This window comes from Nelumbo nucifera, chromosome 4, assembly GCF_055504915.1.
Source record: "Nelumbo nucifera cultivar China Antique chromosome 4, China Antique-T2T, whole genome shotgun sequence".
Taxonomy (NCBI): domain Eukaryota; kingdom Viridiplantae; phylum Streptophyta; class Magnoliopsida; order Proteales; family Nelumbonaceae; genus Nelumbo; species Nelumbo nucifera.
The window spans coordinates 26,089,390-26,212,848 of NC_142652.1; the positions used below are offsets into that span (position 1 = coordinate 26,089,390).

The window sequence follows — 123,459 nt, forward strand, 5'->3', positions numbered from 1 at the left end:
GAATTTGATTCGTTTACATCGGATATCGTATTCGAAATCGGATACTTGAATACCGTTTACACCCCTAGGCAGAAACACTCCCAAACAAAATTAAAGATTTTTTTTTTGTGAAAAATGGATCTTGGAAGCATGGACGTTTTTTCTTAAAAATCGGTTCCAATAAATGCCCACGCTTCAAAACACCATCTTAGTTTGAGGGCTAAATTGGCCCCTCAAATTTTAAAAGCCAAATATCCATTTTATTTTTATTTTTTATTTTTTTCTTTGTAATACATTAAGGATATGTTTGGTTTGAAGGAAAAAAGTAGGGAAAGGAAGGGAAATGTAGGAAAATCTTTACAAACCTTGTATAAATTTCCCTACATTTTCCTTCATTTCCCTACTTTTTCCTTCAAACCAAGCACAGTCTGAAATTAAGAAAGAAAATGACCGAGCCTGTTAAATAGCAATTTTTTATTTTTATTCTTTTTCCTTCAAGACATTCACGGAAATTGAGAAAATGACCGGCAAATCAACTTTCCCCTCCCCGGAGCCTGTTAAAAAACCAAATCACATGTAATTATTATTGTTTCTTCTCCTTTCGCCATCTCCCGCCCTTTCAATGTATGCCAACTGGATCTCTTCATTAGTCTCTCGATCGCAAAGTAGAATTATCGAAGGAGAACAGTAGAGGAAAAAAAAAAAAATCGGGTTGGGGCAGATCTCACAACATTGGATGGAAGGTACAGGTAGAGATTGAGGAGAGCAGCAGATCAGAGGTAGCTGCTTTATTAGTTAATTGCTGGTAGAGGAGGCAAGCGATGACTCGGATCTTCGAGTACTTTGTTGTTTGCGGGATCGGTCCAGAGATCTCAACGCTCGATGGTAACAAAGGATACCATGGAACAGGGGTCATGTACTTACCTTCCGTGCTCGATCAATACCCTCCTTCCAATAACGCGCTCTACCCTCCCCCGCCCCCTCAGCTTTCCACTGTAAGTGAAGGGCAAGTGCTTTCATAATTTCAATAGCTTTCGTTTTTTCACTTGTAACATGATTCTTAATGCGAATTTCCTTGTAATGGCGCGCTTTTGCCAATATCTTGTTTGACACAATGTGTGTTTTGCCTGCAATCTATACAAACATCATTCTCCCTCCAAGCATCGTTCTTCAACCCTGAAGTTATTGAAAATAAGGTTCTTAAAAGGGATAGTTTTGAAGTGGTGTTTATAGTCCTGCCCATAAGCCCATTGGATGTCTTGGAGATTATTGGACCCCAGTTAACATTTGAGAATATCCCCATGTTTTTTTTTTTTTTTTTTCCAAATATCTACGTCGTGTTACTGTCTTTTGACTTCTTTTTGAAATTGCACCTAATCATTTTAAAGAATTTAAATCTCTTACCCTCCTGAAGTTCTTGAATTGGAAGCTACTGCAACGCTATTTCTTAGTATACCAACTTATCGGCCATAACCTACACTAGAAGAACTCACTGCAAACCTTCTGATTGTCCAATGGGGAGCAAAGGGGAAAACCTCCCTCAGCAGTCCAGGCATACCAAGCTCTGCTCAATTTCAAATAAGCTGAACATGTTTCTTGAAGGAGGCTGCTAAAAGCATAGCATTGACAAAATGAGTTACACCCAAATCTCACTAAATGCTGCGTGACAAGGAACAGGTGTTTGTCACCACATTCTTTATTCAAGAGCACCCTGGAGCTTTCTGGCAACTATAAAACTTGAAGAAAATTTATGCAATCATATTGTTCAACAGTTGAGAAGTAAAAAATGTCCAAATTCCCTAGTTCTTGATCTCTTTCATTACTGGAGATCAATGAAACAATGGATCTGGGTACAATATTTAAGAAACTTGATGATCTTAAAATTCTAGAAGGTATTGTATAGTTCTCTAAAAAGTTTTAGTTGATTTTGAGAGTTTGATCAACATTATTAATCTGTTTGTCCAGTCCAATGCACTTTGTCTTGTATTGATTTTTGAAATAGTGAAACCCATTGCATGATATGGGACTGGTTCTATTAGTCACCCTTTTGGAGTATAGAACAGTGCAGAGGTTAATGTGGAGAGCATTAATCCATGTTATTTTTTTGGGAAAACCAGGGAGGTTAGAACATTTTGTTACAATAAGAAGACTCTGCAAAGCTTGTAGAAAGGAGACTATCACCATTCTAGTTATTTATTGGGTGCAGACCCTGGAGATGGCATTGCAATTGATGCTACATGACTTTCTTTGGGCAATCTGGGAGGGAACTAATTTAGAACATTTTATTACAATAAAATGACTCCTCAAAGCATTCTAGCTATTCATTAGGTACAGACCATGGAGGTGGCATTACAGTTGATGTGATGCTTAGATATGGGGTGCTGTGATAACATCTGATCCTCATAGATTGGTGAAACAGCAGGGGTAGGTACACTACACTGGGAACATCATCAAGCTGAATTTGATGGGTGTTATTTACTGGTCTATTAGATATTGGAGTAGTGATCATGTTCACATATTTTAGATCCATTTCATGATTTAATGTTTACGTAAGATTGGAATTGCTCTCTGCTAGTCAAGTCAGCGTTACTTATCGAAAAAGAAATTGCTCTCTACCAGACCTACTCTATTGTTTTCAAGGGAGCTATAGTGGCTGAAATTGTCTTAAAATGCTATTGTTTGGACAGGGGAACTAGGAGATTCAATATTGGATGCTTAATTACAGCAGAACTCTGAAGATGTAAAAATTGTAAGAAAAGGAAGAGAAGGAAGGAGAAGATTTGTGAGAGAGAAAGAAGAGAAAGAAGAGAAAGAGGGGAGAAAGAGAAGAGGAGCCAATCATATTGGCCGTCCCTCTCATTAGCTTTTATACTTAAAGAAACAACATGTACAATGTCCAATATACCCTTGATGAGGTGTCTACTACTAACAACTTACAAATAAAAACAAGCTACTACTTAAAAGTGCTCCTAACTAAAGGGCTGTGGTCCCAACATGCTAACTAAACAAAAATAAACAATTAAGTGATTAACAAGAAATCCTCAACACTCCCTCTCAAGTTGGGAGTAAATGTCACACATTCCTAACTTGTGTAGGTCATGTTCAAGCTTGCTCCTTGTAATTCCCTTGATAAAGACATCATCCAATTGTGAGTCAAAAGAGACATACGGTAGGCAGACTTCTCCAGTTGTTACCCTATCCTTTATGAAATGTCTATCAACCTCGATATGATTTGTCCTATCATGTTGAACTGGATTATGGGCAATGTTGATTGTGACTTGATTATCACAATACAACATCATAGGTTCCTCAGCAACAATCCTAAGTTCATTTAACGACCTAATCCAAAGAAGTTCTAGGACACCATGTGCCATAGATTTGTGCTTTGCTTTTGCACTTGATCTAGCCATAACTGAATGCTTTTTACTTTTCCATGAGACCATATTGCCTCCTATAAAGGTGTAAACTCCTGATGAAGATCTCCTATAAGGGTGTTCACGGGTCGGGTTGGGTCGGTTTGAGTCATTTTTTTCAACCGACCTGACCTAGTCGGTTTACTCATTGACTAAACCGAAACCGACTGACCTTGAAGAAAAACCGACCCAAACATGAAGGGTCGGTTTATCAGTTTAGTCGGTTTTTATATATATTTTAAACTAAAATATCTATATCTAAATATCTATTTATATTTAAGTTTATTTCTTTTTAGTTTTTATGCAAAACCAAAATATATATATATATATTTAAATCAATTAATTTTTTATGCAAAACTGATTTTTTGTCAATATATATTTAAATTTATACAAAACTGAATTAAATATTGTACCATTGTATTATATTTGTATTGGTTTTGCGTTTTTCGTTTTTATCATAAAAATAACCATTTTTTTTTAAAGTTCAAACAAAACACAAATAAAATATATCAACATTTAACATATAGGGTAGGGACTAATTAATAATTACTTAAAAATATAGGATCGGTTTGGTTTGGTTTGGCTTTGGTTTTCATACATGAAAACCAAAACTGAACCGAGTTGTCGGTTTATTTTTTCATACAAACCGAAACGACCAGCGATTTTGAAAAACCGACCGACTCAGGTTGGGTCGGGCTGGTTTGGTCGATTTGACATTTAATGTGAACACCCCTAATCTCCTGTCATCTAGGCACCCTACCCTATCTGCATCTGTATATGGATAGGCCTCCAATATCAAGTGTCTATGATCAATAAACAAAATTCCCCTATTGGGATGTTGTTTTAGGTATGCAAGAATCCTATCAATAGCCACTCGGTGCTAAACTCGAGGAGCATGCATATATTGACTCACAACACTAACAACATAGGAGATATCTTGATGGATCATGCACAAATATAGTAGGCGGCCCACCAACCTTTGATACCTCCCTACATCCTTTACTAACTCACCATCTGAGGCATTAATTTTGTGGTTATGATCAATAGCAGTATTGGCTGGTTTGACTCCAAGCTTCCTAGTTTACTGTAGTAAATCCAATACATACTTCCTCTGAGAGATAAATATCCAACGTTTGGATCTTGCGTCCTCAATGCCCAGAAAATACTTTAGCTCACCTAGATCCTTGATTTCAAATTCCTACTGTAATGACTTCTTTAATGCATCAATCTTACTTGAGGCTTAGTTTGGAAGGAGTACAAATACAAATATGTACAGTACAAATCTATACAAAATAATACAAAATATAAGGCTTTGTGCTTTACATATTTGTATTTGTACTCCTTCCAAATGGAGCCTAAATAATTTCCTATAACCATAGGATCATCAACATATACAATCAGTACTGATACAAGTGATCCTCTCCTTTTCACAAAAGGTATAAGATGTGGATCAGTTCAATAAAAATAACAATATGATATGAAATTAGAAAGAAAAATAAAAAAGAAATAAGAGACATCAGAAGAGGAAGAAGAAGAAGATGAGAGAAGAAGGGAGAAGGAGAAGAGAGTTTGATCAATCCTCTCTCCTTTTGGAACTCCCTTTGTCAAGAACAACTCTGAAACGCCATGGGCCGTTTCCATGTACTCTGTCTCATCAGAAGATCTAGCCACCATAGAGTGATTCTTACTCCTCCATGAAACAATGTTCCTTTCCACCATAGCACAGCAACCCGAGGTAGATTTTTTTTTTTGATAAGATATGATTTTATTGAAATTAAAGAATAACAAGATAAAGGTACAAGGTGGAAACTTCAACCACAGAGGTGCGAGCTGCAATCTCAATGAGTAAAAAGCATATTACAACTGTACCCAAAATAACTGATTCTTGTGTACCCCTTGCTTAGCTAAACAATCTGCCACACCATTGGCCGATCTTCTTTCCCAATGAAGCCTTACTTCAATGCTTGTGGTTAGCCATTTAACTCTTCGCAAAGCCCCCCTAAATGACTAAGGCGCTTTCTCTGGTTCCCTTAGCCACCCAATTACCAGTTTAGAGTCACCTTCAACTAGTAATCTGCCAAAGCCCAAATCTCTAGCAAGCTCCACTCCTTGTAAGACTACAAGGATTTCCACATTCACAACATTCCGTACTCCAATGGGACCTGAGAATAAGCTAAAATGTGACCATATACATTTCTGATCACCCCCAATACCAGACGGACCCGGATTGTCTAAGCTGCATCCGTCAAAGTTCAACTTGATAAATCCTTCTTTAGGGGCCCCCCACTCTTTCATAGGCTTCTTCTTGACAGTTGAGCCTTTTGCAATCAGTCCCCAATTCTGCCATAAGTCATCAAAGGAGTAATGTGAAAAGAAGTCAGAGGCTTTAATCTAATTTATAGCCCTGTTGAGTAGACATTTCCAAACCGCAACCTCATCTCTCTCCTTACCATTGAATGTTCCAGCATTTCTTTCCTCCCAAAGTGTCCACACTAGAGCTGCCCTAACACATTGCTACATAATCTTTCCTCTCCTCTTAGGCCATCCGAAAGTTGTAATGTCAAATAGGCTACTAATCTGTGAAGGCTCAGTCCATGTGCAACCAAAAATACCAAAAATCTTTTCCCGGATGCCTATAACAAAAGGGCAGGAGATTAGTAAGTGGTAACAACTTTCTCCATTAGTTTTGCAGAGAACACACTAGTTCGGGGAAATGCTAACTCCAGGTCTTCTCTTTTGCAAGTTGTCCAAGGTGTTTAACTTTTCTTTTTTTTTTTTTTGATAAATGAGTAAGATTTTATTATACCAGCAAATAAGAGTTACATGCAACCCATGGAAAGGCATGAGGTGCGACCTTTCCTTTATGACTAAAGGAATCAGCCATTTAGTTTGCTGATCTGCCTACCCACTAAACTCTGATTGTCATATTCCTTGTTAGCCATTTAACCTTTTTGAGAAGATCTCTAAAACCCCAGATCATAGAGTCCGGATCCTTTAACCAACCTACTATCACCTAGGAGTCCCGTTCAATAATCAGATGCTCTATGCCTAGCTGATTTGCGAGCTGGATTCCTTGTACAACAGCAAGTAATTCGGCCCTTAAAGAGTCTCCCACACTCGCAGGACCTGAGTACAAAGATATAATGCTACTGTCTTTGTTTTTTAGAACTCCTATGCCTGAAGGTCCTGGATTACCTCGACTACTTTCATCAAAGTTCAGCTTAATAAACTCCTCCCCTGGTGGCATCCATTCAACCACATGTCTGTCCTTCCTGGTAGAAGTATTAGCCACTGCTAACCAGCTTCTCCATAGGTCATCAAATGAGTATGCATCAAAGAGACTTAGAGTTTTCAGCATTGAATTGCCCTTGTCAGAATACATTCTTTAACTTCCGAAAAACTCCTTTCTTTTACACAAAAAATTCTGGTGTTCCTTTCTTCCCAAACTGTTCACAACAAAGTTGCTCTTATGCACTTCCACATGATTCTCCCTCTCTTTGTGTGCCATTCAAAGATAGATGGACTAAACAGCAAGATAATATTAGATGGCAGGTTCCACCTACACTCAAACAACATAAAACTCCAATTCCATAAAGCTGTAGCAAAGGAGCAATCCAAGGTGTTTAACTTTCCAAGAGACACTTCCCAACAAAAAAGCCCTCACTTTGGGAGGAATTGGTCTAGACCAAATTTCCTTACAAAAAGACAACTGGGGGTTAGAAATAGAACACAAGGAAGAGAAGAAGGAGGCACAAGAGAAAGAACCCAAAGAGTTGGGGGTCCAAACATGCGTATAAGGTTTAGAAGGGTCCAAGCAAATAGGTTCAAGAGTCTTGAGAAGCAAGGCCACAATCAATCTCTGAATCCCTCAAGTCTCTCCTAAAACCCAAGTTCCAATTAAAACCCAAAGAATGAGAAAGGGACACTAAGCTTTGAATGGGTTCATTTTTAAAGAGAGAAATAGAGTACAATGAAGGAAATTGGTCCTTTAGGGCAGAGTTACCAATCCAGATGTCTTCCCAGAAAAGAACCTTATCACCAGAGCAGATGCCATACCTGATGAGGCTCAAAAAATGGGGGAGAACCTCAATTATAGCCTTCCATGGAGAGTTCAAGGTGGCCCGTTGAGATACACCAGCATCCCAACCATTATCTACACGACCATGGATACATCCTATAACCTTATGCCAGAGCATCTTCCTCTCAAGAGGCCACCTCTACAACCACTTACCTAGCAAAGCCATATTTTTCTTCCTTAGATCTCCTAAGAGCATGCCTAGGTACTTAGTAGAAGATCAAGACTGTAATCAGTCTTGAATCCTAATAGGTTTTAGGTTTACAAAATAGAGAAAAAGTGAGAGAAAGAAGAGAGAATAGAAGATGAACAGGAGAACACAAGTGGTTGAAAGGAGGAACAGATTCTAACAGATCTGCCGCCGCCACTTTCTTATTATTTATAGGTCATGTTTAGTACACAATGGAAAGGACACATCTGCCCTTAGTACTTACATAATAATAAAGTAAATAAAAGCTGAGATAAATAACAACTGAATTAACAAACTGACTCAAACTAACACTACTATAACTGAAACAAATAACTACACATGCTGTCCTACGAACACAGTGGGGACCATTGCAGTGGGGCCCACATCAGTGTTCTCTACACTCCCCCTCAAGTTGGGAGTAGATATCTATCATTCCCAACTTGGATAGGTCTGTCTCTAACTTCTTCCTTGGTACAGCCTTGGTGAGGATATCCGCGAGCTGCATATTAGATGTGATGTACGGAAGAAACACTTCTTGTGATGTGACCCTTTCTCGCACAAAATGTAGATCAACTTCGATGTGTTTAGTTTTGTCATGCTGCACTGGGTTGTGGGCTATATTAATAGCTGCCTGATTATCACAATACAACATTAAGGGCTTTTCATAGTCAATACCCAACTCTTCAAGTAGTGACCTCAGCCATAGATTTCAGCCACTCCATTAGCCATTGACCTGTATTCCGCTTCAGCACTGGAGCGGGAAACAACACTCTGCTTCTTATTCCTCCAAGAGACAAGGTTACCTCCCACAAGGGCACAATATCCAGAGGTAGACCTTCTGTCATCAACACTCCCAGCCCAATCGGCATCTGTATAGACTTCCACCCTCATGTGATTATTGTTCTTGAGCAGTATACCTCTACCTGGGCATCTCTTCAAGTATGTTAATATTCTCTCTGCCGCAAGAAGATGAGAAGTTCTAGGGGAGTGCATGTACTGGCTAACAACACTAACTGCATAGCTGATATCCGGCCGAGTGAGGCAGAGATATAGGAGCTTTCCAACCAACCGTTGGAACATAACTTTGTCTTCAAGAGGCTCCCCGCCCTCTGCACTAATCTTGTGATTTTGTTCGATGGGTGTATCAGCTGGCTTAACCCCCAACTTTCCAGTTTCTGCCAACAGATCTAGAACATATTTTCTCTGAGAGATAAAAATTCCCTGCTTGGATCTAGCAACCTCAATACCCAAAAAGTACCGTAGTGCACCAAGATCTTTCACCTCAAACTCTTGATGAAGTGAGGGACTCAATCTCATGATTGTCATTTCCTGTCACCACAATATCATCAACATATACTGCAAGTAGTGTCAGAGAGGACTCCACCCTCTTGATGAATAGTGTATGATCTGACTGAGCCTGTACATAACCAAACTTTCCAAGGGCTAATCTGAACCTATCAAACCAGGCTCTAGGTGACTGCTTCAAACCATACAATGCCTTGTTTAGTCGGCAAACCTTCTTACCTGTCTCAGTATCATAGAATCCAGGAGGCAACTGCATGTAAACCTCTTCCTGTAAGTCTCCATTCAGAAAGGCATTTTTAACATCCATCTGAAACAGGGGCCAAGAATGATTTGCTGCAAGGGATAACAGAACTCGGATGGTGGTAATCTTGGCTATTGGGGCAAAGGTCTCCAAGTAGTCTATTACCATAAGTTTGAGTGAACCCCTTTGCAACCAGCCGGGCTTTGTACCTTTCAATAGAGCCATCAGCATTATGCTTCACAGTGAACACCCATCTGCATCCCACCGGTTTCTTTCCTTTTGGTGGGTCAACCAGTGCCCAAGTATTATTCTTCAACAGGGCATCCATTTCAACTTGCATTGCATCTTTCCATTCTGGAACTGATAAGGCTTTTTGCACGGTTCTTGGAATAGGGACATCGGCAATGGAAGTAAGATAGGACCGGTAAGATGGAGACAGACGATCATAGGATAAGAACTGTGAGATGCTGTGAGTTGTAGAAGTGGTGCAATGCCGTTTCCCTTTGCGAATGGCAATAGGGAGATCAAAGTCATCCACAAGAGAGGAAGTGGCAACAGTGAGGGGTATCTCAGTAGGCTCTGGATCTGGAGTCGCAGAAGGAACTGGAGCTGGCTGGGACTGCCGATGACTGGGATCAACCTGCCTGCATCGCTTGTGATAGACTCTCAACTCCGGCTCCCTCTGACCACCCTCACCACTACAGCCTTCATCATCCAGTGGAATAGGTAAAGGAACAGCCCCACTTCTACCAGCCCCACTTCCACTCTCACTGCTCTCTCCCTGAGGAAAGAAACTCAAAACAGCCCCACTTCCACTCTCACTGCTCTCCCCCTGAGGAGAAACCCTAGGATAATAGGATGTCTCCTCAAAGAAGGTGACATCCATGGAGACAAACCGTTTCCCTGAAACCGGATCATAGCAGCAATAACCCTTTTGAGTTTGTGCATAACCAAGGAAAATGCATTTGGAGGCCTTAGGTTCAAACTTGGAATGATGAGGCTCGAGAAGCTGAACGAAACAGGTACAACCAAAGGTTTTAAGGGGAACAATGAACAACTCCTCGTCTGGGTATAGAAGGGAAAAGGGGGTTCTCATATCAAGAACCCGGGAAGGAACTCGATTAATGAGATAAACTGCCGTGAGGATAGCATCACCCCAGAAGCGAATAGGTACATTGGAGGTAAACATAATACTTCTAGCCACCTCCAAGATATGCCTATTCTTCCTTTCAGCAACGCTGTTCTGCTGTGGTGTATAAGGGCAAGTGCTCTGGTGAATAACTCCATGGTTAAGAAGGTAGGAGGTCAATGGCTGAGCAAAGTATTCTTCTGCATTATCAGATCTAAGAACTTTGATTTTGGTCCCAAATTGAGTGAGAACCATCTGATGGAAGTTTTGGGTCAGAGCAGGAACCTCATCCCGAGAGCGCATAAGATAGACCCAAGAAAACCGGGTATGGTCATCAACAAACAGTAGAAAATATCTGTACCCACCCATCGAAGAGATATGATACGGCCCCCAAACATCAGTATGCACAATATCAAAAGAGGAATTACTCCTTTTATTACTTAAAGAATAAGAGGTTCTACAATGTTTGGCAAACTCACAACTCTCACACCTCAACTTTGATAACTCAACAGACTCAAATAAAGCAGGAAACAGACTTTTCAAAGACTTAAAAGACAAATGACCTAATCGGTTATGCTTGGCATAACCGAACTCACAGACTGGGAAACAAAAGACTTCTTATCCACTAACTCCTCCCGACGAGAACTCTCTCCAAGCAGATAGATCCCGTTCGTCTCACGGCCAGTCCCAATCACCTTCCTCGTCTCCAAATCCTGAAAAATACATCGGTCAGGGAAAAAGGTTACTGAACAGTTCATGTGTTTGGTAATACTACTAACTGAAAGCAGGTTAGTATCAAGTTTAGGAACATGCAAGACAGAAGATAAAGAGATAGTATCCGATAGCTTGATGTCCCCCTTGCCCGAAATGGGAACAAGAGAGCCATCAGCAATGGACACTCTATCTCGGCCAAAGGACAAGTGATAAGAAGTGAACAAAGATGGCAAGCTAGTCATATGGTCAAATGCACCTGAATCTATTACCCAACAGTGGTCAGTATTACCTGGAGCTGAAGCATGGTAAGCTGAGGCTCGAGTACCTGAATGTGCAAATGCAGATGTGGCAGGAGCTGATGGTGACTGAGATGGCTGAGCTGAACTCCCAACTTCCTTTTCCAACTGTATGAGGGCAGCCCGAACAGCAGCTAAGGTCTCTAGGGATGTGCCTGATGAGGATGCTGAATTAGTGTTCACGGCCACATGAGCATTACCCTTCTTATTTCTTAGTTTTGCTGGGACCAAGTGAGGATGTAGCTTCCAACAAGTATCTTTTGTGTGCTTGGGTTTCTTGCAATGTTCACATACCAGATCCCGTTTATCTTCCTTCTTCCGGTCCCTTTCTGAGTCACCCCCTGGCTTAGGTTTAATAGCTGTCAAGGCTGGGAAAGAGGGCTGAGGCTGCATCATGACTTTCCTCCTGGTCTCTTCACTATGCACCAGGGAGTATGCTTGAGAAAGGGTCACACTATCTCTTGTCAATATCTGTTGTCGCACAATGTCATAATCTGAATTCAAACCAGCCAGAAACTCAAATACCCTATTCGTCTCGACTTGTTTTCTGTGAGTCTGTGCATCTTTGGGACTCTCCCACTCAAGGGTCTCTAGATGGTCAATCTCATGCCACAAGGATTTCAAGGTAGAGAAGTAGACAGAAATTGACTTCTCTCCTTGTTTAAGGCTGTTCACCTCACACTTCAGTTCATAGGCTCTGGCAACATTAAGGGGTTGGGAATAGGTTTCTTTCACAACATCCCATATCTCTTTGGTTGTCTTTGCCCACAAGAAATTTCGGCTGATATGTGGCTGCATAGAATTACACAGCCATGCCATAACCAAATAGTTCTCTTGAACCCACTTGGTGTATGTTGGGTCCTCCTTGGAAGGTTCTTTCACATCTCCCAAGAGGTAACCCAGTTTTCCCCTTCCTCCAATATCCATCATGGCTGATTGAGCCCACTCCAAGTAATTTGACCCATCAAATCTCATAGTTGTAATCTGAAATCCGGTTTCAGATACACCACCAAAACTGTTGTGTCCAAAACTACTTTCTCCCTGACCCTTAAACTCCATCTTTGATCGAGAATCAGTGGCTACAAACTGTTAGAGCCACTACTGCTATACCAGAAAACAGAGTAAAACAAGCAGGTCTGAAATCTGATCTGAAACCAACACAAAACTGATCTGATCTGATCCGAAATCTGATCTGAAAACAATCACCTATCACAGTATATGCAAGAAATCAACTCAAATCTGATCTGAAATCAATCGGCATGCACAGTACCAAGCAGCCTGTCAATCTGAGATGCTATTTTCTGAAATCACTACTGTGGGGCCCACTGCTGCGAGAGCAAAATTAGGGTTTCAACTGTAGATCTGAAATAAGTGCGCAGCTGCACTCTCCAAACAGTCCGCACAAGTGGGACTTATTGGAGGGCAATATGAAACCCTAAAACTAATCACCTCTGAGAGGGGGGGTTCGGCCCAACAGTCAAACCCTAGAGACAAACTTAAACATAGTTCGGCAAATCAAACCCTAGAAACAAACTGGAACACAGTTCGGCCCTTCCTTCTAGACAGGTTCAACCTATCTCGACTGATTGCAGTCTCTGAAAACTCAATAAAAAAAAACTTATGTACTTTCGGTTTACTGTCTTCTAGGGTTACCTGAACCCTAACCTTTGCTGCTTCTTCCTGATTACCAACTCTCTGCAAGCCACAGCAAGTCTTCAACTGCTGCGAACCTCTCCTGGTAATCTCCAAGATTCAGCTACCGAATACTTCTTCAAAGCTTCCAGCCCTAGCTAGTCCTCATGTTGTCGGCTGGACTAGACACACATGAGAAGCCCTAGATAGGCTCTGATACCAAGTAGAATATCAAGACTGTAATCAGTCTTGAATCCTAATAGGTTTTAGGTTTACAAAATAGAGAAAAAGTGAGAGAAAGAAGAGAGAATAGAAGAGGAACAGGAGAACACAAGTGGTTGAAAGGAGGAACAGATTCTAACAGATCTGCCGCCGCCACTTTCTTATTATTTATAGGTTATGTTTAGTACACAATGGAAAGGACGCATTTGCCCTTAGTACTTACATAATAAATAAAGTAAATAAAAGCTGAGATAAATAACAACTGAATTAACAAACTGACTCAAACTGACACTACTATAACTAAAACAAATAACTACACATGTTGTCCTACGAACACAGTGGGGACCACTACAGTGGGGCCCACATCAGTGTTCTCTACATACTTCAAAGGCCAATTAGATATGGGACACCCTAGAGAATCCGCTACTTCCAACTACTCCTCCAAATTTAAACCCGCCATGCAACTTATCAAAATTGACTTTCATCTTAGAGATAACCTCAAACAATTTTATCACCCTTCTCAGTTCCAAGCCTTATGTGGCTTCCCACTCACAAAATATTATTGTATCATTTGCAAACTATAGGCGAGTGACCACAATATTCTCTTTACCCACCCTCCACCCTCTAAAAAGATCCAACTTATCAGCTCTCAAGATAAGCATGTTGAACACCTTGGCTGTCAAGGTAAATAAGAAAGGAGAAAGTGGATCCCCTTGTCTCAACCCTCTGGTGGCCGAAAAAAAAATCTCCCATTAACTAGCATTGAATAATGGCAAGTCTTCAAGCAACCTTTAATCCATCTACACCATCTCTCTCCAAACCCACAACACCTCAGAATTTCTATGAGTAACGACCAATCAACCATATCATAGGCTTTCTCCAAGTCCAGTTTACATACAAAGCCTTTTTCCCCCATTCTCTTAATATCCTCCACACATTTATTAGCTACTAGGAATTGGTTAGTAATTTGTCTTCCTTGAATAAAAGCTCCTTGGGATTGACTTATCAGGTTGGGTAGTAAGACTAATTTTAACCTTAGTGACAATACTTTAGCCATTATCATATAGATGCTTGTCACTAGGTTGATGGGTTTGAAGTCCCTTGGTTGGATGGCATCTCTCTTTTTAGGTATCAAGACTAAGAAAGTGGAGTTAATACCCGTACTAAAGTGTTCCTCAACAAACTCCATATAAATTGCCCATAAATCCGCTTCAATTATCTCCCAACAATCCTGAAAGAATGCCATTGTGAAACCATTTGGACTTGGAGCTTTAGATCTATCCAATGATAAGGCAACTCCCTTTATTTCTTCCAAACCAACGTTTCTGTCCAAAATTATTGCCATTTCAATGTCCAATCTTGGCCATTCTAGTCCTTCCACCCTAAACCCAACATTGTTCGACCTTTTATATATTGCTTTGAAGTGATCCACAAAACCATGGGTGATCTCTTCTTGGTTGACCAAAATTTCACCATTCACTTCTAATTTCTCCACAAGGTCCTTTCTTCTTCTCTCATTGGCTAATGATGAAAAAACTTAGTGTTGCCATCCCCCTCCTTAATCCATTGATGCCTCAATTTCTGCCTCCAACAAAATTTCCTCCCTAAGCAAAATCTCTTCTAACTCCTTTAAAGCCTGATGCAAGATCCTATCCTCCTCTCTTAACATTCATTGGCCTTCCTTATCATCTAGTTGCTCAATTTGGGATACCACTCTTAGTTTTCTCTCCTCTATTCTTCCAAAATGATCTTTATTCCACTCTTTTAATTTGCATTTAAGCCTTCGTATTTTCCTGTGGAATTAACTCCTTTCCAACTGACATCCCCAATTTCCTCATTCCACCATTCAGCCACCTTGTGCACAAAGTCTGGGTGAGTAAGCCACATATATTCAAATCTGAACGGTTTGGGGCCATTGAGAAAATCCTTGGTTCCAATACTAATTGGGCAATGATCTGAAGTGACTCTTGACAAGGCCCTAGCAATCGACCCTATCCAATGTTCTTCCCACTCAGGATTGAAGATAAATCTATCCAATTTAGAACAAATGGGGGGTACTTGTGAATTTGACCATGTAAATAGAGTTTGTTGGAGAGGAATCTCTTTTAGCGCATAGTCTTCAATAAACTCATTGAACTTCCTCATACTGGTAGAGGCCATCTGATTGGGATTATTTGTCTCATTTGTAAATCTAACTACATTAAAGTCTCCCACTAGATACCAAGGTCCATCCTACAGACCTCTAACATCATATAACTCTCCCCACATTTCACCTCTCTCTCTATATCTGTTAGGACCATATACATTCGACAAAACTCATACGAATCCATCTTCCATATTCCTAAACTTTAGAGAAACTGAGAATTGACCAATTAATTATTCCAAAGACTCCACCACCTCATTCTTCCACATAGACATAGTTACTAGACCCCTAGATGCTCCCCACGAAGGCAAGAAGGACCATCCTATTCCTCTAGAGCACCAAACACTTCTCAACTATCTTTTGTCCATATCTACCACTTTTGTTTATTGTAACAACACAATGTCTGGACTTTCCTTTCTTAGCAAGTCTTTTATTACTCACCTTTTCTTGGCACTCCCCAATCCTCTAACATTCCAACCTATTATCTTCATGACAATTTTTGCAAAATTACCCCAAATTACCCACCCTTTATTTTGATCCCTTCCTTTTCTCCCCCCTTGCACTAAACTCTTAAGTCCCCCACTACTAGGAGTGTGCATTCGGTTTGTTTGGTTAAAAACCGAACCGAACAAACTGAATTTCTTAAAATCGATATACTATATTGGAAAACCGAACCGAAACCGAACTTTGCCTAAATTGACCAAATCAAATCGATTTTTTTCCCGGTTATTTCAGTTGATTTGGTTAAAACCGAAAGTCCATTTAGATGGATTTAATAATCCACCATGTCCTGCTAGTTGCTTCAAACTCACCGGTGTCGGGCGATTCATTGAATAGCTAGCTCACTAGTCACCGTTGCAACTGAGGTAGGTAACAAAGGGGAAAAAGAAAAAAATGAGAACTAAACTGAACCAGATTGGAATCGGCAATCTGGTTAGTGAAGAATAAAAGGGGACTGGTTAATGAAGAATAAAAGGGGAAAAAGAACAGAAAAGAAAAAAATATTGTACTTGAGTTGTAGAGTCGCTGTCGCTGGAGCTTGCTAATAATCCATTGGATTATCAACGCTCGATGGTCGGAATATTAGTATATTATTGTGTTCCAGTGTCAGTCTTTCATGGAAGAGGAAGACGGTGAAGACCGAAGAGAAGATGAAGCAAAAACAAAAAGTGAGAGGGAGACACGTCAAGGGTTTTGGCCTAATGGCTTGCATAATTACTCATTTACCCCCCTAGATGTTTGGTTATTTTAGTTAATCGAACCTTTAAATATCACAACCAAAACTGAAACCCGATATTAACAAAACCGTAATTAAAAACTGAACTGAACCATTTACTCGAACTAACTGAAGTGACCAAACTGAAACCGGAATTTTAGTTCTGTTATTCGGTTTCAACCGAACTATGCTCACCCCTACCTGCTACATCAGACTTTAATTTCTCTACTTCTGTCATTTTTTTTTTCTTTCTATGCCCTTCTTTTCCCCCTTCTTATTGGAATAAGCTATCGTATTATTAATTTCTTTTGCGTAAATAGTTAGAGGATTATGTACTCCAGGAGGAAATAAGTTGGAGGCAGAAGTCAAGTTGTAAGTGGCTGAAAGAGGGGGACAGGAATACTAAGTTTTTTCATGCTTTGGCAAGTGGCAAAAGGAGAAAAAACACTATCTCTAATCTAGAGATTGAAGGGGTGATAGTCACCAGTCAAAGAGAAATTGCAGGAGTGTTTGTAGATCACTTTAGATCTATCTTTAGAAGGCCCCTAAATAACAGGGTGTGGCTTGAAGGTTTGGAATGGCCAACACTTAAGAGGGAAGATAGGGAATGGTTGGAAAAGAAAGGCGGCATGCACTCTTCAGCTGGCCCTACAATCTTATATAGATGATTATAAAATAATTTTACATGAATGGACTAGAATGCCCCTGATTAGTGATGGGACACCTAGACAAATAAAACAAATAAAACATTAAACAAGTTTAGGCCCAATAACTAAGGCCCAATAACTAAGAACTTAAGATACAAATATGACTAACATAAACACTAAAAAACAGCCGAACCAACACTCCCCCTCGAGCTAAGCATGGATGTTAGTCATGTTTAGCTTGCCAAGTAAGTCTGAGAAGTTCATTGAAGCTAGTCCTTTAGTTAATACATCTGCAATCTGCATCTCGGAAGGAGTATAAGGAATGCAGAGTTCTCCTGAGACAATTCTTTCTCTAACGAAGTGTCGGTCAATCTCAATGTGCTTCGTCCTATCATGTTGCACTGGGTTATTTGCAATGTTGATGGCAGCCTTGTTGTCACAGTACAACCTGAGAGGACACTTGGCCTTTATCCCGAGCTCACCAAGAAGGGTCCTAAGCCATAGCAGTTCAGCAACACCATCAACCATAGCTCGATATTCAGCCTCTGCACTTGATCTAGCAACCACATTCTGCTTTTTACTTTGCCATGTAACCAGATTTCCTCCAACAAACGTGCAATACCCAGAAGTAGACTTCCTGTCTCCAACAGAGCCAACCCAATCTGCATCAGTATACGCTTCAATTTCAATTTTATTGTGTTTTTTTGAACAAAATTCCTTTTCCTGGGCAAGTCTTCAAGTACCTAAGAATTCTTTCCACTGCTCTCATATGAGGAATCTTTGGAGAGTGCATGAACTGGCTGACAACATGTACAACATAAGCAATATCTGGTCGAGTGAGAGATAGATATATCAACTTCCCTACCAGTTTTTGGTATCTTTCTCTATCAAGGTAGTCCTCTCCAACTGATTCCTGTAGACTATGGTTCTGTTCTATTGGAGTATCTGCTGGTCTACACCCCATTATACCTGTCTTCCCTAGAAGGTCAAGGACATACTTCCGCTGACATATATAGATGCCCTCTTGTGACCTAGCAACTTTAATTCCAAGGAAGTATCTCAGATGGCCCAAGTCTTTGATCTCAAACTCAGAAGCCAAGAACTCCTTTAATCTTTTTATCTCTTCCAGATCATCCCCTGTAATCACCATATCATCCACATAGACGATTAGTACCATAAGTCGGCTATTCTGTTTCTTTATGAACAAAGTATGATCTGCACTACTTTGAGTGTATCCCACTCTCTTCATGGCCCCACAAAGTCTCTCAAACCAAGCCCGAGGAGACTGTTTAAGGCCATATAATGCTTTCCTCAGTTTACATACTTTCCCATCAAAGCCATAACCTGGTGGAGGATCCATGAATACCTCTTCACGTAGATCACCATTTAGAAAAGCGTTTTTCACATCCAACTAATGCAGCTCCCATGAGAAATTGCAGCTAACGACAATAAGACCCGAATTGTGTTGAGCTTCGCGACTGGAGCAAAGGTCTCTTTGTAGTCAATCCCTTCCTTTTGAGTAAACCCCTTTGCCACAAGTCTGACCTTGTATCTTTCAATGGACCCGTCCTCCCTATGCTTTACAGTGAACACCCACTTGCATTCCACAGTGCTCTTTCCTTTTGGTAGATCCACTAATTCCCAAGTCCTTGCTTTCATTAAGGCTTTCATTTCTTCATTCATAGCCTCTTTCCATCTTGGATCAGACACTGCCTCTGAGTACCTAGTAGGAACATGCACAGAGGAGAGAGCAGACACAAAGGAATAATAATGAGGAGATAAACGTGAGTAAGAAACAAATTCAGCAATGGGGTGTCGGATAGTACAAGAACGGGTAGACTTACGAAGAGCAATGGGGAGATCCAAATCAGAAGTATGAGTGATAGGATTACCTGGAGTTGCTGAGGCAGATTGATCCGAGTCCGATTGATTGCTGCCATGAGTTAGAGGGTCTTTTTTCCTTCTGTTGTAGGTGATTCTTATATCTTTCTGTTGCTTACTGGTGTCCTCAGTAACATCTGCAGCATCAAGAGTGGTAATAGGTGCAATGGGAGCCTCACTAGGTTCACTCGGGATGCTACAACTAGGAGGATCAGGAGAAGATGGAAGGCCCGAGGCAGAAAGAGGCACAAAAAAGGAGGGGGAAGAAGAATCCTCTTCCATCCCACTAGTCTCCCCTTAAGAGGATTCTGTGAAGAATGAAAATAGGAGTGAGACTAAAAAAATACCACATCTTTTGTGACATATTTCTTCTTGGTGACGGGATCATAACACTTGTAACCTTTCTGTGTAGGAGAGTACCCTAGAAAGATTCCTTTCGTAGCCCTAGGATCCAAATTGGTCTTCTTTGGATCTTTTACATGTATAAAACACACACAACCAAAGACTCTAGGTGGAAGAGGAAAATCTAGAAGATTAGGGCAGAGGACAGAGAAAGGAGTTTTCACACCCAACACCTTGGATGGCATCCGATTTATCAGATATGATGCGGTAAGGACGAATTGAGACCAGTAGTGCTTGGGAACCTTGTGCTGAAATAATAAAGCTCGAGCGGTCTCCAATAAGTGTCTATTTTTGCGCTCAACAGCCCCATTCTGTTGAGGGGTACTAGCACAAGATGACTGATGTATCATGCCAGCATCCTCCATGAACAGGTTCAAGGATCTTTCAAAATATTCCGCAGCATTGTCTGAACGGAATTGCTTAATCTTCTTGTCAAATTGAGTTTCAATCATTTTACAAAATGCCATGGTTATTCGTGGCACTTCATTACGTCCTTTTAACAAGTAGATCCATGTGCATCGTGAGTAGTGATCAATAAAACTGATAAAGTAACGAAAACCATCCACAGAAACAAGGGGTGAAGGGCCCCAAACATCAGAATGGACCAAATCAAAAGGAGTTTGAATTTCATTACTAGAAATTGGATAAAGAGTTCTACATTGTTTTGACAACTGACACACTTCACAAACTAAACTTTGACTTGAAATACCCTTGAGTAATTCAGGAAACAACCCTTGCAATGATGAAAAAGGTAAATGACCTAGTCTAGCATGCCACAAGTGTAACCTAGCTATTGACTCCTCATTATTCTGACTATTGGTAGCAGATGATTGTAAGGCCGAACTTATGTTTGCATCAAAATAGTAGAGACCTCCACACTCATGACCGCTCCCAATCGTTCTCTTCGTCAATTTGTCCTAAAAGACACAATGAGTAGGAAAGAAAGTTACGCTATAGTTTAAATTCTTGGTAAGATTCGAAACAGATAAGAGATTGGAAGTAAGATTGGGAACATGTAGAACATATTTAAGAGAGAGGTTCTTGCTTAGGTCAACTCCCCCTTTCCCAGAGATGGTGGAGAGGGAACTGTCAGCAACTCTCATCTTATCTTGGCCAGACATCAATTGGTAAGAAGAAAATAAAGAGGACATGCGTGTCATGTGGTCAGTTGCACCGGAATCAATAATCCAAGAAGTAGAGTCTATAGAACTAGTTGTACTATAAGCAGAGACAATACCTGATCTGGCAAGAGAGGTGGAAGCAAGGGAATTAGTCCTTAGATGGGTTAAGGCCCGGCTAAGGACCTCTACCTCATCAGCAGTGAAACCCAAGGATCCGGATATGGAGGAATTAGCAGTCTGTCCCATGGGAGAAGATGCAACTATAGATGTGTTCTTCGAGCTATCACCACTGTGACTAGTAACATGATTCCCACTTGCTGTTTGATTCTTCTGGGGCTTCTTGTCTTTCCTTAACGCAGCTGGTTTCAGATGAGGATAAAGAACCCAACAAGTCTCTTTTACATGCCTTTCACCACCACAATGAGAGCACTTAAGATGACTCTTGTCTGAATGCATGCTCCCCTTTTGGTTTGAAGAAATTGGGGCTGAATGTTCAACAGGCTGTTCGGCTGGCTGTGTTTGAGTGTCAACTTGCATCTCTTTCCTCATAACCTCTTCATTCCTTACTAGATAATAGACATGATGTAAATCTGGCATTTCATCCCTTCCCAAAATTTGAGACCTTATGCTCTCAAACATTGGGTCTAAGCCAGCCAAGAACTTAAAGGCTCTACCCTCTTCAATTTGTTTATCATGCCTCTCCTTGTCTTTTGCATTCTCCCAATCAAGAATAAGATGATGATCAAGTTCTTCCCATAGTCCTTCTAGGGTTGCAAATACGTGGCAACTGTCATATCTCCTTGTCTCAATGCAGCAATGTCTTGGTTCAGCCTATAAATTCTGGCATTGTTCTTTCTTTGTCCATAAGTTTTAGAGACTTTCTCCCAAATCTTATCAGCAGTAGGAAAGTGTTGAACAGTCCTGGCCACTCTTGAAGTCATCGAATGCATACTCCACACTACCCACTACAAGTTCCTTCTTCTGTCCATCTAGGTAACCCATAAGTTCTCGGGAAGTAATGAAGAGCATGGTTGAAACAGACCATTCTCTAAAATTGTATTCATCCAACAATACACTGGTGATCTGCAAGCTGTGCAGATTTGGATTTTCCAGATTAGGAGACCTCCCACCAGTTCTATGATCCCTAGAAGACACTTCTCCCGATATTGAAGACATCTCCTTCCTCTTACAGTGATCACAATTGAAAACTCAGTACAAAGAACACTATTTCAGACTTACCGAAGCTGTTGCAGGTCTGAGAACTCCTTGTAACAGGTCTGAAACCAAGGACAATCCACCTCTGTACTGTGCTGAACTCTTCTGGACTAGACTGGGCTTTGACTTCTGCTGTTGTAGACTGTGATCACCCGTACGATCTGTACTAGGACTGTCGAAGTCAGTCCTTCCACCTAGATCTGTTCCACACAGATCTCTCTTAGCAGCTGAATGGCTACTACCTGCTGCAAGGTGTCTTGTAGGGCATCGATTGCTGGAATAAACTCCCCTTGGGCCCTACAACCAAGGGAAACCCTAGATACAGACCTTGCTGTGTTCTACAGTCAGCCCTAGGGTTTCTTCACAGCGACCAAGATAGGAGAGAGAGAGAGAGGAAAAAGAATGGAATAGGGAAGAGCAGAAAAAGTGGCGGCTGTAATCAGACAGACGAATTAGTGCTCTGATACCACGTTTGCTGGAATACAACAGCCGAAGAAGAAGAAGAAGAAGAAGAAGAAGAAGAAGAAGAAGATTTGAGAAAGGCGGCATGCACTCTTCAGCCGGCCCTACAATCTTATATAGATGATTATAAAATAATATTACATGAATGGACTAGAATGCCCCTGATTAGTGATGGGACACCTAGACAAATAAAACAAATAAAACATTAAACAAGTTTAGGCCCAATAACTAAGAACTTAAGACACAAATATGACTAACATAAATACTAAAAAACAGCCGAACCAACATTAACTATTCCATCTCAAATTTCCTTTGCAATATCAGCCCACAAGAAATTCTTACTAATATGAGGTAACATAGAATTACACAACCAAGTCATTACCATGTAATTCTCTTACATCCACTGAGAAGAATTTGTATTAGGTTTCTTCTCCTCTAGAAATATACCCTAGTTACCACGTGCACCAATAGCCATCTTGGCTGATTGTGCCCATTCTAGATAGTGTGTACCATCTAATTTAACTGTAGTGATAATCCTAGATCCCAAAGGATCACTAGTACCTCCTACACCCAAACCAAGGTCATTGGTTGATTTCAGTTCAACATGACAACCCTCCATAATATCTCAAACAGCTTACAACAGTAGTAAGAGGCAAAGAAAAAGCTCTTGTTTTAGATCGATTTCACTTGTATAATGAAAAATCGTTCTGGAGACAAAAAACACTTACCTGGAGAGAATTCTCCTTATTTGGGAACTGATAGAAACAGGAGAAGAGGATGTTAATCTCTCCAGAAGGCCTAGAATCAGCTAGAAACAAGATCATCCACTATAGGAAGCCTCAAGAAATCCAGAAAACCTTGAGCACCCAATTCTAGGTCAAAAACAAAGAATCCACTCTGACTTGGACTCTTTCTCTTACTCCAGTTCTTCCTGATTTTGATGCCTAATTACAGATCGCCCTCTTGGTGACTGAATCTCATAAAAAATCCAAGAGCTGGACCTTCCTTGATCAAGCGATCAACCTCTTTACTTCTTCATGTAGTTGGCTGATCTAGGGCTGCATGAATACAGTTTCAAAAACACCTAAAACTGCTCTGATACCAAGTAGAAATCAGTAGAAGTAAAAATTGTAAGAAAAAAAAGGAAGAAGATGATTTGTGGGAGAGAAAGAAGAGAAACATGGGAGAAAGAGAAGAGGAATGAATCATAATGGCCGGCTCTCTCTCATTAGCTTTTATACTTAAAAGAAAAAAACATGTACAATGTCCAATATACCCTTGATGGGGCAACTACTGCTAACAACTTAAAAATAAAAACAAGCTATTGCTTAGAAGAGCTCCTAACTAAAGGGCTTTGGTCCAAATATGCTAACTAAACAAAAATAAACAACTAACAGGAAATCCTCAACAATTACGAAATCAGATAGGATTAATTTCTGATTGCAAGGCTGAATCCCTTATTAAGGTAGTTCGAGATCTGTTGGCTTGGCTGAAAGCCTCTCTGGGGTACTGGGGTATAGGAAGTGAATAGAGATGTTTTGCATTTCTTATATGCCAACTTGATAAATTTTTTTTTTGTATCTTTTATGCATGATGTAAAGGGGATCTCTAGGGGCTGCCATTAACACTCGTTTGATACCAAGGAGATGGTGTCATATCTATTTTTTTCTATGTTAAGACACACCTTAATTGTTTACAGTGAAAAATGAAAAAGAATAATCATTACATGATGCAATTCTAGTTCCAGGATCAAAGGGACTAGTAGCTGTCTCTCTGTCTCATTTTGGGTGATGGGAACACCTTTATGCATTTTACCTCTAAGTGGCGTATCTCATGTATCCATGATGCACTAGAACCTAGGGTTTATGTTACTAATGCTACGATGTGATGTCACTGTAACTTTTCAATTCATTGAAAAATCTTTTATTTTCCTCTTCTAATTTTTATTCTTAATTTGTTTATTTTTTTTGTTTTGTTTTGTTTTTGTGGGGATGATCCATTCCATAAAGAAAAATTAGGATGATCCCTTACCATATGTGTTCTCAGATTCACCATAATGATCTGAAATGTATTTTCCAATGATTTACCTGGATGCTTAAATGAGAATATTGCTGGGTGATATCCATTAAATGGAAATGAAAGTTTTTTTTTCCCTTTTTTTGCTGGATATTAGATGTATTTCATTTGTTTATTATGTGATTAAAATCATAGACATGTGTCCTATGGTTGTAGTGTGTTCTTCCAGCTGGTGTGGAGTTCTATTCATCAGGGCTCAATCCTAATGATGCCTCAACATTCCCGAAGAGCTATCCAATAGTTTTAACAGGTACAATCTATAACCTTTAAATATTCTGGTAAGTCTTCTGGATATTTAAGAGTTTGTTGAAAACTTTGGTCCTTAACTAGTGTTTTTTTTTCTGGGTTGGTCCTTAACTAGAGTTGATTGTATTGGTATGTACTATGAGACTATCAGTTGTTTGCTTTGCTTATAGGTGGAAAAATTGTTGGTTATGTTTGAATGATGGTCATTTGAACAACATATAAAAAGTAGTATCGGGCAACAACCAACCATTCATTAGCCAGCCCATGCTTACAAAATGGAGGAGCCAATAAGAGTATGTGGTCCAGAAAATATCATAAAATGCCATTATGAAGCAACCAACAATGGAGGAAGGAGAAAGGAATTTCTCACTGATAGAACATGGGGGAATGGAGGAAGGAGGAACAAAGGAATTTCTTGCTGGTGGAAGTGGAACAAATCACAAGAAGGCCCATGACTCAAAGTTTAGTTTAAAAGGTTTTAAGGAGAGAGTAAATAAGTTGGAGAGAAAAATTCATAAGCAATGGATCAAAGAAGGGGCTATGAATTCCTGATTTTCTGATCTCACAGTATTGCAAATGGGAGGAGACAAAAAACCTTATCATCAAATTGGCTATGGATTGGGAGGAATTCATGGCCGACATTTGTCTCCCATTTCCAAACTTTTATGTCTGTCACCCATTTTAGACGGTCTGTTGAGGGTGGGAAGAGGCAGCAAGGAAAGCAACCTTTACAATGGACAAGGATAAATCCCTTGGTCTAGATTGTTTCACCATGAGCTTTTACCAGAATTGTTTGGTTAGTTAAAAGAAGACCATATGGAAGTGTTTGGGGTATTTCATATTTTCATTTCTGAAGGCATCATCAAGGAGAGTGTGAGTTTTACTTTCACATCTCTTTTTTCTTATGAAGAGGGTTTTGAACCTAACTTTACGCCAGTTTATCTAGTTGGGAATCTGTGTGGGACAATCTTGAAAGTGATTCATTGAGAATGAAAGTTCTCCAACCTTTGGTTTATTCATTTTAAGGAGTGTTTTAGATGGAAGGCAAAATTTCTAATTTCTAATGAAAAGATTGGATGTTTTGAAATGGTCAGGGACAAAGTGGTTGTATGCAAACTTGGAGAAAGTCTACAATCATGTGAAGTGAGATTTCTGGATAGGGATGTAAATGGCATCAATTTATCCAAATTCGAATTCGATCTGGTTATTTTGATCCATTAATTATTTTATTGTTATTAAAGCATAATCTTTCTCTTTATTCATATTGTTTTTTAGCTGTTCTGCATTTATGGTTTTCTTGATTTTTTTGAGCTTTATTTGTTTCCTGTCAATGTTTCTAATAGTTTATCTTGTTTTCCTGGAGTCTTACTTATTGCTCTTAATTTGGAAAATTTACTACAGAGGGTGATGGATCTAAAATATATGTTAGCTGCATTGCTTTTCGGGATCCAGTCTGTGATGATATAGCTGAAGCTTACCGCATTCCCGCAAATTCTTTTGCTGACAAGTGCATTTGTCTTGTTTCACGCTCACCCAGTTTTCGTGTTCTTCGGGATGCACTGGAGGAATTATTTGCTCTTTGCTTTTCTCCTGATGGCAGTAGGTATTATTTTTAGATGATAGAAGTTTGATCGTCTCTATCTATTGTATGCTAATGGATCTATTTCATATATGGTCGGTTGTACATCAAAGTAGCCTTACATTCATCAAATATTGCTTTCTTACATGTTAGTTTTGCATGTTTTGATGACTAATATTCTTTTACATTCTTTTAGACATTATTAAATGATGATGAAATAATGTGCTTCCCAGTCGTACTTACTGGGAGACACTTGGAGTAAATAAAAAATTGTTGGACTGGGGTTTGCTTGGTCCCGGGAGGGATGTGTATCAAAATCATACTTAAATGTTTACAACCTAATTTGTAGTTTGTATATGTACTTGTCCTATATTCTATTTCTGGAACGTATGGTCTTTTTGTAATAATATTACACAACTTCAATGGTAAAAAGTGTGTTTCCCAATCACACATTTCTAATTCATCTGCCTTCACACTTTCCAATCTTAGCACCGTAAAAAGTATTTGTTGGAAGTTGAAGGGCTTGGGTATGATGATGTGCCTTCAAAGATTTCATTTTTTGTATGGACGGCTTACCTCAACAGAATACTTACAAGGGATAACCTCTCTCGGAAAGGTGCTCTTCTGGACTCGAATAGCTGTCTCCTATGCGAAGAACATCTGGAAACAGTGAATCATCTATTACTACTGTAAATTTTCTTCAGAGATCTGGAACATAATCTCACAATTATTTGAAGTGAAAAGTTGCTGCCCAGGTTCGGTACAGGATTTTGTAAAAGGTTGGAGGGTGGAAGGCTTGAGTAGAAAAGGAAGATTAGTTTGGAATTTAACCCCAACAGTGGTTTTTTGGTGTCTGTGGCAAGAAAGAAACAGTTGGGTTTTCAAAAATAAGACAAATTCTGCTAACTCCTTTTTCAGAAAATTGTGGGAATGATGTTCTAGTCACAGGCTGGTTAGGAGTATAGGTTGAGTCCTTTTTTGTACATGATAATCTTTTTGTAAAGCAGGGTGGGGAGATCAAGTTTAGAGGGAACAGTTTTTTTCTGGTTCCTTTAGCACATCATCTTTCTGTACATTTTGTTCATAGTTAATACAATGATACTTTACTTTCTCTCTCTCTCAAAAAAAAAAAGATGTGTTTACTTACTTTCAAACTTTATCAATTAGAGCTTTGGTTTTTGAATGCTTTATTTTAAGTATTCTGATATAATTGTGTCAGAGGAATTTTCTATGTTGTAGACTTGTATGTAACTTCTTAGCTGTGCATCACTTTCAGCAAGCCTCTGTGGGATATTATAGCATATATTGTATCAGGCGTTCCTTTGCCTACTCCTGGAAAGGATCGAGTCCTTTTTGCTATTGAGAACTGCCTGCTTTCTGTGGAGGCTCCAACAAAGGACGGACTCCCATATGCTGATGTATGGTTCCTTTAAATCTGTTCTCATGTTGGCAATTAGCTTCTACAATATAATATTGATGAACTATATGTATCTTGTTAAAATCAGTCAATGCTTTTCACAACTGTTATTTGTGTTTTACTTGGTGCAGATATCTTTTCAGCCACTAGTACAGTGCTTGGATGTTGATAACTTGATTACGCTTTTCACTGCAGTGTTGCTTGAGAGAAGGATTTTGCTCCGCTCAAACAAGTACTTCCCTGATTTTGAACATTTAAAATTCAGTTCCTCCTCTAAAGTCCATTGTAACTTAGTAATGCATTATAATTCTTTATCTGAAATTTCTAGTTTAAATGCTGGACAAAATAATTACTTAACCACCATCTTAATAGCCAGTAATTTAGATTTAGTTTTATGGACATTGCTATAATTGTTGAAAACTGGTTAATACAATAGATTGGCTCTAGCCACCCATAAAGACATTATCCAACCCCCAACAGAGTTACAATAGTGCCCAAAACAACTGCTATCTATAGACCCCTTGTTTTGCTAAAGTATCGACCACTCCATTTGCAGTCCCAATTGAAAGTAATGTTCTGCTCCTGTGAGAGGCTCTCTATTTTCCTAAAAGCGTGCCTACAGATCCATGGCACACGATGCTTACTCCTGGCCCAAGAAACAACCAGTTTTGAGTCTCCCTCTACTTCCAAGTGTTGAAAGTTTGATTGCTTAGCCAGTTTTAAGCCTTGCAACAATGCCATCAGTTCAGCCTTTAGTGAATCTCCCAATCCCAACAGTCTAAAAACATAGTCATCACTTTACCTGCACAATCTCTAAAAACTCCTCCAATACCTGCCACTCCCGAGCTTCCCATGGAGCTCCCATAAAAAATTTAATCTAATTTTATTAATTGTTGGGGGTATCCACTCCATAAACCCCTTTTCCTTTTCTTTAGAAGAAAGTACCATTAGCCCATGCCCTTAAAATTCACTAAAAATCCTTGGAAAAGATCAAGTGTCTTTATCCAATGCGCAACTTTGATTTTTATAACCCCAACAGTTTCCTCTTTTGATCTACTTTTCTCATTGAAGATCCTCCCATTCCTTTCCTACCAAACAATCGACAACATTGCTGCCCTAATTGCTTTCCACATGGTTCTCCCTCTCTTTTTTTGGCTATCTTAGGAAACTTGGATTGAAGAGGCTCACTACATCCTGTGGAGAATTCCCATCTGCAACCAAAAAGAGAACAAAAGAAGTCCCAAACACAAAGTACAAGAGGACAGGATGGCAATAAATGAGGTAAGGATTCACCACTTGCAAAGCAAAGGAAGCACATGTGAGGCGATAGGCATTTGTTTGGCTTTCTCTTCTAAAGCATATCACAAGTGTTTACCTTTCCAAGAAAAACTTTCCAACACAAAGCCTGAAGTTGGGGTAGGATAGGTTTGCTCCAAATCTCTTTCACTGGGAAATTCTCCCCCAAAGTATTAGACTACATAAGGGCATTGAAAAAGGAAGCACAAGAAAAAAACACCATCAGGAGCAGAAGACCAAACTCTAGTGTCCTCCACTGACTGATCTAGAAAAGTTAAATGAAATTTATCCAGTAGTTGAATGAGGGCTTCACACTCGCTATCCCTTAAACCCTTTCTAAAACCAAAGTCCCAGTTTAGCCTGGAAGGAGAAAAGGTAACAAATCTTGAGATAGGTTGTAATTTATAGTTAGACAAGGAGTAAAGGCTAGGGAAAGCAAATTGAAGGGGAGTTTTAGCCAACCAAAGATCTTCCCAAAACAATACTTGGGTCCCACAGCTCACATCAAATCTAGTGAAGCTAATAAAAGTTGGATATACCTCTTGTATTGATTTCCAAGGAGAAAGTGACGTTGAAGAAGGGGCTACCTTTGCACCCCAACCATTATTCAACATCCCATGAATCTTGCAATCATGCTAAAGCCTGTCACTTTCCAGTGGAAACCTCCATAACTATTTACCTAAAAGCGCTCTATTCCTACAAATTAGGTTCCCTATTCCAAGCCCTCCCTACTCCTTAGGTTTACTAACTTGCTCCCACCTCACTAAATGATCCCTCTTCTTGTCCCCTGGATCCCATAGGAATTCCCTTATGATCTTCTCTAACTAACCCGCTACTCTAGTTGGAATCCGAAAGGTGGAAAGGAAGTGTATAAGTAGGTTGGCCAAAGTTTCCCTAATACAAGTTGTTCTCCCACCCACTAAAATGTAATTCCTTTTCCAAAGTGCTAGTCTTTTAGTGAACCGTTTGACTACCTATTTTCAAAATTCTTTTGATCATTGGTTTCCCCCAGCGGAAGACCAAAATATTCCAAAGGCCAGTTCCTTACTGTGGAAAAATAAAGAGGAAGAGAAGAAGAAATGAAGAGGGAGAGAAAAGAAATACTTCTGTGTTGATAATGTGTTAATAAAACATGTTGAGCATACAACTTAAATAAAAAAAGATAGGAGAGACAAACTCCTAGGATCTCTCTCAATTACTCCTAGAATCTCTCTCAATTAGGGATTGATTAAATATTTCCCTTAATCCTAGGATATGACTTTCCTAATTTTATTCAAATCTAATCTTTCGTAAATTTATTAAAATCTGTAATCAATCAAATCTGTAATCAATCAAATCAAATCTTTCTAAATTTGCAGCAAATCATATCTTTCTTAATTTGCCGCAAATCATATCTTGTCGACACTTACCTCACACCCTAGAATCTTTGGCAACACACTTAGTTCTTCCTCCACATTAATCCCTGCTATGCAACTCTTTCCCAAGTTTACCCTCAAATTGGAGGCAGACTCAAAAGCGGCAATGAGTTCCTTTAAATTCCTTAGGTCATCTTGATTGTGTCCTTCATAGAACAAAAATATATCATCTGCAAACTGTAGATGGGTACTATCACCTTGTTTCTTCCTACCCTTAACCTCTAAGCAACCTTTCCTGATCAGTACTTTTTTTTATTTCTTTTGAAGGGCTACACAACAGGGGGTAGCCCATCCCCCAACCTAGGTGCAGGCAGGATTTGATCCCAAGTCTCCGCTACGACCAGCAGGAGACCTTACCAACCAGCTGGTTGGCACCTTGCTTCCTGATCAGTCTTAACAATCATCATGCTTAAGACATCTGCTATTAAAGTGAAGTGGAATGGGGATAAGGGATCTCCTTGTATCAACCCTTGTTGAGCTAGAAAAAAGTCTCTGGCCACTCCATTTATTAAAATTGAACAGTGTACTGAACTTTGCATCCTTTAATTCACATTCTCTATCTATCGTCCAACCCAATCTTATCTAGGATTTCAAGGAGGAAAGACCAATCCCCTAGATCATAGTTCTTCCCTAAATCCAGTTTACAAACTAAACTCCCCCCCCCCTTTAATCTCTTCTCTGCTACACACTCATTAGCCACCAAGATTTGATTAAGGGGAGTGGGAGAAGGTTTGTAGAGCAAAGGAGGGGGTAGACTTAGGGTAAAGTTATTTAATAAAATTCTGCTAGGGAAATGGCTGTGGAGGTTTGGGCAAGAGGGAGAAAGGGAGGCATTATGGAGAAGGGTGGTGGTAGGGAAATATGGAGTGGTGTGGTTTGGGTGGGAATCCAGGAGGTAAGAAGTTCCTATGGGGTGAGTGTATGGAAGGGAATCATGAGCTTCAATCAAAATTTCAGAAGTTTATTTAAGTTTAAAGTGGGGGAAGGCCTTAGGGTAAGGTTTTGGGAAGATGAGTGGTTGGAGGTGGGAAGATTATGTGAGGTATGTCCTAGACTTTATAAATTGACAGATCAGCAAGTGCCTATTGAGCAGTGTTACGAGTGGAGGGGGGAGCAAGTGGTCTGGAATCCTAAGTTTAGAAGACCTTTATTGGACCAAGAAGTGGAAGAATGCATTCAGATATTGGAGAAATTGGAAGAGGCTAACATTTCCAGAGATACAACAGATGGTTTATGGTGGAAAGATTGCAAAGAAGGACGATTTTCAGTTAAATCCTTTTACAAGGCTCTTCTGAGAGATGGTAGGGATTCAAATCAGATAAAAGGTGTGTGGGGCAATCCTGTTCCCCCAAGGGTAGAGGCTTTTGCCTGGCTGGTGGCACATGATAGTATCTTAACTTGTGATAATCTGAAATCCAGAGGCTTGCAGTATTCCATTTGCAGTGTGTTGGGCCATTTGGAAAGAGAGGAACAGAAGGGTATTTGAAGACAAGTCAAAAAACATCAAAAAACATCGAATATCTGATAGCAGGAGTGGGCAATATGACTTCAGCCTGGGCCCTAAGTCTTCCAGAGTTTGACCAAGTGCACAAGGCAGATCTGTTAGAAAACTTCTGGAGAATTGAATCCATGTAATTTTGATCCTTTTCAGCGTAATTCTGTTAAGCAGATGGTTTGTCATCTAGATAACCAGCATTTTGAGATGTACTGCATTTTTTCAATTTAATGAATTTCCTTTTTATTCTTCAAAAGAAAAAAAAAGATTTGATCAATGATCTGCCTTCATTTAATGCAAGTACTTTGGAACTGTGAGGTCACCAGAGAAAAAACCTTTTTAAATCTTTTTTTTAATCAGTAAAAAAGATTTCATTATAAATTTAGAAAGATTACAGAAATGAGAAGCCTTGGCTAACCCACTAGAACTTAGAGTTTGCCAACTATCGACTTTTAATTATCCAACCTTACAACTGAGCCCAGAAACAATGTTCCCTGTTAACCCCCTGTTTTGCTAGCTGATCTGCAAAGCCATTTGCCGCTCTTGGAGTCCACTGTATTAACAACCACATGTCCATGGAAAAGCAATTAAACTTCAATTTCATTTCTATAGAGCCAGGGAGTCTTTTCATTTTGCTTTAATTGGAATTGGCTTCCACAACCAGTTTTCTCACTTCCAACTTCATAGCCTTTTGTATCCCAAAAACCGCTGCCTTTAGTTCAGCTGTAGTGGAGTCTCCCCTTCCAATAGGGCCTGAGAACATCCCCACCACAGCTCCTTTGTCATTTTTTATCACCCCTCCAATTCCAGATATTCCTGGGTTGCCAAAACTACTTCCATCAAAGTTTAATTTGAGGAATCCATAGTCAGGGGGATCCCACTCTCTTAAAACCTTCTTTTTAGTTGATGAAGAGGAAGCTACTGTCCTCCAATTTCTGAAGATATCATCCACAGTAAAATCTGAGAACAATCCCATAGATTTTACCCACGAAATCACCTTTATCATGATCCCTTCTATCAGCACTTCCTTGCATCTTTGCTTTTCTTCAAAGATTCTCAGATTTCTTTCCTCTCATATCACCCAAAGAAATGCTGCCCAAGTGCATCTCCATAGCATTCTACCTCTTCTTTTTGGCCATCTAAAAGTGGAGTCAAATAGCCTTTCCAAACTCATCGGGGTGTCCTGTCTGCATCCAAAGAGAGAAAAACCAGTCCCAAATACAGCTGGCAACAGGACAGGAGACAAAAATATGAAAAGCAGTTTTGCCACTTGACTCGCACAAACAACACCAATTAGGAGAAAGGCACCAGCCAGGCCTCTTCCTCTGCATCAGATCACAGGTGTTAATTGCACCATGGTAGACCTCCCAACAAAAAGCACTCACTTTTGGGGGAATGGAGCGACACCGAACTTCTTGGACTGGAAACAGTACCCCAAGTTGAGCAGAAGTAGACATGGTTTTGAAGAAGGAAGCACAACTGAAGGCTCCGGAGGGGTGAGGGGTCCAAAGCAAGAAACACCCCATCTAGCAGCTGAAGGAGAGAGGACACCAAGCCCATCTCAGAATCTCTCACATTTCTACAAAGCTCCAAATTCCAATCAAAACCAGACTGGGAGAGAGAAGGGGTTAATAAATCAGCAACTGGTCTGTTCTTAAGAGAGGAAAGGACATAAATTGAGGGGAACAGTGTCTTCAAAGGAGAGTTATCCTCCCACACATCTTCCCAAAAGTTAATCTTGTTACCTGAATTGAGATCAACAAGAAGTCCCTCATTATTCTCTCCAACTTCTTTCCAATAGCCTAAGGCATGCAATACACCGAGAGGTAATACACCGGAAGATTTGCTAGGGTTGACTTAATGGGAGTAATCCTATCCCCCAAAGAAATGTAGTTCCTCTTCCACACTGCCAACTTCCTTTCAAACCTTTCCACTATTGGGTTCCAAAACTCTAGATTTCTAGGATTTGCCCCAAGGGGAAGACCTAGATACCTCAGCGGCCAGCCACTCCGTAAACAACCTAGCTCCCCAGCTCACAAGTTAATCTCCTCTTGAGCTAAGTTGATCCCTGCCACCACACTTTTATTTAGGTTCACCTTTAGATTTGTCACTTTTTCAAATGGATTCACCAACATCTTTAGGTTTCTTGCATTTAACTTGCCTCCACTCTCACAAAAGATAATGATGTCATCCGCAAATTATAGGTGTGTTACCACCATTCTCTCCCGTCCTATTCTCCACCCCTTTAAAAGACCCCTCTCATCCGCCCTCGAAAGCAGTCTACCAAGCACCTTTGCTAGAATTGTGAAAAGGAAGGGAGAAAGTGGGTCCCCTTGTCTCACTCCTCTTTGGGCTCTAAAGAAATCCTTGACTGCACCATTTACTAGAACTGAGAAGTGGCGGGATTTTAGACAACCTTTAATCCATTTGCACCATCTTACTCCAAACCCGCCTGTCTCAATGCTTCAATCAGGAGCTCCCAATCCACAAAATCGTAGGCTTTCTCAGGTCCTGGTTGCACACAATGCCCTTCTTACCCGATTTCTTGAAATCCTCCACACATTCATTGGCAATGAGTATTTGGTCCGAAATTTGTCTATCTTGGATAAATCTTTGGGATTGAGAGATTATTAACAGGAGGGCCTTTTTTAACCGAAGTGAGAGAACCTTGGCTAGGATTTTGTATTGACTTGTTACCAAGCTGATTGGCCTGAAATCCTTGGGATGGCAAGCACCAGACTTCTTTGGGATCAATGCGATAAAAGTAGCATTTACCTCCCTGCTAACAACCTCTCTGTGATAAAATTCCTCAAAGACTCGCATAAGATCGCCCTTAATCCACTCCCAACAGTCCTGGTAAAAAGCCATAGAGAATCCATTGGGCCCTAGTGCTTTAGAGCAGTCCATAGAAAAGATTGCTTGCTACCTCATCCACCTCAAATTCTTTTTCCAAGTTCCTACTTATAGTACCTTCTAAAACTGGTCAGTCTAATCCTTCTAACTTCCACCTTCCTGATAGAGGCCTTCTGAAAATCAATTTAAAATTATCCACCAAGGCCTTTGCAATTTCATACTGATTAGTTAACGTGCCACCCTCCAATTCTAATAGAGAGATCAGATTCTTCCTTTGCCTTCTGTTCGCAAATCATGTGAAAGTATTTTATGTTCCCATCCCCTTCTTTGATCCAACACACTCTTGATTTCTGCTTCCACTTCATTTCCTCTCTTAGGAGTGTAATTTCCAACTCTCTTCTCAAATTAAATCTCTCTTCCTTATCCCCTGCTTCCACCAACCCTGACTCCTCCTTTTTATTTATTTCTTCATTTTTACTTACCAAATTTATCTTCCTCTCTTCTTATCTCCCAAACTTATTAAGATTCCACTCCTTGATTTTCTCTTTTAGGTTCTGAAGATTCGTATGGAATCTAAGCCCTTCCCACTCTACCAGAGGATTATATTCCTCCCATTGCTCCTTGAATTTTTGCACAAACTCTAGGACCGTAAGCCACATGTTCTCGAATCTAAAGGGCTTTTGACCTTCTCCTTCTGTTTCTTGTCTGAGACATATCAGCGAATGGTCTGAAGTGATTCTGGGTAACATTTTGCCTACCAAATTATTCCAATGCTCCTCCCAATCCTGAGAAACAAGAAATCTATCCAATTTTGAGCATAACGGATTCTCTTGGCAATTAGTCCAAGTGTACCTATTTTGTCCAATTTCAATTTCCTTCAACTCAAAAGTTTCTATGAAACTATTGAATCTCCTCGTACTGGTGGTCACCCTTTGCCTTGGTTTATTCGATTCAGCAACATGTCTTATCACATTAAAATCACCCCCAAGCACCACGGGCCTTGCCATAGTCCTCTTGTTAGACAGTGTATGCCCTTAGCTCCAATCAGAATGATGTACATTATGACCGAGAATTCATCTGAGTGGGTGATCATAGTGACAGGATCAACCCCTTTGTCGGACAAAGCGAATGATCGGGGATGCACTTTCTCTGATGGAAACCTAAACTGCCGGCAGTTGATTTCAACCGTTGAAATTTGTTTTGCAAAATATATTTATATAGAGATACACACACACACACACACACACACACACACACACACACACACACACACATATATATATATATATTATGGTTTCAAAATGTTTGCAAAAAGTTTTAATTCTCGGGATCCATGTGAGTAGAGAGTGCAACACTATACCTTGCAGCCGAGGGAGAGGTCCTCTCTTGTCGGGTAGTGTTTGATCATTATGGGCTGAGAGGTTAAGTGTACGACCATTGAGGGTAATACCTGATGGGCTAATCTTGCATATGCCCACAATTCTTGGGTTTTTATAAGGTGGCTTGACCCAAGGACCATTTAGTGTAAATGTTGGGCCCATTAAGAGTCCATAGTGATGGACTCAGGGGTTCACTGTCTCCTATAGTGAATTCGGCCAGGCCTTGTAACAGAGGCTGGGCTGAACCCATGTGGCTGATGTGTAGATCAATGTTTGGGTCCCACGCTATATAAGGATAACCAACTGGGCCTCAGATTGAGGGGTTGGTGAGCAGATAGACTTAATGGACCTAAAGCCCAATTTGAACTGGCTTAATGAGATTAATTAAAAGAGGGCGGTTCTGGGATTTGGATCAGCAGATAGGACAAGGGATTATCCCTATCCACTCAAAGAGTCCAGATCCAAATAAAGATTTGGATAAGGAAACTCCTAATTAGATTAGGTAGGCTGATCTTTATCTGTAGATAAGATAAGGGATTATCCTTATCTCTTAAAGAGAGTCCAGATCCAAATAAAAGATTTGGATTAGGAAACTCCTAATGGGATTAGGAGAACCTCTATTTAAGGCTATAAATAGAAGAGCAGGGCGAACTTCCAGATGATCTAACAGACTGCTAGTTTCTTGAGAGAGACAACACAGTTTGACTGCACTGTCTTTTTCTCTCTTGCTCTTGCCGCCATAACAGTTCGATCTCCACCTGTGGGAGCGATCAAGAAAGGTTCTTGATATTACCTTTTGGTAGAAAAGGTAATTTGAAGTTGTGCTCACTAGCCCTCCATCACATTCTTGCTGAAGAATTCGATTCTTGCTGAAGAGTCGTCCTGCTGATTCTGCTTCATCCTGCACCGTGTCATCTTCGGCGGAAACAGTCTTTGGATTTTTCCTTGGGTGTGAACACCTTCATTGGAGGTTATTATTACTTCGTATCAGGTATATCCCTCCACTCCCTTTTGGTTTCAGATCTGGTCCGGTTTGGTTTCAAAATTGATCATTGAAAATGCAGTTTTCTAAAATAGGGAATGTGAGTCCCACATGGGAGAGAAATTTTTGAAATTTCGCCCAACTTTCCTGCAGGGTTCGGCCATCCATATGATGGATCTCTCACCCCTTCAGTGGTATCAGAGCCAGGTTCAAATCTTGAACCAAAATTAACCAGATCTGGATCTGCGCAAATGGGCAGAGGGCGTTCTACCCGATTTGCACAGATTAGCGTTTTCTGAGAAATTTGTTCACAGCTTTTGGGTGATTGATCTGAAATTAAATATTTATAAATCTGATTTATATTTAGATTTGTTCTATATATTTTTCTTGATTTTTGGGCTGTTCATACGGTGGAGATCGAATTCTTTAATGGCGCAAGAAATCTGTGCACCTGCTGTTCTTTTCATTCTTGGTCTATAATTAATTTTTAGACGGAATGTATAGGAATTCAATTTTGATGTAATATTAATAGAAAATAGGTTTTTCTATTTTATTCCATTCGAAGTTGAAGCAGAAAGCACAAGGAGGAGAATTTCGCAGATTAGGGTTCGGCCATCTGCGATTTGCAGTTTTGGAAACTGCATGTTGCGATCTAACTTTTGTTTTGCAGGGTATCAGTCCTATGAACAGCTCTCCTACTGATTCTTGATTGTCTTGTATCAGTAATTTAATTTCAGATCATGTTCTTGAATTAAAAATCAAACCCTAGACCCATTTGAACCAGATTGGACCAAATTGGTTGGACCGAATCTGTGGCTCGATTGGGGCTGTTCTCAGCCCTAATTTTTCACTCATGGGTCCAGGAGTTGATAATTAATTGCAAGATGCAATTCAACCCACATCTGTAAAACCCAGTTTTAATCTGTTAAAACTGCTTTAGCCCATTTCAGCATAAAAGCTATATGGGCCGAACTGCTCTTTGCAATTCAGCCCATATACCTAGATAGTATTAATCAGTAATATTATGAATTTTTTATTGGCTTTAATTATGGGTTTTACAGTTATTTAATTGATTGGATCAATTATGATTTTCCTGCATGTGATGTATGGATGTGTGATGTGCAACGTTCATGGACCATAAGTACTTGGCCCATGCTGATTCGATAGTGGCTCTTGCGCACACCATGGCTAAATGCACATCATTGCCATGGTGTTCTTAAGATCATTGGATGATCTCCCTTCGTGGTGGGCCCCACTCCAGCTTCCTCCTCAAGAGGAACCGTGTGGAACCCTAACCGTCTAGGGCCCATCTAAATCTGGCTTTATGAAAGCCAGTGGGAGCCACTTTGGTTTGACCTAAATTAAACTAGGGCGTAATATTTCGTTCCCTCCACTGAAATATGAGTGCATGTGATAGGGAGATTCATATGATGAACTCTCTAAAGGCCTTCCATCATTAACATGAAGATGGGTCCTTCAGTAATGAGGAAACACCATAAAATTGGGCTATCCATTTACTGCTGGATCTGTTGGATTGTTTCATAAGATGATAGGGGCGTCATGGACTGATGTGGGAGGGGCCTATCCTAAAATGGAAGACTCTCTCACGGTACCTTTGCGTTCACGAATATGATGGGTGAGCAGTCACTGGACAGAAAGGTTTAACCTAAAATGGCAATGAACCTTGTCTGACAGAGGCCAAAGGGAAAGCTCATAAGATGAGTGGATGTGATTCTTCACAAAAGGTGGTAGGGTTATGCAGTTGAAACAATTGGCTCCATGCACCCTATGTGATTTCCCACATTTCCAAAGACATAATTCGTAGTCTCCATTATCGAGATAGGAGGGAAATCTCAGAGATGAACAAATGGAAATGGAACATAGATTAAAAGCCATATCTATGTAGATAAAATGAATCAAATAAGTTTGTGGACTAATATTTACTTTTCCCTTTATCAGAAATGGCAAACGGACAATTCGCTAAATTGTTGGACGACAACAAGCTTAAGGGCCCAAATTACGTTGATTGGTATCATAACCTTATGCTGGTCCTGACATCCGAGAAATTGGACAAGGTAGCTAAAAACCCTGCTTCGGAACATCCGGGCGATAGGGATTCTGAGGCCCGTAGGAGGGACTATCAAGAATATGCAGAGAAATTCTCTTGCCCGATGCTACATCATAGCCTCCTTAGATAATCCGATACAGCGACAACTCAATCAGATCGAATTGTATGAGGAGCTGAATTGTTCTACTCGTCACAAAGTCTTAAAACAGTTCATGACTGCACAAATGTCCAAGAACCAGCAAGTTCATGACCATTGTCTTAAGATGATGGGATACATCAATGAACTGGAGGCTCTTGGATCTGGGCTAGATCATGTCACCAAGGTTGATGCCATCCTCAACTCTTTGCCTCCTTCCTTCAATCAGTTCGTCATGAACTATAACATGAACAAGCTAAATGTTAGCATCCAGGAACTCAACAATATGTTGCAAAGGGCCAAAGAACTGATAAAGAAGGATGAGCCCATTGCCATGCTTGTTGAAGGTGGCAAATCAGACAAGAAGAAGAAAAAGGCAAAGAAGAAGCCTCAGAAGAAAATTAGCAAGCCCAAAAGGTAGATGAAGGACAAAGCATCATATGCTTGTCACTTTTGCAAACAAGCCGACCACTAGAAGAGGAACTGTCCTCACTACCTGGAGACCAAGAAACAAGGTAATTTCGAATCCTTTGTCATAATATGTTGGTAACTTTTGCTTTCTGGTGTATCGACTCCGGGGCTTCCACTCATGCATGTAATACATTGTAGGGGTTTAGGACAAGCAGAAAACTGAGTGACGGAGAGGTGATTCTTTACTTGGGGACTTATACAAGTGTTGCAGCTACAGCCATAGGGACTGTAGAATTGTATTTCAGAGAATGATCAATTACATTAAAAGATTGTCTTTATGTACCCAATTTGAGAAGAAATTTGATTTCTGTTTCAAAACTGTGTGCGGATGGATATTCTGTTATCTTTAGTAATATGATTACTATCAAAAGAAATAACAAATTTCTCGCATACGGAGAACTTGAGAATGGTCTCTATGTTCTCCATCATTCTTTGGAAACAAACATAACCGAAACTACGTCGGATAATAACCCCAAGAAAAGAACCCGTGGTACAGATCCCACGTGCCTGTGGCATTACCGACTTGGCCACATTAACATATATCGTATCACAAGGTTGGTAAATGATGGTCATTTGGATTTTCTAACTATAGAAAATCTTCTAACCTGTGAACCTTGCCTTTAGGGTAAGATGACGAAACGACCATTTAACGGTAAGCCTGAAAGATGTACAGGCACACTTGACCTTATACATATTGATGTATATGGTCCCCTGAATGTTAGGACATGTAACCAACACGTTTACTTCATAACATTTACCGATGATTACTCACGGTATGGTTACGTGTACCTAATGAGATATAAGTCTGAATCTTTTGAAAAGTTCAAAGAATTCAAACAAGAGGTCGAGAATTAGTTAGGGAGAGAAATTAAGACCCTTCGATCAGATCGAGGTGGCGAGTATCTCTCTGACGAATTCAGGGACTACTTAAAGGACAATGTGATAGTATCACAACTAGCTCCTCCTGCTACACCACAACTAAACGGTATGTCAAAAAGGAGAAACCAGACTTTATTGGATATGGTCCGATCAGTTCTCGTACACTCAGAGTTACCCACATCCTTTTGGGGTTACGCATTAGAGACTGCGATATATGTGCTGAACCGGGTTCCAACCAAATCAGTTCCGAAGACTCCCTATGAGCTTTGGACCGGTAAGAAACCAAGTGTAAGACACTTGAAGATTTGGGGTTGTCCGGCACATGTTAAATGAACAGGTGCTGACAAATTGCTATCCAAAACCAGCCGTTGCCTATTTATAGGCTTCCCCAAGGGCTCTGTGGGTTACTTATTCTATGACCCAGGAGAACAAAAGGTGTTCTGTAGTCGAAATGCCCATTTCTTGGAAGATGATTACTCTTGAACAATCATCGTCAAGAAGTTGTTCTTGATGAGGAGAGCTCAGGGGTAGTGGGAGATGTCCCACAAGCTCTAGTTAATAACCCACCTAGGAGATTTACCCGGGTTTCTTGGCCTCCAGTTCGTTTCGGCTATGACCAAGAAAGTTACTTGGTGGAAGTTACGACTAGTGAGGAGGATCCTGTGACTTATACGGAAGCTATGTTGGACATAGGTTCTTTGAAGTGGGTAGATGCCATGAGAGCTGAGATGGACTCAATGGAGACCAATGGAGTCTGGACTCTGGTAGATCCGCCCCCTAGGGTAAAAGCGATTGGTTGCAAATGGATCTATAAGAGGAAGAAGGGCCCCGATGGTAAGGTTGAGACCTACAAGGCTCGTCTTGTGGCGAAAGGGTACATTCAAAAAGAAGGAATCGATTATGAGGAAACCTTTTCGCCCGTGTTCACGCTTAAATCCATTAGGATCCTGCTTGCTGTAGCAGCATACCATGATTACGAGATTTGGCAAATGAATGTCAAAATTGCGTTCCTGAATGGAGATCTTAGTGAAGATATCTATGTGCAGCAACCGCAAGGTTTCATAGTTGCGGGTCAGGAACACATGGTATGTAAACTAAACCGGTCCATATATGGACTTAAGCAAGCTTCTAGGAGTTGGAACATCTGGTTTGACTCTACCGTTAAACAGTTTGACTTTGAGCAAAATCCGGATGAGCCCTGTGTCTACAGGAAAACCAATGGTGATAAGGTTGTGTTCTTGGTTCTGTATGTAAATGACATTCTACTTATTGGGAATGATGTAGGAATGTTGACTATGGTGAAAGTGTGACTTTCACAGCAATTCTCCATGAAAGATTTTGGAGAAGCCTCCTACATACTGGGTCTTTGACTCTATAGAGACAGATCGAAGAGGATAATAGGATTATCTCAGTCTGCTTACATTGACAAAATAGTCAAGAGATACAACATGGAGAACTCCAAAAAGGAAATGTTTCTTTCAGGCATGGAGTCACTCTCTTCAGGGGCATGTCTCCCAAGACTCCCGAAGAGATTGAGGGCATGAAAGAGGTTCCCTATGCCTCAGCCGTAGGGAGCATCATGTATGCCATGCTGTACACTCGTTCTGACATTTCTCAGGCAGTGAGTGTGGTAAGCAGATACCAGTCTAACCCAGGGCAGGAGCATTGGACCGCTATGAAAAACATACTAAAATACCTTCGAAGGACAAAAGAGTATTGTCTGGTATTCGATGGTAGTTCACTGCAGAGCCAGGGGTATACTGATGCCGATTTCCAGTCAGATCCAGATGATAGAAAGTCTACATCTGGTTATATCTTCACGATAGGATCGTGTGCTGTTAGCTGGAAGAGCAGCAAACATGGGTCATAAGTAGTAAGAATAACAGTCCACAACCCAAGCCAAACACATTGCCATAAGTGAGGCTGTCTAATGAATGAAGGTGTTCATTTTGGAATTTGGAATTCAGCACATCACCCATTCCACTGTTGTGTGACAACACTGGATCTACGGGAGATTGATGTTAAAAGGTAGCATCGGCGGAGAATGTGGCAGACCCATTGACTAAGCCAACTGACACAGAAAGTGTTTTAGAAACACGCGGAAAGTCTGGGACTCCGGCTTGTACCCGATTGGACCTAAGTGCAAGTGGGAGCTGTTAGACAGTGTATGCCCTTAGCTCCAATCAGAATGATGTACATTATGACATTTAATGTAAATGAATAAAGTACATATTTGATTCATGCTATCAAGGTGTGTTTCTGTGTAATACCCTTAAACTTGACACATATGAGACTCGTGTTAATTTAGAATCTTCACAGTCGTTGGGTAGATCTGGGGAGATTTATCTTGCCAAGGCTGACACTGATGTGCCGCCAAGTTGGTTGGGGTGGTCTGTCTTAGCTACCAGGGTGAAACCTGAGGTACATGCAGTGTGGGTTTTTTTGAAACCCTGAATCGGACCAGAATTCCGATATTGCCCTGGACCTTGGAGATAGATGGGCAAAATTGGAATGTTACACTTGACCCCTAGACTCGATTATGATACTGCACTAGGTGCCGGATTGGGCTGGTTTTGATATGCCAATCAATGAGATCCTAAGAGGGGGTCAAAACCTGGGTATGTTGGGACAGTCCGAGAATTCATCTGAGTGGGTGATCATAGTGACACGATCAACCCCTTTGTCGGACAAAGCGAATGATCGGGGATGCACTCTCTCTGATGGAAACCTAAACTATCGGTAGTTGATTTCAACCGTTGAAATTTGTTTTGCAAAATATATTTATATAGAGATGTACATATATATATTATGGTTTCAAAATGTTTGCAAAAGGTTTTAATTCTCGGGATCCATGTGAATAGAGAGTGCAACACTGTACCTTGCAGCCGAGGGAGAGGTCCTCTCTTGTCGGGCAGTGTTTGATCATTATGGGCTGAGAGGTTAAGTGTAAGACCATTGAGGGTAATACCTGATGGGCTAATCTTGCATCTGCCCACAGTCCTTGGGTTTTTATAAGGTGGCTTGACCCAAGGACCATTTAGTGTAAATGTTGGGCCCATTAAGAGCCCATAGTGATGGACTCAGGGGTTCAGTGTCTCCTACAGTGAATTCGGCCAAGCCTTGTAACAGAGGCTGGGTTGAACCCATGTGGCTGATGTGTAGATCAATGTTTGGGTCCCACGCCATACAAGGATAACCAACTAGGCAGTAGATTAAGGGGCTGGTGAGCAGATAGACTTAATGGGCGTAAAGCCCAATTCAGACTGGCTTAATGAGATTAATTAAAAGAGGGCGGTTCTGGGATTTGGATCAGCAGATAGGATAAGGGATTATCCCTATCCACTGAAAGAGTCCAGATCCAAATAAAGATTTGGATAAGGAAACTCCTAATTAGATTAGGAAGGATAATCTTTATTTGCAGATAAGATAAGGGATTATCCTTATCTCTTAAAGAGAGTCCAGATCCAAATAAAAGGTTTGGATTAGGAAACTCCTAATGGGATTAGGAGAACCTCTATTTAAGGCTATAAATAGAAGAGCAGGGCGAACCTCCAGATGATCTAACAGACTGCTGGTTTCCTGAGAGAGACAACACAGTTTGACTGCACTGTCTTTTTCTCTCTTGCTCTTGCCGCCATAACAGTTCGATCTCCACCTGTGGGAGCGATCAAGAAAGGTTCTTGATATTACCTTTTGGTAGAAAAGGTAATTTGAAGTTGTGCTCACTAGCCCTCCATCACATTCTTGTTGAAGAATTCGGTTATTGTTGAAGAGTCGTCCTGCTGATTCTGCTTCATCCTACACCGTGTCATTTTTGGTGGAAGCAGTCTTTGGATTTTTCCTTGGGTGTGAACACCTTCATTGGAGGTTATTATTACTTCGTATCAAGTATATCCCTTCACTCCCTTTTGGTTTCAGATCTGGTCCGGTTTGGTTTCAAGATTGATCATTGAAAATGCAGTTTTCTAAAATAGGGAATGTGATTCCCATATGGGAGAAAAATTTTTGAAATTTTGCCCAACTTTCCTGCAGGGTTTGGCCATCCATATGATGGATCTTTCATCCCTTCACTTCTCACACGTGCCAACTCTTCTCACATCTCATTCCTTTCCCTATACGAGTTAGGTCCATATACATTTGTTAGCACCCAACTAAATTTGTCATTTACACTATGCAATTTCACAGACATTGAGAATCTTTCTATTAAATCCTCCACACATTCCACGGTCTCCTCATTCCATAGAGTAACTATCCCTTCTGAAGCACCACAAGATGGAGCCCTTGAGCAACATGTCTTATCACATTAAAATCACCCCCCAAGCACCACGGGCCTTGCCATAGGCCTCCCACATCTACCAACTCTTCCCACATCTCATTCCTTTCCCTGTACGAGTTAGACCCATATACATTTGTTAGCACCCAACTAAAATTGTCATTTACACTGTGCAATTTCATAGACATTGAGAATCTTTCTATAAATCCTCCACACATTCCACGGTCTCCTCGTTCCATAGAGTAACTATCCCTCCTGAAGCACCACAAGATGGAGCCATGGCCCATCCAATGCCTCTACCTCCCCAGACACTTCTTACCCACCTCCTATCAACGTTTTGTGCCTTTGATTCTTGTAACAGCACCTCATCTGGCTTTTCTCTCCTTAATACTTCCTTTATGAGCTTTCTTTTTGCTGCCTTCCCTAATCCTCTTACATTCCAACTTACAATCTTCATTACAACACCACACCGCTTAGCCCCTAGCCTACCTTTTTTACTTTCTACCTGTCCTTCCGCTCTTCTCCCCTTCCTTCTCCCTCTTTCCCCACCCATATCTGAGTTTTTCTACCTCCTTGCCCTTCCTCTTACATACTCTTCCCCTGTCAACCACCTTCACCAACCTTGGGCTCTCTTTGACAATGGCTTCCTACTGTAGCATCTACAGAGACATCACTAGCATCATTAGTAACCAAAAGCGAATTCACACAGTTACCTTGGTTACCCTGTAAACCTGGGGAGGAAGTAGGAGGACTCAGTATGGGCTCAATAACAACATCCCTTAAACCCGAGTTGAAGAGTGTTGTAGGTTGGTCACCATCTGGCTGAATCACGTGGGATTGGCCTGAGTCTGAAACCTTAAGACTTAAAATTTCAACTGCCTCTGTTTCTTTACAGGCTTCCTCGAATTAAGTCATAAAGCTCTGTAGAACTTTTGAAATCAAACCCCACCCAAAACTATTTTTTCCTTAAGTGAAGCAAACTAGTTGCTTTCTCCCTGTTCCAAAGTATTCAAACAGAGCTATGAAGTTTACTTTTTCATTCTTCTTTCTTTCTGCAATGAATCTCCTTCCATCTACTTCTCTTGACCTCTTAAATTCTTTTTCCAAATCCAAACATAAAGAATCATGAACAAAATTCTTGAACCAAGCAATAGTCTCAAAACCAACAAGCAATACCATAGCTATCTTCAACGATACTCTGAGATCCCCAAACAGGAAACTTTTTGTTTCTATCTTCTCCAGCCTCAGCTGCCTGAGGGCTCACCAAACCTTATGCCTCCATGTAACTTATTCTATGCTTTGATGCTTGGATATTAGCATGGTGCAATTAATTTTAGGTAATCAAATAAAAATCTAGCTTAAGCTTCTATTTCAATATATATATATATATGTATTTTTTTGAAGATCAACAAAGAAAAATTTTATTCATAAAACAGAAAGATACAAAGTTTTGGTGACAAGGGAGTCGCCCCATCGCTAACAAAGAAAGACTCAAAGAAGAAACACCAAGAAACACAAATGGATTTAAACATTCAAAGTGTCCCAAAAATCAGTTTAAAAATCTTCTTTACTTAAGCCTTCGAATTCGGGCAAAACTAAAACCCAACCAACAATCCGTTAGCTAGTGGGGGTCCATCCTTCCCTGTTAAAGAGGTGTGGAGTAAACCTATCCCGCCTAAGATTGGAAGTTTCTGTTGGGAAGCATACCTGGAAAGAATCAACACTTGTGACTTACTTTAAAAGAAAAGACCAAAGAGCTGTTTGTCCCCTTACTGGTGCTATCTCTGTAAGGTCGACAGTGAGAATTGCTACCATTTACTAATCTCCTGTACTTTTATTAAAGGTTTATGGGAATGATTTTCCTTGTTTGGATGCAGGTGGAACCCGCCACCAGATGTGAAAAGGTTATTTGCACCTTTGTTTTTCAGACTGCCAAAGAAAAGGAGAAGAATGATGTGGCGTTGTATAAGGGCTGCTGTCATTTGGACCATTTGGGAAGAAAGAAATTCCAGAATATTCTCTGGTAAGGAGAGGAGCAAGGAAGCTATTCTAGAGGTAATTTGTATCAGGGTAATACATTGGCTTAAATCTATGGAGCTATTCAATAATGTGTCATCGGATGACCTGTTAAGAAAGTGGAGAGAAGTTGCTTTTTCGGCCCCGGGTAAAGAAGTAGTAGTTCCAGTTTGACCCCCTCCTAGTGGCTGTTACAAACTGAACTTTGATGGAAGCAGTTTCAGCAACCCAGGGCCATTGGGTATTGGGGGTGTTCCAAGAGATGAGAAATGGACAATAATTGCCTTGTTCTCTGGTCCAATTGAACCTGGCGACTCTCTTAGAGCTGAGATCTTGGTGGCATTGGAAAATGTTCAGTGAGCTAAAGAGTTAAACTTACAAAAGTTAATCATTGAAGGGGACTCCAAGCTGGTGGTGGAGTGGCTGAAGGAAGATAAAAATGGGATTTGGAGGTACAGCAATGAAAAGAAGAGATTCAATTGGTTAACTAGAAACATGGAAATTGAAGTAAATTGGGTCAAGAGGTGTGCTAACTCCTTTGCTGATGGGTTAGCAAAACAAGGGGTAAACAGGATACATTGTTTTGGGCACAACTGTAATGTTTTAGCTTGTTTTATTTGTTGTTGGGGGAGATAAGAAAGGTCACCTCCCCTTGTATCTTTATCTGTTTCTTAATGAAATCCTTATTATTGATAAAAAAAAAAATCCTTGAACTGATGACAGCCCCCAACTCTCTGTTGCTTCTCAATCTATTCTTGAAAGTTCTCTTATTTCTTTCCTTCAATGTTTTAAAACGCGGAGGCGTGATGCGAGGCGTTCCACTACCTAGAGCCATGAGGCGTAGTTCAGAATGCAAGAGGTGTAAGGAGGTGTAAGCCTCCCGAACACAAGGAGGCTTCCTTAAGAGGAGGGGGGTTAGGGGGAGGATGAAGAGGAAGGAGGGATCTCAGTTTTCTTTATTTTTAATAGAAATCTTTTATATTAAGAAGAATAAAGATGCATAACATTAGTTGAAAGGAGTGCAACAAGACCCCCCTAACTCAAAAAAAAAAACAAATTGGGCTGCATCGAAAAGGGGGTGGGTGGTGGGGGTCTGGGGGGTGAAGCCCCCCAGCCGAAGGGGTAGGGGGCAAACCACTTTCTTTCCCCTTATGTTTTCTTCCCTTCCCTTTTCTTTTCTCTTTTTTCTCTTCTCTTTCTTTTTCTTTCTCTTCCATTTCTTTTCCTTTCCTTTCCTTTCCTTTTTTTTCCTTTTTTTTCCTTTTTTTTTCCTTTTTTTTCCTTTTTTTTTTCTGTCTATTTATATAAGATGTGCATGAGGCGTACGCCTCTAGCACGCCTCATGAAAAAAACGCATGAGGCTTATGCCTCTTGCACCTGAGGCATATGCCTTAGAGGTGTTAGTGCCTCTGGCATATGCCTCAGGGCATTTTGGGAGACGCCTCCAGGCGCACGCCTCCCATGCCTTTTAAAACATTGCTTTCCTACCACACCTCCCAATATACAACAAAAGGAACACAAAAACAGTCTCACTTCCACCTCTTGAAGTTTCGCCAACAACCCCACACATTCCTCTATCTCCCAGTCCAACAAAGGTCTTCTAAACTTAGGACGCCCACCACTGAACCATCGTAGAGATCATGACATTGAGAAATATTTGTGGATCATATGGAAGCTGGGGAATTCTACAGAAGATCATCTCATTAGGCTTTCCCTTATTCCATAACAATGAACTAGCATTAGACAACTACTTGATAGCGCAGACAAATTCAATATTTCATACTATATATAATTTATATATATAATAAATAATATAAATTTAACATTTTATATTTATATAATTATATATAATATAAAAATTTAATATATGATTTAACAGTGGATATGGCTTTAAATAGAACGGATTGGTGAAACAGGAATCATGTGGCCGGCCCATATAGTTGGGATAAGGCATGGATGATAAATTTATATCTGTAATAAATTTAATATTTCATATTTTGTTAATTTGTTATATAAGGTAAAAAGTAATTAATGTTTATTTTTTAAAAATGAAGCAGAATCGGATTAAATCCAATCCAATTACATCCCTAGTGGCTGGTAGCTTTCAGTCTTTCTTTTGGTTTGGAGAGAGGGTCCTTGGGAGTGTTTTTTTTTTATTTATATGTTGAGGGTGTGGAAATGAGTTGTGGTAGGGTGAGGTGTTGTTTTCTTTCTTCTCTCCAGTGACTTCTAGTCACCTTTCTTGTAATTTCTGTTTTCTTTTTAATAATTTTTATTTTACTTTCCTAAAAACAAGAGATTTTGCACTTGGTGCAAGTCAGTAGGCAATCAACTTGGTTAAATGCAACTTCCTAGTGCCTAGTTGTTGAGTAGTCTGTGGTTTTCACTTGAAAGCCATGCTATATTTATATCTAGTAAATGATTGTCCTGCTTATTTAAAATTAAATATGATTACCTCCTTGCTCTCTCTTCTCTTCTCTCTCTCTCTCTCTCCTTATGGGATAGTTCTTTTATTCTTTTCTGGCAGGTATTCACTATTAACACTTGTATCAGAAGCTATCTGCCATTTAATTTATCCATTCAGGTGGCAGGTGATTTTTTGAAGCACCCTTCATTTATTTATGTAGAATAGTCCTGTGTATGCGTTCATAATTCTATGATGGTTTCATTTCAGTGGTAGGGTTTACATCTGACCCTTGGACGACCAGGGATTTTAATTAATACTCTATATGCTTATACAGAAGAGATGTTTTTATTTGTTTCCTTGATTGCCTTCTGATTACAGTTTTTCTCCTTTGTTGTGCTGAAGCATGTCTATATTCCATTGTTATTTTTCAATGGAGTTGACTACATTGATGCTCCTACACCATACATGATGGGTCTCCATTCAGGTGTTGACACATCTGGTCTGGCTATGGATGGTGTAAGTATCTGACCTTTGAGATAAGTATGGACAACTTTTCTACATTGCTTCTTGTCATGCATGTTCCCATGTCTCTTATCAGAGGTTATGGGCTTTCTTTTTCATTGGTGAACTAAGCAACTAGACCATGGAGCAGGAACGGGAACAGTAGTGTAGGACTTAAAATATGGGAAACTCCATGATTTAGGAGCAGCTATGGATAATTTGTTTGTGTATATGTGCATATATATTTTTTTATTTCATATTTGCATATTATACACTATATACATGTATTATCAATTTACCATAAATATACATTAAACAAGAATAAAAGGACATTTAGTTATGATAGAGAGATCCAATCCAGGTTTGTGATCCCTGCCATATAGGATCTATCAAGTTAAGATGGATAATCCTTTGGGTAATTTGGAAGCAAGGTGCAAATGTTTAAAAAACCAAAAAGTAAAAAAAATATTTAAAAATTTGCAAAAATGTAAAAAAATTCAAAATAAATTAAGAAAAATATAACAATTAATATGAATTAAAAATATAAACTTTAATTTTAAATTAAATATATTAAAAATCTTATTAGCTCAAATTAATATACATAACAATAGCATATAAATATTTATAATGAAAATGCAAAAAATAAAACCAAATATAACACATAAAACATATTCAAGTATGCCGAACTTTCAATTTCTTTATTTCTTTTCTAACTGCATTATTTCAAATAGATAATATGATGTTCAACGTGTTTTATTTCTAATTCTATGAGCCGCCTTTGTACCAAGCCCTTTGAGGCAAGTCCAAACAAATGCGTGTTAGGGTCTTAAATTCTTAATCCCTACAAAAAAAGGTTTTATAATTTTAGTTACCTTTTAGAAAATATCATTTATTAGGAAGAACGAAAGAATGACATTAGCAAATAGGGGGTTCTCAGAGCTGAGGAGAGTAGGATGGGGTGATGCCACTCCTATCTCTCCTAAGAGGACATTGCATTTCATTGTGCTTGATTACTTCAGATTGGATGTAGAAGGTGATTCACAGGTTATAGTGGGATGGTTGAGAGGGGAGCAGGAGCTCTTGGGTATATTGGTATCGTGTTAAAGAAGTCAAATCATTAGTAAACAAAGGGAACATCTTTTCTTGATCAATAACAGAGGGAACATCATTAATAAAGAGTTGTTTGGGGCAGCATTTGGTCTTTGTTATTGTTGGAAAAATGTAGGGGGAAGTGGGTACACCTTATGTAAATTTTGCTTTTTTTTGGTGTATTTCTTATTTAGTGGGTGATTGCTTATGACTTTTTTTGGATCTTCATTATTATTTGTTTAATGAAAATTTCTTTTTTATTTACTATAAACAAATCTCATTCTACTTCATTAGGAGATCTGCTAATAATATAGCTGATTCTTTATCCAGAAACAGGATTCGTAGGGAAGGCTTATATTGGGGAGCTGCACTTACTAGAGCAGATTAGAGCATATTGTTTATTGTTGGGTGTATAGGGAGGCTTTAGTTACAGCTTGGGTTCACTTTTTTTCCCTCTCCTTTTCTCTCTATTTGCTTATTAACAAAGTTCATCCTATTACCGGTTGAGGGAGAGAGACTGTTGGAACTTGAAAGATGTATTAGTTTTGTCCCAGTCCTTTTTGTGGTAGAAGGTTTTCTCCCATCTTGAAAAAGTAGAAATGAAAGCAGGCTTTGTATGCCCTGTAAAAGGTACACCTAGAAATAGATTTTAGCCAACCATATGGCGTAATGGTGATACAAGAATGGGTGCCAAAACTGAAACCAGTTAGATGTGGCCAAATGACTCTTCTTCAGAATGCATGCCCCAAGCAAATTCTTGTGTGGAGCAATTCTCACTATTGCTCATTTTATTAATTGTATGTCATCTTGCAATTTGGGTTTTAAGGCCCTCTTCAGAATTTCCTTCCTGATTGTCCCTTGTTTAATTTAACTGTTTTGTGTCTTTGGGTGTATCCGCATTGCTCATATTTTGAGTTCATCTTGTTCTAGGTTCAATCCTAAGTTTGTCTGTTGTGTATTACTTTTTTCTTGATAGGTAATTGTAAAGAGGTTTTATTAAAATGAGACAAAAAGATATATACAATAGAACAAACAACCCTAGAGAGGTATAAGTTGCCACCTCTCAAAGTAATACAATTCTTGGATACTCTCATATTCAAAATAGGGTATTAGATCTTTGATCCATTTACTGGGAAAAAATGTTTTTGTTGATTTTATCTTTTGGGTATTAGTTCCTTTCTTTTCCCTCAATCTCTTTAGGGGGAGCCATAGACTCAGTCAAGTGAAGAGAGGTTGTGTCCTATTCCACAGCCAATGCTGATATCATGCCCTGAGATGCAGGGGTAGTCAGAGGAAGAGGCCAACAACAATAAATTCAAGTGGATATGAGGAAGATAAAGGTTGCATCCCTAGGGGCCAAACCACTCAATCTCATCTAAACCAAGTAACCCATCTATTTTTTCATCCATTATGCTTGATCTTGACATGCCTATTGTTGTCAACAGAAAAAAGAAAAACAAGCCTGTACTTCACACCCCATTTCTCAATTCGTGTTGATACTTTATCTCCTACTTTCCATTCATTTATTACCTCCCTTTTCTGGTGTCTTTATTCCATCTAGTGTCAAAGATACTTTATATCACCCTAAGTGGAAAGGGGCAATGATTGAGGAGATGGAAGCTTTTCTCATAAAGATAGTTGATCTCCCCATTGGTAAGAGACTGGTAAGCTTTAAATGGGTTTTTACTACTTAGCAGATATGTGATAGTTTTGTGGACAGGCATAAGGCAAGGTTAGTGGCCAAAGGCTTTATCCAAGGTTATGGAGTTGATCATGGGGAGACACTCTCCAGTTGCTCAAATAAATACTGTTAGAGTCTATTTGTTTCTTGCAGTGAGCATGGCATTGAATATGCTGTGGTTGGACACTTGGACCAATGAACTTGTGTTGTGATAATAAAGCAACCATTAGTATTGTCCATGATCTTATGCATATGATCATATGAAGCACGTTGAAGTGGACAGACACTTTGTTCGGGAAAAAGTTGCTTGTAATGAAATTTGTCTATCATTTGTAATTCCTAATAAAATACTAGCTGATATTTTAACTAAGGCTATATCCAAAAATAAGCTAGTTAGGGTGCTTTACAAGCTGGGCACGCATAACATGTATGTACCAGCTTGAGGGGGAATATGTTAAAAGATAGGTGTTAGATTATCAAATTATTGTAGGGTGCTTTGTATTGTAACCAAGGGCAGAAGGGTCCCCCCACTTATGTCCTTGCTCCTTATCTTTTAATGAAATGATTCTGTTATTGATAAAAAAACATCATCCTTCTTTCTCCTCTCTCCTATATTCTTTTTTTTTTTTGATCAGTGCTGACATTTAGAATTTTATTAATGATGAAAGGTAGCATGCAAGTTACAAGATATACATACTTATATGCAGAGCACAAAACGAAAAGAAAAGAAAAAGACTGTTACAATTCACAACTCTGATCCATTAATAACAGCCACATATGTAGGATTCTTAATCCAATGGGTGTTCACCCCACCACATTTCCTGCCTTCCCACACCCTCATGAGCAAGGGAATCTATCCGAGAGTTAGCAGACCTAGGGGTCTAGTAAATTTCTTCTTGCACCCTCCAACATAGATGTCTAGCTTCCCATTTCATATATCTAAGGATTCCTTCTGCTTCACCTCTTAGGCAACTTACAATTGATTTTGACTCTTCCCTGCTAACAGTCTTGAGTAATCATGAGTACTGGTTAATCTCAATTCTCAACCCCTGCAGAATAGCCAGTAATTCAACTGTAATGGAGTTGCCAAAATCAATTGGTCCAGCATACGCAAGAATAACCCCCCATGTGATTCCTAAATGGTTCACCAATGGCTGACTCCTATTAGTTACCAAGACTACAATTGTCAAAATTCAGTCTGGTTTTGTCCACTGGTAGGGGGGGACCCATGTCCATAAGTAAACATCAACTGATAAAATAGTAACAATACAAGAAAGTTAACTAACATGAACTGGTGAGTAGATGAAGACTGATTTTTTTTTGTCTCCACTGATTGTTCTCTATTCCTCTGTTCTTCTCCCTTTCTATTTTCTGTTTATTTCTGTTGTTGCATTACTGTTTCAGATTGTTTATGACCCAAATCTTTTGATTGACAATGAGAAAGCATAGATACATATGCCAAAGATACATGATATAAAAAAAAAAACTGCCAGCAATGCTGGACCACTGACACCCCACTATATAATGGAGAACACAAAAACTGACTGAACTTGAAATGGACCCTAATATCCTGCTGGAAGGCCAAATTAACATTCATGAAATGGATTCTTTCTTGTTGCTTAACTTGGTTTTCATTTTTCACTAAATATTTATGCTATAATTTCCAGAACCTTTTCCTTGTTCCTCTGCTTTAGGTGGTTGTTGTAGACCTTGAATATAACCGTATTACTACATCAGAAGAAATACCTCCTATACCAGAGCCAGAATTAAGTTCTTTGCGTGGTGAGATAATGAAATTGTTGTATCCAAAAGTTGTTGGAATAGATCAAATGAAGACAAGCTTTGGTGTTTCATCTGAACAATATCCTAAAAGTGCAAACAAGCCTTGGGGAGAGGAACATGATCTTCAACTTAGGTGAGATGCCTCATCAAATATTTATGGCTTGCATGCAGTTTGCTTTTAGATTTTTCTTTTGTTATTAATATTTATGGAGTAGTTGACTTCTTTTTTTGGTAAAAGAACTGTTGATTTTAGAATCTTTTTTTGTCTTTATGTGTAAATTAAGAAGCTTTCTTAATCTAAACATGATTTTTATCTTGGCAACAATGAAGAAAAATTATTCAAGTAAATTTATCATAAATTGTGATGATGATGTTGTTTTGATAAGTGGTTGAATTTTGTATTAATGTGATATTTTATTTATTTTTGAAGCTTGATGATGATATTGCTAATGACAATGTTGTAATTCATGTTCTTTTGTTATAAGTGGATAATTGCAATTTGTACAATTATTTGCATGGAGAATTAGAAGAATGGTAGATATAAAATAATGGAAATAGTTCCAAAACCTGGTCAAAGTTTCATTTTTTCAACATATTCTCTGGTTTGAGAAGGTAATTGGAGGATTTGGAGTCACTCGACTCTTCACAGGGTGTCCAGGGTAAAGTATTTATTTTTGCAATATCTGCTTTTATTGACCTTTGTTTTTTCTGGTAAATAGCATAATGCTAATGTGTTGAGTAACATTTGATAGTGCTTTACAAGAGGATATGGAACTTGTTAAAAGAAGAATTTCTGATTGTTTACACTACTTACTCCTAAGGCAACATTTCACAGGTGGAACCCTTTCAGCTTCATTCTCATTCCAGAAAATAAACAACATTAGGTCTCTTCTAAGGCCCTAGCCTTGTAGATAGTGAGCCATCCACACAACCTGATGTACATCTATTATCTGTCTTGATAACTTGTTCTGTCAAACACTTCACCCACTTTAACATCAGGTGTGGGTGAAAGCCAAGGAAGAAACTTTATGATTACAAAGAAGGATTTCTCTTTTTGATCATTTATAAGAAGAAGTTTTATAAGATAAGAAGTGATTCTAGAAAGTGCGATGCTCCTGGAAAAAGAATTGAAGGGAAGCCCAACCCTATAAAAACTGGTTCTTGACTCTCTTTGGGTCCTTTTATACAGTTTATGCACCATTTATCCACTTTTTACAACAATTAATAAAAACTTATGTTTGTTATAAAAGATATATTGGCGATCAAACTTTCAATACGCTTAACTGATGGATGGAGCCCAGAAAGAAGAAAATAACTCCTCTCAGAATTTCTACTCACTGATTTGGAGTAAAGGGTCATTATGCAATTCTGGTCCCGGAAATCTGTGGTCTTGGGGGGGGGGGGGTGGATGGATATGGACCTAACCTTTTGACATCAAACTTGAACCAACTGATCCAGAGTATGACAGATCATTAACATCCCTGAACGTACCTGATCTGATGGTTCTGGAGAGGCATTCACATCTAGACTAACTAATATACAGGGACAGATCTCTCTTTTACATGGTTAAGTATAGTAATATACCTCTGATATATGAAAAGTTTGTATGGATGAGCAGTGGAAATGATACTTTGATTTGTCCTTCTTGCTTGAATATGCATAAAATATTGTGATCACAGAATGCATCGCATGTGAACTTTTTCCTAATGTTTTCAGTGAATTTATTTTTGCAGATTAATATTCCTAAAATTCTTTGCATCAATTTTGAGTGGCTACCGTAATTTCATAGTAAAGATTTTTCTTCTTCTATCTTTTCATGGTTTTTCAGTTTCAGTTTCTTCTTTTCTAAATATTCTTAGAAGTTTTCTTGATGATATTGTTCTTTATCAGGAAAATAGTGCTACTCAGGTCTTCAACACACAAGCATTTTTGAAGAAACGATCTAGGTCAACAAACCAACCACCAGAACCCATGGTGATGCTAACTTGTCCTAATCTCTCTTTTACAATCTTCTGACTTCTTCCCTTAGTATCCTTTTTTTGTTACTTTCAAGTCAGTGATCTTGTATTGAAAGCTGTATCTTTTGAAATGCTTCTTTTACTAGCATAAAATGAGTAGAATAGCACCTCCTTTTTCATGGTTCTGATCTAAAATCTATTTGTTTTCTATACTTTATGGTACTTGCTGGATTAAGAGTATGTGTTATTTTGTTTTTATCCAGATCGAACAGTTTTTAGATTCTCAAGGTTTCTTGGATTATTTGGAGAGGGGTATAGGTTCAGATGAAAATTCTAACAATCTTCTTGACAAGTTACAAGATGCTATTGGAAGAGGTCAAAATCCTATGTCGATTCTTCCCTGTCTTATGGAAGAGCCTGAGGTTATAACCATATCTGACCATGGTGTTGGAATTGCAGGTATTGTTGCTATGGTTGCTTATTAAACCTTGAGTTTTATGTGCTTTATGTGCATTAGAAACAATTATATTTTGGTTCCTTTTTTAGATATTTGTTCTTATATTCATATCTTTAATTATCAGGATCAGGTGCCAAATATTGTTATGACAGGTTTCCATCAAATGTTAGGACAGAAGAACAAGAAGAAAGGAGAAATGCCATTATTGCAGCAGCAAGTGGAGCATTGGAGTATTCAGGAAGGCATATGCCTAGGTATAAGTAGAAAACAAAATGTTATTTTTTTTTAATCAGTAAAACAAAACAAAATGTTCTTTTGATATTTGGCTTCTTGTTCTTTCAATTTTTGGATATATTAAGAGATATGCCGGTATTTATTTTAGTGTTAATTTCTTTACTCAAATTATCCTCATCCCTCTGCCATGGTTTTCCAGCTCACCTTCTATGCTAGTTGGTAAGGACTCAAAAGCAGAAAGTCTAAGTCCAAGGGAGAGGGCGGTAAGTTTATTTATGACCATTGTTGCATCCCAGAGGTTTTATAGTAGTTCTAATAATCAAGTGAATCGAATTTTTTACTACAGGCAGAAAGAGAGCGAATGGTCCTGGACATAAAAGTGAAGCTTCAGGTGAGGCTGTTGTTCACCATATAACATTCTACCCATCACAGTTTGTTCTGGACTTAAGATAAAAATGTTAGGTCACTTCTCTGCATATTTTTTCCCATAATAATGTGGATGACATTCACTTGCTTCACTTGGGTAAGTGGTTCTTTCAGTTATTTACATGTTCTTATCCTGTAAGTTTCTTGTGTGTTTCTAAAATTGCAGCCGTTTTCCATGTGAAGAGTTTCTTATGGCATAACCCTTAAGCTGTGTTTGGTTTGAAAGAAAAGGTAGGGAACCCTTTTCTTTCAAACCAAACACAGCCTTTGGAGCTTTTGTGTTTGTTTAATCTGAATGACCGTCATTGGCTACCATATAGATGATCTTTTGGACTTATTGATCTTTCTTACTGAATGGTTGAGGGATGTTTGCTTCATTTTCAAGTGATTATTTGCTTATCACTTCATAGTTCGAATGGCCATTTCCCCATCCCACACTGCTTGAAATGTGTTGAATTTGATGGTTTTGGAATTAATAATTGGTTAGGGATCCTTTCTGAATGGTTCTATGTAATATCTTTACTAATTGGCAACAATTCAAGGAAAATGGTTTTGATTATTTAACTGGGTGAACTGGCTAGTTGAATTGTCCAACATCCACCCAGCCATTTTTCTGGGTTGAACTCCAGGTTTTGTTTTTAAAGCATTGAGTTCAACAACATGTATCAATTGCCAAATTTAATATATGATATATGTGAAGATATCTTCTCTTTTTTTTTGATTAGTAACTCTGAAATTTTATTAATTTATTTAAAAAATGGAAAAAAATTACAGTACAGGATGTGCCTTAGCACCCATGCTACTACTAGATTATTTCCAATCTAGCCTTTTGCCCCTTCTCATCCTTTTCCTTTTCCCATTTTACATATTTTCTTTTTAAGCAATTCTGTCAGTGGGGTTATCAGAGCACCATACCCCTTGATAAAACCCTGGTAATATCCAGTAAGGCCCAAGAAATCCCTAAGACTTGACTGTAGTGGGCCTAGGCCATTGCAACATACAGTCTATCTTATCCAGGTCAACTCTCACCGTGCCCGCAGTGACAATGTGACCTAAGTAGTGGAATTGGTGTTGCTCAAAATCATACTTCGACCTCTTAGCATAAAGCTGATTTTCTCTGAGGATGTCCAGGGTAGTGCGTAAATTCTGCACACCTATGCTTGGGGTAGTGGATTTGATGTTGCCACATACACCTATGCTCGGGGGAGAATTTCCCATTGCATTTGTAGCAGATCTCCCATCTCAGTGGGCCTGCATCTCTGACCACAACGACCTCTTCAGAGGAATGGGCTGAGTTGCCATAGCTGATGACTTGATTGTCTGGCCCTCCGGATGATTGGGAGGTGTCTTGAAAGATTGGTCCTGATACTCGACTCAACCTCCTTAGCCTATTCAATCGCTCTTCATGGACGGCAGCGGAAATGGTGGTAGGTTGCATAGCCTTCACCTCCAAACAGATTTCACCTCGGAGACCACCAACAAAGCAGCCGACAAGAGTTTTCTCCGGCCAGCCATGCATTCTCATCGCCAACAATCAAATTCCACCCGATAATCATGAACCATGCCTATCTGTTGTAGCTCAGCAAGCACAAGCGCCTCATCAAAATCTTCGAAGGAAGACATTCTAAACCTAACATAGAGAGCTTCTGACAAATTGTTCCCAATCATCTGCGGATGAGAACACTTATACCACTGGAACCAGTTGATAGCTTCTCTTTCCATGTATACTGAAGCAATTGCCACCCTCTGATGACTGGCAATCTTGTAGATCCATGAAAGAGGATCTTCACCATTATAGACAGGGAAATCCATCTTGACTGGCCGAGGCATATTTCTGCCAAATTTTTGAATGCTGCCTTGGTTGGGAGCTCTTGGAGTCATTTTCTCTGCTGCTCACAGCGGCTGATATCTTTTCACACTGTATCATCACCACTGAGAGCACTTCCTTGATATCTCGGAGGTCACCCAAGAATTTGTGTAAATCCACCTTGATTTGGCTTACTCTTTCTACCATAGTCGCAGATCTTGTCTGTGGCATGACAAAGCCGGTGCTCTGATACCAGAATTGTTGAAATCCTGCTCACCACAGGAATCTTTTTTGAGGGAGACTTTGCCTCCTGAAGCAGAGAGAGAGAGAGAGAGAGAGAGAGACTTTGCCTCCTGACATAGTACCAATTACCAAAGCTATCCCTGAATACAGAATACTCCACCAATGCCAGATGGTTTATTTATTTCACAAGACTATCCACATGCTCCATTCTGAGGAAGAGAACCCACAATATAGTTTCTTTCTTCAGGGCATGGGGAAAATAATAGTCCAAACTTGTATAATTCTCTTAGTCTGTTTTCGTCTCTTAGATGGTCAACAATGCTTGTGTCTCCAAGTAATCGAAGATCTTTTGACTATTAAGATGTTGTTCAGTTTCACAGTATGGTTTTGCTAGTCATTTGCATTGTTATATTTTTACTTACAAATTTGCTTGGTTAAACAGGGACTGTGGTTACGTCTTTTGAAATTGGGAGCAACTGATGATCCTCTTTCATCATTTGAATATGGCACAATTCTTGGTATGATTCTGTGGGACATCATTCATTTCAGTACTGTTTATGCTTGCTTCTGATGTATCTTGAGTGAAATTAATATCTAAAGCTTATATATACTATCTTGGTATGTTACAAGCATATGTTTTTGGCTTGCAGCTTTAATTGAGTCTGATGCAGAGGGAATTGGAGGCAGTGGTTTTGTTGAGTGTATAAGGGAACACATTCATTCAGTATGTAAAACATTAAAGAATACTTTATTTGAGTATTTTCTATGCGTGTCAATAGTTAACTGTCCATTGGGTTTATGTTATCAGGGATGGGCCTGTCGTTTGACCGAAGAGCAGTTTGTTGCAGTTAAAGAATTGGTATGTTGGTGATATTACCAAAAATGTATTACTAATGTAACAACAAGAGTTTACTTGGCTGCAATTCATGCCTCTCCTTGGGATGCTTGTATTGTTTCTATATTACGATCAATGAAAACATATTTTACTTGTCAAAAAAAAAAAAAAACAAGAGTTTACTAGGCTGGATAAAATATATTCTGGAAGTAAACCATTTAGCTCTTTCGTGGTTTTAGTTAGGATTGAACTTCTGCCTACAAATAAAAATATTTTGTCTTTTACTAGGTGGAAAACTGGAAATAGGTTGAGGTAAGCTTTGGTGAAACTCTTGTCTTGTGATGAGAAGTGTATAATATTCTAAATAAAATAGTGGAAAAGTATTACTAGTATTAGTTAACATTTTATATCCATTATATTTGTAAGTAGGACAGTTTTTGCTTTTTGTCTGCTCTCTTTGTGGTCTTTTAGTTTAGTTTGTATGCTTTAGAATTTCTCTTATATAATCCTTCTTATGAATGTCTCTTTTTGAATTTGTGTGAGACTTCAGCTCAAAACAGCAATCAGTCGTGCCACCTCTCGGAATGACATGTCGACCATAAGAGATGCACTCGAAGTTTCTGCAGAGATGTATAAAAAAGATTCTAATAATGTTCCAGATTATGTTCAACGTCATCTCCTTTCTCTATCCATCTGGGAGGAACTACGGTATGTTTTCACCATTCTTTGTTTGAGACCAGTGAGATTGGAGGTATTATTACCTCTATGTGCTATCAGCTGTTTTTGTGAGAAAGAAGCAATACAGTTATTTAAACCCCTGATTATATAGTTCCTCAAATACTATTGTAAACCTATTTATCTTTTAATATCCTTACATATCTGATCAATGTACCCTCAGGTCCTAGCATTGCTTATTGGAGGAATATTATTTTTGTACTAGTTTGTCTTAGTTATAAAAATTACAGTGCGCTAATAGTCAGATAAGAACTTTTTCCTAATCATTAACTTTAGAAATTGCACTCTATCAGGAGAGCAAGGATGATATGGAAGTCCTTAGGCTTTATGGAGGAAATGACAGGCTGCGAAAATCTTAAAAATGGATATATGAAGCTTTATTTTGAAGAGTAATTGCTTGGAAACCCAGGGCTCTCAGGTGTTGGTGTAGAATTTAGAGGTATGAGGGGTTAGATTATGTTGCTCTTCTTAGGGCTAATTTGGAATAGGCTTAACCAAAGATTATATTGGTGTAGCATTTAGGTGATAAGACACTCATGGAGGGTCACCTCAGCCAATTGCCAGGACATTTTTTACAGAGTGCTGTTGGGTACTTTTGTTAACAGTACTTTTACTCAAAGCTGAGGGGCTTTTTTGTCTTTGTACTTTTATTTTATTAGTTAGGTTGCCCTAATATAAATAGAAGAATTGGTGCCGCTAGCCTAACTTTTTGATTCCCAAGCTTCTTTTTCTCTTTTCCTCTCTTCTCTTCTCTCTTTTATTGATTTCTTCCAAGAGAACATGGTATCGGAGTGGAAATATTGGGTCAAGAATTCCTTGTCTTTCCTGCTGTTTTTTTTTTTTCAGATTAATCCTCCCCTTAGAACACTTCCTCCTATCTGTCAATATCCTCATCCCACATCTCTCCTCCCTCCCCAATTACTACTTTCTTCAAACTTTCTTCCTTCCTCCTCTCAAATTCCTCAAAGGCCTTCCTAGCAAACTCCTCCCCTCCCTCGCAAAAAAAAAAAGCCAAGGCTTTTGCCAAATGCAATGTCTTTCTCCACAATTTTCTCAATAGGAAGCTTTCCAGACCTCTCCACCTGATCATCAAGACTTCTATCATGATCTCTCGCTTCAGAACTGGAATCAATTCCATTGTATTTTTCATGCTGAAAGATTCCCATCTAAGAGACCAGGCTATTATTAGCCCGAAAGTGAACACCTCCAGCATCTTCGAATATTGGCACTGTTGTCTTCCCCCCTCTCTTATAAATCTTTTTGTAATTTTTTGTAGGTCCTTCCCCCACCAAACCAAGTTTCATCTGAGAAAATACCTTGGTAATGTGGACAATGTCATATTCCTTTCTCCACGAGATTTCTTGGGAATTTCAGTTGTGACCACATCATTGTCTGCCGCCCTCCTACCTAAATCCACACTTAACTTTCCAATCACCACTTCCTCAAAAGGACTGTGAATGGCATCAAAGCACTCTACTTGGGAAGATTTGCAAACAATTGCATTGTTATTCTCTTTTCCTCTATCATCATCTCCTAAAACCTTTCCAGATTCGGCATTGCCAACCCCTATCGCAACTTCCTTCGTCCTCTCCCCCAACCTATCCTTTGCTCCATTATGAATCTCCCTGGAATCGCTAGCCAGAAATTCCTCCTTAGGAGAGAAATCAACCCGAATCGATATAGAAACAGTTGCCTTTTGGCTCACCTCTCCAGAAATCTAATTAGCATCAATCTTGCTATTTTTGCAGCAGACTGGGACATGATCGTCAGAAACAACTATTTGATCAACTTCACGTTCATCACTCTCAGCCTCAAACTTCTCAATGTCCTTCTTGCTTTTGTCATATCTTAAGATTACCCACTTCTGTCCTTCCTTCCACCTTTGTTCCTTACCCAAAAATAATGGTTTCCAGATCCCACTTTTTTTTTGTTCACTTTTGAATGTTTGCAAATAAATGAGTTCCTTTTAACCACCCTTAAACAATCCAAAAGAATGCACTTCTTCCTAATAAAAGACTTGGACTTGGTGATATGGCTCCCACTCAACCCTAAATCTAGCTTCCTGGCCCTAAGCGTCTCTATGTTCAAATTTGGAGACTCTTCCTCTCCCATATCAAACCCCAAATTCTTCTTCTCTTGGCCTTCCACACATCCCTCATCAACTCCTCCCTCCTCACCTTCCCCTATCCACTACAGAGAGCGGGCAAAGCCGATCATCCTTTTTGCCGAAATTGAATGGACCCCAAGTGCAATTTTGGGGTCCTACATTCTCCATTTCCAACGAGCCCCACATCTGCCAAATCATCCTTACAATCATTAATTTTATCTTTAATGCCAAAATTATCCTCATGTTTAACTTCCCTCCCTCTCTCCTAGCTAGCTTGTTCGTCTTCCCTTCCAACACAATAGAAGCCAGTGACCACTAACCTTAAATCAAAGTTCTCTCTAGCAAAACAAAGAGATAATGTCGTAGGCACCAAATGAATCTCTGGAACCTCGACTAAAATACGACCAGCAACAAGATTTCACCATGAATTCGTTCTTGAATCCACAAACCTGAACCTTCCACCACACCAAGCTTGAGGGACCTATGTCTCTAATCGCACTAACTGATAGGTACCATCTCCCGATCCTTAAATCTGGGGAACATATCAGACTCTGTTCTCGAACCAAAATATCTCTCACTTCCTCCACATTGAAGAATATGAAAAGAAAAGATCCAGCACTCAATTTTCTAACATGAAGAGAACTTTTTGGACACCATTCCGCAGCAGCCCATCCCCCTACAACTTCTGCATCAGGATCAAAATTAACAAACTGGGCCACCAAACTCCTCTCTAGCAGTTTGAGACGACCGTTGATATCTCCTGACGAATTCACAACCACCTCCTTCATCCCTCTTGTCTAATTGCTATGCCCATCCTTTTGAGATGACTGTTGATATTGTGTGATCTCAAATTTTGCTCCGATGTTTCATCTAGAACACTTTCATCGTCTTCTTACTTCTCTCCTTCTGTACAAAGATTTGTGCATTCCTCTCCTCCCAAATCATCCAAATCAATGCTGGTGGAAGCCAAGTCTGATTTTCCTTGCTTTTGGTATTGGTTTGATGGCTGTGTCCTCTACTGTGGGTGCATATGTGTTGTTTTGCATGTCTCTTCTTCTCTTGGCCGTGTGCCAAGATATAGCCTGAAATGTGGTGGGTGCTTGCAATGAAGGTGTTTGAGGTGCATTTTCATCCTTTATGTGGACCATGTGATCCTTGTGTACTCAGGTGAGTGCTTTTGTAAGTTTGGAATGACATGTACCTGCAGTAACAACAAGTGTATGTGCTATTCTTGATGATAGTAGTGACTCACTGTGTACCCTAGAGGAGCGGTTTTTGATGTTCATAGGGCTTATCTAGACCTATCCTGATCTGATGTTCGTATGGGGGTCTCCTTGAAAGACGAAGGAAGGCAGAGGGTAAAGGGTAGGCTAAAGGCTCTGATTGACAGAATGTTGTCCTTGTTATGAGTTAAACCTCCTTTTATAGGGAGAGATCCCAAGGTCCCGAAAGGAAGGAGCCAAAAGAGTTTTATTCCCACTAGGAAAGGGAACCTTTGATTCGGTGTTAGTTGTCAGGGGGACATCGCTAAGGTTTCGCCACGTGTCTTATGAGATCTCTCCATGACGAGGTTTCCTTTCGTCTGAGGATTCTCATAATACACATGTGCTACTTTTTGCGAGCCTCTTAAAGTGACGTGGCGCGGATGATGTCAATGCTAGTCTTATGTGTCTCTCTTAATCCTACTGGGCATTCTGTCACGAGTGATGTCGACCGGTCATCGTGTTTCTTCATTCGTCGCTGATCTGCGATGGTTGTGAGCTCATCGCAGGTTTGCGATGGCTTTGGGCTCATTGCGGATCCCTAGCGGCTTTGATTTTATCTTCGGTACCATGGCTTTGAGTCTATTGCAGGTCCGTGGTGACCTTGAGCTCATCGCAAACTTGTATAGGCTTTGATCTCATCGCAAGTCTGTGCAGGCTCGGAGCTCATCGCGGATTCGTCCTGAGTTGTGAACTCATCATGGGTGTCTCTGTAGCATTGGTTTAGCACCTTCTACGCTATTGCAGTTGTGGTGATCAACATGTACGTACAGGTGTTATATGTGGATTGTGGTGAATACCAATTTTTAGTGTTGTTTGTATAAGACCAAGGGGTCTGATGATTGTTATTCCTTCTTCTATTGCTTCCTATGTGGCTGAATTGTAACAACAGTCCTATTTCTCCATGTCATCTGAGGATTCAGCCACTTCTGGTGTGTCTGCTACCCATGGTGGAGTGAGTGGGGGGGGGGGGGGTTGATATGAACTTCTCTATGGTTATTTTTCCCCTAGATGGACTTAACTACTTAGAGATGTTGAACAGTTGAAGGGAATTAAACTTTACATAACTATAAGACGAAATATAAGCTACATCAATGGAAAAATCAAGGAGCCGAAGTTTGGGAGTGCAGAACATGATAAATGGAACCAAGAAAATAGTATGGTGATGTTGTGGCTTTTAGTTTCCTTGCTGCCACAAGTGTGGAAAAATTTTCTGTGGGCGGACACAACCTATGAAACGAGCAAGCTAAATCTACATATTCTAAGCAAAGACATTATGCAAAATTCTACCAGTTGCAATCTGAATCTTCGACCTATAGACAAGGGGAGAGGAGTCTCTCAGTTTACTACTCAAATTTGACCTCTATCTGGAGGGAGTTGGATCATTATCTGAATATGGACTGAAAATGTGATGAAGATGCAAAGATCTACAAGTCTCTAGTTTCCCAACAATGAGTCTTTGCTTTTCTTTTGGGGCTGAATCCTATGTATGAGTCTATCAAGGTGCAGATTTTGGGAAGCAAAGATCTCCCTTTAGTCCAAGAATTATATGCCTTGGTGTAGTTAGAAGAGGGTAGGAGAAATGTGATGAATAGTTCAGAGGGGGAGCTAGTTGCTTTGGTAGTTGGGGGAGGTGCAAATGCAAGTGGTGGAAGTTCTTTTAAGAAGGATGGTTTCCAAAAGAAGGTACATGGTTGTCAAGGCCTAGGTGATGCCTAGGGGACAAGGCACCCTTGGAGGCTTGCCTTGCCTAATTGCCAAGCAGTTCTGTACATCGTGTTATAAAATTCGTTGAACAACTTATTATCTTTTTTCTCTTCTTCTTGTGTAATATAGGATTTGATCTCGGGGGAGACGATTGGTAGAGGTAGTATGGGTGATGGTTTTTGTGTAGGAGAATAAAGTTGGTCTTGTAGCCATGGAATCTATTAATGCAATACAAGTCAAGTATATTTATGGCATAGTCGTCTTGGTCATTTGTCTTTTTGAGTCATTGGAAATTTTGTTTCCAAAATTGTTTAAGTCAGTTTCCATGTTGGATTTGAAATGTCAAACTTATTAATTGAGCAAACATTGTAGAAATCCTTTTTCCTTCAAGAAATAATAAAGCTGAATTTCCTTTTCGTGTTGTTCATTTTGATGTTTGGGGCCTTGTTACTTTACTTTTCAAGATTGGCTATAAGTACTTTATTACACTTATTGATGATCATTCCAGATATGTATGAGTGTATTCAATGCGGTCAAGAGATGAAGTTCCAAAAATTCTAAAAGACTTCCAATGTATGATATTTACCCAATTTCAGAATGAATTTCAAACCTTCTAGTCTAACAATGCCAAAGAGTATTTCCACTATGACCTCATTGAGTTTTTTGCTTCACATGGATCCCTTCACCGTAGTTCTTGTGCTAAAACACCCCAACAAAATGGCATTGCAAAAAGATAAAACCACCATCTCCTTAAAGTTGCTCGTGGGTTGTTACTTAATATGAATGTACCCAAATGTTTTTGGATGGATGTTGTTTTATCTACTACATATCTCATTAACCATATGCCAATTTTGGTTTTTGGAGTACAAGGCCCCACATCAACTCTTGTTTCCCAAGGCTCCCTTGTTCTCTGTCCCTATGTGTGTGGTTGATTGCTGTTGTTTTGTTCACGACCTATCTCCCTCTTGTGGTAAACTTGACCCTCATGCCATTCCTTGTTTTTTCTAGGTTTACCTTCTTCTGCAAAGGGTTACCGGTGTTTTGATCCTATCTCTAGAATACTATGTATCTATAAATGTGTCCTTTGAGAGTGACCCATTTTTTCCTATTTCTCAAGGGGAGAGTAGGGTTGTGGAGAAGCATGTTCAAAAATAGTAGGGCCAGCTGAGTATCGTGTGCTGCTTTGTTGCTATAAGGGCCAACCGAGTTAAAAAACTGTAGAGCAACTTGAAGTTGTACCATTGACATCATCACAATCTCTAGGGGTAGATCCTTCCCAGCCAAATACCAGTATCCCTATTGATATGTCTGATCCCATCAGTATAGATACTTTTGTTGTTGATGATCGTGGCATTTATATTGCTAAAAGAAAGGGTGTCAGGTCTTGTACCACCAACTATCCCATTTTGCATTTTGTTTTTCTATAAGAATATCTCACCTGTTTTTTGTACCTTTTTTTCTTCCATTGACAGTGTTCCTATCCCTAAGAATGTGGTAGAAGCCTTGTCGGTACTTGAATGGACAAATGCAATGAAGGAAGAAATAAGTGCTTTACATAAAAGTGGTACATGGGAGTTGGTGGACCTTCTTGAAGGACAAGAACTAGTAGGATGCAAGTGCTTTACATAGTGGAAAGGTATTAATCCCAATTGGTGGAAAAGGGGTTCACATAGGTGTATGGAGTGGATTAAGCAATGAAAATTTCCCCAGTTACCAAGATGAACTCCATTAGAGTCCTCTCATTGGCAGCCAATTTTAATTTGGACCTTCACCAGTTAGATATCGAGAATGCTTTTTTGAGCAGTGGTGTGGAAGAAGAGGTGTATATAGTTCAACCTTTTGGTTTTTGTGCTAAAGGCAGTGAGTAGAAAGTGTGCAAATTGAAGAAATCCTTGAATGTCCTAAAACAGTCACCAAGGACCTGGTTCAATAGGTTCCATCTAGTTGTGCAGCAGATCTGTTTTAAGCAATGCTAGTCTGACCATACATTGTTTGTGAAGAGGGGGAAAGGTAAAATTGTAGCTTTGATAGTGTATGTTGATGACATGGTAGTGACTGGAGATTGGACAAGTGAAATTCAAAAGCTGAAGAAGTTTTTAGCCATTTAGTTTGAGCTAAAAGATCTAAGTTCCTTGAGGTATTTCCTTGGAAATACATTCTAGATCTATTATAGGAAAACTAGGAGTAAAGCCGGTCGATTCTCCCATTGATCCTAATCATAAGTTGGGTGACTGTCATGGAGAAACTAAAAAGGATGTGAAACAGTTTTAGAGGCTTGTGGGAAGGCTCCTGTATTTGTCTATAACTAGATCTGACATTGCATTAACTGTGGGTGTTCTTAGTCAGTTCATTCATGCCCCTAAGGCTGCCTACGTGGAGGCTGTTGACAGAATACTTAGATATCTTAAGAAGTATCTAGGGGATGGTTTGTTATTCCAGAAGCATGGGCATTTAAAGCTGGAAGTGTATATTGGGCTAGCTTAGTAGATGATAGGAAATCCACCAATGGATATTGCACCTTCGTGGGAGGAAATCTTGTCACATGGAGAAGCAAGAAACAAAGTGTGGTGGCTAGGTCTAGTGCAGAAGCAAAATACAAAGCTGTCTCATGGAGTTAAATACTGTGGATAAAGAACTTGTTGAATGAATTGGGATTTGCAGTTGATAGTCCTATGTTATTGTATTGTGACAACAAGGCTGCTATCAATATTGCAACCAATCCGGTCCTTTATGATAGGATTAAATGCATTGAAGTGGAGACATACTTTATTAGGGAGAAGCTTGTAAGTGGCGAAGTATGCACCCTAGTTGCTAAGAAACTGGAAGGAGATCACAGAATTAGCTTAAGCTAAGAAGGCCTCAAGCTCTTGCTGGATTCCTCCACCTCAAGGTTTTACTAAACTGAATTTTGATGGCAGCAGTATGGGTAATCCAGGGCCATCCGGAATAGGGGGAGCAATAAGAGTTGAAAAAGGGAATCTGTTAGCTATGTTTTTTGGACCAATAGGGGTGAAAGATTCCTTGAGGGCTGAGATACTAGCAGCTCTTGAAGGGGCACAAAGGGTCAAGGACATGCATATTAATAAGTTGATCATACAAGGAGATTCTGAAGCTGTGTTGAACTGGCTAAAAGAGGATAATTCTAGGCTTTGGAATTACAACAATGAAAAGAGAAAATTTAAGTGGCTGACTAACAGACTAAGGACATTGAAATTCAATGCACATGGGTAAAGGGAAGTGCAAATTCTTTGGCATATGGTCTAGCTAGGCAAGGGGTGAATAGAAACTCTATTTTTTGGGTTATGTTGTAATTGCTTTACTTTTGGTGTTCACTAGTTGTACTCGGGAGTTGAGATTGTTTAGCTCCCTTGCTTTGTAATTTTCATAATCTTAATTCAATCCACAGTTATTGATCAAATAAATAAATAAATAACAACTTGTAGATATCTTCACAAAGGGCCTACATCACCTGCAACATAGTGGCTTTTGTGACAAGTTGGACATGATTGACATCTATGTCCCAACTTGAGGGGGAGAGTTAATAGTGCTTGTACTCAAAGCCTTATGGGCTTTTTTGTCTTTGTACTTCCTTTTATTTTATTAGTTTGGTCACCCTAATATAAATAGAAGAGTTGGCGCTACCAACCTAACTTTTTGATTCCCAAACTTCTATTTCTCTCTACCTCTCTTCTCTTCTTTCTTCTCTCTTCTCCTTCTCTCTTCTCTCTTCCCTTCTTTCTCTTTCTATGGATTTCTTCCAGGAGAACAGCTTTTATATTCTTAATTTCTTGATATTATAATAAATAAAATAGACATTACTAAACTAAATTATTCAGTTTAGGTTAAAATGCTAATTTTTTTTATTTATTTTTCTCATTTGTTAGGGTTCAATCAACATTTATACTATCTTGAACCCTCAAAGACTTCAAAACTTGAACTGATAAGCATGGAAGAACTCAAAATTTTATCCAGTCAACACATTGTTATTTTCATCATCATCATCATCATGAATATGTTGATTTCTTTTCTTCTTTTCCTAGGACAAAAATAGAGGTTCAGTCTTAAAATTTATTTTCTTCTATTTTTTTTCATGAATATGTTGATTTTCTATGTTTCAAATAAAGCTTATACTTTTATATGAAAATTATAGACAATTAATAGTGAAAGATGGTTGCTGCTTGCTAGGGAACCTAAGGCTGTATTTGATTTGAAGGAAAGGTAGTGAAACCTTTACAAACCTCGTATAGGTTTCCCTACCTTTCCCTACCTTTTCCTTCAAATCAAACATAGCCTAAGGAATTACCCTAGGATTCATGTTTTTTATTCAAAAAACCCCATCACCTAGGCGACTAGGCGAGAATTAATAATGAAAAGTAAAGACTACCTTTAAGGTCTACTACCTTACTATGACATTCAAGAAATGCCAAAGTAGCCTAACATGTGTTGTGATGTGTTCACATAGTCACAATACTTGTGACCTTCCAATTAAACATTAACATGTTATCAATACAAAGAAAAACCAAATCACCCCATGAGTGCATGCTTGGGTGATTTGATTTCAATGAGTTAATGTGGTCACAACACTTTCTTGTGACCCTCTAATAAGTCTTGATCATGCTAATAATCAAGTTTAAAACCACCTTGTGATTGCATGCCTAGGTGATTTGGCTTTGATTTCCACATGGTTACTATAATTTTTTGCAACTCTACAATAAAACATAGACATTCTATCAATCAAATGAAAGACAAAATTACCCAGTGAGTGCATGCTTCTTGTTGCTACCCCAAGTGATACATGAACTACCCGCTATTATATGAAAAAATGGAGACTACCTCTAGGATCCACTACCTTACTAGGAATATCAAGAAATACAAAGGTAGCCTAACATGTGGAGCAATGAGTTCACATAATCATTACACTTTCTTGTGGTTTCTAAAGAACCCAGACATGCTATGAGTCAAGAGATAAACCAAAGCACCCAATGAATGCATGTTTGGATGACTTTGTTTTGATGAGTTCACATAGTCACAACAATTTCTTGCAACCATCCAGTAAAACACAGGCTTGCTGCTATCAATCAAACAAAAAACCACGGTTATATCTTGGATCTCGGGTGGCTAGAAATTTTAAAGCTAAATTGGTCCATGCCATACTCTCTGTCTAATTTTTCTTCAGTAATGTAATAATTGTTTTTGGAGTCTAATTTTCCTTCATGGTATGAGGGTTAGGATGCCCTAGTTGGCTGTCTGTACCTCATGTAATGTTTCTTTTCATTTTGAAAATATGGTTCTTTACTTCTTTATTCAAATATGTGCCATCACTTTTACTTAGAATCTCCTTAAGCTCTTGATGGAATGAATTCATTTATTAAATTATTGTTCCTTTTATATTATTGTGTAATTAATCCTTATATTTCTCCTTTATCATCCATGTTTCACTTGCAGATTTTGGGAAGGCTACTTTGAGTATTTAATGGATCAGTCTTCAAATAAGTAAGCATCCTATTTATGTGGAAGTCTAGTTATGCACCTGCTTTAGTTTTCATTATTTTTTAAAAGTGACTATATTGTCCTAAAATTTCTTGCTCTTTGGATGGTGCTTACGATTTTGTTGTTTCTTAGCATGTTTCTTTTCTAAATTGGCTTAACTCTTGGTAAGAAGGACCTTACCAAATGTGACATTACAATGTAGTGTATACCAATTACCAAATGTGACATAATTACAAAAGTAAGGACTTGGAATGGTTATATAAGTGAACTTGTGTGTTGTGTTGGTAAGTAATTGGCCATTTGCTGGGATTTCTCTTTTCTGTTGGGTGGCATTTTGGGTTGGGTTGTTCATAGTTTTGCTTTAGCAGTGCCTATTTGTTTTTGGCTCTCAAATCTAGTTGGTTCTTCCCTCCACCCCCACCCACTTTATTTTCTCTAGAGCATTATCTGTTTGTCCTCCATTTGTACTTCTCTTCCAATTGATACTTCAACAAAATTCCTTTCTAATCGATCAAAGAAAAGAAAGAAAAACAGAAAAAAAAGCCATGTATGCCAGGTGGAATTTTGGTTAATGAATAGAGTTCTCCTACTTCTATTGCCAGTTAGCCATATAAATAGCTGACTATAGTCTTTTGTATGAAGAGAAGAAATTAGAAGAATCTAAGAGATATTTCTATCAACCTGGCTTTATATCAATTGACAATAGTTTTTTGCCACTGACCTGGCTTTATATCTTTCCATTGTGCCATCAACCCTGTGTTTCACTGCAAATACCCACTTGCACCCTACTAGTTCTTTTCCATCAGGAAAGCCCATCAAATCCCATGTACCATTTTTATGCAAACCACTTATTTCCTCTTTCATTGCATCTATCCATTTAGGTACCAACAGAGCCTCTGCCACATTCTTAGGGATAGGGACACTGTCAATGGAAGAAAGAGAAGCATGGAAGGAAGATGAGATGTTCTCATAGGAAACAAAATGGGAGATGGGATATTGGGTAGAACAAGATCTGACACCCTTTCTTTTAGCAATGGGAATGTCAAGATCATTAGCAATAGAAGTATCTGCCCTTAGAGATTTCGATGATATTGGTGGTTTGGCTTCAAGTTGCTCTACTGCTTTTTAGCTTAGCTGGCCCTTTCGGCAACGAAGAAACACACAGAATGGAGGAGGATCAGCAAGAGGAGGAAGTTGAACTTGTACGTGTTTCTCTTCAACCCTATTCTCCCTGTGAGGAGAAACAGGAAAGAAGGGGTCACTTTCAAAGGACACATCCATACAGACATAATATTTCCTAGAGATGAGATCACAACACCAATAGCCCTTTTGAGAAGAAGGGTAACCCAAGACGACACACCGAATAACACGAGGGTCAAGTTTACCATGGGAGGGAGATAGGTCATGAACAAAGCAACGAAAACAAACATACGCATGGGGACGGGGAACAATGGAGCTTTGGTAAACAAGAGCTGATGTGGGCCCTTGTACTCCAACACCCAAGATGGCATACGGTTAATGAGATAAGCAACATATAAAATAGCATCCATCCAGAAATGTTTAGGAGCATTCATATGAAGCAACAACCCACGAGCAATTTCAAGAAGAAGATAGTTTTTTCTTTTTGCAACCCCATTTTGTTGGAGTGTTCTAGCACATGAGCTATGGTGAAGGGATCCATGTGAGGTAAAGAACTTTGTGAGGTTAGAGTGGAAATACTCCTTTGCTTGGTCAGACAAGAATATTTGGATTTCAATTTGAAACTGGGTGAATATCATACATTGAAAATCTTTTAATATTTTTGGAACTTCATCTCTTGATCACATTGGATACGTCCACACATATCTGGAATGATCATCAATAAGTGTAATAAATTACTTATAACCAGCCTCGAAGGGTAAAGTAATAGGGCCCCAAAATAAGAATGAACAATATGAAAAGGAAATTGAGCTTTATTATTCTTTGAAAGAAAAGATTTCTACAATGTTTGCTCTACTAAAAAGTTTGACATCTCAACTCGGACATAGACACTAACTTAAACAACTCCGGAAACAAAAATTTTAATGACTCAAAAGATAAATGACCAAGACGATTATGCCATAAATAAACCTGACTTATATTGGACTAACTCATAGACTCTATAGTTGCAAGACCAGACTCTATAGCTTCAAAACCAGATTTATTCTCCAACACATAGAGACAATTGACCATATTACCTTTACCAATCCTCTCCCTCGAGGTTAAATCCTGTATAACACAAGAAGAAGGAAAAAAAGGTTACTGAGCAGTTCAATGAATTTGTAATGCTACTAATGGAAAAGAGGTTTATGGGAAGTTTAGGTACATGCTATACATTTGAAAGAGAAAGGCCCAATAAGAGGGAAATGGTTCTTTGACCATCTATGGTGGAGAATGAACCATCTACTAGTCTCACCTTATCTCTCCCAGAAAGTAGGTTATAGGATTGAAATAAGTTGGACTTACTTGTCATATGGTTCATTGCTCAAGAGTCAATGATCTAGGGAGACTCTAAAGTAAGAGAAGATACATGGAAGGCTGTGGCAGAGTACCTAATATAGATGCAAAGGAAGTGGAGGGAGTAGTGCTAGAATCCATTTGACGAAGTATCCTACCATACAACTCAATATGGTCACAAAATGAGTTGATGATATCTTCCTTTGGATCGGAACTAGAAGGAAAATCTTGGTTCATTGTCAGCTTCCTTTCATTGGAGATCCCAACAAGTGTCCTTAGTGTGCTTGGGTCGCTGACAATGAGTACACCACAGTTTATCTTTATCGTCCACCCTTTTGTGAGAATCACTTTTCTTAAAAGAACTTCCACTACTTGTGTTTGCAGTTTTGCACCTCCCCTGACTGCTAGAGCAACTGGCTCCACCTTGGAACAATTCATCGCATTCCTCCTACTTTCTTCTAATTGTACTAGAGCATATACTTCTTGCACTGATGGAAGATCTTCCCAATATCTGAACTCTAATAGATTCATACATGGGGTTCAGCCCCAAAAGAAAGGAAAAAACCTGTTGCTGACCATAGACTTGTAGGCCTTAGCATCCACATCACATTTCCAATCCATATTCTAATAGTGATCCACTTCTTTCCAAATGGAGGTCAAATCCGTGTAGTATGTGGAGAGACTCCTCTCCCCTGCTAGCAGGTTGAAGGAGCAGTTTGCAACTGATAAATCTTTGCATAATGATGTTGCTCTGAGTAGGTAGATTTAGCTTGCTCCCAAATCTCATAAGTAGCTTTTGCCCACATGAATGTCTTCCTCACCTGTGGTAGCATGGGTAGTAACAGCCACAACATCACCGTGCTGTTTTCTTGATCCCACCTATCATGGTTTGCACTCCTTGACTTCGGTTTTTTTTTTTTTTTTATCAGTCCCTGACTTTGGTACTTTAGTCTTACCATTAATATAACCTACCTTCCCCCTTGCAGTTATGTAGAGTTTAATCCCCTTCAACCATTCTAGGTAATTGAGTCCATCAAAGGGAATTTACAGCCATGGGTAAGTTCATTTCTAATCCCCTACTCACTCAGTTGTGACCAGAAGGCACACCGGAGACAACTGAATCCTCAAACAACATGCTAGGAAGGGCTGATTACACTATTTCAGTCACAAAGAACAGCAGGAAAGAGAGAAACTGTCACCACTGTCACAAGAATACTTGAACTCACGTAAACCAGAACTATAGGATCATTCCCCTTTGTTTGAACCAAAGAAGGGACACTACCACACTGCTGAAAAAGAGTTCCAGAAGAGAAACAACTGTATTTCTGGTATGGACAGCCCCTACAAGGACCACTTCACCCTATTTCAGGCCACACGAGTACTACAAACACCGAAAACAACATATAAAACTGCTGTTACAGCATTTACAGGTCAGCCAGAAGCCTAGGCATTGATAAAAAGGTAAAAAACTCTCCAAAAATCTTCTAAACATCAGGCAATTTGAGGATGACACATCATTACTATCCTGAAAACAAAATTACTATTTGTAATAATTTATGAACTCACTATTTATAGTAATTCTCATAAGTACTACTTGTAGTAAAATTGTGGCTTACAATTTATAGTAAAAACCAGATCTGATTAAAGGAACTGCAAGAGGAGAAAGTTTAGAATAAAGAGATTAATCTAATAGGTCAAGCAAGGTGGGAGATCAAAGACACCAATAAGCTAAACAAAAACTGAGTGAAAACTAAACAGTTCAGATCAGACCATAAACAACTTCAAATGTAGTCATTATGAACGTCTTTATCATCATCAGAGTCTTCTTCTTCTTGCTCTGATACCCTTTTGTACTTTTTAGCAATAGAAAACAGAAAAAGAAATCAAGAAAAATAAGCAAGGAACTTAGGTTTTAAAGATAGAAGAGAGTAGGCAGAGACGTGCATTGGAGAATGAATTATGTTTCTCATAACAAATCTCCCAATCTCTTATATGGTTGCCAGAAATCTGTAAAAAATTACAAAAGTGCCCTAATAAGATGGCAGTAAAAGAGACCTATAAAAACAAAAATAGGCCCATGTCAAAATAACAATAAGTTCCATAAACTAAATAAAAGAAAAACAGCAACTAATTCCACTTCTACTAATACCTTCTACAGTCTTTAATTTTACTTTCTGCTCTTTGAGATTGACTGAAAATGATTGTTGAGACAAGAAGGTTGAAAGCTCAGAGCACCCTAGATGGTAAGCTGAGAAGGCTGAATGGTATTCTAAGAAGCTTCATGCTAAAGGTATATCGTAGAAAGCTGAAAAGCAGATGGGTCTCATTTTCTCTTCCAATGATCACTCTGGGGGTGGTAGAAGTTGAAGGTGAGCACTTTATGCTGGTTTCAGATAAGAGCAGTACTAGGAATCAAAGAGTGCTCAAGGACACTTAATGGAAGGCCAAAGGGGATCAAGATCATGTAGCGTCCTCTTCAGAAAGTGTAATCATACTCATTTTTTGTCAGAGCAGATGGAGAAGAGCTGAAAATGGCTGAGGGAGAGACTAGTTCGTACAGGGGTGACAGATCAACATTTAAAGAAGATGAGGATGATGAGGTAGCTATTAATTAAGCACATGGGTTTAGTAGCTCTTTGCCTTGGAAAAGGTGGTAGATATAGATGTCCATATGTCAGAATTTCTTGGCCTTTTCTTCTTGGGCAGAAGGGAAGCTGTTGTGAAAGTCTTCAAGAGGCTGGAGTAGGAAATTAGCATAAGCAGAGAGCTGTCTAGCAATGTATTTCGTGGCAGAGAATAAGATGTTTCCTTTACAGGTGTAGTGAGAATGATAATTCGGGTGGATTGGGACTAAGGAGGTTGAGAGGAAGGGGTCAGAAAAAGGTTAATACTACCTTTTACAAAGGAATGGCAGATCTGTCTAAAAAGTTTAGAGGTTCTGCTGGCTGTATACGAGGCAGGGGAAGCGGGGATAGGAGCAAGGAGTTTAGAGTTTTTGTTTAGTAAAAGTAAGGAATTTTATTAATTTATTGAGATTCTTGAGAAGAATGATGTACAAAAAATAATTGTGCCAAGCAGCCCATTTGGTAATTGGTAGGGTATCCCTTGCTACTTAAGCCCTCTTGTGCTATGTATTTATTTTCTATGTTACAATAATTTCCCTAGGTGGACCATCCCCAGAAAAGCTGGTTCCTATTTTCTCCTTGTCTTGTCCAGGCATCAGCCGTGCTGTTGGCAGATCTGTTTGCCCAATAAATGGTTGACCTCAATGTTGTTAAAATCTTATTGTTTATGATACGACTCACGACTTGAATCATTAATTGCAAGGGTTTCAATTCAAATTTTATGTCTGAATCATTTTCTGCAAAAATCTTACGGTTTTTATTTGAATTATATGATTTGATTCATAAATCTTATGATTTATACGATTCGTGTGACTCATTGTGATTCAAATAAATTCAGTTAAGAATTGTTCTCTACTTTGTCATTTTGTTTTTGTTTATATTTGGTTTTGTCAAGGGTGACTTGGTTTAAAGACCTTACTGGAAACTGATTTATTTATGTTATTTAAGACTATAAATTGAGTTTATTTTCTATCATGTGTTGGGAAAAGAGCCATTGCATGTGGATTATTTGACTTTCAATTCAAACTCGATTATATTATCTTAGACTTATATTGTATAAATGGTAAGTTCTATTGCTTTAGCCTTTTAGGTACATATATGGTAGATACGACTTAAAATAACACTTTTCTATACATATTTAGTCTTTTAGCATACTATATTTAATTTTTGACTAGTTTGTAAAAAATAGAAATAGTCTTACAATTTACGATATGATTACGATTTTCAGAACATGTTGACCTTAGTTCAGAAGCCAATTCTTTGGCCTCTGTTATAAGATGCTATTATTTCCATGTTCACATTGTATTATTAACCCATCTCACCACTACCTTTGAGTCACCTTCACCTCTACATTTCTGTAGTTATGGGATTTGCCCAATATTAGCCCTTGCAATATGGCTAAAAACTTAGCTTTTGTAGAATCACCATGTCTCATGGATCCAGAGAATAGTGCCACCATAGCTCCATAACAATTCCTGAATACATTACAAATCCCTAAGTTGCTGGAATTCCCCAAACTACAGCCACAAACATTCATTTTGATAGTAATGAGTGGGAGGTGGCTAATGTTTGGTTTTAAGTGTTATAGTCAATGAAGAACCAACAATAATTTTCCAACCTCTAATAATGTAATCAGCAGAAAATTGATAAAGATGGGCAAATATCTTACCGAATGTGCGACCCATACCATAATATTTTGCATTTGTTGCTTCCTTTGATTGACTTTTGTCTTTGTTCCCATTCTTACGAAGTTTGGAATAGGCTTCCCAATTCTTTTGAGTATTCTCCTCTTTTTGTAAAGGTTTGACTAGACCATCAATAAATCATCTGTTGCCTATCCATAAAGAAAATGCAAAACATGCTTCCATTCCAAACATGCTGTGTGCATGTGCAGAGGGATTATTGTAGAGAACACTGATGTGGGCCCCACAGCTGTGGTCCCCACTGTGTTCATAGGACAGTTTGTTATTTCAGTTTTTTATTTGCTTTATTTGTCATGTAAGTACTAAGGGCAGATCTGTTCTTTTCCCTATGTACTGAACATAACCTATAAATACTAAGAGAGTGGCGGCGGCAGATCATTCTGAATCTGTCCCTTCTTTCAACCTTTGTTTCTCCAGTTCTTCTCCTCTCTTTTTTCCCTTTCCCTTCTTTTCTTCTACTTTTCCTAATCTGAAATCAATTAGGGTTCAAGGCTGGTTGTAGTCTTGATCATCTACTTGGTATCAGAGCCTATCTATCTAGGGTTTCTCATGTGAGTCTAGTCCAGCAGACCACATGAGAACCATCTAGGGCTGGAAGTTTATGAAGAAGTATACGTTGGCTGATTCTTGGAGGTTACCAGAAGAGGTTCGCAGCTGTTGAAGACTTGCCACGGCTTGCAGAGTGTTGGTAATCAGGAAGAATCAGAGAAGGCTAGGGTTCAGGCAACCTTGGAAGGTAGCGAACAGCATTCTCTGGGTAAGTCTTATTTATTTTCTAGAGACTGCTATCAGTCAAGATAGGTTGGACCTATCTAGAAGGAGCGGCCGAACTGTTTTAGGGTTTTCTCTCAGTTCTAGGGTTTGATATTAACCTTGCGGCAAACCTTTCTGTTGGGCCGAACTCTTGTTATCCTCTTGGAAAGTGCTTGTTTTAGGGTTTTCTCCCAGAGGTGATCAGTTTTAGGGTTTCACATTGACCCTATGACAAAACCTAACTGTACGGACTGCTTGGAAAGTGCGGCTGAGCACTTATTTCAGACCTACGGTTGAAACCCTAATTCTGTTCCAGTATCTCAGATTGTTCTCTAAGTTGGTTTCAGACCTGTTTTTTGGTTTTGAGCTCTTTTAGGGGGTGAAAACTTGTACGAATTGCTTGGTCTTGTGATTGCCGATTGGTTTCAGATCAGATTTATACTGGTTTCATGCATATACTGTGGCTGCCGATTGGTTTCAGATCAGACCTGCACTAGTTTCATGCATATACTGTGATTACAGATTGGTTTCAGATCAGACCTGCATTGATTCCATACTGGTTTCTGATTGTGATCGACTGTCCAAGTGCTGTTTTCTGTTGTAGTGACCCTAACAGTTCGTACCTACTGATTCTTGACCAAAGATGGAGTTTAAAAATCAGGGAGAAGGTAGTTTTGGGAACAACAGTTATGGTAGTATATCTGAAACTGGGTTTCAGATTACAACTGTGAGATTTGACGGGTCAAACTACTTGGAATGGGCCCAATCAGCCATGATGGCTATTGGGGGAAGGGGAAAACTGGGCTACCTCTTGGGAGATGTGAAAGAACCTTCCAAGGAGGACTCGATGTACACCAAGTGGGTTCAAGAAAACTACTTGGTTATGGCATGGCTGTGTAATTCTATGCAGCCACATATCAGCCGAAATTACTTGTGGGCCAAGACAGCCAAGGAGATATGGGATGTTATGAAAGAAACCTATTCCCAACCCCTTAATGTTGCCAGAGCCTATGAACTGAAGTGTGAAGTGAATAGTCTTAAACAAGGAGAGAAACCAATTTCTGTCTACTTCTCTACACTGAAATCCCTGTTGCATGAGATTGATCACCTAGAGACCCTTGAGTGGGAGAGTTCCAGAAATGCACAGACTCACAGAAAGCAAGTCGAGACAAATAGGGTGTTTGAATTTCTGGCTGGCCTGAATTCAGAATATGACATTGTGCGGCAACAGATACTGACCAGAGATAGTGTGACCCTCTCTCAAGCATACTCCCTGGTGCATAGTGAAGAGACTAGGCGGAAAGTCATGATGCAACCTCAGCCTCTTTCCCCAGCCCTGACAGCTGTTAAAACCTAAGTCAGGGGGTGATCCAGAAAGGGACAAGAAGGAAGATAAACGGGACCTGGTATGTGAGCATTGCAAGAAACCCAAGCACATCAGTGTTCTCTACAACTATCCTGCAGAAATATTGAAATAATCAAACCTACAAATGTTTTCATAAACAGGCTTGGGTGCTGGTGATCTTGTGGAAGACTATTTAGGGGAGAGGGAGGAGGGTGCTGCAGAGAAACTCAAGAGAGATATCCACGTTAATGGGTTTTAAGGTTCAGCAGAAAGAAAAAGAGGGTAGGTGGGTGGGTGGGGGAGTGGAACAGAATTCTTCCTTGGTTTAATCAAAGTCTTTGAGTGTGAAGGGTGAAAGTTTGGGGATAGGGAGGAGGGTGTTGCAGAGAAATTTGGAAGTGATATCCACTTGAACAGGTTGGAGGGTTCAGCTTAAAGAAAAAGAGGGCAGTTGGGTGGGGGTATGGAAGAGGTAAATCCACATCCTCTAGAGGGAGAGGGAGATTCTATAGAAGACAGAATTCTTCCTTGGTTTAATCAAAGTTTTTGAGTGTGAAAGGAGATAACTTGAGGGAGGATTTACACTTCATTGGGTGGTGGCTGTTTGTAGTGCTTGGGTGACCATGAGGCACAAGGCCTTGTTATGTTTCTGGTGTTCTGCTTTGTGCAGTTGTATGCAAGGTTCAAAGTATCGGTACGCCCCTGTGTATCGGCAGGGGCGAATTGGTACTAAAAACTTACCGCTCAATGTTTTTTTTTTAGTTTTTTTTTTTTTTTCAAAACTTGATCTATGGAGATGATTTTTAAGTGTTTTTTTATTGAAATAAATGGGGGGTCCCGAAACACCTGTAAATAGGTGTATCAAGACCAAAAGATACGATATGGTACGCCCGATACGGGGCGTATCGTATCGATACTTATGAACCTTGGTTGTATGTCTTTGTAGAATTCCTTTTTGGAGTCTTCTAGAGCACGGTTTGGCTGGCTGAGGTGTTTATAGTTTTGGGTTCTTGTTGCATATTCTAGGCTGTCTGGCCTCTTCTTGGTTGGTGGATTCTGAGTATGTTTTTATCTATTTCTGGGCACTTGCTTCTTTTTATTATACAAGTTACTCAGTTTTGTTTTTAATAGAAGTTAGTTTCAGAAAAAAAATGCTCTGTTCATGAAAGATGATGACCAAGATCTGTAAGATATGGGTATGGTATCAATCTTGCATTAACACCTGTACAATCCTGCTACATGTTTTCTATAGCTTCAATATTAACTTGCTCTGCAAGTCTGCACTCTCTTGTATAATGTAACCTGTGGGCCAGGTAGAATGGTTTTGTATGGATTTGTTTTGTGATTGTTATTGGTTCTGCAATATCTTTATTGAGATTTCCATTTATGTTTGCATGTGGTTATTGTTGTCAGGATGTCTAATTATGTCATTCTTGTGACGGCACAGCTAATTATAGTGGCATCACATATGGTAATGTTGATTTTTTTTTTATTACTTCATTGTATTCTCATCTTACTTTTTGGTACTTAATTCTTTTGTTTCATGTCCTCATGGAAGGCTGGGTTAGGAATTCCTGATACTGATGCTTGGTATATCATTGAGACTATTGCAAACAAAAACAACATTGGATATAAGCAATTTGTAAGTTCTTAATTTCTTTTGCCCTTTTCCTTTGCTTTGGTGTCTCTGCCATGGATGAGGGGTTTTACTTCAGATATTGTCTGACTTGGATCATTAATAATGCTTTTTTGACAAACAGATGCAAAGGAATCACTTAAGTAATCATGATCCTATTTGATTCTTTTGTGGCAGTTCTTGTGATGATAATTTTCACAGAATTCTATAATCTTGATACTACTATTTGACTTTCTTGGAATGGATGGCTTAATTGATCTGCCATCTCCGATAGCTCAAGGATCATTTTGGTTTTAAAAGCAATGATTCTTGGTCATTTGAATATTAAATGTCTCTTATTGCTCAGTACTTGTGGTCATTTTCCACAATGTATTATTTCTAAATAAATCTTTAATTTTGTGAATAATTGGAAATGTACTCCCTACATGAGTTGGATTTAGTTGCCATATGTTTCTTGTACTATTTTTTAATGTTAGAGTCTGGTGGGAAACTGCCCTTCGCAGGGGTTCTTTGAGGGACCCTTGCTCCTACAGATGAAAAGAAAAGGAAATGAGTTCAAATATTGGTTCTTTTCCTGTTCATTCTTGTTTCATCCTTTTATAGGTTGCTTACATCCAATTCATGTTTTATATGCATGAGCATCTTAACTAACTGAAAACACATTTCCTTTTGAGTCTGATGATACTGCTGGCCGTGGGCTTGGGAGTAGTGGCCTTATGAGCTTGCCCCTCCTCGAAAACAACCTTGTCCTCAAGGTTGAGCTGTGGAAATTGTTGGAGAGAAGAATTGTCTTCCCAAGTGGCCTTTGCTACTAGCAGATGAGTCAACACCACCAAGGCCTGCTTAGCAAATCATTTACCTATTTTCACCCAACAAAAATCAATGATGTTGAGGGGTTCACTTCAGCCTTGATCTCTCCTTCAGTGAACTTGTGCAGGAAAGTGTTGATGGTAGATCCTAGGTCTAGGTTCTTCTTGAGCAAGCACACATGAAAGACTTGGGCCCCGTTTGGTTCATGGGAATAGGGGTCTGGAATCAGAATCAGAATGGGCTATTCCGATTCCAACTGTTTGGTTGGGCGGAATCGGAATCCCATTCCCATTCCTGCTGCAATGGCATTCCCCCATTTGAGGGAATGGCCATTCCCTGCCCCTCCCTTGGGAATGAAATCCCATTCCTGCTCACTCCCATTTCCATTCCCATTCCTGTCTGAACCAAACAGAATATGGGAATGGACCATTCCGATTCTGATTCCAAAGGATTTCGATACCGATTCCGACTGCGAACCAAACGGACCCTTGGTGTAAATGGGAGGTAGAGAGCAAGTCCAGCCTGTAGGCAACTGCTCCAACCAGTAATAAGATATGGTCCACAATGGCATGTGTTAGTGTTCATATTAGAGAAGAAGAAGAGAGGAGGAGAAGAAGGTTTGAGAGAAATGGGGTGGCAGCAGCTCTAACAGTCCCTAATCTTATTATTTATAGTAGGGTTTAAGAGATGGTGTACAATGACAAATCTACCCCTGATTATTAGGCAGGAAAGAAAAGAAAAAAAAAACGTATTAGTATAATAGAGGCCTAGGCCCATTAAGCCTAAGAAAGAAACAAAAAAGATAACCACATAACATAAACAAATGGCCCAAGCCCACAAGCTAGGTCTCACAACACTTCCTCTCAAACTGAGCATAGATATCTTTCATGCCCAGCTTGCATAACATCTCCATTAATCTTGCCTTAGGTGGCATTCGGTAAATCTAAAGTCTGAAGTTTGAAAAGCAAAAAAACCTCCGAAAAGGCTCTGAAAGTATTCAGTGGAAAGTTTGCTTTTTGATTTTGCAAACATCTGAATATAGTGGAGTTGTTTGGAAACTGAATGTTGTAACATCTGAAAATTGTGCATTTTACAAATTTACCCCTTCGTTATTTTGTAAAAAAAAAATAAATGAAAATGACTACAATAAAATATTAAACAAATAATAAAAAAGGCTAATAAATAATATTTAAAAGAGTAATGAAAAAGTTTAATATTACAAAAATAATAAAAAAATAAAATAATCATACAATATTATCAAAAATAATATCAGAGTAAGTATAAAATATAGTAATATTAATAATATAATAATACTAATAAAAATGAATATAATAATATTAATAAAAATTAATATTATCAAATACAATGAAAAATAAAAAGCATAAAATACCAAAATAATTCTTAACCAATAAATAAAAATATTAAATATACTATTAAGGATGATTAAGTATTAAAACTATTTTAATAAAATAACTAAACATTATAAACTAAGTACAAAATATTAACTAATAAATGAAAATTATAAAGAAAATTAAAAATAGTAAAATAAATTAATAAACAAATCATCTTAATTTATTTATAAAAAAGATTAGAATTCTGTAGAAAGAGAAAAAAAGAAAAATATATAAATACAAAAATTTGAACGGGGTCGAGTATCTAGTCATCGGCGTGAAGATGAAAAAATAGGGGATGGGTAGAGGTATCATTTTTTATTAATTTTTAAAAGGGGCACACTCAAGAAGAAGAATAGTCAGTGAATAGGGGCATCTTCGTGAGTAGTGGTAGTAAGAGCAGCATCGACAAAGCCATAATCTCCACAATCATAGGCCAACCCGAGCAATCCAAGCTGGTCTTCCAATTACCTTTGCAACAGCCGCACCTTTCTCTCCTCCTCAACCAGGTTTCAGGACCAACCCTCTTTGCACCACCGCAGTCCACTCTCGTCGCCATCTTTGTACCGATTGCTCCATCCCTTCTTGTCAAGAAGAAAGGGGGAGCAAAGAAGAGGAATATAAAGTGTTTCCCTTCTCTAGCCTTGATATAGAGAACAGTCGGTGATCTGGTTTGCTGATTCCTTTGTTCACTGCAGTGAAGGAGGAAAGACTGTCGGCGTTTTGTATTTTGAGAGAGAGACAGAGAGGGGGCATAGATGGAATCGACATTTCGTCCACTACCTTCGAATGCGCTTGGAGGTAGATTGGGTGCTGAACGATTTAGAAGTATTTTCGGTGTTCAGATGAGCAGTTCAGACTTTGGAGGTGCAGCCGAACGACCTCCGACCTCCGAAAAAGCAAGATTTTCAATGTTTGGAGGTCGATTCAATGCTACCGAATGCCACCTTGGTGAGCCCCTTGGTAAAAACATCAGCCAGTTGTCTTGTAGATGGCATATAAGGATTAAGGAATACAAAGGTTGTTAGGATAAATTCTTTCTCACACAAAGTGCCTATTAATCTCCATATATTTTGTCCTATCATGTTGGATTGGGTTGTTAGCAATGTTGGTCACAAATTGATTATCACAATACAGCTTTAGAGGCACAGTAACATCTATCCCCAACTCCTTTAGAAGAATCTGAAGCCAAAGCAATTCAGCAACTCTAGAGCCTTAGCCCTATATTCATCCTCGACACTTGATCTTGCTATAATTGTTTGTTTCTTGCTCCTCCAAGTAATAACATTACCACCTATGAAGGTACAATATCCAAATGTAGACCTTTTATCACCAAAAGAACCTGCCCAATCGGCATCAGTATAAGCTTCCACCTCTATTTTCTCATATTCCATAAATAGTAATCCCTTTCTAGCACATGTCTTCAAGAATCTAAAGGTCCTTTCCATTTCCTTCATATGTGTAACTTGTGTAGCATGCATAAATTGGCTGACCACATGAACTACATATGCAATGTTAGGTTTAGTGAGAGATAAATAAAGCAGTTTACCAACTAATTTCTGATATCGCTCTTTGTGAGGATACAATTCTCCATCATCTTCATGCAACCCATGATTTTGCTCTATAGGAGTATCTACTGGTTTGGTCCCTAGCTTTCTTGTCTCCTTCAGAAGGTCCAATACATACTTTGGCAAATGTAGATTCCCTTACTAGACCTATCTACCTCTATCCCTAGGAAGTATTTTACAAGTCCCAGATCCTTGATTCAAACTCCAAGGCTAAGAAGCCTTTCAACTTTTGAATCTCATCTGCTTTGCTTCCTTTCTTTTACAAAACAAAGTGCGATCAACACTGCTTTGCTTGTCCCCAACAACCTTCATTGCCTTGCATAATCTTTCGAACCAAGCCCTTGGAGATTGTTTGAGACCATATAAGGTCCTTAGCTTTGCAAACATTTCCTCTCATGTCATACCTTGGAGGAGGATCCATGTAGACTTCTTATAGATCTCCATTTAAGAAAGCATTATTAACATCCAATTGGTATAGTTCTCAAGAAAAGTTTATTGCAAAAGAAACACTTGCATAGTATTCAATTTGGCAATTGGGGCAAAGGTCTCCTTATAATCAATACCTTCTTTTTTGGGTGAATACTTTTGCAATTAATCTGGCTTTATACCTCTTGATAAAACCATCAACCTTGCGTTTGATTATATTCACCCACTTGCACCCCATAGTGTTCTTCTCGACCAAGAGATCTACTAGCTCCCAAGTATTTTCCTTAACAAGGCTTTCATTTCCTCATCCATACTTCTCTCCATTTGAGATCAACAATAGCCTTTGAGTACTTGGAAGGGTTAGAAACAGAGGACAAGGCAGAGACAAAAGAGTGATAGGCAGGAAATAAATGAGATCTGAACATGTTTTAACAAGGTAATAGGAAGATTTGAATTGGGATTACAGGAGGTTAGGAAGAGCAATACCTTGGCTAGAACATAAAGTTTCGTATTGGTTGTTGTCATTAATTGGCAAGCCTTTCCTCTTCCTTTGAGAAACACTTAGTTGCCTTTCATCATCAAGGTTAGGAGCAATTGCCTCAATGTGAGTAGCACCACAAGGATTTTCATCATTCGTAGTCTCAATTGGACAAATAGATTCAACATGAAGAGAGTCTGAGGAGAGAGAGAATTAGAGGGGGGGGTTGGAAGAGAGGAAGTAAGAGCCGAGGCAAAAGGATTAGCACTAAGAGGAAGTCTCTTCCACTCCACTAGTCTCCCACTGAAGAGGATTCCAAGGAGGCTCAAACATAGTGACTCACAAAGGGTGATGTCTTTGGTGACAACTTCCTTCCAGTAGTTGGATCAAGACATTTATATCCCTTTTATGTAGGAGAATAACCCAAGAACACCCCATGGGTTACTTTAGGATTGAGCTTTGTCCTTTTAGGATCATTAATATGATTGAAACATACACAACCAGAAACCTTATGAGGCAAAGAGAACATAGGCTGCTCTGGACAGAGGACAAAGAAAGGAGTTCTCATCCCCATTCCCCAAAACCTTGGATGGCATTTGGTTGATGAGATAAGAAGGCATTAGAACAACATGAGACCAAAATTTCTTTGGGACCTTGCTTTGAAACAGTAGAGCACGATTGTTCTCAAGTAAATGTCTATTCTTTCTTGAAATATTTAATTGCATTATCTGAATGGAACCGTTTAACCTTCTTTCCAAATTGTGTTTTAATCATTTTAGAGAAAACCATAGTGATTCTAAGTACATCTTGTAAAATGATCAATAAAACTAATGAAATACTGATATCCATCCATGGAAATAATGGATGAAGGACACCAAACATCCGAATGAATTAAATCAAAAGGAGCATTGAATTCATAACTGGAACTTGGACAATTTGTTTTACAATGTTTAGACATTTGACAGACATCACAAGAAAGATTTTCGAAGGGCACTTTTTCAAATATCTTTGAAAACAAGACTGTTAACAATGAAAAAGACATATGAACCAATCTGGCATGCCAGAGATAAACTAAAGTACTAGACTCCTTGCATTCAATGATATTAGTTGACAATGCCTTAAGAGTTGAACTAATATCTTCATTGAGATACTACAGACCTGTAGATTCATGACCACTCCCAATCGTTTGCTTCATCAACTGGTCGTAAAAAACACAATGAATAGGACGGGTCACAATACAATCCAAAGTTTTTGTTATTCTAGAAACTGAAAGCAAGTTGGTAGTAAAATTAGGAATATGTAAGCTAGACTTAAGAGAAAGAACTTTCCCAAGTTGGATATCTCCTTTCCCATGAATAACAGAGAGGGAGCCATAGGCAACCTTAATTTTGTCTTGTCCAGAAATTAGATGATAAGATGAAAATAAAGAAGAATTGTTGGTCATGTGTTTAAAAGCTCTTGAGTCAATGACCCATGAATTTGGGGAAGAAAACTGAATAGCACTAAGTGCAAAAGCAAGCAATACATGTTTTGTCAAAAGAGGAGGAAGCAATAGATGACTGTTTCAATCAAGCCATAGCTCGATTAAGGATATCTACCTCTTCAGCCATGAACTTGAGGAAGCTATTTGGAGTAATGGCCTGTCTCGTACCAAAAGAAACACTAGTAGTTCTAGTTTTATTTTTGGTGTGTTTCTCCCCACCACAGTGAGAGCACTTTAAATTTCTCTTGTCTCCCCCTTTCCCACTCTTTTGAGTAGCTAAAACAAGAGTTGAGTGCTCCATCTATTGTGTGGGAGCCTTAACATTCATCTCTTTCCTCCTAATTTCCTCGTTTTTTATTAGGTAGAACACATGTTGTGAGCTAGGAGTTCATCTCTCCCCGAAATCTAAGACTGAATACTATCATGTGAAAAGCCTAATCCAGCAAGAGATTTAAACCGTATCTTCAGAATTTTTCCAATAAATGATGAGATGATGATCAAGTTCTTCCCAAAGTCCTTCGAGGGTAGCAAAGTAAGTAGCAACCAACAAGTTTCCTTGATTCAAGACTGCAATATCTTGTGTCATTATTCTTTCATTGTCCATAAGTATTAGATAGCTTTTCCCAAATTTTATGAGTTGTAGGATAGTGCTGAACTGTCCTAGCAATCTTTTGAGTCATGGAAGACAGTAGCCATGACATAACCAAGGTTAGTCCAACCCCCATGGGTAGGATCTTCCATCTTCAGTTCCTTACCTGTCCATTGATGTATCCCAGCAAACCATGACTTGTAATATCAAGTTTTGCAGAAATAGACCACTCCTAAAAGTTATATTCATCCAGTTTCACACCAGTGATTTGAAGACTAAGGAAACTAGGGTTTTCCATGTTCAAGAAATCCTCACAAGGTCTGTTTTCCTTTTTGGTACATTTGGTTTCCGAGAAAGGGAATGGATGGGAAGTATATTGGTGGAATATTCCACCTTTCTAGTGTTTGTTTCACAAGAAACACTAGGAAGTGAAAGGGATGCGAGTTCTCAAAAGTTAAAATGTGGGGTTGCACCAAAACAGTGAGACCCCGCTGAGAAGAGAAAATAGAATGTTTCAAGTGGGAAAATTTTGTCGATCCTGTCAGAGCACCAAACTCGCATCTTTGTCTTCTGACTGTACATCCTTCAATGGTTAGTTCTCCGATGATGTTTCCGGCGGTTTCGTGCGACACTAAGTACAGATCCGACATCCTCTCTTGTTTTACTTCTATTTTTGTATCATTTTTATGAGGTTTTGTTGATTTCTTCTCCTTCCACAACCCATTGAATCACCCCTCCAACCATGGTCGGTCAGACTAGTTTTTCATCGCCGGAGAGCTAAAACATGACACCAGTGTTCCAGATCTGCTGCTATTTCCCTTTGGTTTAACACCGACATTCAAGATCTGGCAAGGACATGTGTTTGTTCCAGATCTGATTTTTTTCCATGGATTTGTTCCAGATCTGGTGTATTTCATATGTGTTCGTTCCAGATTTGTAATGGATTTTTTCCTCTTGATTATTGTTTATTAAATGTGTCGTATTACTTATTTGGTTAGTATTTGATGGGTTCTATTGTTTTGCTTTATTTGGTTCCATGGATTATAGTTCCGATTTCTGTGTCACTGAATACTTGGACATACTTCATGAATCTTTAGTTTCGATTCCATTGTTTTGATGGTTTTAAAAAACAAGAAGTTTGTTAAATTAAGCCAATGGTTTTCTGTTTTTTTGTTTTTTTTTTCATTCCTCAAAACAAAAAAAAAAAACAGAGCTCACGAATCTGATGATTGCCTTTCCAATATGTTTCGATTCTGATGCTTTGAACATTTGAACTTGTCCTAAAAGGAACTAAACCCAATGGTTTATGTGGATTAAATAGCATGAGTTGATGACCGATAGAACTGGTCCTTGTTAGTGCTTTTCAATGAAATTAAGTCCATATTCATGTAAGAATCAATTGGTGCAGTACATGTTCAAATTTAGGTAGCATCTCAGTTTCTCCATTGTTATCTCTGAGTTCCTTTTCTTTCTTTCTTTTAAAATATGCAAGTTTAAATTAATGTAGCCTTAAACATATACACATTACAAGTTTATAGCTTTTCAACATGCCACATTACTTATGACATCATATGTTAGAACTTTATCTCCAAGACATGAAAGAAAACTCTTGTACATTCAATCAAATATCATTTTCCAAGTATAAACCAAGCTTGAACAATGAATTGATTTGATAACCATGGCTATCCACCATTGTTAATTTCAAGATTGAAACCTATAGAAGGGTAAACCATCCATTAATTTCAAGATTAATACAAACTGATCAATGGCCAACTGGTGTGTAATTGATCAATGCAGACAAGTTGGTTTAAGAAATCTCTCCTACCTTACAAAACATGCTAATAGGGTTGTGTTGTGGAGTTGGAGAAAGCATGGACTTATCCAAGTGGGCCAAAATCAAACATCCTGCAAAATTTTCTCATCAACCAAACACTGGAAGTGGATTCTGTAGGATAATAAGTCTCAGCAATCAAACATAGGGACCAAAAATAAGAAAATAAAGTTTTCCTTTCTCATCCCATCCCTTCTCATCCCACTGTTTCTTGGCAACCAAACAGACCATTGAGGTTACTTCACTTGAGTTTGAGGATGACATTTGACCTTCCAAACTCAGCTGTAACAGAGACCAATACTGTTCCGTCACACCAGAATCAAAGAAATAGTCTTTCTAACAGTGTTTCAACTTCAGTTCTGCTGTAACTTGTGTAGGAACATGGACAACCTTTCAGCTTCAGTTTAGCAAACCCCAATCTTCCACTCGTGTGGTCTGGGAAATCCCTTGAACTGCACCTTCATGCAGCCCACAAACTTAACAACCTGTCTTATACAGGTCACTCTAGTAGTCGAAAGTCTACTCCAGCTCTATCTTGCTCTAGTAAAGCATACCCGAACCTGTTATGGGTCTCCCTGGGCCTTCTCCTAAGGGGAAAAACCCTAAAAAGAGCTCAGAAAACCATGACCAGCACTAGGGTTTTAAACAACCCAGAAAAGGAAAAAAAAAAAGAAGAAAGAGAGAAAAACAACAGCCGATTTGAATTTGAACCAGGAGAAAACTAGTATCAATGCACTGATACCATGTTAGTGTTCAGATTTAAGAAGAATAGAGGAGAAGAAGAAGGTTTAAGAGAAATGGGGCGTTAGCAGCTCTAACAGCCCCTAATCTTATTATTTATAGGTGGGTTTAAGAGAGGGAGTACAATGACAAATCTGCCCCTGTTTAGTAGGTGGGAAAGAAAAGAAAAACAAAACATTAGTACAATAGATGCCCAGGCCCATTAATCCTCAGAAAGAAACATAAAAGACAACCACGTAAAATAAACAAATAAAGGCCCAAGCCCACAAGCTAGGTCTAGGTCTCACAACCTAAAACATGGAGGCGTGAGGCATAGTTCAGAACGTAAGAGGCGTAAGCCTCCTTAAGAGAAGGGAGGATGAGGAGGAAGAAGATGCAAAAGAATCTCATTTTTCTTTACTTTTAATAAAAATCTTTTATGTCTCCAAACAACGATTTATCAGCTTGGTTTGACCATCTCAGTTTGGGGGTGATAGCTTGTTGAGCGTTTGAGCCAAGTCTTTTGGGCCTTGAAGTACTCAGATGAGTTGGCCCTGACCCTGTTCATGAAAGTGGGATCTCAGTTCGTAATGATAGACTTTGGATGTTGTTAGAGTCAACAGTACAAGGGTATTTTGGTCTTTTGTCTATCTAATTGAGAGTGAATAGTCTTTTTATTCAAGTTTAAGTTATGTGTCCTATCTTTAATGAGGGACAATACTGTCTTTTGTAATTCAGCTTATACATTATAAATACAAAGTGGGTCAGCTGGGTAGAGTGACTTTTTCCCTTCTGGTTGAACCCTTCTTCTCCTCTGTCTCTTCTTCTTCTTCTTCTTCTTCTTCTTCTTACATACTTCGAACCTAGAACTGAATAGGATTAGTCTACCTATTTACAGATGTCATAGAGTTGGGCTATTTATTAAATAAAAGCTCTAGCTACCTATGCTACTTTATAAGGATGAGAGAGAGTGATGAAGTGGCTGTACTTTGAAAGCCAATCAAAAAGTACTAAGATCACTGATTTTCCTGATGCTTCCAGAAAAATCTCCAAAAAACCTGCCTTGGGCTTCAACTAGGGATGAAAAATCTCCACAAAACCTCTCCAAAACTCTCCCAACTGGGCTACATAAGCTGCTAATTAATCAGCCGATCAGTTCTCCATACACACTATGTATGGCCAAGAAATGAGAAAGATGTCAAAGGTGAGAACCTGCTCTGTTACCAAGTTGCGGAACACACCTGTAATAAATCAGAAAATACAGAAAAGAAAAGAAAGGAAGAAAGAGAAGTTTCAGCAGAAGTTGTGGAATAAGATGAGAGAAGAAGAGAAGGGAAGAGAGAAGAGAAGAGTTCGATCCCTCTCTCCAGCCCTCAAAGATATCTTTCATTTCTTTAATTCTAATCTGAGTAGAATTCCATGAATTCCCTTAATAGGGCAGCCAGCACTGAAAAAATACTAAAGAAACAAAAACAGGTCCATAACTAAGGCCCACCACTTAAAAGAACATAAGCATAAACATAAAAAGAAAGGAACTAAGGTCTATTCGGCCCATTCTCACTACAATAATTAACTGGAAAAACTTTTCCTTCTCAATAAACAAACTTGATTGGTGGGCTTGGGCCTTTAGTTCTGCTCAATCCTCTTCCCTCATGAGTTAGGGAAGTAGAAACAACTTCTCTTTGAAAATTAGTTTTGTTTTACTCCAGTTCATTGAACTTGTTTGAGAAGGAATTACTTGAATTGTTGAGTTGGCCTTCATTTTTCTGGGGGCTTATTATTGTTTCTTGCTTTGTTGTTTTTTCTTTCTGTTAGTGCAGGTTGTTTTCCAAAAAAAACTATATTGGTCTGCTGCTATTAATCTTATTTCCTTTTTTCAGATAAAACTCCGGGGATTGTTGTCCCATATCCAACAACTACGGATTGGTTACTGGGGAATCTCATCTGTGAAGATCCAGTCTGTCTCACCCTATGGATTGCCATCTCCACGCCTTCAAGATGCAGCAGATGAAAGTCAGCAACCTGCTGAAGCTTCTGGTGTTGGACGAAGCTGGGTGCAGAGCATGTTTAGCAGGGACACAACATCAAGAGCTAACTCTTTCAGTCGTGCTCGTAAGTAGACTTCTGATAACACCTCTTTGGGTATATTTCTTATTAACACAAAGGGCGATGTAATTTTAAAGTTCCTTGGGCTTTTTTAATATTGTTCTACTTCATTGTCTTTGACCTTAGCTGTAAATGAAAGCACAAAAAATACTGCTTCTCCCCGCAAGGCAGATTTACCAGCTGCTGGACAGAAGAAAACTCAGTCAAGTATGCGGATACTTAGGGGTCATAACGGTGCTGTTACTGCTCTACACTGTGTAACAAGAAGAGAAGTGTGGGATCTGGTGGGTGATCGTGAAGATGCTGGTTTTTTTATAAGCGGGAGCACTGACTGCACGGTATCTTACTAATTTGTTATAATTTCATTTTTTTTTTTCTTTGACTCTGCTTCTTTTATGGGACAAAACTAGTTGGGTTGAGTGTTAGGACTAAATTCTGTATATGCTATATTATTTATACTGCATTTTACTGTTTAAATTTTGGCTGGCAAGCATAAGAACACAGGTTTGACTCTTATAGTGGCCACTTTGTGCATAAAAAATGCCAAAGGTTAGGACTGTATCCAGTCTACTCCTCTCAAGACCCCAGATAGCTGGGACCAACATTGGCCAATGGCTGCTTTTTTAATTTTACCGTTTAATTTCTTGGTATGAAAGTCCTTGTTTTTTCAATGATTTTTCAGGTTAAGATCTGGGATCCTAGTCTTCGTGGCTCTGAACTACGGGCAACCTTGAAAGGACATACAGGGTTTGCTACTTGTGACTTTATTTTGCACTATTCTGCTTCTTTATTGAGCTTATTCAATACTTCCTTTTAAGAAGTAATGTAAATGATGGTATTAATAAAAAAAGGAGATATTCAAGTACAAGTATATTCCTTGTACATCGAGGTGTCATGCATTAGGACTTATTTGGTATCTTTCCACTTCTAATGACTGGTTTGGTCAGATCAATCAGATCCACAGTTTCTTTTAATATCAGTACCAATATTTCTTTACCATAAGTTTTTGTATCCTGAGATTTAATTTGATTGAGTAATAGATTCTCCCTCTTTCTATCAGCGTTTTAAGACTTTGATGGCTTTTTCTCATATTTAGTGGTTCTCTTCTTGTAGGGCTGTTCGTGCAATTAGCTCTGACCGAGGGAAGGTGGTATCTGGCTCTGATGATCAGTCTATCATTGTCTGGGATAAACAAACAACTCAACTTCTAGAAGAGCTGAAAGGCCACGATGGGCAGGTTTGATTACCTAGCTCCTTGTTGCATTGTTTATCAAATATAAGTTTTTAAAGAAAATAATGTAATCAACATTATGGTATCTTGAATTCTTGATATAATTTGATAGATACATTGCAACAAGTAATCCATTTGACATTATTGTATGTTTTCTTATTTATATTTATAGAATGCCAAGGAACTGAATAAAACCTCAAATTCATTAAATTGGAGATTGATAATACAAAAATGCAGCCACATCTGACATCCATAAGCATGAACTGAGATGGGAGTGGGAGCACTGGAAAACCAAATTTGAAAGGCTTCAAAGGTCCAGATTGGTCCTAAAGTGCTTGTGTGTATACTCAAACACAAATAGACATATATAACATATATTACATTCACAACCATGTAACCCTTGAGAATGAAACATCATATCTGTGGGAACCAGGAGAGGAGAAGAAAGATCATAGGGTGAGTTGGGAGGTGGTAACTAGAAGTAAGAAGCTAGGAGGGCTTGGGATTGGGAATATTAGGAAAAGAAATATGGCACTGTTGGGGAAACGGTTGTGGAGGTTTCCAATGGAAAGGGACAAATTATGGACGAAGATAGTGGCTAGCATACATGGGCTGGAAGACAATGACTGGGATCTAGGAATCTTGGCAAGGGCTACAGTTGCTTCCCCTTGGAAAGCCATTCATGATTTGCTTCTGGTTTTCTCCCCTTGGATAAGGTATGATTTGATTTCTGGTAATCTTATAAAATTTTGGGAGCAGCCTTGGGTTGGGGATTCATCCCTGATGAACCCATTTCTTCTTTCTTAGTTCCTTCTGAATCTACTTCTAGCTTTGGGTGGAATCTAGGGTTGAGAAGAACAATCAGGGATACAGACATGGGTTGTATTTCATCTTTGCTAGCCATCCTTGCAAATATTTTCCTGGACCCGAGTAAGGATGACTCAGAATTTGGACCCCCTCCTCCTCTGGTTCCTTTCCTTGTGCATCATTTTTTGAGACTTTGGTCCAACCTCCTGCCCCCTTTGGGTTGTCCTTCCCTGTTAAAGAGATTTGGAGCAAACCCATTCCTCCTCGGGTTGGTAGTTTTTGTTGGGAAACTTTCCTGGAAAGAATAAACACAAATGACTTGCTTCAAAGAAAAAGACCCAATTTCTGTTTACTTCCCAATAGGTGTATTCTTTGCAAAGCTGATGGGGAAACAGGTTACCGCCTTATGGTTACTTGTCTGGTTAAAACTGTTTGGGAGTGGGTTTTTTCCCTTTTTGGATGTACTTGGAATCCCCCTGTGAGTGTGCAAAGCTTGTTCTCTCCTTTGTTCTCAAGGTGGCCTAAGAAAAGAGGGAAGGTCATGTGGAGAAGCATTAGGGCGGCAGTGTGTTGGTCCATATGGGAAGAGAGAAACTCACAAATTTTTTCGGACATGGAAAGATCCGTGGAAAACTTAATTGAATTGATACACTTAACGGTAGCTCACTGGCTGAAATCTATGGAGCTATTCTCAGATTTTTCCATGGTTGACATATTGATAAAGTGGAAAGAAATAGCTACCTCTGCCTAATGTAAGAGGACCTCTAGACCTTCTTGGTCCCCCCCCCCTCCTTCTGGATTCATAAAACTGAATTTTGATGGTAGTAGCTTAAGGAATCCTGGGCCTTCTGGGATTGGGGGAGTGTTCAGGAATGAGGCTGGGATTATTAATGTTATTTTCTCAGGTCCAATTGGAGAGGGTGACTCTCTTAGGGCTGAGATTCTAGCAGTTCTGGAAGGAATCCAAAGAGCAAGAGAATTAAACATACGATGCTTGGTCATTGAAGGTGACTTGGAGGTGGTGATTAGGTGGCTGAAGGAAGACAACAATGGTTTGTGGAGGTACAGAAATGAAAAGAAAAAATTTAAATGGCTGAGTAGGGATATTGAGGTGAAGTACAGTTGGGTGAAGAGAAGCGCTAACTCAATGGCTGATGGGTTAGCCAAGCAAGGGGTGCTTAAGGAATCTATGTTTTGGGCTAATTTTTAGCTTTCTTCTTTGTTCCTTGTTGTGGGGCAGTTAAGATAGTTTACCTCCCCTTTCTTGTACTTAAAGTTTCACAAATTTTATTATTTAATAAAGCATCTTGTTACTGATCAAAAAAAAAAAACATCATATCTGTGTCACGTAACAATTACACTGAAGAAAGAGCAGTACTATATTGTGGAGATGCATGAAGGCAGCATCATTTAGTCAGTTTGGGAGGAGAGAAATGCTAAAATCTTCAAGGGGGAGATTTCACCAAAAGAGGTTTTGATTAATAATGTCAAGGTCAGGGTAATTCATTGGGATACGACACTACCTATTTCCGCTTCTTTGTGGATGACTTGATTAGAAATTGCAAATTATTGCTTCCTCCTCTTCCGCATCCTTGGTGCCAGCTCTCTATTCTTGATCCCCTCCTCATGACCAGATTATGCTTAACTTTGATGTTTGTAGCTTTGGAAATCCAGGGCAGTTGGGTGTTGAAGGTGTCTTTAAACACCACAATGTCACAACAGCAGTTTTATATTCTGGACCTGTTGGAGTTGTTAACTCTGTAAGAGCAGAATTATTTATAGGCATTCAAGGAGAAAAGGCCTAAGGATTGGAAGGGATCGGCACTAGAGATGGTTGGTAGTAGGAGATTTAAGGACTATTCTTTGGGTGGCTTAGGAGAGGGAGTGAGGGACCTTGAAAGTACAGGTATATATCAATGGAAATTAAGCATCTTGGTGGAGTATTGAGAGCAACATTCCATTCAGTTCAAAGAGAAAGTAACTGTTTGGCAGATGGATTAGCTAAAAAGGGGGCTAACAGATCTCAAATGTACTTGGGGACAGTGTTTCAAAAAGTGCTCAAGGCATACACGCCTGGAGGCGTGCCTCTAGGAGAGGTGCTAGGAAAGTGCCTCTATTGCACTCTATAGAAGAGGTTTGCACCTTTTATGCTTTGTATTTAAGCACTTTTTATAATAAAAATGCTTGAGTTAACCATTTAATCATGTTCCCCATTATATATTAACATAATGTAGAGGACGAAACCCTCCAAATTTGTTTACCCTTGTATCAATGACTCCTGTTCACCCCTTGTTTTGCCAACATGTCAGCCAGTCCATTTACTGATCTATAAATCCATTGCACATCTGCCACCGTTTCCCTCATTAACACTTCTATATTCTTCTTTGTATTTCTGTATAACAGGGAGTCTGCTCTTGGTTCATCACCATTGCACAACCACTTTGGAATCCCCTTCTTATATCAGGTTTCGAAGGTTGCATGTTTTAGCCACCCTAAGTTCTTGCACAACCGTAATTTTTTTCTTTTTTTTATGGAGAAAAGATAAACTATTGTATTACTATGAATATTCCCAATGTACAGCAAGAGATTGTGTATTGGGAATTTACAAAAAGCTCTAATACAAATATTGCCTTTACATTCTTACAAAAACAAAAGGATTTTCTTAGTTATATGGTCTCCCTTTAAACAATTTATGCATGCTTCCCATGAAAAAATAAAAAACATCACTAGGATTTTCTTAGTTACCAGAGTCTCTTCAGTACTCTTGTTTTCATGAGGACTCTTTCCAAGGCTAAGGGCTAGGGCCTTACAAGGTGTTCTGGATTGTTATACAATTGTCTAGAATGGGCTGGATGTTGGCGGAACCTTTCGGGACTTTGTGGATTCATTTGGGGCATTCTAGGGCCAGAGAAGTCTAGGAAGGGTCTGGGCTTGCTCTAGTGCCTTCTTGTGTATTGTTGTACCCAAGGATCAAAATTTTGTCACGTATCGGCCCGTATCAGCTGATATGTATCGTATTGGAGCCTTCCCAATACGCTAGAGGGGGTGTTTCGGGTTGGCGAGTGGTTCAGGGGGTAGACCATCCTTAAACTGACCCCTCTGAACCAGTTTTGAAAAAAATAAAAAAAAAAACATAAAAAACAGTACCGATACAGGCCGATACGCCCTACCAGCATATCGCCCTGTATCGATATATTGAACCTTGGTTGTACCTTCTATTGTGAGTAATGCATGTAATTTCCATTCTCCAACTTGTGTGTATTGTGTTGTACCTTAGTGTGGGTGTGGTGTCTTTTGTGCTTTGGCTGTGGGAGCCATTGTGAACAAATGTCTCCTTCAGCATCTCAGCAAGGTGATAGTGATACTGGGCAAGATGAGGGCAGACTGATTCTACTTGGAGAGCCAAGTAGGGTGATACATGGTATAGCTAAGGTGTTTGTTGGGATAAGTGCTATCAGAGCGGGGTGCTAAGGCTAGGTCCATGGCATTTGGTATTAGAGCCAATTTGCTGTGTTGTGCATGGATGTGAGGGGCTGAGGGCACAGCATGTCAAACAGCCTTGACATTGGCTAAGGCATGGCAGTACTACTCTTTCCTGTTTGGCATGTTGGATTTTCAACCTTCCTCACCTTCAGAAATATTTTCCTCTTGGCCAAGGTTCAGAGGAAGCAAGAATTGTCTGGAGCTGTATCCCCTTCTCTGTGTGCTGGACATTATGGAAGGAACGGAACAGGAGGCTGTTCGAAGACAAATCAAAAGGCATTGAAGTTTTGGTGGCCTCAGTAAGAAAGCTGGGTTCTAGTCCTTCTGGAATTTGAGCAAGTAAACAGTGCAGATTTGGTGGAAAATTTTTTTGGAAATTCTTGAGATTCAAGCTTGTAATGTAAACTTGTTTCTTAGTGTTTAATGGTGTGGTGTGTCATCTTGATCCCCAGTCAGATTGTAAATTTCTTCTTTACTCTTCAAAAGAAAAAAGAAGGCATGGGCAGAGATGGACAGTGGGGAGCACCCCATGGGCCAACGAGACTGGCTCATAGATGCCTTTGCTGCATTCAAGGCCAAGGTTCAAAATGTTGATATTAGTGGAAATATTGACCATCCAAATATAGGAATCATGTTAGAAATGTCGTATGGAAATATTGTACAAATTATAGACATGGTAAAATCATTGTTCAAATGTGCAAAAATATAGAATGTTGTTTTGTGTAATGATAAATGATGCACAGGTAGACCCTTCTAATTGTTCACCAAATCATCAAAACTACATGATGGGAGAGTTCAAGCAAAATTTAGACTTGTAGAGTGCAAATGGTTCTAATAAATCAATCAAATAATTTATTCATGCACTAAAAATTAAGATTTAAGTTCATCTTTGAAAATAATTTTGAGCTGGCTCAAAGTGGTAATCATGTCCATTAGGTGGGCAAGAACACTACTACTTCACATATCTAAAATATTGCTGCCAACTTATGTTATAATTCTATCTCTTGAACTCCACATAACACTGGTAACTTTCATTGGCGAATATGTTGATTCTAGTAATATTTCGTATCAGTTCCCCTGGAAGTGGAATTATGTCATGGAAACATTAGTTAATTTGTGGACATTTTAAACCATGTTCAAAGAGAGGCTCGCCGTTGTGCAAGGATGTGGCTTTGGATGCATCACTGATCCCAAGGATATTATCTTTGAGAAGAGAAGAGTCGGTATTGATAAACTAGTAGATAGAGGTGGCAGTTGGGAAATTTCTTGGCCTTTTCTTTTTTGGGGGAGAAGCGGTGATGAGGAAGGCAATTGAACAATTTGAACAAAATAGAAGGTGAAGGAAAGGAGTTAGATTTCATTGATGAAGAGTGAAGGGAGATGTGGGTATTCAATGCAGGTGAGAGGGTAAGTCATGGATGTATGTGGCTACTGGCTGCTCTATGTTGGTTCCCGGGCTCTGTTGGTTTGTTCTAGAGGTTGCTTCTAGTATTGGGTTGCTGTTTTTGTTTTTTTTTTCTTTTTTTCTTTTGGGTTGGTTGGGCTGTAAGTCATCTGGGGGCCTTTTGTTTGGGATTTGGATACTTGTTTTTTAGCTCTTATGGGGGTGTTCCCTCAACACCATTCTAGGTTGTATTTGGCTTTTCTTTTTTAATAAACTTTCTTTTTACTTGGCAAAAAAAAAAAAAAAGTTGTTTGATTCATTTGGGTAATCAGTAGGGACTGATTGAGGCAAAGGTGGTGGTTGGAGGGACAAGGAGAAGGTCCTTGGGAAGGGGCCACCCAAGTGCCTTGTGTGTAGTGCAGGTCACTTTGTCAGGGACTGTCTAGTGAGGCAATGTTTGGGGGAGCTCTTTGCTGGCATATTGTTTCTTGATCCTATCTTTTCACATCATGCACCATATAATCAAATAATATATTTTATGTAGTTTGTCATTTGCATGAACATATTTTCATATACACATGTTATGGTAGAAACCATACTTGCTAGAGTGGGAAATTAAGGCGTTGTTTGGTACCAAGGCGTTGCGTGCCTGTTTTGAGTCCACGCAAGTGCCACATAGGATATTCTGCTTCAACAGTCAAAAAACCTATTTGCCTAGGAATCTGCATAACTCACAACCGTTCGCAACACCAAAAAGGTGTTTTGAGCAAGAGGCTAGTGTTTCTCGCAATGATGATGTGACGTGGCAGCAACATTGCCGATGTGACCCTTTTAACATAGGTGAAACCATTGCATGCTATCCTACATGGCAGCAACATTGCCAAACTGTTTTGTGGCCGTTTCTAGTGAGGTGTTGCATTGCTGTTTCCAGTAGAAAACACCTCATTTAAAACAGCCACAGTACCAAACACCTACTAAACCATAAACAAGGTCCAAAATATCGTTATGTATCGGGGCCTTCCCGATACATCCCTACAGGGGGTGTATCGGGTCAGGCCATGGTTCAGAGGGTAGCCGGGACTTAAACCAACCCCTCTGAACCGGTTTTGAAAAAAATAAATAGAACATAAAAAAAAGCACCGATACAATAAGAGAGAGAGAGAGAGAGAGAGAGAGGAATGAAGATCTTTTGCAGTTGATGCCAATTGGAAGTTGCTAAGAATTTCAAGGCAATGCTAACTTGGTTCTATTTTCTCTTAAGGTTTCCATTAAATAGAAGATCACTGGAACAACAAAATTGATGTTGTTATTTTTATCTTGTTGCAAGTTGAAGGGGCTAGAAGTGAGGCTAAATAAAAAAAAAAGGGAAAATTCCACTTTAGTACCCTGAACTTTGGGGGTAGTATCAAGTTAGTACCCGAACTTTCAAATGTGTCACTGCAGTACCTAAACTTTCAAAAAGTGTCCAAGTTGGTCCCTGCTGTTAACCGACTGTCAGTTATCTATTGAAAATGTCAAAACTACCCTTCAAAAGAAGACACTGTTCATTGTCTTCTTCTACCTTGAGACTGAACCGGTTATCTTCAAAGAAAAAGAGAAAAAATATGAAATATGATAGAGGAAAACAATAACTGAAAGCAAAGAAATAACTAGAATAGAATGTATTTCAGATCTAAAGGTACAAGACAATGACTTCATTAGTCTAGAATCTCAAACACCTCAACCGGTTTAGTCTCAAGGTAGAAGACAATGAACAGTGTCTTCTTTTGAAGGGTAGTTTTGACATTTTCAATAAATAACTGACGGTCGGTTAACGGCAAGGACCAACTTGACACTTTTTGAAAGTTTAGGTACTGCAGTGACACGTTTGAGAGTTCGGGTCCTGAAAAAAATGAGAGAAATGAAGATTCATTTGCAATTTATACCAATTGCAAGTTTCTAAGAATTTCAAAGCAACACTAAGTTGATTCTATTTTCCTTTAAGGTTTCTATTAAATGGAAGATCACTAGAAATTCAAAATTGCTATTTTTATTTTTATCTTGTTGCAAGTTGGAGGGTCTAGAACTATAGAAGGGCTAGGGGTAGACCAAAAAGGACATGGGTCAAAGTAGTAAGAAATGATTTAATTGCTCATAAATTTAACAATATTTATGGCATTAAATAGAATAGAATGATGAAACAGGATTCATGTATCCAACCCCATATAGTCGGGATAAGACTTGGGTGATGATTTTCTTTCTTTTTTTCCCTTTTATGTCCTTAATTATTGATTTGGTTTGCAGGCAGGACCTAAATCAGAATCGTAATTGGAAACTGATTCTGATTGTTTCTGTTTGGTTCACTTGGAGTTGGAATTGGAATCAACTAAAAATTTTTAATTTTGTATTAGTCTATTTATTATTACTTTAGTAATATTTGTTTTTATATAATTTTGTTAATAATTTTTTTATTTTATTAATTATTATATCTTATTATTATTTTCTTATTAGTTTATTAATATTCTATTATTTTTGTTTATTATTTTAAAATTAATTTCTTATTATTTAATAAATAATATCTTTGTTTCTTATTATTAATTTATTAATATTATATTGTAGTGCCATTATTTTATTATCATTTTAATTATTACTATATTCTTACTTTATTATTATTATATTATTATTACTTTCATAATATTTTATTATTTAATTATTAATATATTATCATTAATTTCATAATATTTTATTATTTTATTAATATTAGGGTTTGGGGGGTTTTTGTCATGAGTTATTTACTTCTTGATAGACTCTGGAATGGGAATTCAATTCTGCCAAGAATGGGAATTGGAACCCCATTCCTGCCGAACAAATGGTTGGAATCGGAATGGGCCATTCCGGTTCTGGTTCCAGGCACCTATTCCAGTGAGCTCTTATAATTGATGAATCAATTAAGGCATTCTGTAATAGATAACTGGAACTTTTAATTGATTGATATTATTCATGTGTGCAGGTTAGCTGTGTGCGCATGTTGTCAGGGGAGCGTGTCCTTACTGCTTCCCATGATGGCAGTGTAAAGATGTGGGATGTGAGGACAGATACTTGTGTGGCAACAGTTGGCCGTTGTTCTAGTGCAGTTATTTGTATGGAATATGATGACTCTACAGGAATCTTGGCTGCTGGTGGTAGAGATGCGTATGTAATTTGGATTCATAATTATGATTTGTATAACTTCATAGTTTTTCTTTTTTTCAAACAGAAAAAAAAAAATAGAACAGTAAAATATGATCTGAAACAGTATTTATTTACCAATTTGGTGGATAGAAAACCCAACCTGCATATGCTTGCATTTTCAGGGTTGCAAATATTTGGGACATCCGTGCTGGTAGGCAGATGCACAAACTTTTAGGTCACACAAGATGGATCCGGTGAGCCAAAAGCATAGTAATGTTCTGTTGCTGTTTTACTTAGTTATGTGATCACCAGTCTATAACATATCTGCCTGTCATGCAGGTCATTGAGGATGGTTGGTGACACTATTATTACTGGTAGTGATGACTGGACATCTAGAATATGGTCTGTTTCTCGAGGAACATGTGATGCTGTTCTAGCATGTCATGCTGGTCCAGTTCTCTGTGTTGAGTACTCAATTCCAGACAAGGGAATAATAACTGGTTAGTCAAAATATCCCTTTTATCCATATAAGATTTAATGTTAATGTTGTGGTTGTAACTATTAAAATCCTGCAAATTATTTACCACTAACGTATACATACTTTAAGTAAATAGAAATAGCAGAGTGGAGTGCTCTAACCTGAACTTTATGAACTCGTTTTTCAGGTTCAACTGATGGGCTGCTCCGTTTTTGGGAAAACGAGGATGGTAAGATATTTATCATTATCCATGTTACACCACTGATATCAATATAGTAGCAAAACACACCTGCAATAAATCTAAAAATAGAAGAAAGGAAGGAGAAGAAGAAGCTCAGTAGAAGCTTTAGGAAGAAGAGAAGAGGAAGAGAATAGTTTGATCCTCTTTGTCTCTCTTATTTTATTTAATATGTGCTTAAACAAAAAAATGTGTAAAGTTGGGTGGCAGATATAACAGAAGAAATAAAGCTACTGAAATGGATAAGAAACTAAGGCCCATTCGGCCCAGTCTCTCTACAATCACCCTCAAGCTGAGCATTGATGTCAATCATGCCCATCTTGTTTACATAATGTTGTAGCTTTTCCTTGGAAACTCCCTTAGTCAAAAAATTCATCTAGTTGTTCTTTTGAAACAATGAAAGGAAGACACTTTCCCGGAGGCCGCTCTCTCTCGTATAAAGTGTTTGTCTACCTCAACGTGCTTAGTTCTGTAATGACAAAGCGGGTTATAAGCAATGTTGGTAGCAGCCCGATTATCACAAATTCACAATATAACATCAGGGGCTTATCATAAGAGATATACATCTCATCTAGGAGAGATCTAAGGCATAACAACTTTGAAACCCCATGGGCCAGACCCCTATACTCTGCCTCAGGTGAAGATCTTTCTCCTATTGACTGTTTTTACTCCTTTAGGAGATAATATTTCTAGCTACCATAGCAGAGTAACCTGATGTGGATCTCTTGTCATCTATATTATCCACTCAATCAGCATCTGTATAGGCCTCTAACTAAATATGACCATGCTTGGCAAATAGTATGCCCTTCCTGGGAGTGCCCTTAAGATAACGTAATACTCATTTTGTAATAGCCATATGTATGTCTCTAGGGCCATGCATGAACTAGCTAATTACACTCACAACATATGAAATGTTTGGATGTCATGTAGAGGTAAAGAAGTTTCCCTAATATAATATTCTCTGAAAAATTCCCCTGTCAGTTAAAAGATCTCCATCATCAACTGAGAGCTTATGATTCACATCAATAGGGGTGAGGCAGGTTTGGCACCAAGCTTCCTAGTCTCAGTGAGAAGGTCTAGCACATACTTCTGCTGGAAAATGAAGATACCTTCTTTGGTTCTAGCAACTTCATATTTGGTTCTAACTAAATATGACCATGCTTGGAAAATAGTATGCCCTTCCTGGGAGTGCCCTTAAGATAACGTAATACTCATTTTGTAATAGCCATATGTATGTCTCTAGGGCCATGCATGAACTAGCTAATTACACTCACAACATATGAAATGTTTGGATGTCATGTAGAGGTAAAGAAGTTTCCCCAATACAATATTCTCTGAAAAATTCCCTTGTCAGTTAAAAGATCTCCATCATCAACTGAGAGCTTATGATTCACATCAATAGGGGTGAGGCAGGTTTGGCACCAAGCTTCCTAGTCTCAGTGAGAAGGTGTAGCACATACTTCTGCCGGAAAATGAAGATACCTTCTTTGGTTCTAGCAACTTCAATGCCCAAGAAATATCTCAACTCCCCTAAGTCTTTGATTTCAAATTCAGAAATAAGGAACTTCTTGAGATCATTAACCTCCTATGTATCACTGCTAGTAATAACAACATCGTCCACATAAACAATAAGAAAGGTGATATGAGTATCTCTCCTCTTAACAAAAAGGGTATGATCTGATTTGAGTCTGAGAGTATCCAAACTAAACAAAAACAACCCTAAACCTGTTAAATCAAGCACATGTTGATTGCTTTAAACCATAAAGTGACTTATTTAATTTGCATATATACTTCTTCAGTTAGGTCACCATTGAAGAATGCATTCTTGGCATCAAATTGATAAAGAGGCCAATCATAGTTCACTGCCAAAGACAAAAGAACCCTCACAAAACTCATTTTAGCAACCAGAGATAAGGTCTCAATACAATCTATTCCATACACCTAGGTACATCCCTTGGTAACAAGTCGTGCCTTGTACCTCTTAATCGATCCATCAGCATGATACTTGATGGTGTAAGCCCACTTACAACCAACAGGTTCCTTCCCAACAGGCAAGTCAACAACATCCTAGGTATTGTTTTTAAGAAGAGCTTCTATTTCAAACCTCATAGCTAGGAATGGAAATGGAGCGGATTTAGAGTGGGGCATCCACTCCTCGTCAAGGACGGGGAATCCCTGAATTTTCCCTACCCCGACGCAACCATCTAAAAATACATATAATTTAGAGGTATTTTAGAAATAGGATTATGGGAATTTGGGAGTATTTTAGGAATTGGATTATAACAATTTAGGTATTATAAAAATGGAATTATGGGGTCCTAGGAATTTGGAGGAAACTTAAAGGTATTTTAGAAATTAATGTTAAACCTAAGGATATTTTACTAGTTTACCATCGGGTTTGGGGAATTATATGCAAACCCCATCCCCGATTCAAGGCAAAAACATTTTCCTCATCCCTAGCTCATCCCCATTTAAGATTGGGGAAAACCCACCCCATTCGGGGCGGGCGTTTTACGGGGAAAATTTCCATCCCTACTTGTAGCTTCCCTTCACTTTTGTTTAACCAAGGCTTCAGTTGCTGACTTAGGAATGTGTCGAGAGGAAATGGAGGCTAGAAAAGAATAGTAGGAAGGGGACAACAGGTCGTAAGAAAGATGTTTGGAAATGCAATGAAGTAAACAGTTTAAGAGAATTCTCCTCCTCAGAAGAATAACGATAGAAAAGAACTAGTTCCGCAAAAGTGACATCCATAGAAATAAACCGGGTGCCACTAATAGGACCAAAACAACAATAACCCTTTTGTGTGGAGGCATAACCAAGGAACATACACTTCCAAGCCTTGGGTTCAAACTTATGTCTTTTGGATCTAGGGATGTGTACATAGCAAGTGCAATGACTAGTTGACTCTGAAACAAAGGTTGTTCTCTGAGGTTGTACTTGGCTCTGCTCAGGCATGTCCAACAAGTATATCTCATTCACCTCATGGCCACTCCCAATCACCTTCTAAGATTTCATGTCTTGGAAATTATAGTATGAAGGGAAAAATGTTACACTACAATCCAGGGATTTAGTTAAATTACTAACTGAAAGCAAATTGGTATTAAGCTTAGGTACATGAAGGACAAAGGATAAGGTAAGGGAATGTGAGGTTTTGATGCCTCCCTTGCTTGTGAAAGGAGCAAGGGAGCCATCAACAAGGGATGTTTTGTCTCAACTAGATAGGAGTTGGTAGGAGGTGAATAAATGTGAAACATTGGTCATATGTTCAGAAGCACCAGAGTCAATTGCTCAAGGGATTTTATGACTACCTGAAATAATAGCATGATTTGCAATGGCACAAATACCTGAGTGTGCATAAGTAGAGTAGGAAAGTGTCTCTAAAGGAGTAGGTTTTGTAGTTGTAGACTCCAAGCGATTGATTATTCAGTCATATTTCTCATACTCAACCCCGGTGGCTACAAGTTGTTCTCCCACTGACTTCTTAACACTCAGCCCCTATTCACTCTGTGAGGAGGTGGCTACATTTGCTTTACCACCTTTTCCACTCTCATTCTTTTTACCACTATTTCCATTCTTGAATCCGGTAGGCATGAGCTCTAGATACAGCTTCCAACAATTGTCCTTAGTATGTTTGAGCTTCTTGCAGTATTCACACACATCTTTCTTCCTGGTATTGACCTTCGGCTTCATCCTGACTTTAGCATAATGGCCAACTTGATGTTCCACAAACTGAACCTGTCTCTTGCTCTCTCACTACTCACCATTGCATAGGCTTGAGACAAGGTCACCTCATCTTTTGTTAAAACATTTTGTCTCACAATATCACACTCAAGGGTGATTCCGGTGAGGAAGTCAAAAACTCAATTTCTCTCCACCAACTTCTTATGTGTTTTAGCATCTTTTGTGCACCCCTATACAACAGTCTCCATAAAGCCAATCTCCTACAAAGGGATTTCAATATGGAGAAGTAAACAACTAAGGGTTTCTCCCCTTGTCTTAGATTGTTCACATCATTCTTCAGTTTGTAAGCTTTGGCAACATTCAGCTTTTGGGAATAGGTCTTTGTGGCACTATCGCACACTTCTTTTGTAGTCTCCATCCACAGGTAGTGTTGCTAATATGTGGCTGCATGGAATTTACTAATCAGCCTACTATTGCGTAGTTTTCTTGCATCCACCTCTCATAGGTAGGGTCATCCTCTATAGGTTTCTTCTTGGTTCCGGTGATGTACTCCCATTTCCCTTTACTGAGACCATACCAAAAAGTTGGTTCCATCCAACTTCATTAAGGCCACTGCCCCCAACAAAGTCTCTACAAACCCTCCCAAATCAAACCCAGAATTTGTGGAGTGTTTCATCTCACCTCCAATTTGCTTCGTTCGTCAAACAAAGACAAGAAAATCAAAATAGGGTATTACTAGTCAAGATTTGCTGCCCTAAGGCCAAAACTGCTTTTCAAATAGCCAAATTAGGGATTTCACCTGACCCAGCAAAATGGGAGAAAGGGAGAAAGTCTAACTGCTCCTACCAAAGGCTCCAAAAATCTCTCCAATTTGGATCGATCTCAAAGATAATCAGAATGCTTCTATTTGAGCCCCAAGCATTACTTCAAAACTCCCTCTATACCCCCCGTAATCAAAAACCTCTCTAGTTGGCTAGGGCTTTTGGGAAACTCTCCAAGAACCTGCCCTAGGCCCAAACAAGCACTGCATCTCCAAAAGCCTCCTCTAACTGTGCTGAATACTTGCTAATTAATTAACCAATCAACTCTCCATACATCCTGTGTATGGGATTAAAGAGAAGAAAAAAGAAGGTAGGACCTCTGCTTTGGTACCAAGTAGCAAACACACCTGAAATAAATCTGAAAACAGAATACAGGAAGAAAGAAAGGAAGGAGAAGAAGCTCAGTAGAAGCTATAGGAAGAAGAGAAGAGAATGGAAGAAAAGAGAAAAGGAAGAGGATAGTTCGATCCCCTCTGTCTCTCTTATTTTTTTTAATATGTGCTGAAACAAAAAATGTGTAAAGGTACAAGAGTACCCTTAGTTGGGCGGCAAACTTAAAAACATAAGAGAAAATAAGTATTAAGGCACATAAAGCAGGCCCTCTATAGCAGATATAACAGCAGAAATAAAGCTACACAAATAGATAAGAACTTAAGGTCCATTCGGCCCAATCTCTCTACAGATATTATGTCCTCATGGCATCAACAGATTTATGACACCAGCTAATCTGCTTGAAGTTGTGAGTTGTGTATTCAGATAAGAAATGCCACTAAAACAAATAGAAAACAGAAAGGATTAATAGAGATAAAGAAGAGAGAAGAGAGAGGAGAAAGAGGAAGAAAGAAGAGAGAACATGAGTAATTTGGAAGCATAGTTGTCAAAGTGACGCCCAAGCAATAAGGCACTCATGGAGGGTTGCCTCGCTTAATTGCTAAGACATTTTTTACACGGTGCTCTTGGTTACTTTTATTTTCATAACTTTTTGAGATTATAGTAGTAATGTAGACATTATTAAACTCAATTATTCAGTATAAGTTAAAATACTAATGTCTTTTATTATTTTTTCTCATTTGTTAGGGTTCAATCTACATGTATACTGCCTTGAACCCTTGAAGACTTCAAAACTTGAACTGATAAGCATGGAAGAAACTCAAACTTTTATCCAATCAACACATGTTGATTATTTTCATCATCATTATCATAGGACAAAGATAGAGACTTAACCCCTCTATTTTTTGAAAATTTTCTTCTTCCATTTTTTTCATGAATATATTGATTTTCTTGATTCAAATGAAGCTTATACATTTTTTATGAAGATTATAGACAATTAATAGCAAAATATGACTGTTGCTTTATACAGAACCTAAGGAATTATCTTAGGATTCATGGTTTTTATTCAAAAAGAAAAAATCACCTACACAACTAAGCAACAATTAATGGTGAAAGATGGGTTTTATTCAAAAAACACCCATCACCTAGCCTCACTTCTATGCCTTGAAAACTATGCCCCTAGGGTCCACCACCTTACATTGACAATAAAGAATACAAAGATAGCTTAACATGTCGAGCAATGAATTCACATGGTCACAACACTTTCTTTTGACCCTCCAATAAAACACAACATGCTACCAAACAAATGAAAAACCAAATCAGCCAGCGAGTGTTTGCATGGGTGATTTGGTTTCAATGTGTTCACAACACTTGTGATTCTCTAATAAAACATAGCCATGCTATTAATCAAATGAAAAACCAAATTATGCAGTTAGTGCATCCCAATGTTTTAAAACGCGGAGGCGTGACATGAGGCGTTCCACTACCTACAGGTGTGAGGCGTAATTCAGAATGCAAGAGGTGTAAACCTCCCGAACACAAGGAGGCTTACGCCTCCTTAAGAGGAAGGGGGGTTAGGAGGAGGATGAAGAGGAAGGGGGGATCTCATTTTTTTTATTTTTAATAAAAAACTTTTATATTAAGAAGAATACAGAAGATGCATAACATTAGTTGAAAGGGGGGGTCTTGTCGAAGGGGCAGGGGGCAAACCACTTTCTTTCCCCTTATCTTTTCTTCCCTTCCCTTTCCTTTCCTTTTCTTTCCTTTTCTCTTTTTTTCTTCTCTTTCTTTTTTCTTTCTCTACCCTTTCTTTTCCTTTACTTTTTTTTGTTTTTTCTTTTTTTTTGTCTTTTTATACCAGATGTGCATGAGGCGCATGAGGTGTACACCTCTAGCACACCTCATGAAAAAAGCGCAAGAGGCGTACGCCTCAAAGGTGTTAGTGCCTCTGGCATATGCCTCAGGGCATTTTGGGAGCGCCTCCAAGCGTACGCCTCCCACGCCTTTTAAAACACTGGTGCATCCTTCTGTTGCTACTCCAAATGATGGCACTCACAAGCCACTAACATATGGAAAAAATAGAGATTACCTCTAGGGGTCTACTGCCCGGGATCAAATCTCACTTCCACTAGGGTTGGGGGGGTTAAGGAGATGGGGGATGTGCTACCCCTGTTGTGTAGCCCTATGAAGGGTAAAAGTGGAAGAATAAACAAAACTCTTTTTGATTGACTTGGAGATCCAATTTGAAAAGACCAAAGAACATGGATAAAGCATAGACATCCAAAGACCTTTAAGGTAACAAAAATAGTGGACTAAAAAGGATAGAATAAAGAAATGGAGATTCAACTCTTTGGATGGCATTGTTTATTTATTTATTTATTTTGATGAAAACCGTTAAATTTATTTGTTGAATCTTAGAAGAATGAGATATGTACAAGTATGTTTGCAACCCTTAAAGAGGCTGGCCTATAGCCACCTCATCCATGCCCTTTTGACATTACATTTCCCTAAAATAATTGCTCTCTGTCCACACCTTGTTTGGCCATAGAATCAGCCATCCCATTTGCTGATCCATGGATACATAGAAAACTTGCTTCAAGCTCAAGTGCAGAATTTTTTTTTTCATTATGTTGCTGTAGTGTCACATTTATAATTTGGTGTTTTGTAGCCCGCTTCCTTGCAAGTACTCTGGATGCCATTCTATTGATAATGGTTGCATGAAGAATTTCACCTTAGAACCTATGAGGAACATCCATTGAGAGTAATAGTCCTCTAGTTACTTTTAGCAAATGTCTATTCTTCCTCTCTGCAACTCCATTTTGCTGAGGCATATATGGATATGATAACTTCCATTTCCTGAAGGAATTAAATGCTCCTTCAAAGTATTCTTAACCACTATCTGACTTGAAAGGTTTGTTATTGGTATAATTTAAGAAGCAATTATTTGATAAAAATTGTGATAATGTTAGGAACTTCATCTCTTGATTTTGTTGTCAACAAACCACTTATGTCTAGTATAATCATCTACTAAAGTAATGAAATAACAAATGCCACCGATGGTGAGCAAAGAAAAAAAGGATTACAAACATCACCATAGGCAATAGAAAAAAGGAAAAATGCCTGTTTTTATTACTTGAAGTTTTACAATGTTTTCACAACTCACATACTTCACACTGAAAATCAGGAGTAGATTCGACCAAATCAAGAAATAGAACTTACAAATATTGAAAATTTAAATAACTCAACCTAGAATTCTACAAGTGGATTCTAGCTTCACTAATAGACTGACTACTAGAACTATAACCAAGATAGTTGTTGGTTTATTGCAAATGCAGATAGATGGCTGGGAAGAAGTGTCTAGAACATTGAGGTCATTTTCTTCATTGCCACAACCACTTATCCTCCTTGAGTTCAGATCTTTAAAAGAAAAAGTACTGATTAGAGAAAATGTTACTTTATAGTTAAAAAAATCATGTTTGAAATCACTACTAAAAGAGTCCATTGAACCCAAATAACTTCAACAAATGATTCTCAATCTCCAAAAAGCCTAAAATAAATAAATCTTGATCTACACCAATATTCAAGGGGTTGACTCTCAATTGGTGTCATTTCATCCTTAGCCTAGGTCAAAAAATCAGCCTGAGAACTAGTTCTGATAGAAGAAGTTAAAGTTCCAGGGCTAATAGAATGTTGGGACACATGAATCTCCAGATGAAGATACAAACAACACCTGTAATCTCTTTTGTTGTTATTCCTTTTCTTATACCATGGAGGAAAGTTATGTCACTTGAAGTAATTTTCTTCAGTGTGTTTTAGCTTTTTATGGTACTTGTAAACGTGCACATGCACTGCACGTTGCTTTTCAGTCCTTATGATGATGATGATGATAACAACAACAATAATAATGTCCTTATCATTGTATACATTATATAATACAAAAAATATTATATACAATATTACAAGCCCAGGTCCAGACTTGCTCCTTAACATAAGTGGTAAGCCTGGCCTGGCCCATGGCTAAATCTGTGCCCATCCAAGGTTTCTTTTACTTAAATTGACCCTAAGTTGTACGTAAGGCAATGTTTTGTTGTTTTGTAAAATGGGCATAAACATTTTAGAAAGAAAACACCAGCTATTATTTCCTTCATTTCTATAGCAAAAGCTTTGCTTTTCAGTCCATCTAATTTGCTTTGACGTAAATGGAAAGGAAAACAAATTTTTAAGGGGAGAAAGTTTACTAAAAAGATTTGTTATCTTTTAATAGGCCATAATATGTTTTGAAATATCTTGTTTTCCCTCATTTAAATAGCAAGAGGGAAGGGTGTAAATCATTTCAGATTGGTGTGATCCATCAATGGAAGTTAGTTAATTGAAAGTCGTATTTTCCAGTTGTTTGGGAATGCATACCAGAAAATTGAAAGCCGTATTTTTCAAGGATTTTTGTGAACGAAATTTCAGAAAATACCCAAACAGATTTGATTGCTTTTTAAATCATTTCCAGATATTCCTTAGAAGTCCTCAATCAAACGGTAGAGTCTTCTTTGTCAGTTGTTGCAGGCTAAATCTGCACCTATTGATATGACACACTATTGTCATCATCACCATCTAAGCCTTATCCCAACTATATGGAGTTGGCTACATGAATCCAGTTTTGCCATTCTGTTGTGTTTAATGCCATATTCATTTTCATGGCCTAAGAAATCATTCAGGCTCTCTTGAACTCAGTCAAGCAAAAAAAAAAAAAAAAGATCGGATCACTGTTCTATACCAAGTTGTGTATTTAGATGAGTAATGACACCAAAAAAAAGAAAATAAAAAAATGCAGCAATAGTTGGGAGAAGAAGAGAGAAGAGAGTGGAGAACGAGGTGGAAAGAAGTTTAGAACAAGAGTTTTGGGAGGAAGAGAACAAGCAATGAGCATGCACCTCTATTAGTTTATATTTTAAGTTAAAAACGTAAAAAGACCAGATTATGCCAATTGTATAAGCATATATTTTTTGGAGTGTATAAACATAAAAATGAAGGTGAAAAATCTTACTAATCTATACACTTCAAGAGTTCATTTTTATTGCTTTCCTAATCAGGTACAAATTTAGGAATATATAAAAACTGTTCATGTGGGAGTCATCTCTTGCTTTTTTTCCCTTATTTTGTTGCTTGGGCCATAATGTTCATCTACATCTTGTATACTCTTTCAGCCTTTCGTTTCCCCTTATGATAATTTTTTGTTTAACTATAAAGAAATCTAAGAACATATACTGGAAGAAGGGGAATGATGTACACGCTACCACAATTAAGACTTTTTGATGTAATAAACTGTCTCTTTTACTCTAAATTTACATGCGAGTTCATTCTTTGTAATTTATTTGGCATAATATACTTTAACTTTATATTCATGTAAATGGTTACACAATAATGTGTTTGTTTTTGCCTTCTTTTTCTTTTTGAACAACATTATGGCATGGTAGTGATTAGTCTTGGTTTTCTGGTACCACCCAGCATCATGTTTATTACTTTCTTGGCCATCATGCAGGAGGAATAAAATGTGTTAAGAATGTTACTATTCATTCTTCTTCTATTTTATCTATCAATGCTGGAGAGCATTGGTTAGGTATTGGAGCAGCAGATAATTCCATGTCTCTCTTCCATCGGCCTCAAGAAAGGTTTGGGGGCTTCTCTGGTGCAGGATCAAAAGTTCCTGGGTGGCAACTGTACAGAACTCCACAGAGAACAGTTGCTTTGGTATTCATCTCTTTCTGTGAACTTTTTATTTCATAGATAATTTAGTGCAACATTACAATATCAACAGAAACATTTTTCATATTTCAGAAAGGTTTGGGGGCCTCTTTTTTGTTTTGTTTTTTAGTTTTTTCCATAGTTTTAAATGTCAGAAACATTGCCAAATTTTGGTCTCAGGTACAGCCACTGAAACAAAATATTAAGAATTTTATAAAGAATTATTTCAGCCAAAATTTTTCATTTTTTTTCTGAAATTATGCCCACTTCTGGTGTTTTTGACCAATAGTTGACCCAGATGGTTGGACTGGTCCATAGTCTGGAGGAGAAAGCAGCACTCTAACTGAAAACCCATTAAATGTCAAAATCCTGTTGATTTGGTCAGTGAACTGTCAACCTGGATAGTTGAATTGTTGTTTCATTTGAACCATTAACTGTTTGTCTTTTAAAAAAATAATAAAGATCTATGGTCCTGTTTGAGAGAGAGAGAGAGAGAGATGTGGTCCTGTTTGAAGTATGGAGGACACTTATGTTAGAGATGATTGAAGACATTGCTTATTTTTTCAAAAAAAAAAAGATAAAATAATATACTACACTACACTAATATAGATATAAAATATTAATGAAATTATTATAATTTAATCAATGATTTAAAACGCGGAAGCGTGACGCAAGGCGTTCCACTACCTAGAGGCGTGAGGCGTAATTCAGAACGCAAGAGGCGTAAGCCTCCCAAACACAAGGAGGCATAAGCCTTCTTAAGAGGAGGGGGTTAGGAGGAGGATGAAGTGAAAGGGGGGATCTCATTTTTTCTTTATTTTTAATAAAAATCTTTTATATTAAGAAGAATAAAGATGCATAACAGTAGTTTAAAGGGGGGATCTTGTCGAAGCGAAGGCGAGTGAGCGAAGCGAGCTTTTCTTTTCTTCCCCCCCCCCCCCAGCCGAAGGGGCAGGGGGCAAACCATTTTCTTTCCCCTTATCTTTTCTTCCCTTCCCTTTCCTTTTCTATTTTTTTCTTCTCTTTCTTTTCCTTTTCTTTCCCTTTCTTTTCTTTTCCTTTCCCTTCTTTTTCTTTCCCTTTCTTTTCCTTTCCTTTCCTTTCCTTTTCTTTCCCTTTCTTTTCTTTTCTTTTCCTTTCCTTTCCTTTCCTTTCCTTTTTTTCTTTTTTCTTTTTTTTTTTCCTGTATTTTCATATCAGGTGTGCATGAGACACAAGAGGCATACGCCTTAGGTGCCAGAGGTATCAGCGCCTCTGGCATACGCCTCAGGGCGCAGCTTTTCCATCACTCCCCATTTTACTAGGTGATTGTTATTGGTCTCCCTATATGATGGTTTCATAAGAAGGCCTCATGGTATATAAACTTTGCCAGCAATCTTAGTTGTAACCTTGAAAACTAACATGTTAATTAGGAGGTTATTGGAAGTGGATCTAATCAAGGTTTTCTTTCCCCCCTAGCGGTATGGGCTTTTACTTGTGATTTGTCAATGGTTCTATATGCATTTTCATAGTAAAATAAAAACATATTAAGAAAAGCAATAGTATAAAATGTGGGACCATACAGAAATGCCCATGATCAAAAGATGCTCCAAACCTCTCTAAATTTTTAACCTTCTTTTTCCAATGATTGGAGACCTCTCCAGCTCCAGCTCCTGCTTCTGGGCAGTCTTGTACTGTCATTTCAGCTATGTGATCATGGTTACTATGTGTATGGTGTCTTAGGTTGGCACTGGTCCTTGTATGCATGTTGGCACCATATTGCACACTTGAAATATTATATTTTCTTTTATCTATTGAAACGGGTTAATTCACTGAACATTTATAACTTTCCTCTCAAACTCATGTTGCATGAATGCATATATTGTCATGCATGAATCTTGCTTTGCATTTTAGTCTGTTTTACTCTTCTGCTTAATGCTTAAATAAGTTGTTAGGGGTTTCATTTTGAGACCATGTTTCAGTGTTCAAGATTGTTTTGGATATGGATCTCAGAATTTTTATTCTTGCTTTCTTTGCATAGACTGTTGTCTCTCTGCCTTGTATTTATCTACCTTTTCTTTTGGATTTATGCTGGTGTTTTTTCATAATTGCATGCAGGTACGCTGTGTGGTTTCGGACCTTGAACGGAAAAGGATATGCAGTGGTGGTCGTAATGGACTTCTCCGGCTGTGGGAAGCCACCATCAATATCTAGTATTTCTTTGGTATGTAGTGGTATTTTTAAACATATGCGGGTGTGCAATTTGTTTGCGAGTGGAGGAATGCAGCTACACAGCCTATAGCCTACAATTGATCACTCTACAACAAGGGCAGCATATCAGAGTATAAATCCCCCCAACCAGGCCTTTTTGTGCTATTGGAGAAATACGGCACTGAACTTTACCTAAATTATTCGTCCAGCTAATGTACAATTTTGTTTCAGATCATACCAAATATTAATTTGTACTTCGTGCATCTGTTTGTGCCGCTTGCTGCTAAGTTGCATGTTATATGTTCATCTTATAGGATCGTAGAGTTAACAGTTAGAAAACAGAAGCAGATCAGCAAATCTTTAGTCACGTTATAACATAATTATATTAGACAAAAGCCGATCCGGAATTGCAACTGCTTTGACCACCGGTTTTTGGGTCAGTGGTTTGACCATCTTGTCTAAATGGATCAGCCCATGATTCTTTAAAAACTTAAAAAAAAAAAAAAGGCTTGAAAATCATTTCCGGGTCGAATGGATGAATGAACCATCAAAATGAATATACAAAAGGAAACGGTGCACTAAATCTGGGATTTAGTGCGACTTTCTTTTTTTTATTTTACCATCAAAATGAATACCATTGACAAACCACAAGTAAAAGCACGTTTTTTGTATAAAAGGTGAATTTCATTAAAAATAAGCCAAGGTGGATACTCCATTACATAATTCAACCTGGGCAAAGCCCGGATCCATTCTGATATTATATTTATAGATTATAGAATGAATGTAGTTTCGCCTTGCCTTCTGGCTGCTGCAGTGTTGCTTCGTGAGCCACCTGATTGAGATCTTCAAGCAACATAATCGGGTCCCTACAATCAGCATTCGGCAACAACTGCATCGTCTGGTTTGGACCTTCTGTCCTCAAGCTTAATGGCTTCAATGGCTCCCTTTGCGTAGCTGGGATCTGCTCACAACAAAATAATTTTTCATTTATCTCTCCATGGTTAAATCTTATGATGGATCTATGGTGAGATGTGCGGACACAGATCATGTTGGAAAAGTATTTTGTTGTAAATAGATCTATACCCGCATTTAATGTTGGTCCAAAGTTGGCATCACAAATTGCAATTTGCTTTGATCCATGCTAGTGAGAGTCTTGCCTGTCTGACTCGTTCCGATTCTACATTTTTGAAGACCATCTTGCTCTACAATACTGGGCTCTGAATGGCAGATAGCTCATTCAGCATATGCATATGGCTCTAGACCCCATAGTGTTCACATGTAATTTGTCAAGAAAAGTAATAATCTTGCAAAAGCACTTAAACAGTGGAATAGAGAAAATTTTGGTAACATTTTCAAGAAAAAACAGTATTTTAAGTAGACTTAAGGAGGTACCAAAACAAATTTCAGACTCTCCTTCAAACAGAAGCCTTCTAAACTTTGAAAATGCACTCCAAAAACAATTGGACAATATCTCGCTCTGTGAGGAGGCCTATTGGGCCCAAAGAGAATGGATCAATTGGTTGAATCTAGGGGACCAGAATAACAAATTCTTCCACACATCTGCTACTATTAGGAAATCAAAGAACCGGATTGTCGGGGTTAAAAATGAAGGTGAGTGGATTGGAAATCAATTTGACATTGCTAGATTCTTATGAAAAGTTTAGTAAATGATTCAAATCAGAGGGATCGAGTGGAATTGGAAGTTTCCTAATGAAGAAATCTTCGAGGCCCTCTCTTCAATAAAGGAATTTAAAGGCCCCAGGACCGGATGGTCTTAATTCCCTTTTCTTGTAGGGGATGAAATCTATGGAGTAGTTAAGTCTTTCTTTCACTCAGAAGATGTGTGGAATCCTAACAAAACTTTCATCACCCTTATCCCTAAGTGCAAGAATCCAGAAATAGTCAACAATTATTGCCCAATAAGCATCTGCAATGTTATCTGTAAAATCATAGTAAAAATTTTGGTCAATAGAGTAAAACATTTATTGGACAGCCTTGTCTCCCCCTCTTCAAAGTGCCTTTATGCTTAATAGGCAGATTAATGACAATATTCTTTTTTTTTAATGAAACCAAAGAGTACTACACACAATGGAAGTAGTACATTCCCAAACATCAGCAAGACAGATACGGAGAAGAGACGAGGGGAACGCAGGAAAAATAAAATCAAGAGAAGGAGAAGATGAAGAGTGGGCTTCACGAGCAAGCCAGTCTTCCGCCTGATTAGCTTTATGAAAAACGTGCCGGTACCGAAGACCTTTGTCGAACAGATCTCTCCTCCATGGCGGTTAAGGAGTATAACTCAAGTTGCCTGGAGCTCATGGATTCTTTCAACATGAAGATCTCATATCGGCATCTCTATCGGGTGGCTAATCAAGTGGTGGGCCTTCTAACTCACGAAGCTTTGGAGAATAATGTGGACTTCCTTTCTTTAGATTCATGTAACCTCCCTTCGGCCTTGCTGACTCTTGGCGACGTGCTACCCCCACCTTATGTAGCACAGTCCGGTTATAATAAAAAAAAAAAAAAAAAAAAAGCATATGCATATGGCACCATAAATTACTACCTGAATTCCATCTATTCTAAAACTGATTAGTCCTCTAGACCACATTTCTCTAGCAAAGTTGCAAAAAAGAAGCATGTGTTCTACAGTTTCTTCACCATTGTTGCACCCAAGACAAGTAATGTCCAACCCTTTTCTCCTGTTCAGTGTTCACCAAGGCCTTCTTCGCGGCAATGGATCCCTAACAGTATCCCATATCCCTAGTGCAACAAAGGAAAACCTTGGTTAGATCACTTTCAATAACCTCCCAGTCAACATGTTAATCTCCAAGGCAACAATTAAGATTGATGGAAAGGTTAAGAAATCACAAGGCCTTCTTATGAAACCCTAGGGAGGGCTTCTTATTGGTTTACAAAATTCCATTACAAACTTTCCCTTAACTATCTTGTGTCTCTTATTTTCTATCAAAACACATAAGCCCAAATGACATTGGACATGTCTTCCACGTGGTAATTTAGCTGGAATCTCAAAAGAGTCCAACATGAGTGAATGAGGTGACTGGATCTCCTGTTAACATTTTCCTACTACCCTTCCTACTAATCCAGAAAAGCTTGGCCCAGGGTGCAAGCTGGGCTAGGCTTAGGCAGCCCTCAAGGCCATCCATATCTTGTAAAACCTTCCCTAGGCCTAGCATCACCTAACCTATGACCATCCCTCCTTTAAATGCATGTAACATCACTCCCACGTGCAACATTCATCTCTTGGTGTGAGTTAGGGGCACAACATGGCTGGGTCCAACCCGAGCCCAAATCAACCCAGGCCAATATTTTACACAGGTTGGGCTTGAATTTGGATCTTTGGGCTGGGCCTAGGCCAAAAATTTTGGTTTTTTTTTCTTTATTTTTCAGGTTGGACCTAGGCCTAGCCCTTAGGTAGCTTGAACCCAGCCTGTTGACTTTATCCCTATTCTAATTCGAGCCTGACCCAATCATGTATATACCATGTATGTGTATATAGCCACATATTTGCATGCACAAATTTTTGGCATATAAGTGCATATATTTTTTTTATCAATCCGAGTGCATTAAATTACAGTATGGGTTGGGCTTAACCTCATGTTTAGGCCTACTATTAGGGTTAGGCCTTGGTTGAGCTTAAACCAACTTGCACCTCAAGTAGGGAATAGGATTGCTCATCTAGGAGATGATGTTTCAAATGGTGGTAGGTAGGGATTATCATGGGCCGAGTCAGCCCAGATAAATGGGTTGGTCCATATGAGTTAATAGTATTTATGTATGTTAAAAAATTAAAATTTTAAAATCAAAATTACAAATATTTCTAAAAATTTAATGTGTATCTATCTATCTAGATTTAGCACCAATATTGTCACACTAGAGAATGAGAGACTGAGAAGGAGAAAAACCAATTTCACACAACAGAGACTAAATCCAAAGGGCTTTGGAGGCAGCAGGAGCAATACCCTGATACCTAGTTTCAGTGTTAGAGCGAGAAACAGTGGCATGTTTGCAAGAAGACCAAGAAGACACTGATACCTCCTTGGGAACGTCAATCATCAGCAATCTCCAATGTCAATGGAGGACTTCAAATAGCGCAATATGTGTTTGACAAATGCCTAGTGCATGGTAGTGGGAGAACTCATGAACTACAAGCTTTGTTGACAGGTCAATCCAAGTGATGAGAAGATACTAGAGGGCCTCGATGACACTTCTGTACAATTGGACATCAAAAAATGGATCTCTATTTTGTTGAGACAAATGAGAGCCTGAGGCCACTGGGGTTTGAATTGGTTTCACATAAGCCAAACCAACATTGCAACAAGTCAAGAGCATAGTGCCACTAGTTGAGAAAAAAGCCAGAGCTAGCATGGGTAGTCTTGATGCCAAGAAAAGAAATAAGGGGCCTAAGTTATTGAGAGCAAATGAAGAATTCATGGCAGCAACGAGAGGTGAGATGGTTGAGTTAAACCTGATGAGAGTTAGACCCTTAATAATAATTAATTTTATAATTATTAATTTATATATATAATTTTTTATTTTTATTTTTATATATCTTTTATATGTATATATTTTTTTTATTTTTATAGGAAATTTGGCTTATTTTTTTATATGCATGTTTTTTATTTTTATAGGAAACATATCTTGTTGAGCTCAAACATACTAGCTTTCTAGTTGAGTCGAACTTGAGCTCAAGTCTCTAGCTCAAATAGATCTCAAGCCTCATGGTTTTTTATTTGGTAAACCAAGCTTGAATAGGCAGATATTCAGCTTGGCTCAGCTTAAATCCACCCATAGTTCAGGCTTCGATGGGCTCAAGCCTTTAGCTCAATTTTTAGGGTTGGGCCTAGGTTGAGCTTAAGGCCTCGTTCGCTTTTCAATAAGTTACTTACTCGAGTAATTGCATTTATCCATATTCTTTTATTTCCTAGGTAAAAGTAGAGGTGTAAATCGAGTCGTGCTGCCCACGACTCGGCACAATGGTCCAGGTCATGCTAGGCCTGGGGTTCCAGATCCACCGGCTAGCACGACACAACCCGCGGGCTGCTCATGGCCCACATGCCAACGCGGCATGACATGGCCCACATGCCGGCGTGGCATGACATGACCCGCGGGCCTATAGCAGGCCGCGCTCAGTCCGCCCGATGAAATAGCTACTAGGGCTCCCCAACAGCTAGTTTCAGGTTTTTGGGGGGTATTTATATAAAATACCCCCCAACAGCTATAAACAACTATAGTATTTATGTATTTCAGTTTGAGGGCATTTTGAGTGAAGTGATAAATTACTTTACAATGACAAAAATATCCCTCCCAATAACTAAAAAAATTGCTAATTTTTAGGGTATTTTGAGCAATTGAATTATTTTTAATTCCTATAAATAGCCCTTTCCTCCATTCTCATTACACTAATTCAACAATTCTCTTAATCTCTTCTCTTGTTCTCAAACTCTCTCAAGTCTCAATCTCTCATACATTCTTTCATTCTCCAATTCTCAACCTTATTGAAGTTTCAACAAGAGTAAGGCTTCCTCAACAGCTCAAGTATCTCAAGTTAGCAATTTGGGTGGCTTGGACTCTTGGAATTGAAAGGCTTCAACTGTTGAAATCAAGTTGGGATTCCGAATTGGCAATCTGGGTAAGTGCAATTAAATTAATTTTTATTTTTGTAGAATTTTAAAAATGGTTGGTTCCTCCTGAAACCAATTCCCCAACATGTTCAATGTCGGTGATATTCAGTCGCAGCATGATAGTGTTAGCATCGATATGGATGCCATTGATATTGATGGAACTTTCACTCATATTACTAATACTAAGGGAAAGAAAAAAAAAGGCCACTAAGTTGATTAGCCCGGTTTGAAAAATATTTAAAGTAAAGGAGGTTTAAGGGAAGGGAAAAAGAGCTATTTGCGAAAAATGTTGGAAAGACTTTAGCTATTATAGCAAGGGTGGTACTAGCCATTTGGGCAGACATTTTCTCACCCATGAGAAAGAAGAAGAAGAAGAAGAAGAAGAAGAAGAAGAAGAAGAAGAAGAAGAAGAAAAGGGAGAGAAACAACACAAACACAAATTGGGCGGGAGGGGGTTTTGGTACTTTTAAATATTCTCAAGAAAAAATTGAAACAAGAATTAGCAAAATACATTGTACATGCTGAACAACCATTTTTGTTAGTTGAAGATACTAAACTTGAAAAATGGTTACATAATTTTATAAAATCACAATTTAAAAAGGTTTCTACAAATACTATTAGATCAGATGCTTTAAAAATTTTTTATTCATATAAACAAAATTTAATTTATATATTATCAAATCTTAATTCTAAATTTGCAATTACTTCTAATATTTGGACTTCTAAATTTAACATAAGTTATATTTGTGTTACCAACCATTTTAT

The 123,459-nt window shown here is 38.8% G+C and overlaps 1 protein-coding gene across 2 annotated transcripts; it reads left to right on the plus strand.

Annotated features, from left to right (window-relative positions):
* The first annotated feature begins 475 nt into the window (after window positions 1–475).
* Window positions 476–117,315, plus strand: SCD1 (stomatal cytokinesis defective / SCD1 protein (SCD1)). Of its 2 annotated transcripts, XM_010266886.2 has the most exons (31): window positions 476–974; window positions 24,516–24,609; window positions 26,007–26,208; window positions 27,461–27,602; window positions 27,733–27,833; window positions 49,392–49,455; window positions 49,674–49,787; window positions 54,237–54,457; window positions 56,058–56,112; window positions 56,215–56,298; window positions 56,546–56,741; window positions 56,864–56,993; window positions 57,173–57,236; window positions 57,320–57,364; window positions 59,892–59,967; window positions 60,100–60,173; window positions 60,258–60,308; window positions 60,835–60,992; window positions 71,541–71,588; window positions 81,899–81,956; window positions 82,044–82,127; window positions 93,298–93,529; window positions 93,650–93,861; window positions 94,206–94,270; window positions 94,637–94,760; window positions 103,418–103,599; window positions 103,761–103,832; window positions 103,918–104,078; window positions 104,244–104,285; window positions 114,660–114,868; window positions 116,960–117,315. In XM_010266886.2, the coding sequence occupies exons 1-31, from the start codon at window positions 801–803 to the stop codon at window positions 117,053–117,055; spliced, it is 3,630 nt and encodes a 1,209-aa protein (XP_010265188.1). In that variant the 5' UTR covers window positions 476–800; the 3' UTR covers window positions 117,056–117,315. The 2 variants fall into 2 exon arrangements, with proteins under 2 accessions (XP_010265188.1, XP_010265190.1); XM_010266888.3 differs by lacking the exons at window positions 476–974; window positions 24,516–24,609; window positions 26,007–26,208; window positions 27,461–27,602; window positions 27,733–27,833 and adding exons at window positions 28,788–28,882; window positions 46,726–46,871.
* Window positions 117,316–123,459: the final 6,144 nt, after the last annotated feature.

Coding starts and splice junctions, on each gene's coding strand:
- SCD1 (XM_010266886.2), top strand. CDS start 801: ATGACTCGGATCTTCGAGTACTTTGTTGTTTGCGGGATCGGTCCAGAG. Junction 49,456..49,673: donor TTTATCCATTCAGGTGGCAG/GTGATTTTTTGA, acceptor GTTGTGCTGAAG/CATGTCTATATTCCATTGTT. Junction 82,128..93,297: donor ACATTGGATATAAGCAATTT/GTAAGTTCTTAA, acceptor TCCTTTTTTCAG/ATAAAACTCCGGGGATTGTT.